General features: G+C 39.2%; 2 protein-coding genes across 5 annotated transcripts; one reads left to right on the forward strand and one right to left on the reverse strand.

Annotated features, from left to right (window-relative positions):
* Window positions 1-12,041: 12,041 nt before the first annotated feature.
* Window positions 12,042-42,895, forward strand: MYEF2 (myelin expression factor 2). 4 transcript variants are annotated; one of them, XM_030318242.1, is made up of 17 exons: window positions 12,043-12,252; window positions 17,256-17,464; window positions 18,692-18,744; window positions 19,972-19,979; window positions 20,083-20,176; window positions 23,946-24,137; window positions 24,879-25,032; window positions 25,559-25,608; window positions 25,727-25,790; window positions 30,436-30,537; window positions 32,038-32,088; window positions 32,382-32,450; window positions 32,694-32,792; window positions 33,082-33,144; window positions 34,857-35,065; window positions 35,145-35,196; window positions 42,018-42,895. In XM_030318242.1, exons 1-17 carry the CDS (start codon window positions 12,092-12,094, stop codon window positions 42,179-42,181), a joined length of 1,794 nt encoding a protein of 597 aa, XP_030174102.1. In that variant the 5' UTR covers window positions 12,043-12,091; the 3' UTR covers window positions 42,182-42,895. The 4 variants fall into 4 exon arrangements, with proteins under 4 accessions (XP_030174105.1, XP_030174106.1, XP_030174102.1 ...); XM_030318245.1 differs by lacking the exon at window positions 23,946-24,137 and having other exon boundaries at window positions 12,042-12,252; XM_030318246.1 differs by lacking the exon at window positions 35,145-35,196 and having other exon boundaries at window positions 12,042-12,252; window positions 42,018-42,075.
* SLC24A5 (solute carrier family 24 member 5) lies at window positions 42,758-69,307 on the reverse strand. Its single transcript, XM_030318247.1, has 9 exons — window positions 69,187-69,307; window positions 68,297-68,476; window positions 50,783-50,866; window positions 50,586-50,689; window positions 50,150-50,250; window positions 48,073-48,356; window positions 45,797-46,003; window positions 43,798-43,899; window positions 42,758-43,080 (listed from the first exon to the last, which is right to left on the reverse strand). Exons 1-9 carry the CDS (start codon window positions 69,305-69,307, stop codon window positions 42,758-42,760), a joined length of 1,506 nt encoding a protein of 501 aa, XP_030174107.1.
* Window positions 69,308-144,179: the final 74,872 nt, after the last annotated feature.

Consider the following 144,179-nt stretch of genomic DNA (forward strand, 5'->3'; position numbering starts at 1 on the left):
GTTTATTTTTTCAAAAAACCAACTCTTGGTTTCGTTGATCTGCTCTACAGTTTTTTTAGATTCTATATTGTTTATTTCTGCTCTGATCTTTATTATTTCTCTTCTTCTGCTGGGTTTAGGCTGCCTTTGCTGTTCTGCTTCTATTTCCTTTAGGTGTGCTGTTAGATTTTGTATTTGGGATTTTTCTTGTTTCTTGAGATAGGCCTGGATTGCAATGTATTTTCCTCTCAGGACTGCCTTTGCTGCGTCCCAAAGCGTTTGGATTGTTGTATTTTCATTTTCGTTTGTTTCCATATATTTTTTGATTTCTTCTCTAATTGCCTGGTTGACCCACTCATTCGTTAGTAGGGTGTTCTTTAACCTCCATGCTTTTGGAGGTTTTCCAGACTTTTTCCTGTGGTTGATTTCAAGCTTTATAGCATTGTGGTCTGAAAGTATGCATGGTATAATTTCAATTCTTGTAAACTTATGAAGGGCTGTTTTGTGACCCAGTATATGATCTATCTTGGAGAATGTTCCATGTGCACTCGAGAAGAAAGTATATTCTGTTGCTTTGGGATGCAGAGTTCTAAATAGATCTGTCAAGTCCATCTGATCCAATGTCTCATTCAGGGCCCTTGTTTCTTTATTGACCGTGTGTCTAGATGATCTATCCATTTCTGTAAGTGGGGTGTTAAAGTCCCCTGCAATTACCACATTCTTATCAATAAGGTTGCTTCTGTTTATGAGTAATTGTTTTATATATTTGGGGGCTCCGGTATTCGGGGCATAGACATTTATAATTGTTAGCTCTTCCTGATGGATAGACCCTGTAACTATTATATAATGTCCTTCTTCATCTCTTGTTACAGCCTTTAATTGAAAGTCTAGTTTGTCTGATATAAGTATGGCTACTCCAGCTTTCTTTTGGCTTCCAGTAGCATGATAAATAGTTCTCCATCCCCTCACTCTCAATCTAAAGGTGTCCTCAGGTCTAAAATGAGTCTCTTGTAGACAGCAAATAGATGGGTCTTGTTTTTTTATCCATTCTGATACCCTATGTCTTTTGGTTGGCGCATTTAATCCATTTACATTCAGTGTTATTATAGAAAGATACGGGTTTAGAGTCATTGTGATGTCTGTATGTTTTATGCTTGTAGTGATGTCTCTGGTACTTTGTCTCACAGGGTCCCCCTTAGGATCTCTTGTAGGGCTGGTTTAGTGGTGACAAATTCCTTCAGTTTTTGTTTGTTTGGGAAGACCTTTATCTCTCCTTCTATTCTAAATGACAGACTTGCTGGATAAAGGATTCTCGGCTGCATATTTTTGCTGTCTAGCACCCTGAAAATCTCGTGCCAATTCTTTCTGGCCTGCCAAGTTTCAAAAGAGAGATCAGTCACGAGTCTTATAGGTCTCCCTTTATATGTGAGGGCACGTTTACCCCTTGCTGCTTTCAGAATTTTCTCTTTATCCTTGTATTTTGCCAGTTTCACTATGATATGTCGTGCAGAAGATCGATTCAAGTTACGTCTGAAGGGAGTTCTCTGTGCCTCTTGGATTTCAATGCCTTTTTCCTTCCCCAGTTCAGGGAAGTTCTCAGCTATAATTTCTTCAAGTACCCCTTCAGCACCTTTCCCTCTCTCTTCCTCCTCTGGGATACCAATTATGCGTATATTATTTCTTTTTAGTGTATCACTTAGTTCTCTAATTTTCCCCTCATACTCCTGGATTTTTTTATCTCTCTTTTTCTCAGCTTCCTCTTTTTCCATAACTTTATCTTCTAGTTCACCTATTCTCTCCTCTGCCTCTTCCATCCGAGCTGTGGTGGTTTGCATTTTGTTTTGCATTTCCTTTAAAGCGTTTTTCAGCTCCTCGTGACTGTTCCTTAGTCCCTTGATCTCTGTAGCAAGAGATTCTCTGCTGTCCTGTATACTGTTTTCCAGCCCAGCGATTAATTTTATGACTATTATTCTAAATTCACTTTCTGTTATATTATTTAAATCCTTTTTGATCAGCTCATTAGCTGTTGTTATTTCCTGGAGATTCTTCTGAGGGGAATTCTTCTGCTTGGTCATTTTGGATAGTCCCTGGTGTGGTGAGGGCCTGCAGGGCACTTCCCCTGTGCTGTGGTGTATAACTGGAGTTGGTGGGCGGGGCCGCAGTCAGTCCTGATGTCTGCCCCCAGCCCACCGCTGGGGCCACAGTCAGACTGGTGTGTGCCTTCTCTTCCCCTCTCCTAGTGGTGGGATTCACTGTGGGGTGGCGTGGCCTGTCTGGGCTACTTGCACACTGCCAGGCTTGTGATGCTGGGGATCTGGCGTATTAGCTGGGGTGGGTAGGCAAGGTGCACGGCGGCAGGGCGGGCAGGCTTAGCTCGCTTCTCCTTAGGTGATCCACTTCAGGAGGGGCCCTGTGGCAGCCGGAGGGAGTCAGATCCGCTGCCGGAGGTTTGGCTCCGCAGAAGCACAGAGTTGGGTGTTTGAGCGGAGCGAGCAATTTCCCTGGCCGGAACCGGTTCCCTTTGGGATTTTGGCTGGGGGATGGGCGGGGGAGATGGCGCTGGCGAGCGCCTTTGTTCCCCACCAAACTGAGCTCTGTCCTCCGGGGGCTCCGCAGCTCTCCCTCCCTTTGTCCTCCAGCCTTCCCGCTTTCCGAGCAGAGCTGTTAACTTATGACCTCCCAGAGGCTAAGTCGCGCTTGCTGTTGGAACACAGTCCGTCAGGCCCCTCCGCTTTTGCAAGCCGGACTCGGGGGCTCTGCTTGGCCGGTGAGCCGCCCCTCCGCCCCGGCTCCCTCCCGCCAGTCCGTGGAGCGCGCACCGCCTCGCCGCCCTTCCAACCCTCTTCCGTGGGCCTCTCGTCTGCGCTTGGGTCCGGTGACTCCGTTCTGCTAATCCTCTGGCGGTTTTCTGGGTTATTTAGGCAGGTGTAGGTGGAATCTAAGTGATCAGCAGGACGCGCGGTGAGCCCAGCGTCCTCCTACGCCACCATCTTCCCTTCACCCTCTTGATACATTATTATTAACTAAAGTTCATAATTTACATTAGAGTTCATCTCTGTGTTGTTCAGTTCTGTGGGATTTGACAAATGGTTATTGTCATGTATCCATCATTACAGTATTGTAACAGAATAGTTTTACTTCTCTAAATATCTGGTGCCAGATACTTCCCCCCTTCCACCCACCTGCATCATGAACCCTTGGAAACCATTGATCTTTTCCTGTTTCTATAGTTTTGTCTTTTCCAGAATTGTATGTATGGAGTCATATACACTCGTTTCTTTTTCAGACTAGCTTTTTGCACTTAGCAATATGCATTTAAGCTTCCCCCATGACTTTTCATAGCTTGATAGCTCATTTATTTTTATTGCTTAATAACATTCCATTGCATGGATAGACCGAAGTTTAGCCAGTAACTTTTAACGTTAACTTATTTTTGAGAGAGAAAGAGACAGGGCGTGAGTGGGGGAGGGGCAGAGAGAGGGAGACACAGAATCTGAAGCAGCCTCCAGGCTCTGAGCTGTCAGCACAGAGCCTAACGTGGGGCTGGAACTCATGGACAGTGAGATCATGCATGACCTGAGATGCGTAACTGACTGAGCCACCCAGGTGCCCCTAGCCATTAACTTATTGAAGAACGTCTTTGTTTCTTTCAACTTTTGGAAACTATGAATAAAGATGCTATAAATATTCATGTGCAGGTTTTTGTGTGAACATAAATTTTCAACTTATTTTGGTTAATAACTAAGAGTGCTATTGTTGGGTTGAATGATAAGACGATTTTTAGCTTTCTTACTGTCCTTCAAAGTGACTAAACCGTGTTGCATTCCCACTGGCAGTGAATGAGAGTTCTTGTTGCTTCACGTTCTTCATCAGCATTTGGTACTTGTCAATGTTTTGGATTTTAGCCATTTTAATAGCTATGTCATGGTATCTCAATGTTTTAATTTGAATTCTCTAATGACATAAGATACTGAACATCTTATGCTTATTTTCCATCTTTGTATTTTCTTTGGTGAGGTGTCTATTCAGAACTTTTTTCACTTTTTAATGGGGTGGTTTGTTTTCTTATCATTGATTTTTGTATATTTTGGACAGATGTCCTTTATAAGATATATGTTTTGCATAGATTTTGTCCCAGTCTGTCTTTTCACTTTTTTTTTAATGTTTATTTATTTTGAGAGAAAGAAACAGAGCACGAGCAGGGTAGGGGCAGAGAGAGAGACAGACACAGAATCTGAAGCAGGCTCCATGCTCTGAGCTGTCAGCACAGAGCCCGGTGCGGGGCCAAACTCATGAACGGTGAGATCATGACCTGAGCCAAAGCTGGAAACGTAACCGACTGACTCTGTCACCCAGGCGCCTCTGTCTTTTCACTTTTTTTTAAATTTTTTTTAATGTTTTTATTTATTTTTGCGACAGAGAGAGACAGAACATGAGCAGGGGAGGGCCAGAGAGAGAGGGAGACACAGAATCGGAAGCAGGCTCCAGGCTCTGAGCTGTCAGCACAGAACCCCACAGACTGTGAGATCATGACCTGAGCCAAAGTCGGAGGCTCAATCAACGAGCCACCCAGGCGCTCCTGTCTTTTCACTTTTTAAAGTGACCAGTTATTTTCAGGGGATAATTTTGTAGAACAAGAGTTGTTTTGTTCCTCTCCCTCCCACCCCCCTGCCAAAAATGTGTGCATTGTTGAAGAAGTAACACTTGAACACTAGATATCAGATTTCTAAAACTAAGCTAGCCAAATAAAACTTACACTTCTCATATTCCAAGCAAAACTAAACTGAATGAGTGTTTGGTAAGATACAAAGTCACTTTAGGCAACTACAGAAGATAGAAAGGTTCACATGGGGGCTTTATATTTCAATACTACCTAAAAGTCAGTAAAATTGAAGTTAGTGACTCTTGGATAAAAGAATACTTGAAAGTAGGAAGATTTTAAGGAAAAAATATAAACCTGATATTTTGAGGACTGATTAGCTTTAGTAACTTTTACATAAAACCTCTGCATACATATTAGTTCTTATTTTACTGCTCTTAGATGAGTCTTAAACCAATAAACAGCTGGGACTAATAAGGTCCCAGCTTTTGATTTTTCAAATGCATTTTTGACACAGGTTTCCAGAAATATTAGGAGTCTAGATGTAGAAATCTAGGTTGAGGTAAATGAACACCTATATAAATCTATATTTCCTCAATGACTTCGGCACTGTCAGAACATTTACCTTGACAGTTGTATTACCATGCAATTTCTTTAATAATCTGAAGGATAGCTCAAAGAACTCACAACTGAGATTTGTTGATGAAGTCAAAAGGATAACATCAATATAAGTAAGTATTTTTACATATTTAACCTTATTTAGAGATATAGACATTCCTAAATGTAACAGATACAATGAGTGAATGGATAAATGGGCAAATGCATATAGTAAGTTTACTTTTTGCCAAAACGCTTAGACATTGTGCCAAATATTATCTGTTGATACTCAGCACCATCCTCACCCTTCTATATTCCTCCTGTATGTGATATTTCTCAGAATCTGTTGCCAGCAGTATTCTAACCAAATTCTACCAATGAGAGGCACTGGTGTAAAATTTAGGAGGATTTTTTGAGTCCTAGCAATAGCTCCTAGACCTTTGTTCCCCCAGCCCTAATTATTGTGTAAACCTCTAAATCTTTGGGCATGTAATCCTACATGAAATACCTACAGTGCTTGGCTGAATATTGGCTAATGTTTTTAACATGTTTAAACAGTTTGCGAGGGGAAATACCATGATGTGAAGTCACTCCAGCCTACCATTCTGCAATATACTATGAAAAAATGTAACACATTTGTACACTACTGAAAAACCATTGCTTCCAATGAACTAGACTCAATAAGCAGCCATCAGGAATGGTGTGTCCCTTGTTTTCAAAGGTTGCAAAGGGTAGGATATGTGGATTTTGTTTGGTGTCATGAAACTGGGGTAACACAAATCCAATGGCATCACCTAAGTCAAAGGAAGTTATTTTTCTCCCCAAATAAGAAATGTAGGTGTAGGCAGTCTGGGGGTTTTACAATGGCTCAGTAAGGTCATCTGTGTTTCAGTTCCTAGTTTTCTGATCTGACATCCTTAGCTGTGGCTTTTGTCCTTATTCCTGTTCCATCATGGTTTCCAAAGGGATACTCCACCCTCTAGCTTCACAGGACAGAAAGAAGGCAAAGAACTTATTAAGAAAGACACTCTAGGAACGCCTAGGTGGCTCAGTCAGTTAAGCGTCCGACTTCAGCTCAGGTCACGATCTCACAGTTTGTGGGTTCGATTCCTGCATTGGGCTCTGTGCTGTCAGTTCACAGCCTGGAACCTGTTTCATATGCTGTGTCTCCCTCTCTCTCTGCCCCTCCCCTGTTCACGCTCTGTCTCTGTCTCAAAAATAAATATTTTTAAAAAAATAAAAAAAAAAAGGAAGACACTCTAGAATCCCTAGTGTATTTCTCTTTACAATTTCTTAGATAGAGCTGTGTCCTATGGGCGCTCCCAGTATGTTAGCTGGGCACACTGCTACTCGTGTTACACAACATTGTGGTTCTGTCAGCAAGGAACAAAAAGGGAGAATGAATATCATTGAGGAAACTTGCAGTGTTCTAAACCATTAGGCAAAGGAGTAAACAAAAGCCAATGTAAATGATGTCTTCAGAACAACAACAACAACAACAACAACAAAAAACAAAACCAAAAACACTTTAAAAGTAGTGTTGTGTTACCATAGCATAGAAAAAACTATTAAAGCAACTCGGTCATTTCAGTAAAAATAATGATCATTAGTATTAAGTTCAGTTGTATATAATAGAAAGACTGACTAGCAGCAATTTAATCAGGATAGAAATTTATTTCCTCCTTTTGGAAAGAAACTTGCAGTAATAATGTGAGGGTTGTTACTGTGGCTTTCTAATAATGAGCTGATCAGTCTATTAGTCCATTTTTCTGTTCCACCATCCTCAGCACTTAGTTTCCAATCACAAGGTCACTTCATGGTCAAACATGGTTGCTGTTGCTACAGACATCATTTCTTCATTTCAAGCCAGCAGAAGAAGAATGCAAGGGAGGACAAAAGAGCCATTCTTCCAGTTAAGTTAGTTCTTTCTAAGGAAACTCCTATTTTGTCCTCACATTTCTGCTTATATTGTACTGGCCAGAACACAGTCACCTGGCCAGCCAGAGCTGCAAGTGAGGCTAGGAAATAGTAACTTTCAGCAATCTTCAAAGTCACCTTAGATTCTATTATTAAACAAGAAGAGGAATATGGATTGTGTTAGTTATTATCTCATTTATAGGATTATCTTCAAATATGCAGGACAGTGTGTGGATTGAATTTTATTTTTCATCATTCTAAGAAATCTATTTTGTCTTCCAAACATTGTAATTGAAAATTGAGAATAGCAGTCCTACAAAAGGTAGTTATTTAAATGAAAAACAATATGTGCTATAAAATAATCATTTTCATTAATACTCTTTAGATTAGGACTAAATCCAAAATGATTAAAAATATTACCACAGAATACCCATTTCTTTGGACAAAGGAAGCCCATTTCATGGAGTTATTTAAGAGGAGGAGCAACTATGCCTATAGGAAGGGAAGCAGGGTAGAGACATTAGATTGGCTCTTCTGATCCACCTTTTAATGGAGTTACTGGGGTGAGATTGAGGAAAAGGCAGGGTTATTTAAGTTAAGAAATTAGTGAATAAAAATTGAGACAAGTAAATGTCTAGGAATTATAGGAGTCTTTAGTCTTCGAAGAAAAAAATCTCCAAATATTGTTTATAAAAATTAAAATTAGGGGCGCCTGGGTGGCTCAGTCGGTTAAGCGTCCGACTTCAACTCAGGTCACGATCTCGCAGTCCGTGAGTTCGAGCCCCGCGTCGGCTCTGGGCTGATGGCTCAGAGCCTGGAGCCTGCTTCGGATTCTGTGTCTCCCTCTCTCTCTGCCCCCCCACCCCCACCCCATTCATGCTCTGTCTCTCTCTGTCTCAAAAATAAACGTTAAAAAAATAAAAAATAATAAATAAATAAAAATTAAAATTAAATCTGTTATTGGGTGATGACCCCGGCTTTGTAAAAGTTGAAAAATGAAACAGTTATCTAAGGAATTCAAGCAAAACCCATTGTATTATCTGAGTTATTTGAATAATTGAGGCGAAAGTGGGATTTCTGCCTGGATTATTCACATAATTGCCTTAATTCTAAGATTCATTTGGTGGGTAGAGACCTTTCCTCAGGATGTATTTTTAGAATGCTAAATGTGAAAAATTAGACTCCTAAATTAAGCAAAGCAATAGAAGGAGGGAGTGACAGAGAGGAGGGAGGGAGAGAGAGAGAGAGAGAGAGAGAGAGAGAGAGAGAGAATAGTAGGTCATTGTCAGAATAAATCTATACTTTTTTCCCATACTTTTTCTAATGACAATAACTGACATCCACTTTTTTTTTTATCATAGAATTAACTTACATGATGGAAAAGGGAACTATATATGGATCTCAGATATAACCCATAGTATTTTTTAAAGTCATAAATTCCTTTTGGAGTTTCAGTTCTTTAAAGTTTGGAAAATTAGTGGCTCTAAATCCAGCCATTTAATTTTACGAAGCCAAGTAAACTGACTTAACAATCATACTGTACTTTCTGGTTGACTTCATATTGTTGTTGGTCTTTGCCTTCAATTCTTAAAGACAAATTAAAAGGATGATCATATCCAAGTTGCCACTCCATTCTCTTCTTTGGTAGCAGAACTCTGGGCAGTGAGCCAAACTGAGAAATTATTTGCCAGCCTCCCCTATAGCTGAGTGTGTCATATTACTAAATTTTGACCTATAAGTCAAAATGTTGTTTGAGATTCTGGATGCCTCTTTACTGGACTGCTTCTGGCTTCTACTGAGGACAGGTGCCTAGATCTCCAGTAGCTATCTTGGGCCATAGAAAGACATTAAGAATAGAAGCCACACACTAGGTTGGTGAAAGATTTAGAAGAAACCTGAGCCCATGATGACTATACCTGCTCTAGGGTGCCTACTTTTGCACTATTTTTACTTAATAAAGTAGAAACTTTTATTTTGTTTAAGACACTATTATTTTTAATCTGTTACTAGCAGGTGAACACAATTCCTATATGACATTAAAGTATTGGTTGAAAATATTTTAGAATTCTAGGGTTAAATTTCCAGGTATGTATAATGGTCTCTTTAAATCTCCTCTCTCTCTCTCTCTCTCTCTCTCTCTCTCTCTCTCTTTCTCTCTCTATCTCTCTCTCTGTCTCTCTCACACATACACACTCCAGTTTGTAAGAAAGAAAACTAAGTAGTTATAGGAAGTTGTACCAGTAATTCATTTTGTGCAATTATAAATGATAGCATTTGCAGTGGGAATTTTGAGAAGATAAAAACTAAATAGCATGTGTACATAAACACATGTGTACATAAACTTCAAAAAAAAAAACAGTGGAAGGAAAATACAGAAATATATTGTAGCAATAGAATGTTAATCACTTTTTTTTCACCAATTTAGCTAAGGTAAGTATAATATTTATAGCAAGAGAGGAAGAAAACATCTATAGAGCAGTCCAATGGAGTAGTATCAATAATTTTCTCTTTAGAAGCTGCCCCAATTCTCTCCATCTTTTAAGACCCAGCTCTTCTATGAAATGCTCAGCAATCCTCCTATAGGAATAACCTTTGCCCTTGTTCCATTTATTAGGACCAGGACTAAGTTATAGTGAGGGAAGCATTTTTCTTAGGCATGGCACAACATTTCAAGAGGTGCCAAAAAGCTCAGTAATCAATAAAAATATTTTAATGAAATATTTTAATTAGCACACTACAGCAGGCAGTCCAGTCTTTTGTTTTATAAATAAATTTTTATTTTTTTTTTTTTAAATTTTTTTTTTTCAACGTTTTTATTTATTTTTGGGACAGAGAGAGACAGAGCATGAACGGGGGAGGGGCAGAGAGAGAGGGAGACACAGAATCGGAAACAGGCTCCAGGCTCCGAGCCATCAGCACAGAGCCTGACGCGGGGCTCGAACTCCCGGACCGCGAGATCGTGACCTGGCTGAAGTCGGACGCTTAACCGACTGTGCCACCCAGGCGCCCCTTATAAATAAATTTTTAATTATGCTTCACATTTATCTCAATTATAGCACTCAAATAGTGCTTTTTATGAATGTTGTCTCCCAACAGTACCATACTCATTTTCATATTCCTCATGTGCCTACTACTCTGTGTTAAGCATGAAGGTCTCTTAAAAAATATTAAATTGAATCTATTGAAAGATTTTGCAAGAAAATACTGTATTAGGGGCAGCAGGATTAAATTTTCATCATTAAATTCAACTATAGCAAAAGAATAACAGAGGATAATGGATGTTTTGAAAGTGCTTATAATTCAGTTCTATGGGAAAATCACCTGACTTCTCTTTGACTAAAACCCTGCTCAGCCTGGAGAGATAGGGAATTATAATACTACTTTATATTCATATAGCACTTTGCCCTACATAAAGTGCTTTCTTTTAATTCTCACCTTAATCCTGTAAAGTAGGTATTATCGTCCTTATTTATTACAGAAAGATTGAGAAGTTAAGTGACTTGCCCAAGGAGTTATAGGCAGAAAGTGGCAGAACTGAGGTCCTAGGTTTTCTGTGTCAAAATCCAATGCCTTTCTGCTATTCCAAATGCTAAGTTTTGGGATTGACCAAGGAGAAATAATTCATGCAGTAACTACAACAGCGTGTGTTGTGTTTGTTAAACGATGTCAGTAGCACCCTAAACAGCAGTATTTTACCAAGTGTGCTCCTCATGAGTAAAACTGTTCTGATTTTTATGTGTGTACGTTTGATAAAGTAGCTCAACTCTTCTGGTATAGGATCAGATGTTCCAAGGTATTTTTTGGTTGAGGGCAGAAACTTACATAATTAAAATGTCAAAGAACGGGGGGGGGGAGGGGGATGAGGAAATTATGTATTACTTGAGTATTAGTTTCTAGCTACCACTTTACCACTAATGTGTATGTGATATTCTGCAAAGCATGTAAACCATACAGGCTTGCTTCTTTATGAAAAGAAACATTTGGGAAGGTCTTTCAGCTGAAAAAGGTTATTGAAATACTATTACAGTATTCAAGAGTTAGGAATTAAGTTTAATGGGTTACTTTTTTATATTTAGGGGGAAAAATCTAGGACTATATTTTAAAACTCCATACAGTAATTAAATTTGAGAGCCTATAACTACTTCAAATATAATTTTCACCAACATAAACACAACTCCAAACCAAAATGTCCATGATCAGCCAATCTAGTAGAAGCTTTCTTCTGAAAAAAAAAAAAAACAAAACAAAAAACTATAGATTCTCCTCAGGGGTTGCTATCCAGAGAATTAAAAAACTTGTCTTCTTTTTATATGCCGATAGCTGAATTCCACAGGAAATCCTCTTTCTTAAAAACGACCAGAATTCAAAGAAATTCAAAGGTATTCATTTTGGTGAATTGCAACCTGTCATCAATAACTATTTATTGAATGTCCACGGGGTGCCTAGGCATTTAAGTGGCAAGTGATTTATTTGCATTATTCAAAGGATTTCTAAGGCGAGTCTGAAGATTTGCAGACGTCTTTAAAGATGCAAAGTGGTGTGTGCTTCTCTCATTTAAACTGCCCCTACAAGGAATGAACTGAATAGCCTGGGTTTCAGAGCTCTAGGGATTTCCAGCACTCAGATCCGACTTTTGTAAGCCAAGACCCCATTGGGTGCCAATCGATAGGCGGGCTGGTGGTCAGAACACAGCCCCACTAGGGGCTTCTGGACAAGTTAGGCCCTCCCTGGTCTGAAGCAGGGCTGACTGCGGCAATGGCGGCCCTGACCCGCCACCCCATCCCTCCCCCCCTACCCCTCCACTCCCACCCCCCACACGCGGCTCACACCCTCTCCCAGTCTCCCAGCCTCGACCGGTTCTCGCGAGATCCGGGCAACTGAGCGCTCGGGGCCTTTTCAAATCGGGATCCGTTACCGCTTTCCCGGCCGCCGCCATTGTAGCGCTCGGAGCCCCTCAGCACAGGCGGCCGTGGCGGAGGCGGAGGCAGCGGCAGCGGGATGGCGGACGGCGACAAGCCCGAGGTGCTCGGGGCCGCTGGCGACGACAGTCCGCATCAGCAGCCAGTGGAGCAGCCGGGCGAGCCGCGGCGAGAACCGCACCCGCCGGAGCCAGAGAAGCAGCCGCCGCAGCACAGCAGCAGCTCCAATGGCGTTAAAATGTATTGTCTTTTCCTCCGGGGATCGGGACGAGGTGGGGGGCGGGGAGTTGGCCTCGGAGGGGGGCCGAAGCCGGCCTGGGCCTCGGTGGGGGATAACTGCTCCCGGGCCGTAGGCGGCGGGAGGAGCAGGTGCAAGTAGGGCCGCTCCCAGGCCCTTCCCTCCCGCCCCGGCCGGGGGAGCCGGGGTGCGAGCCGGGGGGCCGACGCCCCTCCCCTGTTTCCAGCCGGAGACTGCGGGTCACTCCTTCTTTCCAGACTTCCAGCTGGAGAACCTTTGAGCAAAGCACGGCGGCCGCCACTGTCTGGAGGAAAATGGTCCCCCTTTTAAAGCCCAGTACAGTAGTTAGTGTTCATCACTAGGGAGTAACTAGGGATGACATCATCGGACGTTTCCTCTTAACTACCGAGAACGTATTTAAAAGGAATAGTCCCCGATCTCCCGGCCTCATTCTGAGCTTCATAAGTTCAGTGTTTGTTGTTGCTTTCTAAACATGTATTAATTTCTGAATATATATATACACGCCACAGAGGAAGTTTAATAATGTGCTGTGAGCCTAAATCCATTGTGTTACCCTTGAATTGGTAAGAGGTTATTCAGAAAGGGAAATGTGCATGGTTCCTTAGTCCCCCACATCCCTCTCAAATGTTTGTAAGCCTTGCAGGTTTTTTTTTAAGAACTCCATGTGTGATGGCTTGTTCTTAATTTTGGTAAAATGGTAAAATAAGATTTTTTTTAATTGAAGAAAGCCTGACGCTTTTAAGATTGCCCCTGTCATCAGTGTCTAGAAAGAATGTAGTTGACTCAAATCCATAATAATTTTTAGTTATAAGGAACTGTTATGCTCCCCATTGTTCTTGTTATATAGGAGGATACGAATCAGGCATTCTTTTGCATGTGCCCAGCTCTTTAAACTTGAAGTTGAAAGTATGTTAATAATTTACTGAAAACATCTTTTTCCTTCTCTCAGTTATGCCTCAGAGTAGAAAGCAGTGAACATATGGTCAAACTAAAATAGAAAAGAGAATTTTTCTTTTCTTTTGTATAAGAATGTTTGAAGCAGTACGGTAAGACCTGGACTAGTTTATGTAGGAATTGGTCGCAGATAAGATAGCTCTCCCAGCTCAGTTATGACACTCTTCCTCTCACTTGGGTTTGAATAGGATAGGTTGCATCTTCCAGGCAGAATAGAGGTGCAGGTGTAGGAGATTCGACCTTGGTGGAATTTGTTCCTAGGTGCAGAATTGTGCACCTCAGTAACTGAGCATCTGGAAAGGGAGCACTTTCTACCATGCATGCCAAACTATGGGCTCTCAGGGATTTGGCCTCATAAATTCTAATAGAAGGCATTGGAATGATAAAATATGTGCTTTTTGTTTATCTCTAAATGTGGGCTTGCCACCCTTTTCTCCTAAACAAAAACCACAGTCTTGAATTACAGAGAGAAGCCCTACTATACTTGGGTGTGATTAGTATAATAGTGTCCATACAGATAAAGCTGGCATGTAAACCTCCCAGATCTAAAAGTCTCTAATCCCTCTTAAAGTCTCATTGTGGGTTAGCTAGACAAGAGGACAGAGGTAGGAAAAGAATCTCTTTCACTTCAAAGTGAGGAAAAGGAAAATATTAAGTAAAGAAATTAAGAAATGCTAGTAGAATATACAAATGAAGATTCTTTTAATATTGTTTATAGTTAATATCTCTCAGATCTTCCTGTTTTCCCAAGTTGAATAGAGAAGCAAATCTACTCTCAAGGGTTTCTTGTACTGTCAGTTCCATAAGAACCATATAATGGTCCAGCATGGGTCGGTCATTCATACTGAAAAACTAGGAACATTTACCTGTATCAAGCCAACAACCTTTTTTTGACCCTGTGAACCAACTGGAGTAGTTAACAATCTAACACATAACCCTTGACTAACATACATTTTTAAGGGTAAGAATTCACAGAGGTTATAAAAATTACCAAATATTGCCTTAAAATATGTATTGCTTAGAAGAGAACAGAGTGCCACTTATCAAGGTTGAAATGACTTTTGCTGAGGTTAATCCATAGTCACTGAGTATAGAGACCACTATGTCTTATTCATCTTTGTATCCCCAAGGCCTTATGTTCATAAAGGCCCAGTAAATACTTGTTTAAGAAATGCAGAAGTGAACTTTTATGATTGTGAAACTTATACACAGAGAATTTCATGGGCATATTCACATCTTTTGACAAGAAATTAAAGATGTTTCCCTAGGTTTAGTCTTTTCCTTTATGCCAAAATGGTATACTAGCTATCCTTTCCTTAAGTGAACAGGAGGAAAAATAGCAGTATTGTTATAACTCTTCATTATTTTCTGTGTGATTAACATCTTGGAGTATATGGAAATTGAATGTTACATTAGGGTATAAAGTGTTGTGTAAAATATTAAGCATCGAAGCAAGGTGAAGTGTTTGAAGTAGAGTAGTATTTTTTATTATATTAAGAGTAAGAATGGAACTGGGCTTAATTTCAGATTTCATACTATAGCATGTTTTTAAAACCACGTTTTAAAATTATGTTTTCTTATTTGATGTTGAATATTGATTTTTCAGAAATTTATAACTTCAGTGGGCATAATTCCATCTTAAGAGTAGATAACATTTTTGTGACTTAAGATAGTCACAGTCTTTATTTCAAGTACATTAAAGGGGGTGGTTTAAGTGAATAGTTTGAGCATTATTACAGGGAATTCTGGATATAGTGCCAATATTTGATATTATGTAGCATCATTTCCCTAAGAGCTTTCACCTGTATCTTAACTGTCCATTCCATAGTGTATTTATGACATAAAAAGAGTTTAAGAATTGAATATTAAATTGTTTGTTTCTCAATAATCAGACCATACCTCTAGCCATTAAACTGGTCTGCCTTCCATAGATAATTTATACACTATAGATGAGCAGTGTAGTAATATCTTTAATATGCCACTAAGTGAGGAAAACTTGAAGAAATTGCTCTCTCTGGTCATACTTGGAATAAATATTTTGGAGAGGGTATCCTACATTAATATCATTGCTTTTCAGTGGAATTATCAGATTGTTTTAAGCAAATGCTTACATATAAGCATCTTCTATTCATATAAGAATAGAAGAACATTGTAATTCAGAACTCTGTGCATTTTTCACAGCTGGTTTCATTCAGGAAGAAAATAGGTAGGAGAAGGCATACTTAGCTAGAGACTATATAGATGTCTGCTTACCTAAACAGAGACAGTTATTTTACAAACATTCATAGAATACAGTCTACTATGTACATACATTCTCTGGGGGCTTAAAAGGAAGAGTTTGTTCTTGTATCTACTGTATTTAGAACCACAGTAAAGGCCTCTGTACCTTTTGGCCGCTTGCTGCCATTTTCAAAAGTCGCACACTGTTCAGACAGGTAGGTACTTGCTGGAGCTGGGACAGTTGTGAAGACTTACTCTAGGCTGTGCCATTTCTGATGAGGGAAAGATGTTTGATTGTAAAGGTGTCCCTGTCAAGGTCTGAAAAGGTGGCAAAGCAAGTTTGGCTCTAATGTCTATTCCTTGATTTTAGCAGTTTTTCTGGCAGACGGCAACACCATCTGTGCCCAGATGAGCATGGGTTCTTAATTGACTGTTCATTCAAAAATTAGTATTTATTGAGCAACATGTTGTGTGCAGTCACCATGCTAGGTGCTGCTCATACCAATGCAGGTAGTTTTCGTTCTTACAGAGTTTTTTTTTTTTTTTTTTAATTTTTTTTTCAACGTTTATTTATTTTTGGGACAGAGAGAGACAGAACATGAACGGGGGAGGGGCAGAGAGAGAGGGAGACACAGAATCGGAAACAGGCTCCAGGCTCTGAGCCATCAGCCCAGAGCCTGACGCGGGGCTCGAACTCACGGACCGCGAGATCGTGACCTGGCTGAAGTCGGACGCTTAACCGACTGCGCCACCTAGGCGCCCCTACAGAGTTTTTTACATCCTATATTTATGGTTGTGTTGTTACCTGCTCAGAAAGGTAGTGTCTAAAAATATCAATATCACATGGAACAGATGACTACAATAAGACGTGTGTGTGGAGCACTACAGTGTATAGAGTCCCACAGTTGGTTGGCTTAGAAGATAAGTGAGTGCCTGGATTATGAAACCTGGTTGGTTGTTGGAAAAACCCAGGAAGCTTTAAAAATTTTGGATTTCTGAATGTCATTTCCAGAGATTTTTATTAGTATGTGATTGTGGAAAATTGCTTTAAATTGAAGTATTAATTAAATAGTTTTAGATTCACTAGAATAATTAGTGATTTAAAACCTATTGTTATTTCTTCTGTGAAAGAAGATTCCTTTTGATAAGTAAGTTGCATTTTTAAGATATATACCCAAATTTTTATCTATAAGATTTACTTTAAGTATATACTTTTATGTTATGGATGGTTGGTGGGTAGCATCAGATCGTCGCATTGTGATTACAGTCTTACAAATTAAATGTTTTTCCAGTTAGGGTCTCATTAAAAAGTTGATTTATAAAATTTTGATTCGTGTTGTCTTTTAAGTACTGCTTCCTATCTCCGTTCCATCCCATCGTGTAGGTGATAACTACTAGTAAAAATTATATGATTCTATGAAATACCCTATCTTAGTTTATAGGTTAATACATAGAAAGTGTTGAGTATGAACATATTAGAATACCTTACTAATTAATTATCCTGATCAAAGTTGGGAATAGAAAAAATTATGAGAGTCATATGGGCGTGTATGCATGTATAGATACCATAATATAACTATGTATTTTAGTTATGTTTTTAAGCAAACTTTATGAGAAGTTTGGTAATATACCCAAATTCTTGCTCTGAAATGGCATTGGGTAATTTCAAAGCAAGCAAGCTGACTCTCCAGGTCTAACTTGGTGGAGAGTTTTCAGAAGTGAAGTGATAAATATGCAATTTTTATGTAATGTAGGCTTCCATTATTAGAAACATGACAGATTTTCTTCTTGTTTTGTTTTTAATTCATAGGGAAAATGATGAATCAGTCAAAGAAGATAAATCTGAATTAAAAGAAAAATCTTCAGGAAATAAGAAGGCCAATAGATTTCATCCTTATTCAAAAGATAAGAATTCAGGCACTGGAGAAAAGAAGGGTCCAAATCGAAACAGAGTTTTCATTAGCAACATCCCATATGATATGAAATGGCAAGCTATTAAAGATCTAATGAGAGAAAAAGGTAACCATTCCTGATAAACCCACTGTTGGCTTATCTTCATATAGAAGGGGGAGGAACTAAGCAAACTTTTTTATTCCTCTGAGCCACACAGACTCAAAAAATTGATTTTTGTTTATTTCTTGACACATGAATTAATCTTTTCCTCTTCTCTCACTTGACAACAATTTCATTACAAAGTCATACAGATAAATGAAGTTTTTTTTTTTCCCATTTTAGTGGTATAGTAGTGAGCCAGCATATGCATGCCACCAAAAATTTTGTTAAAGTGATTGCTTTGTCTAGTTGAAGTTTTTATAGATTTTTAAAGGACTATTGCATTAGTTAAGCAATACATTAGCGTGTTAAAGTATGAATAATAAGGTCTGATTATTTTTTTCCAAAAGCTGTTTTGTTATTATCTTGGTGGATTCTGGAATCTGGCTGTGGAGTTCATTTTGTTTGCATTGTCATGAATGCCATGATGCTGTCTCTGCAGTTCTATTTTAAAATTGCGTTACTGCTGTTGCAGTTTTGTTTTTAGAATAACTTGAAAACCTTCATTTTATATATATGGTTGGTTTTGGGGAAAAATAATTTTAATATTTGATCTTGTAAAAGTTAGTTTTGTTATCTCTTGAAAAATTGAGTTTCAACAGTCCTGCAAACTATGTACTTGGCTTTGAGGCTGATCTCTTCTAATAAATAAAAAAAACCTTGCATTGGTGTATCTGTTGTAAGGTGACAACTATTTGATTGGTTTTATTCATTGACTTTATTTAGAAAGTGTGTGGCTTGCTGTGAAGCATGACTTGTAAATTTAGTTTACTGATGGCAAACATGATTGAAGACATTCAGGTAGAAAGTCACCTTAAAACAGCTGTTGTGTGTAGGCGACCAAAGTTACTTGAAAAGTGTTAATGTTGATGTTTTTAATATGATAGGTTAAGGGACCATTTGTATGTATATGTGCATTTGTTCACCAACTATATCATGCTGGCCAAAATATGATCTGTAGTATGAATTAGGTTAATATGGTTGTTAGCTTTTTTAGAGAATGTGGATGATGTACATTTCAGAAAATAAGTTAAATTTACATAGCCATTGATAGGAGGTATGTTGGTCTGGTTTTGATTGTTGGTGAATAATAGGTGCTTTTCTGTAGAGTTGTGCACAGGTGTGCAGTAAAGCAAGATATTGGTGTTTAAATGTATTGTTTCTTGGTATCTTCCTTTTGTATGTCTTATGTAGTCGGTGAGGTTACATACGTGGAGCTCTTTAAGGATGCGGAAGGAAAATCAAGGGTAAGTGCTGTGGGCCATAATCTGCTTGAGGTTTAAAAGTTCCTCAGCAGTTTACTTTTTTGTATAATATTTGTACCAGTTTTTGGAAACTTAAGTTTCATTTTGTTTTACTTTATTATGCAAGATTTGAGGCTTTATACTAGCAAGTCTTGACATTTATTCAAACCAAACTAGCTGCCTGGAAGGGATGGGTTTGTAAATGTTCATAAAGGGCATTCACTTTTCTAATGCTTTAAGGTAATGCTTCTTCTTAGCCAAGAGATTTTACTATAGGATTTTTTTTTGTTGTGTTTTGATGTCTTCAAGGATATTCCAAAAGGATATTCCAAAAGTTACTGCATTGATAATATTCCCTAAGAGTTCTCTGACAAGCCCATAGCTTAAAGGTGTTAATTCAGAATGTATGTTTGAAATTTACATTGAAGAATTTAATTTGGTAGCCTGCAAGACTACATAAGAGGCAGTGCTCTGACCAATTGGTATGAATGACATTGATGATTAAATTGACATAGAAGGAATTGGTTGATAGTAGGTTTTGATTTTTAGCAACAAGAAAGCAATACACTGAGGAATACAATGGAAAGCTTTAACAGTGTTCAATTATATTGCAAAAACCAGTTGGTGCATAAGAAAAACTTTGTCATCACATTCAAATGGCACTTCGAACAGTAATGACAATTATTTTGAAAATGTATAGGTTTGTTTCTTTAGCATAAGTGATTATTTTATATACTTAAACTGGATGCTGTTAAATTGTGTGCAGCCAGTTTTCTCTAATAGAGAAATTAATTAAAAATGAGATTATTTCCTATTATTTCCTAATGAAAGATATACATTAAAAACAATTTGTGCATAATACATCTTTTGAAAATAGTCGTAACAATGGAAGAAGTGTTTTATGGAAACCTTCAATTTCCCTGAGTTACTTTTGATTGAATTTGTGAAAATACCTTATTTAGTCTTAACCTAAAGAAGAGTCCTCTGAAAGTAAATATGTGTTCCAAGCTTGTTAAATGCTAGATGCTACTGCCTTCAAATAGATCGATTTAAACATTGACAGAAGATTTGTGGTCACTTGCTATTATGTTCTAGAAGTGTAAAAGATAAAAAGTGATTGTGTTATCAATTGCTTTTCATGACTTAAATATTAGAGTTTACCATTAACTTCGTCTACTGATCTAAAACTTTTCTTCTTTTGCATATATTGACAAATCTACCTGGATATAGGGTTGTGGGTAAGAATTTTTTTTAAGTTTCTTAAGTCAAATTTAAACTTCTGATTAAGAAAAAGAAAATTTAGTATATAAACATTTCCTATAAATTTTTTCCCCCATTAAGTGTTGTTGAATTCAAAGATGAAGAATTCGTAAAGAAAGCGCTAGAAACTATGAACAAATATGATCTTAGTGGAAGACCCCTGAATATTAAAGAGGTAAGATTTCTTATATTTGGAATAATTTAAACTTTTGGATATAAAGACATGTTTTCTTTGGATTTTCATCTTGGGGCATGTATTTCTCTGGCTCCTCCTTTTTTTTTTTTAAAGCCTAGATGCTTATTAAAGCATTATATAATTGAAGATAGTTTTGCTTGTGCATGGTTTCCTCTTTGCTTTTAAGCAGTTTTCCTATATATTTGATTTGTTCCAAGTTGTTATAAGCAGAGGTGCATGATTTAAAAAATGCAGATATTTAAAGATGGCAAGGTTTATGTATTGACTTTATTTGGTATAGACATTTTCAGTTTTTAGATTGTGTTGTTTAACATGAGAGTTAGATATTCTTGTAGTTGATAGTAAAGGGTGCTTAATAATGCAAATACCTTATGGATTTGAATAAAATTGATACTCACTTTTAGTTAAAATTACCCTGAAACTATGCCAGATTAAAATTTGAGAAAACTTGTGAATCTGTTGGTGAAATTTGTAACTGGAACTTGGAAACCCCTAAAGTGGGTATGTTCCCTTTGTATGGAACAGTAGTATAATACATTGACAAAAGAATAATCAGAAGATACTTAAAAAACTATGTACACTTAAGTGTAATTGACCTTGGTAATGATTAGCTTGAATAGCAGTCATTTTCATTTCTTCCTTTAGTTCATATTGTTAATCTTACCTGAATTGTTTGATCATGGACCAGTTACGTATATATTCTTGCTAAAGTCTGTGTTACAAATGATTGAGGATGTACTTTAGGACCCTACCAGCAAGGTTGCAAGTCTCTGGTAGTAAAGCATTACTGTCAGTCACAGTTTAATTTGGTTGAGTAATGATAGGAGTCCCAGCTCACTTTCTAGCTCTGTGACTAGGCAGGTTACTTATTCTCTAAACCTCAGTAATTATAATAGTACAAATGGTAGTACTTACCTAATAGAGTTTTTATGAGTATTAAATGAGATAACATGGTAGAGAATTCAAGCTCTGGCATCAGATAATCTGGGTGATTCAGGGCAAATTACTTACCTTTAATTACTTAAAAAATTACCTAACTGTAATCACTCTCTATTTCTTTGTTTATTTATCACTAAAGTGAGAATGATATTAGAAGCTATCTGATAGTTTTATAAGGTTTCAGTTAATATATGTTAAACATTTAATAAATGTTAGCTACTAACTATAATTGTGATGTTATTATATAAAGCACTTAGCACAGTGCTCAAAATATTATATAACTACATAAGAAATGTTAGCTGTAATAATAATTGCTTGTTGTTATTCCAGTCCAAGGTGGGAATATTCCTGGTTGTTGGTCTCTTGATTCTGACTATGAGGTGATAATAGCTTAAAATTAAAGCCCATGCTACCAACAAATACAAGTATTCCAAATCCCTTTATTGGAGTCAGCTTCTGAACTCCTCTAATTCTGTTTGAGCCTGGGGGGTTTGTCTGTCCGTCCTTCTTCCTTCCTTCCTTCCTTCCTTCCTTCCTTCCTTCCTTCCTCCCTCCCTCCCTCCCTCCCTCCCTCCCTCCCTCTCTCCCTCTCTCTTCCCTTTCCTTTTCCCTTTCCCTTTCCCCTCCCTCCTTCCTTCCTTCCTTCCTTCCTTCCTTCCTTCCTTCCTTCCTTCCTTCCTTCCTTCCTTCCTATTTTGACTGGGAAGTAGAGAAAGTTTAGACTGTTGTACTCTGTGCCAGCCATGTACATGGTGGTTTTTATGCTAAAGGACAAACCTATGTTGTTTGTGTTCTTTTAAGTTTTAGCACTTCCTGTATCCTCAGTAATATTTTAGAGACCCTAGAATAGAGTTATGTGATCCAAATTGATGTAGGATACTTCCATTTTTAAATTTTTTTAAGAGGGAAAAATAACTGAGTTTGGCCTAGCTAAATGATGAAGTATTCTTTATTCAGTTAACTTTATGGATTATTATTACTAAAGGTCCCTTTCCTGGGAATTTCTGATTTACAAATGGATGACTGGGCTCAGTGCTAAAACTACTAGTGAGAGTCTAAGAAAAAATATATTTCCAATATTCCCTACCAGATATTAGAATTTTATTTTTTCATTATATTAAATGGTGTTAGGAGCAGTTATAAAATTTAATAGGCCCTCTAATAGCAATAACAGGTAGTGACTGGCAGGCTGTCCTCCAAGGGGAAAAGAGGAATAAAAACCATGTTATATAGTGGCTACTTTGTTTTAGATGAATTGTATTTATATATGTTTTACGTTTTATTATGCATATGTGTGTATGTATTTTTGTGTGTATATATGTTTATATATATGTCAAAAATATAAAAAGACAAATCAAAACATACTAAGATGTTAAGGACAACAGTGTATCTCAATAGTTTATGAAGCACCTCCCCTACCCCTACCCCTCTTTCTCTCCATAGGTAACCACTATCATAAATTTTCGATTTGTGCAAGTTTTTGAAGCTTTAGTTAGACCTGAAACATTTATTATTTACTAACTTAAAAATTTTGCAGCATTTTTCAAAACATTTATTTCTTTATTTCTGTATTTCTCTTTATTTCTTCATGGTGAAAAAATACTTTGGAAGCTAGTATACCTTTATTAATTGCATTCAGTTTAAAAAAAAAAATTTTTTTTAACGTTGTATTTATTTTTGAGACAGGGAGAGACAGAGCACGAACAGGGGAGGGTCAGAGAGAGGGAGACACAGAATCTGAAACAGGCTCCAGGCTCTGAGCTGTCAGCACAGAGCCTGACGCAGGGCTCAAACTCACGGACTGTGAGATCATGACCTGAGCCAAAGTCGGCCGCTTAACCGACTGAGCCACCCAGGTGCCCCTGCATTTAGTTTTTCACCTTCTATTCTCCCAGCCTTCCTAGAGAATTTATTAAGGTCATCCAACTTTCTTTTTATTAATATTCCCAGACTGAGACTAGCAATATAGAGTTGATGGTTACATTTATCATTGTCATTTGGTATTGCAGATAATAGTCTATCAGTGTGTTTATGTGTTTTTTGTGTGTGTTTTGCATTCCACCTGGTGAGATAAGTGAGAAGTACATTTAAACTCACTATGTTTGTTTTGTTTAAAGGTAGAATATTTCTCTTATACAGTTAATGAACTTAAAGCAGTTTTTAATATCATTTGCTTGGACACTTAGCCTTTCTTTATCCCCCCCCCGCCCTTCATCTCAGATCATAATCCATTGTCAGATCACAATCATTGTTGAGAAAGGAAAAAGGTTGGAAAGTGGGTAATTGTATTTTGTTTAGGAATGCAACTTACACATTATAATAGTTCCCCTTTACCCCAATATTCCTGGGTTTTGTAACAGTCTGTTCCACTGTTGAAAAGCTTTGAATTAGTCTGATTTGGCATTGCCTTGGGCATCCAGTGGTGAGAATTCACCATTACTGCATTTTAGCAAGAAAAGAGTCACAGTAAGTACAGTATTTTGTTCCTCTTTGAGTTATATATATTTATGCGTATGTGTCATGTATTTGAACCCTAGTATAAGGGCAGAATTAAACTAATTTCAAGTTCTTAAGTGACTTTAGTGATTGGAAACGGGTATTTAATTGACACCCCTGGAGACTGAAATATTTTGTCTGTCCACAGGTTTTTATGGGACTGAATTCTCTGGATAAGAAAAAAGCTCACTCTTCAAGAGGGTCAATAATTTGAGCCAGTTGGGATAGCTACTGTAGAATTTGAAGTTGTTATTTTAATGATACAGATTTACTGATGTATCTAGTGGTATTTAACATTCAATGTGTGTTATAGGATCCTGATGGAGAAAATGCTCGTAGGGCATTGCAACGAACAGGAGGATCATTTCCAGGAGGACATGTACCCGATATGGGATCGGGGTTGATGAATTTACCACCTTCCATTCTCAATAATCCAAACATTCCTCCTGAGGTTATCAGTAATTTGCAGGCTGGTAGACTTGGTTCCACAATTTTTGTTGCTAATGTAAGTTTAAGCTTTAGTCTAAAATTTTGTCATTCAGATATTCAGTTCTAATCATGAGGTTATTAAATTAGATGAATGGGTTGTAGGTTTAGAGAACATTTTGCTGATTTTTAATGAAAGTAAGTGAAACAGTAATTATTGGAACTCAAACCCAGTTTAAGTCTATATATATATATATATATATATATACACATATATATAAGGTTAAAGTGTAAATATGAGTATTTAGTATTCTTTAAAAGTGAACTGTGGAATTTACAAATACCTATGCAGTTCTTGAACATGTTTACTTTCATTATATGGGACTTTTGTTCATATTGGTAAATGGATTTCTTTCTTTAGCTTTGATATTTGATATTTGTGAATGTGCACATTGTAGTTGGTTTGTCATTTGTTCTAAGCTTTTGAAAGTCAGTGATATCAACAGTACTTTCAAAAATCTGAATTTCTCTCAGTAAAAATAGATGAGCAAGTTTCACATGTACAAAACAGGATGAGCAGATAAGAGGCTGTTCTGGAAATTTAAAAAAAAAAATTAAGGATAAGGAACAACGTTGGGTGAAGCTTGATTGATTTTAAACAACTTAAGATGTTTTTATTTGAATACTGTTGTTGATGTACCATCTACCAAGAAGTATAGTTCTTTATAGCTTTTAGAGTTGAGAAAAGATTTGTTTGTATTATTTATAAATGGGGAGAGGGGTTTATTAGGTATGTAACTTTATGTAATTTTATGTTAAGCTTGACTTCAAAGTTGGTTGGAAGAAGCTAAAGGAGGTGTTCAGCATAGCTGGAACTGTAAAACGGGCAGATATTAAAGAAGACAAAGATGGCAAGAGCAGAGGAATGGGCACAGTCACTTTTGAACAAGCAATTGAAGCAGTTCAAGCAATTTGTATCCTGATTTACACTTTAGCGCTATCTAATACGGTTGAAGAGCTTGATACCATTTTGTGGGGGTCATGGAATTTAAAGTTGCCTGGCTTGGAAATGTGTATTAGACTTTAGTCTCCAGCACATAAAACCTTTACTATGTCCAAGTACTAAAGTCACTCTTAAAACTTGAATTAGCCATATTATGTAAGCCTGGTATGAACTCTTCTACTTTCTCTTCCTGCCACAATGAACTGTATGTATATCCGCTGTTGACATTTAATGTAATCCATTGTGCATTAATGCAGTTGCTTTAAATGAAGTTTTCCCCCAGTGGTTGACTTACAAGATTATATTTTATTCATAAAGTAAAAGTATAAAGCAAAGACTTCAAGAATTTTCTTTGAGTATATGGAAGAGACTAAAATAAGTAAAATAGTAAAGATGTTGATTAAATTATTAGAGGTAGTCTGACTCCTAAGATTATTAAAAATATGTGTTCAAGTATAATTTTATAGTCAACTGGTTTTCCTTGACCAAACCAACAGCTATGTTCAATGGGCAGTTTTTGTTTGATAGACCTATGCATGTGAAAATGGTGAGTTCCTCCATATCACTTCAACCTCCCACCTCTTCAAACTTGTATCTGCTCTCCTCTGCATTGCAGATCTGTTTAGTTATGAATTAACCACACAATAAACTTTTTTTGCAATTAGGATGACAAGTCTGTCCCTCATGAAGACTACCGCTCACATGATAGTAAAACACCACAGTTACCACGTAAGTAAAAGTTATTATTAGAAGCAGAGCAGGCTATATATTTTTTCAATTTTATTATATGCTAAGCAAAACTCCTTATTTTTGCACCTATATCCCAAATTGCCCACAGTTTAGAATTAGTTTGGCATTATAGAGATAGTTTGTCATGATTGCTGAGGAAGACTGAGAAGATAAACATGTACCTTTTTTTTTTTCTTTTTGGTAGTTTTTCCTTATTATAAAAGCAATACATACTAAAAAAATTGTTAAGTTCATATACATGAAGGGAAAAAGAAGTCCTTTTAATTTTACCACATGTAGTCTCCATTTTAATATTTTTCTGTATTTTTTATGGTCTTTTTAGGGTTTTTTTTTACATAGTTGAGTACTACCATATAAATAATTTTTTTTTAACATTAATCTGAAGTATTCCATGTTGGAAAATTCTTTTCGCATATTTTTATTGGGTGTGTAATAGTCCATTGTATGGATGCTCCCTAAGTATTTCACTGTAATGTTAGGTATATTTATTTGTTTTAACTTTTTTTTCTTTAATTGCCAACAGAGTAATTCATGTCTTTCTGTATACAAATATTTGGTATGTTTTTGGTTATTTCTTTCAAGTATATTTACAAGTTCTCAGGTGTGCATATTGATCAGTATTATCAAATTATTTTCCAAATGGTTATAAAACATAATGTACTTAACATCTTTTGTCTCAGTGTTACATCTGCAAAATGAGGATGATAGCGCCTATATCATGGGGTTGGCATGAGTGTTGCATGAGTTAATATATGTATAGCACTTAGAACAGTTTTGGAATAATGTAAACACTCAAAAACTAGCTCTTCTTACTCTTTTACTGTACCTTCTCTGATTTTTATTAAGTTTTTTTAATGATAAAATATTTTAAATATACAGACAAAAATAAAATTAATCATGTAGCTATCGTAGGCCATATTTGTTATAGATGATTTTCCTTTAAAATAAAATTTTACAGATAAGGTTGAGACTCCCCCTCTCTCCTGACCACCAGATACCATACCAAGAGGAAACAATTTACGAATATAGTGTTTATTGTTTAAGTTTTAGTCATTTGGATACACATTTATACATACACAAACATTATAGTTAATGGTTTTGCTGGATTTAAAATTTGGGGTGAGTGACATCCTATTGTACATATTCTGCAGCTTGCTGTTTTTGGTTTAATACTGTTTTTGAGATGCATTTATATTGATGTAGCTCTAGTTCCTTAATTTTTTAATTTTTTTTTGAGTGGGGGGGGGGCAGAGAAAGAGGGAAAGAATCTTAAGCAGGCTCTAGGCTCAGCACTGAGCCCCACACAGGGGCTCAAGCTCCCGACCTTGAGATCATGACCTGAGTTGAAATCAAGAGTCGGGTGTTTAACCGACTTGAGCCATCCAGGCTCCCCAGTAATTTCTGTTTTTCTAAGATTTTTACTATTTTTGTTCATTTTCAGATTTATTGGCATAAAATACCCTCTTAAATTTCCTCTACATCTATAGTTCTTTCTTCTGATAAATTCTGAAGGTTTGTAATTTCTCTTTTTCTTGGTCAGTTTTGCTTAGAGATTTTTCAGTTTTATTTGTGCTTTCGGTTTCATCTTAATTTCTGCTCTTTAATATTTTCTTCTCTCTATTTTTGGGGGTTTAGTTTCTTATTTTTGTCCAAATTCCTTAAGTTGACCGTTTACTTCACTAGTTTTGTAGGCTCTCTTTCCTAATAAAAGTAGTTATAACTATAAATTTAGCCGTTGCACACAAGTTTTGCTATGGAGTATTTTTATTGTGATTTCATTTTTATTAAATTACTACTATGACTTCTTAAGCCATGCAGTTTTGAATTTCTAAATGTATGGGGCTTTTCATTGTTAATTTTTAACTTATTGTGGCCAGAGAAGATACGATTGTGATTTTTGGAATAATTTGGACTTTGTATTATGGTCTAATATCAGGCACTTTTTTAATACATATTCTAGGTGTGCTTGGTGAGTGCAGTGTTCTATATATGTCCATTAAATCAACTTTGTTAATCCATTTACATTGTCTTCATTTACATCACTACTAATCATCATGTGTGCTTGGGCTGTCAATTACTGAGAGATGTATATGGTAAAATTTCCCACTAGAATGTTGGATTTTCTTTTTATTGTTTGTTTTTTGGTTTCTTTTTTTTTTGGTTTTTACTTTAAATATTTTGACACTAACTTAGTAAGTACATCTAAGTTTAGAACTGATATATTTTCCAAATGAATCAAAATTTTATCACTAAGAGTGATTTTATCTTTAGTAACTAAGTCTTATCTAATATTGATATAGTTACAACAGCTTTGTTTTGCTTATTCACATTTATTATTTATGTGGGTTAATTCCCATTATTTTACGTTCTATTTTTGTGCTTTTTACAGATATTTTCCTCCTATCTTGCTTTCTTATTTAGTGGTTAGCCAGGATTTGTAATATATCTGTGAAGTCTGAAGTTAATATAATTATTTTTACTCAGTAATAGAGTGACCTTTGAATGCTTTAATTCTAATCACTTTTTCTATTGAATTATATGCCGTTATTGCTCATTGTCTTAGTTCTGCTTTTTTTTATGCCCACAAATTAGGCATTACTACTATTTACCATTTTCTTGGCTTACCTTTCTCTACTCTCACAGACCCTGGCGCTAATTTTTTCTCAAAGCATATATTTTAAAAGCTCTTTCAGTGAGGATCTGTTGTTAGTAAATTGTCTCAATTTTGGATAGTCATAAATGTCTTCAAAGGTAGTTTTACTGGTTTTACAGTTTAAGATTGGTAGTTATTTTCTCTCAGCACTTTGAAAAACGCCACAGTCTTCTGGCTTCCATTGTTGCTATTAAGTCAGCTACCAGTTAAAATGTCCTTTCTTTACAGGTTAGCTGTGTTCTTCATGTTGCTGATTTTAAGATATTTGTCTTTGGTATGCAGTTTTCTGCAGTGTTGGTATGAATTACTTTTTATTGGGCTTTCACAATCGAAGAATTCAATTTCTTTTTAAGTGAACTCTGGAAAACTCTCAGTTCATGTGTCTTTGAGTATTTCCCTTTCTCTCTTTATTGGGCAGTTTTTTCCTGCCTCAGCCAAGTTTACCTTATCACTTAGAGTGTCATCTTTCGAGATTGTGCCTGGCTTTCTGCTGGGGCTTCCAGTTTACTTTTCCACTATTAATACTCTTCCAGTTATTTAGATAAAAAATATTCTCTGTTGTATTCAGACTTACTCTATATCTCTTCTTTTTGAGATTCACATTTTTATATATTCTTTATTGAGATATAATATGAACTCATACACTTTGACAGAATTAGTTTGTTATTCGAGTTAATCATTATTAATGTCCCTATTTTTCCCTTCCTCCCTTCTTTTGTTCAGATTATTGTAACTTGTCAAATGGGAGCCTCCTTACTGCCAATGATGCCTATACTCTTACTTTTGGTGAAAGCATGATTTCCCAGATCTGTGAAGATTTTTTTTTTTTGTCATAGAGATATGAGATTGGCCTAGTCTCAAAGAGTCCTGGTTCCTTTTAGTGAAGAATGATTTCAGAGATGAAAATATGAGCCCTAGGTATAGACATGAGAGTATTGTTGATAGTCAAGTATGCTGTTGCTTTCAGTTAGACCATTTTTAGGTACTGAGCTGTTATCTTTTACCAGATGGCATTGATCTTTTCAATTACACAGCATGCTTCTGTATTTTATCTTAAAACACACACACACATTTGTGTGTGTGTGTGTGTGTGTGTGTGTGTGTGTATACATATGTATGTGTGTGTGTGTGTGTGTGTGTATATATATATATATATATATATATATATATATATATAGTATGGTTTTCTCAGCCCCTACCTCGTAATTGCTACATTGGCTAGCAAGAACATACTCAGATTTAATATAGTAAAATAAAATAGTTCCCACTCAACTGTTAAGTCTTTAAGGTCATCAAATTAACTTCTTAAAGTCTATTTTCAACAAATTTAATTAGTTTATTTTAAGAGAGGTAGTAAAAGGAATACTGGATTTAGAGACCGAAAACTTAAATTGTAGTCCTACCTTAATCACATAGCTAAATGGCATTATACAAGTAACTTAAGGTCTCAGAAATTTCCTCCTGTGTGGAAAATAGATGTGAAAACACTTAAGGTGCCATATAAGTAAATAAATATGTCATGGACAAAACCAGGTAATGTAACATTTGTTTTATTCAATATTTTGTTTTCATTGTTGTTGACTTTTTAGTTGGATTTGAACCATCTTAAACGTAATTCTATTTTAAGTGGTTTTACAAACTCGAGCAAGATTCTCATTTTCAGATATGTATACCATTTATAAGGTATATAATATTATTCAAAATCCTCTTGGTATTTGATTAGTCCTTTTTAGAATGCCTTGAAACTAGGATAGAAGGTAGGTCTGCTTCATAAAATACTTCTCATTAATAAATGGTGTTATAGTGAGGCTTCTTCACTGTGCTGCATTCTGATGAAAACAAGAACCAGTGCTCTTATTTGCAAATTTGCAAAATTTTGGCAATATTACGACAGGCATGTAGCTTAAAGAATTTATTTAGTGCCAGTTAATCATATATGGGCTGGTAATATCATTTTCATTTGTGTTTTAGGTGGTCTTGGAGGCATTGGAATGGGACTTGGTCCAGGTGGACAGCCTATTAGTGCCAGCCAGTTGAATATAGGTGGTGTAATGGGAAATTTAGGCCCAAGTGGTGAGTATTCTCACTTTCTTATTTCTTTTTAATGATACATTGCTAAATTTATAAAGCTTACATTTACTAGTTTGTAGTAGTGTTTAAAGGATTCTGTTTTATAGTTGAATATTTAGGATGTCATTTAGCCTAAAAAAAGAATGAAACCTTGAGACCAGAGAACATGAAATAGAGTGAGCAAAGGTCAGGAGGGTTCCTCTGAGGCCAGCTGTGTTGTAGCTAGCCGTTTAGCACTTTGGATTTTAAAATGTCTTTGAGGCAGGAGGAGAATGTTTAACATAGTGTCTCGTGTATCATGGATATACAGTATTTGTGGAATGGCTGAAATGCTACCCTATCAAAAGCAAGTTAAATTTGTATTTATAGCTGGGAAGGTAGCTTTTCAGAGAGCTGTTTGGCTCTTTACATGGACTAATTTACAGTTTGTCTCTGAAGATTAATTTTTAAACCTTGTGGTTTCAGAACCATTTTATTCTCTTCCAATTTGGTGGCAGTCCCAAAGTGCTTTTGTTGACATGGTTATGTTTGTCAGTATTTACTGTGTTAGGAAATAAAACTTAGAAATTCAAAAATATTTACAGATTTATTTAAAATAACAGTTATCGACTTGTATTAACATAAATATAATTTTTAAGAAAATGTTTTATTTTCTGTTACAAAATATTAGTAAACAGAGTGGCATCGTTTTATCTTTTTGGATATCCCTTTAATGTTTGGTTTAAGGCAAGACAGCCATGCTGTTATATCTGCTTCTGCATTTCGTTTGTTATATTGCATACATCATGTAGTTTCTGGAAAATTACACCTTATATTCATGACAGAACGAGAGTAAACAGTCAAATAATATCTTAATGTTACTTGATGAACAAAATAGTTTTGACTTATTGGACCCCAGACCATACTTTGAGAACTGTGTCTTAATTGATAGAGTACTAAATGCTCTCAGATTCCTGTTTTTTGCTGAGATGCTATAGCTAAACTTTTAAAAAATCAGTGTAGCTATGGTAATTGGTCTGAATGAAATAGAAACTTTTATTCTTAGGCCCTCTACCTTCCTAAACAAAGGCTTTTTTATTCTTTGTTATTTTTACTGCTCCCTTAGCTGCCATGTTGAAAGGAGTCCTTACTTTCTGACTCGATCTCTAAATCTGCTGTGGTGATACTTGTGTGTGTGTGTGTGTGTGTGTGTGTGTGTGTGTGTGTGTGTGTGTGTTGAAAAAAAAAATGAACAGTTACCTAGTCCTAGATATTCTCTGCTTGAATGTGTGACCAGTGAATTTTGTTTTCTTATTTAATAAAGATTCATAGAGGCCTTTTTGAAGACTCATGATTAGACAGCTGCTGTACATAGCACTTTAAAGCCTCACACATGTGCCCCACTGCTTCTCTAGCATTCCGTCATGACTAGACCAATGGTATCTTTTGCTATATTGTGTTATGTCATTCTTTAGTCCTAAAAATAAGATTGACTGAACGTACATACTATGTATTTTATTTGAGGTATGGGAATGGATGGTCCAGGTTTTGGAGGAATGAATAGAATTGGAGGAGGTATGTATAAGCATTTGTTTTTTGTATGTACCCAGTACCATGTTTAGTAAATTAGAAGCTGTGTTGAGAATTCTAAGGGAAAAAAAAAGTCATAGTTTATTGTTGGCTCATACCTAAAGGCTGCTAGCAGAAACTGAGCCTAGTACATACTTAAGAGATGGGAAATGATGTGTTAAGCCCCTGCACATGGTAGAGTGGATGAAGAGCTTACTGGTGAGACATAACATTTACAACATGTACCTTTCAGCTATATAGCTAATAGTCAGATCTCAAAATTAATCTTTATTCCGTAGGAATTGGGTTTGGTGGTCTGGAAGCAATGAATAGCATGGGAGGATTTGGAGGAGTTGGCCGAATGGGAGGTAGGTAAATGTAGGAATGGGCACTGTAGAGGTCTCCAGAGGGCATATGGGGCATGGCGGGTAGAGACAGGCATAACAGGACGGGGGATATCATATGGCATGTGAGGTAAGTTGGTAAATCACAGAGTTTTTGGTATTTGTGACTTTTGTCATCTTTTCAGTTTACTTTCATTATGTTCCTAAATGGATTACCATGTACTGATACACTTGAAAAAGGGTTAATTTGTTGCATAATCTTTTCAGAGCTGTACCGTGGTGCGATGACTAGTAGCATGGAGAGAGATTTTGGACGTGGTGATATTGGATTAAATCGAGGCTTTGGAGATTCCTTTGGTAGACTTGGTAGGGCTGGCTGCATATTTCTCCTTTTCCTTTTTGCAGATTATGTTTTTCAAAGTCTGTTTCCTTTTTTTGTGAAAAATTGGACATTGATAATGTTTCATGTAATTTATTGATGAAAACCACTTTAGGAATTTTAATGTACTAGCTCTCTTTTTCAGTAAATTACATATTTGAACCTATTTTTAGAAGACGTACACTTTTTGGTTACTGTACAGCTGAGAGCATAGTACCTTGGGAATTTTAAAATATGATTCTTCCAATTAATTAGTATCTTTCCATCCTTGTTTAGGCAGTGCAATGATTGCAGGAAGAATAGGAGCTTCTAACATGGGTCCAGTAGGATCTGGAATAAGTAGGTTTAAATTTTACTAGAATTTATTCAGTAGTATTTGAGTGCTTGCAAAAGACTTTGCAAGAGTAGTTATTATAGTATAGTAATATTTTGTTCTTATGTGTTAATATGTCTTGTCATAATTTAGAGAAACTTTGAGAGTTACTGAGCTTTTCTGTTTGATCACTGTTTGAAATTTCTAAACTAACTTTGAATTTTACCTCTTTGACATTTCTGAACTAACAACAGAGTATGTGTTAACTGTCAGCTAATCCAAGAAGCTCCGTTCCAACTGAGGAATCTGGGGATTTCCTTGATCATGTGTCAGGAGGAACTTTTGCTTTAGCACCAACTTTGTTTCCTTGCCTATTGTCTACAACTGCTATTGGTGACTAGCTTATTTCATGTGTGAACATCTTGTGTCTTTTGCCCCTGTTACAGCACCTCTAGAGACTTCCTGAGGTTGAGAGCTAAGGTGGAAAGAGATGCTTATTTCCTTTCCTCTTAAACCTTTCCTGTGATAGAATCAAGAGTAGTTGGGGAATGCCACATTTCTTCCACCTGTTTCCTCTACCACATTTTAGGCCTTATGTTAAATCTTAAAACATGGCTCAGTTTTTGATCTCTGTTGCTTACTGAGCCATGTCTCTGTGAGCTCTCCATACTTTATTGACTCCTTTAATTGATTGAAACCTCACAAATAGGAAATACAGCCTACTTAAAGTTTTCTAAGGGCAAATTCAGAAATCCTGTCAGCTGAAGATATTTACTTCCATTTTACCTTGCTTCTCATTCCTTTTCATCATTTTTTTCATCCTTGGCCATTTTCCCAGTAATCATAACTTCCCTACTTTCCTTTTTCACCTCAGTGTTTGTACTTCTGTTTCCCTAACTTTAGATTTGTTATTCATAGAAAGCCAGTGTGAGGGTGGTTAATTTTTGAAATTTCTCCATATGAGGATATTAGGTACAAGAGAAAAGAAAAAGTTTTGGGAATGTATAGGATTGGAATAATTAAAGGGGACTCAGTGCATAAGAATAAATTTGGTATGAGCTTTGAGTTAAATTCTCAAGCTCTGGCTAGAGGGGTGTGATTCCATGTTTTTCTATCTCCTTAAGTTCTATGTAATATTGAAATTAAAAGTTAAGTTTTCTGTGGTTATTGAAAATTGAATTGATATGAAAAGAGAAATTGCATGTGAAAATACTGAAGATACTGAAGTGAAAATATTATGTAGGAGAGTATGATAAGAGCAACAGTTAATGTGTTGGGAGTTGTAATATATTTTTTTGTTTTAGCAGTTATTACACATGGTATTAAAAAATAAACATGATAAAAACTATAATGTTAATGGATAAAACAGGTAGATAATTTACATAACTTAAATGATGTTATTTTATGATTGGAATAGAATTTTTTAGAAGTATATATGTGTGATGTATTAACATAGTGGCTAGAATTAACAGATTCAGTTAGCCATTAACATTCAACTAACTGAATGTAGATCAAATTAAATTCTATTTCTTGGAAGATTGTTATTTTGTGTGTATGAAAATAATTTTATGTTTATGTATTATCTACTTATATAAATGAATTAATTTTTTTCTCCCTTTCTTTCTCAAAAATGATTCTGTCCCTCCTCTATCCTTCTTCCTCTTCTTTCTCCTTTTTCTTCCATTTTTAAAAAAACACCAAAATTCCCCAACCCCCCCTTTCCGTTCTTGAAATCCAGGTGGTGGCATGGGTGGCATGAACAGTGTGACTGGAGGAATGGGGATGGGACTAGACCGGATGAGCTCCAGCTTTGATAGGATGGGACCAGGTATAGGAGCTATACTGGAAAGGAGCATCGATATGGATCGAGGATTTCTATCCGGTCCAATGGGAAGCGGAATGAGAGACAGAATAGGCTCCAAAGGCAACCAGATATTTGTCAGAAATGTAAGCAACTAAACGTAAAGGATACTTAAAATTATTTTTTTCTTTGTATATCTGTTACTAATACCTTTTTTCATTCTAGCTGCCTTTTGACTTGACTTGGCAGAAACTAAAAGAGAAATTCAGTCAGTGTGGTAAGTATACTAATGACTGCAGATATGATAATATTGATTACAGAGGAAAAACTGATTTTAAACCTTTAAACACTGTGTTTAGACCTTACCTGTCCAGAAGTCTGTTCCTGGATAGTATGACAGGTCTAATTCCACTTGAAATAAATTATGCTGCTCTCCTCTGACAAGGAGCAGTGCAAATTACTTCTAAATAACAAGATTTAGAGTAGAGCCTGTCATTGTCTTCTGTGGAGAAAGAGAGGGCTTGCTTTATTACCTGATTTTTAAAAGGTTAGTATATCATCATTGCTTGCGTTTAAAAAGATTTTTTTCTGTGGAAAGTACTAATGAAGGGTATACTTATTTCCTTGTTTATAGTGGAGTGCAGTGCATTGCCACCATGACCCCAAAAATGCTGACATCCAAATGATGTGGGAGTCCATCGATGAGACCCATTCTGCACATTGTTTCCTGTACAATACAGGAAACTTAGCTGATAGCAGAGAACCCACTGCCTGGAGTTCCTTAGACGGGTACATTCTGGTGGCCCTTCTAGCTCTTTTATAAACTGTTCTTGGCTGTGATGGGCACTATGTACAATCTTGATATGTTCGTTAGGTCTGTAGAAGATTAGGTGGTTTTACTACTTGAAAAGGGGACTTTTGCTGCTGGGAGAAATAGTGTGAGTGGAACAGCGTAACAGATTTCCTGCCAGTATTTTTCTGCTGTTGCATGGTATCCCAGAGACTCTCTGATCACAATAGTAAGCTATATGGGTGGCCTGTAGTGATGAAAGGAAACTAAAAGTGGTACATTCAGTTCTTGAGAGTTGACAGAAAGTTAAGAGTATTTGGAATATACATTTACTTTTTTTGAGATCACATTTATCTTTTTTTGAGATAAGTTTAGTGTTCTCCCACAAAAGTAGCCTTCAGCTCTTCTCATAAAGTGGTGGTGATCACTTAGGATCATGTGGATATCATCTGTGTTCTGAGTACCTGACTCTGTTGTAGTAATCTGTTCATAGGTTGTTTTTTTTTTTTAATGTTTATTTTTTGAGAGAGAGAGAGTGTGAACAGGGGAGGGGCAGAGAGAGAGGGAGACACAGAATCCGAAGCAGGCTCCAGGCTCTGAGCTGTCATCACAGACAGCTGATGCGGGGCTGAAACCCACGAACTGTGAGACCATGACCTGAGCCGAATTCAGACACTCAACTGACTGAGCTACCCAGGTGCCCCTGTTCATAGGTTTTCTTCCCTCTTAGATAGAGGCTTTTGATGCAGGAACTGCATCGTTTCATTCTAACATTTTTCATTGCCTCGGTATATGTAGGAAGAGTTTATTAAATGTTTATGAGTGAGTTAAGTATTCTGAGCAGATCTTCATTCATTTATTCAGTTACTTATTCAGTCAATCAGTCTACAAATAGTATGTTTTTGGCAGTCTGCTTGTCATTAGAATTAGACATACAAACAGTGAAAGATAGTATCCTTGCCTTCAAGGAACATGCAGTGTGAATCTGTCAAAGATGTTCTTTTGACTCCTTTTGTTGATTATCTTTTTTTTGGCTTTCATGTATATTCAAATAAGAGAAACTTAATGTTTTTTAATTGTAAAAATGTTAAAAATGAGGTAACTATTAAAACAGTTACCATGAACAGAAAACAGAATTGTAATGTTGTTTTCCAGTGTTGGTAGTGTTTGTAGGAGTAAGAGGATCTATCAGGATGAGTCAGCAACATCTGGCCATGAACCCCATAGACTGCAAAAGAATGGACATGTTAGGGCCTTAGTGAATACATCAAATGAGGAGCAGTGGCGGCAGGAATAGGTCATATCTGTTGTAGTTTCAGTGAAAAAAAACAGCGCCAAATGAGATAAATGACATTTTTCAAAGTAGAACTGAGACACGAAAAGAACAAAGTGTAGTACACAAATGACATTACTGAAAATGTGACCAATATTGATTTGACTTTTCTTTAGCATATGTGTAGCAGGCACATTTCTTTTTGAGGTCACATGTGAGCAAGGCTTGCAGCAACTTTGAGGTCTTGTATGGAGATTCTTGTTGGAGTGGCATTGATTTGATAGATGGACATTAGCAATTCAGACGTTTTCTGAAAGGAAAAAAGTAGTATCCAATTCTACATTTAAAAAATGTGTACAGCATTTTAGCTAATAAAATGAAAGGTGGGGGCGCCTGGGTGGCTCAGTCAGTTAAGTGTCTGACTTCGTCTCAGGTCATGATCTCGCAGTTTGTGAGTTCGAGCCCGGCATCAGGCTCTGTGCTGACAGCTCAGAGCCTGGAGTCTGCTTTGGATTGTCTGTCTCCCTCTCTCTATGCCCCTCTCCCATGCTGGCTCTCTGTCTCTCTCTCAAAAATAAATAATCATTAAAAAATTTAAAAAATAAAATTATTTTTTTAAAGAAATTATTATTCTTTGTTTTAGCTCTCCTCTTATGTCCTTTATTAATCTGTAGTATCGTGAGTGTAATGATTTTTATTTTTCTTATCAATTCTATTGTAAAAGCTTCTGATTTTTATTTAGATTTATATTAAAGTAATGCCATATTTAAATAATTCCCCACCATCTTCCTCTTTTTAACCTTAAAATGCATTGATGGTAAAGAAAATAAGTTATGGGAATATAGAGTTAAGTGTTCAGCTATTGGCAACTATGGAAGTTACTACCTGGCTTATATGAATTGAACTATCCATTTTTCTGTCACAGCACTTTATTTTCAAATCTTAAGAGAGTTTTTTCTTTCTTAGTATGAGAAGTTTCTTTCTAACCTGTTCCAAGTCAATTATGACCTCTTTCACAGTAAAAGTCAGTTTTGTTGTTGTTTTTTTCCCCCTTGAGCCCAAAGTGAGTAAGTATATCCTTTTGGTTGCTTCTTAGTGAAAGTCTAGTGGTACTCCATGCATCTTCCCCAGACAGTATCTGTCGGTAAATGGCTCACCAGCAAAGCCTTCTGCTTACCAAATGTCTATACAAATCTTCCTTGACTTACAATGGGGTTACATTCCAACAAACCCATCCTAAGTTGAAAATATAGTAAGGTGAAAATGCATTTAATTACATTTAGCCTACTGAACATCATAGCCTCACCTAGCGTACCTTAAATGTGCTCAGAACACTTATATTAGCTTATAGTTGGGCAGAATCATCTAACACAAAGCTTACTTTATAATAAGGTGCTGAATATATCATGTATCATTGATTAAATATATATCATGAATATATCATTGATTAAATACTATACTGAGTGTGAAAAATAGAGTGGTTGTGTGGGTCCAGAATGGTTATAAATGTATGGCTTGTTTACCCCTGTGTTTGCCTGACTTACTGAGAGTTGTGGTTCATGGCTGCCACCCACTATCACTAGTATCATACCACATACCACTGGCCTGAGAAAAGATCAAAATTCAAAGTACAGTTTCTACTGCGTATCACTTTGCATCATCATGATGTTGAAAATTGTAAATTGAACCATTATAAGCTGGGACCATCTATAGTGGTTAACTGTCCTTGATGGGGCAAATACAAAGGCCAAGAAAATGTATTTTAGGTTATACTACCTCAGTACAATATTTCTTCATACTTTGTAATTTGGGGGAAATTGTGTTCACATATCCCCAAACATAACAACATGAAGAATGAGTGTAGTAAAATAGATCTTTTTTTAATCCTACCCTATGTAATTCCTCAGTGACATGCATTTTTAAGAAGGCTGAGTATAAATAAATTAACTGAACCATTCAGAGTTAGTTGTAGTTTGTGCTAACGGACTCACATGGACATAGTCTTTCAAACTTGCTCCTGTATTTATTACACACTTTAGCTATACTCTGACTTGGCTTGGTATGAGGCAGGATCATAAGATTTTAGAACTGCAGTGCAAGGAAAGCCTGTTGAATTATTCCTGCTATAAACCATGTAAACAAATATAACTTTGATCCACAGATTTCCATTATGTAGTTTTCTGGATCAGTATGCTTGTTAACTGGCTAGAAAATAAGAGACTTGGGTTAGATTTTATTTACTAAACCACGTGCTGCTTCAAGGATGACTAGTCGACTTTAACTCTGGCATATTTTAATAGTAAAACATAATGCAGTAACAGTAAAAAATAATATATGAAGAGCATTCATTGATAGTCCTTTTGTTTGTAAAGAAACACTAAAACTTTGTTTTTTGTCCCTTATATCATAATTACACCTTCTTATAGAGTATCTGATTTTGCTTTTTTCTTTTGTGGTTATGTTACACTTTCACTTTGGTAATGGCTTTTATTGAACCATTTATTTATTTTTGCTTTAATTTTGTCTATTTTTAGATAATGCTTTTATATCAGCATTTTATATCAGCATACCCACAGGATGTTAATAGGCTGGATTAAACAAAGTGAAAAGGTTTCTTTCACTGCAGGATAAGTCATTTTTTAACTAGTATATGTAACAGCAATATGTTTGATTATTCTGTTGTACTGATTTCTCCTTGCGTACTATTTTGTCCTATACTATTATTAAAATAGCAGTTCTATTTTCGTTTTTCTTGGAATCACACAAGATCAGTAGATATTTAAGTCATTTAAGAAAGTCCTCAGACTTTGTAATATGTAAATATAGCCAAGGGGGTCTGATTTTAATTGTTGGAAACTAAATTTTTTTCTCAATTATTTATCTTTAGAAAAGTAAATTATCTCAGTTGGTGTTTTTATGGGATTAGAAAACGTAAAACGCTTTCTGGTTCTATGCCTTGTGGGAGTTTTGAACAGTCTTACCATGAAACAAGTATCTATAAGCCACTTTCTGTAGCCTGAGTGTTCAGACTGCAAGAATGTGGAAGCATTTTGGTGGAGAGACCTTGTCAGATTGAAAAGCTGTGAGATCATGGTGGGGTCAGGAATTTGGGAGTCTGACTGTTGATTCCTAAACTGATAGAGACAATTTAAGAGAAGAAAGAGAGAGAGAGAGAAACTTGAAAGATTGAGACAGATTTTGCATGAGATAATTACGTATTTTCCTTTGAAGTTTTGAAGATTTCTTGGCTTGAGTAAAACTTACTATTGCTAGTAAAGCTGATGTTAAGAGAAGCCCTAAGTTTTTATGAAAGGTGAAAGTAGATAAGGAAGAACCTGTAACTTTAAAAGCCCTTGATAATTCTCCACAGTAATCCACCGAAATCACTGTACTGTGCTGTCTTTGACCAAGGTATGCTTTAATTAAACTTGCTTTTTCCAGGTCTCAGCATTCACAGTATTAAGAGGACTCTGGAAATTGCTCTGCATCTATCTTTAAAGTTTTTTAAAGTTTCATTTTATGTTGTTTATTAGAAAATGTGATTTCTATGTTTTTTGTTTTGTTTTAACGAATTGTAGGTTGGTTATATATTGTTTGAATTTACTTTAACCATGATAATATAATTTTTTCTGGGGATTAGTATGTTTTATAACTTCTAGAACAGTTAAAGGCTCCCTGGCCTCGGTTACAAGATCATGGTTTTGACTCATGACATTTATTAACTTGGACCATTTAGTTAGGGTGAGCAGTTGATTACCAGTTGGTTTAAAAAAATGCAGTAAGGGTGGGATTGGGGAAATGGTTGAAAAAACAAAAACAGAGTAGTCCAGGATGTTATAGATAATAAATCATTCAGATCAAGATTTAAACAGAAAAAAAAAATTTTTCTACTCCTGCATTGAAGTTAAAATAGATCCTATCACCTGGGAAAGGGCATATGCAATTTTTTTTTTTTTAATAAGGCTTTTATTATCTCCCTCTCCTTTTTTGTCCCTTTATAGAACTAAATATATTTGGCTTTCTAAGTATGTTGCTAGACTAAAATTAGCCTGTAGTGATTTGGCCACTATATAATATTCAAGGAAAGGAAATATGGTAAGTGGGCACACAACTCCCCTAAATGTGTGTGGATCTGATGATAATACATCCCAGTTTGCCTGGGGGTAGTCTCCTTTTCATCTGTTATTTGTGTGTAATTACTAATCACTCTCCATTTTACTCTCAAAGGTGTTCTGGTTTGGGTGGTGGATGTTTATGGATATTTTGTAATTTGATGAATGATTTGATGAATATCAGCAGTGATATTACCTATATATGCAATAATTGTCTGATTTTCTTCCTCCTCCTCGAAGCTTCTCTGAGGTTCTTCTTTGGGCCTTACCATCACTGTTACTTCTATTGATTTAATCTATGCTATCTCTTCCATGCCTATTTCCATAACCTATTTGGTACCACTCTTACACTGGAGTTCAAATTGTGGTATTGAATAAATAAAATGGCACTGTGGTTAATAAGTAGAATTAGTGGGGCCCTTTTTGGCCTGGTAAAAATTGAAATTCTGGGCAGTTGCTACTATTTGCAGTGGTGAAATAGTGAAAAGGAAGATAAAAGGGAAAGGAGAGATTGGGGAGATTGTGCAGAAAGTGAAAAAAAAATTTTTTTTTCTAAAAGTAATTTTGTTCATATTTGTAAGTTTGTTATTGTGCATGGTGACTTGCTGGCATTTTATGCTGTTTGCCTTGCTGCTATAAATTTACTTCAGAAACTAAGAATTTAAAAGTATTTTTTTATGTTCTACTTTAATAAAATATTAAATCCTAAGCAAATTTATTTTTATTCCTATTTTGTATACTTTAACATGTTTATATTCAGAATGTAAAATGATGAGAATAATGTTTATATGATGTTATTTTTAAATCATTAATATTTTTAGCCAGCTATTTATCATTTCATTGGCTATGAGGAATATCAGACCTGTGTAGTGAGATGAAATCCACTTAAACTGACTAGTAATTTTATAATTTTTCTTTCACAGGTCATGTAATGTTTGCAGAAATAAAAATGGAGAATGGAAAGTCAAAAGGCTGTGGAACAGTCAGATTTGACTCCCCAGAATCAGCTGAAAAAGCATGCAGAATAATGAATGGCATAAAAATCAGTGGCAGAGAAATCGATGTTCGCTTGGATCGTAATGCGTAATTTTAAACCACGGTTGGAACATTCTTACATCTGTTTTGCTGAATCTCCTAGAAAAAGTCATTTTTTTTAGTAATACTGTATGCTTACAAAAGCTGTAAAAATGAACTTTTAAAACTCCCACCAGCTTTTAACAGTATAGTGTTAAATATACTGTGGTTTTTGTTAATCTCAAGTTTGGGTTTTTAAAGACAGCAAGTTGGTCATTCAGTTTAAATGAATGGTTATACTGTTTTTAATGAAATAAGCCATTTTTCTTGTTGTTACTTTCAGTACTACATAGTGGGATTTGTCCAAGTTTCCTCAACTTTTATCAACTTACTGTAAGGTAAAACAGATGGTTTTTTCAAAACTTCCATTTTATATATGTAATTGTCCTTGAAAAGAAAGGGCTCAGACAAATTAGGATGTGATTTTGGGTTGGTTTTAAATTACTTTTCTTTGGTGATGAAGAATTACTGTAAGTAAGTTTTAGATTCTAAAGTTCAGGATATTTTTTATTTGACTTAAATGAAGAAATGGAGTTTTCCTGCTCTTCCTTCTCCCATCCTCTATGTTTTCCACATAACCCTATTAATATCAACCTCCACAGCCCCTTATTTTATTATTTCCGATGATTCCAAGTTCATATAGAACCGATAATGTGGTAATCCCCAAGTATAATAATAGGCAGACTACTCCCAGCTTTCTGTCTAGTTTCCAGCCATTGAAGTGAACTGCTGAAAAAAGGAAAATAATAGAAATGTTGAGAGAGATGGTTATGTAAGTTAGTCCTCTGCTGTTCACTTCTACAGGAGCTGATGCATTTATAAATGCAGTTTTAATAAACCATGGAACACCTAGGCACAGCATATCAAACACATTGGATCCCACGATGTTAGACATAGCCATATCTCCTTTGCCTGCAAAACAAAACAAAACAAAACAAAAAGCATGTTGTTAAAATGTGCACACCAATGCTGTATTTTTATTAATAAGCTTCATAAAAAAACACTGGAAATTTTTTTTGTTTGTTGGTTTTGGAAAATTGTTATTAGAACAAAAGTCTTACTGAATTTGTATTTTTTAATTTTGGGGGGTTAGTATTTAAAGTCTTAACATTTATTTAATAATAATTATCTTTATTTATTAAACCATTTTTCAATAAGGTCTGTAGATTACTTGTTGCTTTTCATTCTCATTTAATATGGTTAATTATGATTTAATGCACATTTCAGATGAGTATTATTTGGGGGTTAGATTTAGTGAAGTTAATCTGCAATTAAATAGTAAACCCTTCCTCTTGAGTCACTCTTTTTTTTTTCTTCAAAGTATGCTGAGGAAATTTTTTTTTTAATGTTTATTCATTTTTGAGAGACAGACTGAGCGAGGGGCGGGGCAGAGAGAGAGGGAGACAGAATCTGAAGCAGGCTCCAGGCTCCGAGCTGTCAGCACAGAGCCTGATGCGAGGCTCCAACTCACGAATCATGAGATCATGACCTGAGCTGAAGTCGGACGATTAACCGACTGAGCCACCCGGGTGCCCTGAGGAAATAAATATTTTTAAAGGTACTTTTGCTCAGTGTATTTCAGCCAGGTTTGAAGAATGGGCATTGCAGCACGAGGGACCTAGCTCTTACCTTTTCTTGCAACCAACACACTGGCAATTGTGTCTGGCAGGCTTGTTCCTGCTGCTAATAAAGTAAGGCCCATTACTGTGTCTGGAATTTCTAATGTTTCCCCTATAATAAACATAGATACTACAAGTTACAAATCTTATAGATTCAATAACCATTCTCTGCAGTTATTTCAGATATTTCCTTCCTGAACAAAAAGAAAATAGGCACATTTAGATTTCACAACCAATATGTACTTAGATTTCAGCTAGAAAAATATTTGAATAAGACTGGTAAATTGGGTAATACAGGTAGTACAGATTTTTAATGATAGATATCTAAAGATTTAATAGACAAAATTCTACTAAGGAATAATTCCCCTGCCTGATAATGCCTACCAAAGGTTTGGATGTTCACTATTAACTGATCAAGGTTGTTGCTTAATATATGCTAATGATAAGATTGGTTATTTTCTCTTTTGCAAAGCATTTTCTTAAAGTGGTCAGAATTAAACAAGTTGTTTATAGCTATTTTTAACCTATAAATGTGTTAACATGGTACACATTTTTTAGGTCCTACTTTGGTGATATACCTTAAACAAAGGAAAACAAAAATCGGGTTCTACCTGAATCTTCCTAACATCATGTTCCCGATTTATTAATCCTTCTGTTAAGTTTGATGTCAGTGCAGCATTTTCCAGAAATGTGTTCAGAAACAGAATCAGAGGGAAGTTAAATAAAAAAACATGTAACTGCTCTTTTAATGTTGCAATTGAATACTTACCTTAAAGTCTTTTTCTTAAAATGTCAATTAAAAGTACTTTAAGTAGCTGTTTATTGCATGCTTTATATATTGATATTGGAATTATAGTTGGTTGTTAATTTTTGTTACTGGTTTGCCAGAGTTCATATGTACATAAATAACACTAATATTTATCATCTTGGGGGCTGTTCTATGATCTGTTACTTGATTTTGCTCTTTTCCTGATTTCCTATTGTTAAGTATATTCTGGCTGAGAAAATTTGGAGAGATTTAATATGCAAGCTAATTGGACTTTTTCATCCTTGTCATTAAAAGAAAAGAAATACTCTGCTCTTTGCTAGCATGCTATTCTAAGTCATACATTAATTTGGGGAAAGTCAGAGATCGGCAAGCTTTTTTTGTAAAGGGCCATGTAGTAATTATTTTAGGCAATGCAGGCTATATGGTTTCTGTTGCAAATATTCACCTCTGCCATTTCAGTGTGAGAACATCCACAGATAATATATAAATGATTGGGTGTGATTATGTTCAGTAAAACTTAATGAGCAAAAACAGGAGTCCTGATGGTTTGGGCACACAGACCATAGTTTGCTCACCTCTGATATGTTCATTTGGGTTAACCTTTCTGGGAGAAATCCTTGATTTTTTTTTTCCTATGTTTATATTCAGTGTTTTTCTTTTGGAGTTCTGTGAAACTAGAGCTGATTATGGCCAGCGGTAATATTTAAATTTTAATCATGAAGGTAGTAGAAACCTAAACTTAAATTTTATTTTATGTACTTTTTACCCATTTCGTAGTTGGTTTGTATTGCCATATCCAAAAGCAAAGTGAAATCTAATCCAGTTAAACAGTGAGCATGCACTGTTTTCTCAAAATATTGTCCCTTTGCTATATTTTTCATTGTGGAATAGAATTCAGTGGATACAGCATATTGTAGACCCCATACAATGTGATTTAATTATTAGCATAATAGGAGGACATCCTGTGTACTTGATTTCATTTATAAGAAGATCCCTTGACTTGTAACTCTAGGCTGTATAATATTTGAGAATATAGTTGGTATGTAATACACAACTTACAAACCCCTGAATGATCTTGCTGGTATATTAATATTTAATCTTTTTGTAAATAGCAGTTATCTTTAGTCTTTGTGGAAAGAGAAATTCCTCCTTAGCTAGACTTTTAGTGAATATAAGCAGTTCTTCTGTGAAACTGATTATTTTCTTTTTTAAATTGTGCTCTTGTACTAAAGATACATACCAGTTATTGTGACCATCCAAACCAGGATATATGTAAATGCGGATATCCATAGTGCCGACACGAAAAAGGTTATCATAAAGTAATTTTTCCAAAACTTTCTTCTACAGTCTGGTGTGGTTAGAAAAAGTAAGGTAATGATAGGAAGGGATAGTACCCAAAAAATTCTTTTTAAGTCTGCTTCAGGCATGTTGAAAACACTTGGTGGATCTGTTGAGGAAAAAATAAATGATTTTGAGTTTTCTCAAATGGCCAATTAAGTTGGAAATGTCCATTTAGAAAGCTATATTGAAATAAATTAGCTGTATCAGTTTCTAAGAGGCTATTTAAAACATTTGAATACCTCATTACTGATATTGCTGGCAAAAAGGAACTAATTGAGACTTTAGGGCAGACAGTATAAAATGCGATACTCAGCATTTCTTGATTTGGGACCTAAAAATCCATCAAAATATCTTGGATCATTCAGTAAATGTATTAGACATAATGTTTATTAAGTGTCAGTTGGACTTCTCTTGGTTTTCTACAATATGAATGGTTTTTAGTAACTTTTTTTGCTTATGGGTCTAACTTGCCTTCTACCTATTATAGCTAATATAGTTGTCTCTGTCCTCCAGTATTGATGATGTCTCTAGCCTGCCCTGTGTATCAGATAATGCATACTTACGATGTATAAAACAATTATAGCATAATATTTTTATTAAGTTGAATATTCCATTCTAAATATCATTGTGATTTTTGGGGGGCTTCAAGTTTTCTTTCTTAACATTTATTTGTTAAACTTGGAATTCACTATAATTCTTAGGAAGAGCCTTTAAGAAAATAGGAACTAGTATGGAATCTACAATATAACTTATAAAACTTGAGTATGTTCTTTTATTTAATTTGTTTTGTTAAGTTAGTGGAAGACAATAATATATTGGATAAAAATAAGAGTTCACTTTAAAATTATTTAAAATTTGCATGGCATTTACAAAATAATGTACTATATTGTAATGTACCATAATAATGTAGCCATGTATTGGATCAAATTACATTACAACTAATGCCAGTAAAATAACTCATGAAAAAATTTGCAAAGCTTCAGCCAATGGACCATTAAATAATATTAGATATAATTTTAGTGTAATGAAAAGATTCTTTTGGTTCTTTTGAATTTCTTGTTAAAAAATTTAACTTAGCAATATGCCACTTGCACCTGAAAGTCTAGAAACTAATTTTTATAAGAAGGGGAAATGTCATGTTGTAATTTTTTTAGGTAGTAAATTAGAATAGCTTCCTAATGTACTTAGGTAAATTTAGAATCTGTTTCATACAACCACTTTGTAGAAAACTAATGCATAAATTTCTGTTTCTGGCCCTAGATGAACTTCTACTAAACGCATTTATCCACATGTTCTGCAACTGCTTCAGATGACATATTTAAAACTGGTTTTTCGCACACCAGCACTTTTTCCTAAATTCCAAATTTTTGTAAGTGGTGTTTCCCTTTTCTCAATCAGTCATGAACGAAGCCTCAGAATTTCCTCTGCTCCCTTTTCTGACCTGTACAGTCTTTCAGTTGCCCTACCTTGGTGATGCTTCCTCTGCATTGTCTCTTTTATTCCTACTCCTTTGCTCTGTCCAGGCACCTACCAAACACACCAGCTGTTTTAGTGGCTTCTTACAGACCTCCATTTCTTTTATCCTCTGATTGCCCTGCTCAGAAACCTGCAAAGATTTACATACTAGCATATAAGGCTCTCCTGTTCTTTACTATCAACCTTTAATCTGCTTCTTTAATGTATACATTCTGTGCTCCAGGTATGCAAGTTCTTGACCAGTCCTTTTGCTCATATTAATTCGTTGGCCATCAGTTTATCGAATATACTTTACTTTTACTTCTATGTTATTTACATAACAGACTTCTGTAACTGTTAATTGGTAATAAATCAGGCCATCAGTTAAAATCTGATCTATTCCACAAGGCTCAGTTTAAATGCTGCCTTCTCTGTGGTTATCTTTCCTAGCTTTTATACAAATTTTATACAGTCTGTCCCATTTAGGAACTACAGTTGTACTTTATTTTCTCCTCTTTATAGTACTTAAACCTTCGTATTCTAGCTATTTTCTTTTTTCTTTACAGTACTGGAAGATTCTTAAGGATAGGGACCACCTTTTCATCATGTCTGAATATCCACAGTGTCTTTTACATAAAAAGTATATAGTAATTGCTGAATCAAAATGAGACAGGTTTTTCTAGTGAGTAGATTTAATAGTGGGCATGATGTGCTTATTACCTTCAGAAACCTGACTAAGACCATGTAAACTTAAAGGAAGCTGAGAGTAGCCAGAATCGTCATGAAAAATCCCACTGTCAGTTCTTGATTGCCGACGGATGAGTGGCTGACCCTCGTCTTCCCATCCCATCAGTGGTTCTTGCTCACTTCTCCTCTCCGTAGTTTCGGCAAGACAAGTGCAGCAAGGGCTGAATTTCTTTATAATATATTGGTTAACTTTAATGTCAAAACACAGCACCAAAACATATAATCCATATATCAAAAGCAGTAAAGTTCCTTCATACCTATAAATTAGAGAAATTTGTGTATTTTAAAATAAAAAAACAAAGGTTTTGTAGAGCTAGTAGTTTGGGGGCAGTATCTGCTTAATAATTTTCCAACACAGCAATAAAACAAGCAAATAATATTTCTAGGTGTATTTTGGTTTTATAGTTGTGTCCAAACTTGGCCACAGCATTATTACAAATTTATGCATAAAAGCTTGGCATTCATTTCTATATTTCAAATAAAACCAAGGATTCTAAATTCATTGTCTTCATTTATACTTTACAAGTTATAGGCATAAAAAATGCTTTGAAAATAAAAATTGTAGACTTTCAAAATAAAAAAACTAGTGAATAGTGATGGGAATTCTCCATCTCAGTTCATTGACAGCATGCATTCCTCAAAATATACAGTATTATAAAAGAATATGGTTTATCTGTTAGTTCATTTCAACTGTGTCTATTCAAATCTGGTGTAAGAATTTTGTGTAAACTATTCAGAATATATAAGGCTTTGGGACTTTTCAGTTTACAGGGGTTTTTTTCATTTTTTGGTTTTGTTTTTTTTTTTTTTTGATATAACTAAATTTGGCTTGTAGTCACAAGACAATAAGGATATTTAAAAAATGAAATTACGTCATAGGCACTAAGAACTGTTGTCCCATACTCTGGTCTCCTAAAGAGTTGTGGTTAGGTAATACCACTACATTTGAACCTTTCATTTACCTTTTATTTTATAGCCAGTGAAGCTCTGCTACACTGAAAGCACAGAATTCTTGTTTTCCCTAATAGAGGGAGCATAGGTTTGGATACTTTAAAGTTATTGTCATTGTCCCTTTAGAGACAATCATTAGGACAGTCATTGTCATTTTAAAGATAACTGCTGAGTTCCAGAAGGATCCCTACTATAGCCAATAGGCTTTCTTTGGGGGAGAGACTAGATTTCAGGGTGATTCATTTAGAAATCCTGCTCCCTGCAAGATTTTAAGTTTCTTGTCTGCAGGTCTTATGCAGGGTTGCTAAGTTGTAATACTCCAGAAAGTTGTAAAACTCCAGTTGTAATACTCCAGAAAGGTGCCATTTACATTGTTTTCTATTTTTCTGGTATCCTGTAGCATTATGCAGTGCACAGTCTATATGGCTGTGCATTTTACATTCCTCTCCATCCCTTGTGACTCCTAGCATAGTGATAAACCCATAATAGATACCTGGTTCTTCTTAGTTGAAAAAGTTATTAGCTGTCCACTGAGTCACCCTCTTTTTCATTTTCTTGCAACAGCAAGACACTGGGAGGTAAAGCAAACAATTGCTAATACCTATATATTGTTGATTCTTAGAGGAAGAAGGCTATAGTTGTTGCTAAATGAACATCAGAGAAAGAGTTGGAAGAATTTAAAGATTTTAAAATTTACTTCCTCCGTCATTTCTCTCTGGTCTTGTGACTATGACCACTTCTAACCTAGGCAAGGTAAACCACCCAGTAGAAGAAAAGACCCAACTGCTGGGGCTTTAATTGACAACAAAAGGGGAGACTGAACAGGCTGAGGGGTGAAGGAAGGGTGGTAATGTCCAGTGATTAGTGAGACAAGGAGACTCACATGACTGAAGAACTTTCAAAGGGAAAACCCAACCAGCACCTGTGATGAGGAAGTTAGCTCAGAGGCATGTGGGAAAATGGTACCAAAGTGGTAGGTAATTGAGAAGTGACTGAAATAACATTTCCGAAAAAGAGATGTTGCTAAACCATTGGAATTTCATAAAAACCCTCTCTGTAATTGTGTTTTCCATAAGAGTAATGATCATTTCAAGCTTACCAGTAAACTTGGTTGTCGAATATTATGCCAAGAACTGCAGCTACACTAATTGCATATGCTGCACAGTCTCTGAATAAGGGCCAACATGATAGCGTTGAGGCCTGTAAAATGATAATTTACTGTTTCCATTACAGTGTAACTTCAAGTACATACTTAGCACAATACTAAAACTATATGTTTGTTGCTAAATATTGTAACCTTTTGCATTTTGCTTAGAGAAGGAATTTTAAGAAAAATGGTGTTTCAGAACCTACTCTGGTTTTCATAAATTTGACCAAGAGCTATTTGTGGGTTAACTTTAAATGAAAGACATGTTTTTCTACTGATTAATAAATTTGATTGAACACATTATTAGTGCCTTGTTTGTTCTAGACCATAAACCATTTTTGTAATGTGTCAAGACAATAAATTTATGGAGTAAAGTTGTTTTACATACCACATTAGATAGTAAGCCACAAGCTGCACAGATGCCAAAGAGGTTATACATTGCAGATCCAAGAATGGTGCTAATGCCAATGTCTCCCTTTGTGATAAATACACCTATGAGCAAGGTAATTGCTACATTAGTGCTACCAGACTTGAAGAAGATAAAATCACATTGAGTAAGCAAAAAATAAAAGGAGCAATATTTACCCAGGAAAGCAGTAACCAGCTCAGGAGCTGAACTACCGGCTGCCATAAAAGTTGCACCTGCAACATCCTGAGACAGTCCAAGGGCTGCAGACAAATGAAATTATGTGAAAGTGACAAAGGGAATGTCTCTATAAACATTCAAATCTATAGCTTCACAGAAAAGCACTAACCGTGACTTAAACTGGAAAAATAAAGCATGCAGGTTAAAAAATTAGAGGAACCCAGTCTTGCTCTCTCTATGAATCCATTACTTAATGCTTCCTTAGAAGGGGAGAGAAGGCCAGAGACCACGGGAGCTATACTGCAACTCCGTGTTCTGAATGCCAAGATGCAGGGTTTTGTGGGACCCAGAAAGAACTTCCTTTCTAGCTGGGGGGCTGTAGGTGTATGGCAACAGCCAGACTTCTTTAAAATAGTACTGTCAACAGTGCTCCTGTACAAGTTGATGAAACTGAGGTATCTCAGGAGTCCTAATCCAATTTGAAAGAGGAGAAAAAACGAATATTGGTAGTTTTTAAGATCTGTAAGTGAAGCTGAATTCGGATTATTCACAAGTTGGCAATTTCAACTGTGTCAATACAAATGAGAGGAAATTAGTTCACTAAAAACCAAATAAGAATTACTTTTGTATAATTACAGTCTATTGATTTAAAACCTACAACCATTAAAATTTTAGAGTAGTAAGCCCAAGAAAATACTAGTATTCAAATCGTTTGTGTATATCCCCGAGACTTACAAGCACATCCACTGTCTTCAGTGATGAGATGAAGGGTCTTAGGAAGTTTTTGGCTCTTTCAATTTTAGAACTAAGGGATCTACTATGGGAAGGAGAAGAGAAAGTCATGTTGAAAAGACTACCTTGTTTTGGGAAGGCTGAGACAAGGTTGCATCAGAAATCCCCAACTAGGTTTTACTGGTACATTACGAAGTAGCCTATGGAAGTAGCATGCTTTTTTATTCTTGGTGTGGCAGATTGTGTTTTACAAAAATGGCTACAGTATTTGTGTCCTGGTGATTTTCCAGAACCTTTCCATTCCCTGCCTCTCACCCCCCCACAAAAGTGGAGTTTATGTCTCCCCCTGTGACCACTTTGACTAACAATATGGCAGAGCCATAATATTTCTGAGGCTGGGACATAAAAGGTGACAAAACTTCTTCATGGTTCTCTCTAGGGACCTTTGCCTTAGAGCCCTGAACCACCACACAAAACCCCAGCCACCGTGAAACTCCTGTACTGGAGATACCTCATGAAGAGCCCATACAGAAATAAGAGGTGCCTGAGGAACCCCTACTAGTTCAGCCCCCAAATTTTGAATCTCCCCATCCCAGGCACCAGACATGTGAAAGAGAGGCAGCTTTCAGATAATTCCAGCCTTGTCTTCTGACCAGAACTGCATGAGATACGTCAAGCTGGAACTAACAGCTGAGCCCAGGAAACCCTCGCATCTGTGAGAGGTAATACCATGATAGTTTTTTTTAAGCCACTGGTTTTGGGGTGATTTGTTAAGCAGCCATTGATAGTTAAAACACCTGGCTATTGTTGTACTTACTGAGTACCTACTATGTCAGATGCTTTTTTAAGTGCTTGGAATGTGGCAGAAAAAAAAAAAAAGACCAATGTTTCTGTTCCCGTGGAACTTTTTTCTAGGGAAAAGAAACAGAAAAGATAAGCAAAATATGTGTTATGTTAGAAATAGCAGGAAGCAAAAGCAGGGAGTGGGGAGCATACAGAATGTCATGAAGAAAGGACTGTAATTTTAGATTGGGTAGCCAGAAAGGCCTTTGCGGAGAAGGTAAAAGTTTTCAAGTGAGAAAGCTAGGCACATATGTAGGGGCAGACTTCACTTTACTGTGCTCCACAGATACGTGTTTTCTACACATTGAAGGTTTGTGGCAACCCTGTGTCAAGTGTATCTGTGCCTTTTTTCCAACATCATTTGCTAATGTCATGTGTCTGTATCACATTCTGATAATTTTCTCAATATTTCAAACTTTTCCCTTAGTATATTTTGTTACGCTGATCTGTGATCTTGGATGTTACTCTTGAAACTGTTGGGGTTGCCATGAACTGCACTCAGATAAGACAGCAAACTTAACTGATAAATACTGTATGTGTTCTGACTACTCCCCCGCCTGGCTGTTCTCCTTTTTCTTTCCCTCTCCTAGGCCTCCCTATTCCCTGAGACACAATACTGAAATTAGGCCAATGAATAACCAACCCTACAGTGGCCTCTAAATGTTCAAGAGAAAAGAAGAGTTGCAAATCTTTCACTTTAAATCAAAAGCTGGAAATAATTCAGCTTAGTGAGGAAGACATGTTTTAAGCAGAGATTGGCCAAAAGCTAGGTAGGCCTCTTGTATCAAACAGTAGTCAAATTGTGACTGCAAAGGAAAAGTTCTTGAAGGAAATTACAAGTGCTATTCCAGTAAACACACAGAAGGTAAGAAAGCAAAAACATCCTTATAGCTAATATAGAGGAGATTTTAGTGGTCTGAATAGAAGATCCAACCAGCTACAACATTCCTTCCAGCCAAAGCCTAATCCAGAAGAAGGTCTCTCTTTAAGTCAATGAAGGCTGAGAGGGGTGAGTGAGGAAGCTGCAGAAGAAGTTTGAAGCTAGCAGAGATTGGTTCATGTGATTTAAGGAAAGAAGTCACCTCCATGACATAAAAGTGCAAGGGGAAGCAGCAAGTGCTGATATAGAAGCTGAAGCAAGTTATCCAGAAGAGCTAGCTAAGATCATTAATGAAGATGGCGAAACAATAGATTTTCAATGTAGACAAAACAGTATTCTATCGGGAAAAAGGTGCCATCTAGGACTTTCATAGCTAGAGAAGACGAGTCAATGTCTTGCTTCAAGCCTTCAAAGGACAGGCTTTTGTTAGGAGCTCATGCAGCTGGTGACTTTAACTTGAAGTCAATGCTCATTGGCCATTCTGAAAATCCAAGGCCCTTAAGAATTATGCTAACTCTATTCTGCCTGTGCTCGATAAATGGAACAATAAAGCATAGATGACAGTATATTTATGTACAACATGGTTTATTAAATGTCTTAAGACCACTGTTCAGACCTGCTGCTCAAAAAGAAGATTCCTTTCAAAATATGACTGCTCATTGACAATGCACCTGGTCACCCAAGAGCTCTATTAAGAGATGTATGATAAGATTAATGCTGTTTTTATGCTAACACAACATTCATTCTGCAGCCCATGGATCACCATTCTAGATCCCATTAAGAACATTCACGATTCATGGGAAAACCATCAAAATATCAACAGAAGAGGAGTTTGAAAGAATTTGATTCCAACTCTCATGAATGATTTTGAGGGTTTCAAGACTTTAGTGGAGGAAGTAACTGTAGATGCGGTAGAAATAGCAAGAGAACTGGAATTTGAAGTGGAGCCTGAAGATGTGACCGAATGGCTGCCATCTCATGATAAAATTTGAGTGGGTGGGGAGTTGCTTCTTATGGATGAGCAAAGAAAGTGGTTTCTTGAGACGGTGACGATGCTGTGAAGACTGTTGAAATGACAGCAGAGGAATTAGAATATCACACAAACTTCGCTGATAAAGCAATGACAGGGTTTGAGAGGATAGACTCCAATCTTTAAAGAAGTTCTAGTGTCAGTAAAAGGCTATCAAACAACACTGCATCCTACAGAGAAATTGGTCATGAAAAGAAGAGTCAATCGATGTGGCAAAGTTCATTTTTGTCTTATTTTAAGAAATTGCCACATCACCCCAACCTTCAACAACCACCACACCGATCAGTCAGCAGCCATCAACCTTGAGGCAAGACCCTCTACCAGCAAAAAAGATTATGATGCGCTGAAAGCTCAGATTCTGGTTAACATTAGGTAAAAGGTTAGATAAGGTAAAAGGTAATAGGTGGCTAGATCATGTAAGACTTGTGAATCCTAGCAAGGATTTTAGCTTTTATTTTGAAAGATATGGGAAGTGTGTGTGGAAAGTCATTCACCTCCTTCTTCCCAGTGATGCCAGCCCTAGTCATGAGGTTATTTGGTCTCAAGAGGCCTAACCAGCTCTATCTAGTCTGAGCTATTTTGCCACCTGTTAAGCCTCTGTTGTGAAAAGTCCTCTTAGGATATGTGGAATGATTCCTCACTATTTGCCTTTGGTCATGTTGCTTGATGAACAGGTTGCAGTGATGAATGAAGGCAGAGAAGTAATATTTTGTGCAACACAGTTCATAACATTTCCTTTGCTGGTTAGAGTCTATCTATCTATCTATCTATCTATCATCTATCTAGCTGACTCTGTGTAAGACCAATTGGCCATAAAATTTTAAAATAGAACATGATAAGACATATTGCTCTGTGCTTAACTTTGTTCATTTCAGGAATGAAGTAAATGATATCTTACATTCATAGTATACAATTCACTTTCATATACATTATTTAATAATCTCAATTATCCTCTGATATGAGTGGTGGTATTTCCATTTTACAGATGAGGAAACAGGCCCAGAAGGTTAAGTAACTCAGTTACATGGATAGTAAGGATCTTATATGTGAGAAGTTAGGGCATAAACTCCAAGTCTGTTGTTTCTAAATCCAATGCTATTTCTATTTCACCACAGAAACCTAATGTAAAAATGGCACTAAGGCAGGCCAATTATAACATGTTGGGCGACTCAGTTATTTTCTTTCCTGCCTCATGGCATGGGCATATAACTACCCCATTCTATTCTTTCCTAGGGCAAATAATAGTTAATGGGAGTCAGGGATACTTTGGAAGTTTTCCAGCATATTCCAGAGAATGTATAAATTTAGTGATATTGGATATTAGCATGAATTCTCTAAATCAGGGCCTGATAATATGTGGATGAAGTTGCAAAAGAAAAAAAAATGGTTAATTTTGAACTAAATGTCCAAACTTGGTGCAGCTCAATAGTAAATGACCAATCTTTGCTTAACGCTAGTTTAAGAATGCTTCATTAGAAAAATTCAGTCTCAGGAGGGAAAAGGTGATCTGTTGAGCTGTTTGTCACAAGGAAGGAAAATAAGTGACCCTTTTGAACACTTTCACTATCAAAAGGTAGTAACAAAAAAGCGTGTTGCTATTCATTGGGCTCTAATTGAGTTATGAAAGGAAAGGTTCTGTAACGATGGATGTATAAAACTTCAAAGATATTTTAACAAGTCATATCTTAAGGTTCTAAGCATATTTTGTAAAATGGTTTATACCTTTGAACTTTAGAATAGACTGACTTTGTCTTCGCTGACCTTTGGGTAGCATTTCTCTCTGCGATAGTTTATTATTAAAGATAAATTGTTCTGGTTTTTTTCCCCCCAGAGCTATTACTTTTTTCCTCTTTATTACTCTAAAGGAATAATCACATTTCCTTCAGGATATAGGAGAACTGTTCAAGGTGAGTTTTCTTTATAGGTTTAGATATCATTACATTGTTTATATAAAGTGCAACTTTATGATAATGACCTGTGGTCTATGGGGACCACAACTTAAACCAAAATTCATCAGACTTTTTCTTACACATGTTCTCTTCTCTGATGCTATGTTGAAGAGCTTGTGACAGCTTTTTAACTCTCTTCTGGAAAGATAATATAGTGGGAAGAGTTTTTTGTTTTTTGTTTTTTGTTTTTTTTTATATATGAAATTTATTGACAAATTGGTTTCCATACAACACCCAGTGCTCATCCCAAAAGGTGCCCTCCTCAATACCCATCACCCACCCTCCCCTCCCTCCCACCCCCCATCAACCCTCAGTTTGTTCTCAGTTTTTAACAGTCTCTTATGCTTTGGCTCGTGGGAAGAGTTTTAAACTAAAATGGAAACCTGTATTCTGGCCCTGCCTGTACTTAATATGGGATTTTAGACACGTTATTCAGACAAGCCTTACATTTTGCCATCTGTAAAATGGAGTGTTGGACTACATACTCTTTGAGGCCTCTTCTAATTTTGTCAATTTTTATCAAAATGTAGGATATGGATTCTATGCTTTTAGACTCTATGCCACTTTTTATTGTTAAATAAATTTATAATAAAAAAACCTCCTACATTACTGAAAATTTAGGAGATAGTGTGGGAATATAGAAGGGGAAGAATCACTTACATGTTTACCATTGTGTTTTAACCACTGATATCATTTTAATGTATCTCCAGCCCTTTCACAATGCACATTTTTTTTAATGTTTATTTATTTTTGAGACAGAGAGAGACAGAGCATGAATGGGGGAGGGGCAGAGAGAGAGGGAGACACAGAATCGGAAGCAGGCTCCAGGCTCCGAGCCATCAACCCAGAGCCCAACGTGGGGCTCGAACTCACGGACCGCGAGATCGTGACCTGGCTGAAGTCGGACGCTTAACCAACTGAGCCACCCAGGTGCCCCTATCACAATGCACATTTTAATAGTTATAAGCATAAGCTATATGTAATTTGGCATCCTCTAATACAATTTTAGAAACTTTCCAGTGGCAGCAAATTTTCATGCTTTGTGAATGGATTAGAATGACCAATCAAAGGTCATTCAGACCCACCTCCAGTGACTGGGATGGTAGTCATCCTGAGTAGTTTTAATTTCGGTCCAGAATGAAGTGTGACAGCAAACCAAGGTGCTTTATGGTTTGCAAAACTGTTCTAACATTAATTTCAAATATATTTTTAGATTTTTTTTGAGTACAACTTTAACATCATAGGGATAAATGCCTAGCTTCCCAATGTACAACATATATATATTCTGTGATGTTTTTAGCAATAAATAAAAACATTTTGATTTCTTTATAGTTACCACCTCATATTTTGTCTGAGCTATGAGGGAATAAATTCTGAAACCCTGTGTAATGCTTTTAAAGACCTAATTCCACTTATGAGGACTCCCTCCAACCTCCAATCTAATGTCTATAACATTATAGTGATTTTCCACCTGGCCTAAGCTTATCATATAATGCATGTATAAGACACTTTATCTCCAAACCTCACAATTACCTCAGTTTTGGCTCCATAACTTGCCCAAGGTCACATAGATAGTAATTGCAGAGACGGGATAGACACCTAGATCTTTTTTACTTTCAAAAGCTACTCTTTCAGCTATCCGTGTAGGTAAAGCAAAGAGATTAATGCATGGCTTTATTATTATTGTTATTATTACTATTACTATTATTATTGTTGCCTGTATATGCAATAGCATCTTGGTAATACCCAGACAACTTGGCAGTTATTCAGATCCATATACCTTGGGTAGATTTAGATGCAATCCAAGGGGACCACAACTTAGATCAGAGAAAAGAAACACAAAGAAGATGAATATGCTCTTAAGAGGAGGATGAATGCCCTTGTGGCAGGGAGAAAGCACGGTTCTTAGATTCTTTGTTCTTTGGGAAGGCTTGGCCTCTGTAAATTTCATGAGGATTAAGAATCAAACAATCCCCTGAAACTGTTGGCTATCCAAATGCCATACCCACGGAATTATTCAACTCCCTTTCACTTTTATCCATTTAGAACCAATTCCACCTGGAATTAAAACCCACATTTCTCTCTTATTGTCTATTTCTGAGACATAACGTTGCAGTTGAACATGGGCAAACATGGTTCAAAGCAGAATGAATAAAAAAAAACCTTTTGATAACAAATTAGATATTTTATTTAAGTATGTTTCCCCAACACCTTATTAAGATCATTTTCACTTAAGACATGTTATACCTCAGGGCGCCTGGCTGGCTCAGTTGGCTGAGCACCCGACTTCAGCTCAGGTCATAATCTCATGGTTCGTGGGTTTGAGCCCCATGTCAGGCTCTGTGCTGACAGCTCAGAGCCTGGAATCAGCTTTGGATTCTGTGTCTATCTCTGTCCCTCCTCTGCTCACACTCTCTCTCTCTCAAAATAAATAAATAGACATTTAAATTATGTCAGGGTCTGTGCTGGCAGCTCAGAGCCTGGAGCCTGCTTCAGATTCTGTGTCTCCTTCCCTTTCTTCCCCTCCCCAACTAGCACGTGCTCTCTCTCTCTCTCTCTGTGTATCTCTCTCTCTCTCTCTCTGTCTCAGAAATAAAGGAACATTAAAAAAAAAAAAAAAAAGATGTTATACCTCAAAGGGTCAGCATGGTGGAGGAATTAGAATTCCTAACTGAGTAGTATATTAGTGTAACATTTAAAAAGACAAGTGTCGGCGACACCTGGGTGGCTCAGTCGGTTAAGCGTCTGGCTTTGGCTCAGGTCATGATCTAACGGTTCATGAGTTCAAGCCCCACGTCGGGCTCTGCGCTGACAGCTCAGAGCCTGGAGCCTGCTTCGGATTCTGTGTCTCCTTCTCTCTCTGCCCCTCCCCGACTCATGCTCTGTGTCTCTTTGTCTCTCAATAATAAATAAACTTTAAAAAATAAATAAATAAAAAGACAAGTGTCTTAGCCAGCTCATTGTGGACTTTGGGCTATATCAAGTGACCAATTGTAGGGGGTCCTCAGTTTTCTATGAAGTTAGCTTGAGAAAAAGTAAAGAAAACTACTGTAAACAGTGGCTAAACAACTCTAAGAGACCCCTACTACATATCAAAAGTAGACATAAAAAGGATTTATTTTGGCTTTATGCTTAATGTTTGTGTTTCTAAAACCAAACTGCTTATAGAGATGAGATCTAATAGTCTTATCTGGGCTACCATTTAATATGGTTTCTATTATATTTTTAATTTATATAATATTAATTTATATTTAAGTTAAATATTAAATATACTTTAAAGATATCACTTTTTAAAAAAGAAAGGGTCACTAAAGGTTGAATAAAATCGTATGGATTTTAATGTAAAAGAAATAAAAGGAACCCTAGACAGAATATTCCAGAGATATTTGAAGTATCATTTAAAGTTGTTACATGGATTATTAGATTAGATAAAAGAATGGGTTTCATAAACGTACTTTCTCTTGCTTTTATTTGCCTTAAACTTGGTTTTCAAGGTCTAGCAGATGCACTCCAGATTTGATATTTGCCCCAAACATATTCATATTGACTTTGATCACTCACCTTCTGCACTTTCATTTTTGCTGAGTAAAGAATTATAATCTCTGTAGTCTGTTTTTTTTTTTTTTTTTTTTTAATGTTTATTTGTTTTCGAGAGAGAAACAGTGAGAGCCAGGGAGGGGCAGAGAGAGAGAGTGAGAGAGGGAAGGAGACAAAGAATCTGAAACAGGCTCCAGGCTCTGAGCTGTCAGCACAGAGCCCGATGTAGGGCTCAAACTCATGAACCATGAGATCATGCAGTATTGTGACAGACCATCCAACAAGTATACCATAGAGCTTTTGGAAGAAAGAAGAAACCCCAAGCAAACAGTACCAGATGTGACTAGCTTTACAAACCAAGCATGGGAATTTTAGTCAGTTTCATAAGTCAGGCTTACGTGAATGAACAGAGACCACAAAGACCACCCCCCCCCTTTCTTCCTTGTCCTCACTTGGAACCTGTCTGTTTCTGTCTCTGTCTCTGTCTCTGTCTCACACACACCTCAGTGTATCCACCCAACTCCGGGTCTAGGGTAGCACAACTGGTGGGGATAAGGGAGCTCCCTTAAGATTATTCTTTACCCCATTACCTCTAGCTCCCTTGATCTCAGATAATATTCCACCTCTGATGACATCGTTTATAACCCCTTTCCCTGAATCCTCAATTTTATTTCCCAATTCAGAAACTGGGTCTTATCTCTGATGGTAAAATGCTCTGGACACTAGAGTGTGATTTTTATTCCCTCTATGATGTGGATTAATTTCACTTCATTCCTCTATGTTCAATGAATCATCATTAGCCTCTTATCCGAGAGAACCTCAGTGGATATAAAAGAAAATGGGATTCGAGGAAGAGGGCACAGGAACAGCATTTCCATATTGGTGCTACAGAGTAAAGATGACAGCAAAATGTCTCGGGTTGTCTAACAAGAGGTATGTGTTGAGGATGGGGTGGGGAGGAGAGTTTGTGTGGCTTCTGTGATCATAAGTAGAGCAAGGAGAAAGAAAAGAGCCTTGCTGGAAGAAGCCTCCTGTGGTGGTGACTCTAGAGGAAATTGCCAGATCAACATAGATAGCTACAGACAGAAAAAGGGTCCAGGGTGGGTATCAGCAAGAGGCTCTGGGCCTTTACCATGTCCTGCTCATCCTCTGCATGGAGAGTCCTGAGCCTATTCTATCTTCATCTGAAGACCCTTCCATTGACCAAACGAACTACTACTGGTGGCTTGAGGAGTGGGTAATGAGGTGATGGGGCTGGGGTGGGCCAGGGTCCTGTCAATTCTCCCATCATGTTCTAGGTTGGGACTTATAACATGCACCCTACAGAAAGTCATTGCAACCTATGTGATGATTTGGTTTCACAGTACCAGACTAAGATCTCATGGACATTCTAGACAACCAAAGGCTTAGGCCTCGGGGTCTAATTATTGTATTTGGCAAGTGTTTATAACATTAATTTACAACCTCCAATAAGTGGCTGAAAGTCTAAACTGATTTTTTTAAGCAATTCAGTGGATTCTCTTTATTTTGTAGTATACTTCCTCCATAGTTACAATGAGTATTTGATGCTGTTGTTGGTTCTTTTTGTCAAAACTCCAGTGCTGTTGGGATGAAAACACCCTTTAAAACTGTTCACGGGTTCCTTGGGTGGCTCAGTCAGTTAAGCAACTGACTCTTGATTTTTGGCTCAGGTCCTGCGTTGGGCTCAGTGCTGGGAAAGTGTGCTTGGGATTCTCTTTCTCCTTCCTCTCTGCCCCTCCCCCACTTGCACATGCACACTCTCACTCTCAAAATGAATAAATCAACTTAAAAAAAAAGACTGTTCAAATAGAACAATTCTTCTGAAACAACCATATTATGGCTGCTAACCTCAAAGAAGGATGTGTCAAATTATATCAGAGCAGTTGAGAATATTGTTGGATGTCAGCATTGGAGAAGGAAGGCTTTGTCGGCTTGTCTTAGGTAATTATGTATCATCTCAGCTTCTCATCAGCAAAACCAAACTCATAGAACTGACTTTGTGGGGTTTCTGTGAAGACCAAATGAAACCGTCTCTATTTAATTTAGAGCCATGCTTGGTCTTCTATAATTGTTTTTTGACAAATAGCTAATAACTAAATATATAAATAAATAACAACACTCCAGCACATTGTGGAATGCTTCAGTAAACTGTTTTCAGGATTACATTAATCCTTATTAGTTGACAAAATGGGTGGAATTATTATAACCCAATGCTCTTCAAAAGAACTATGGGGAAATGTAAAGTGTTTGCAGACTTTTCTGAGGCTAGTTTCTGTGGATGTAAACAAATCCCAGGGAAATTGTTTTTTATTGCTGATGTCCTAATTTGGATGGACTATGCTAGACCTTGAAAAGAGAAATGACAGAATTAATTTATAGGCACTTAAAAAATGAATCAGGCCAGCACTATTTCTATCTCATTTTGTTGCCAGTATTTTCAGCACTCAAGACCAGGGTCAGTTCTCAGCAGCTGAAGAAGATTTAGCAGCAGCGTGGGTATCCATCAATCACACATGTGATATTGTGATTTATAAGAAATACGTATTTGGTCATTCAGACGACCAAAATATATTTCTCTCATATATTTGGTCTTCAGCCACAGTTACTGACTCATGCTCCCAAAACCCTTGGAATTTCCTAAGAATTGAGAGGGATGAAGGCATCTTTTGTTATGTTAACAAAGCGACTTTTGGACCCTACCTAAGAACAAACCCTGTAATTAGAGGGTTAGAACTTTCAGTCCCACCCCTGACCTCTAGGAAGGGGAGAGGGACTGGAGGTTGAATAAATTGGTCAATGATTTATTTGATCATGCCTGTGTAATGAAGCCTCCATAAAACCCAAAAGAACCTTTCTGGGTTCAGAACCTATCTAGTTTGGTCTCAGTAAAGGGGGATTTGCTGGAATGGCCCTGGCTCACAAAAGCATTTGGTTTGGGAAGAGAAAGGATGAAAGGAACTTGGTATCTGGGTGGCCACGTGGTCAGATTAGAAAGGCAACAGAAATGTGGGTGCTAAAGGTATACCCACATAAGGTATAACCCTGTGGAAATCACTCTGAAAATTTGAAAGGTGCATGAAAGTAGCAGCCTATAAGACGAACTCCCATTTTGGAAGGCAATTGAAATAGGTAAGTAGATATCCCTGTGTGCTCCTTTGAGATGGCTACCTGGGTTCATGGAATGAGTGGACATGAGGGTCTGGAGCAATGCAAAGATGGGCTGAATCTAGACACAGTCTTCTTGTATCCCCAGAAACACAAAAATGCCAATAAGAACTGTTCTATCTGCCAACAAGAGAGACAGAGACTACAGAGGGCTATGTGGCAGATTCCCTAGTAGGAAGGTCCTGACCAAAGCTGGCAAGAAATATTGATGCTGGTAGTCTTTGGGGCCTAAAAGTGGGTCCTGACAGGAGTATTCACTGCCTCTGCAATGGGCTTTGCTTCTCTAGGATTAGATGCAAATGCTCAAAATACTATACAAGAACAGGAGCCAAAGATATTGCACTGATTTGGATTGCTGACCATTTCTCCAGACCAAGGAACACATTTTACGGTCCTTGATATCTAGCAATAGGCAGAGAGAGAAGTTTGATAGAGAATTGGAGTGGGCAATTGAAATATTGGTTATTGAAAATGGGGGAAGGTAAGGGCGCTAAGGGTTGGCCTATAAGCCTTCACCAGTGTGTGCTCACCCTGAACATGAGGCGTCCTGAAGAAGTGTCCCCCCACTAAATAGCTTTCTGTTTTCTGGTGGATCTGGGGAAGAGTGGGAGGGGGAAGGTGTTGGTATTCTTTCTTCCTCACATCACCTCAACTTTGTTGTTTTGTGCCCTTGCTAGATGTAGCGGTCAAAGGACCGGGGCTGCAGCCACAAGGGCTGGAAGCAGGGAGGATTGCTAAGGAATGGTTGTCTTCAACCTTTGTGTCACAATCCCTAAGGGTCTGGTGGGATAAGATGCACCGTCGCCCCGTCTGCCAAATTGAGATTAACAGTCAATTCAGCCATATTGTTTGTGGTAAAAATCACTCACTAGTTGTGCACCTGTATGACCTTAGACTGTGTGATCAGGCACGGACTGAAGGCGGGCTATTGCTAGTATTGCTGCCTGCATGCAATGTAGCTCAGCACTGTGGACTAGGTAGTTAGTTACTAATGAACTGAATAAGAGTCTAGTAATGTGCCAGTATCTTTTAACTTCTATGATTGTTTTGCTACCAGGGGTACGTGTTTGAAGACCAGGAGGTGGGCTGCTGCGATGTTGTGATTTATAAAAAAATAGATATTTGGTTTTCATCCATAGTTCCTGCCTCAAAAGCCTGCTCCCAAAAGTTCCTGCTCCCCAAAGCAGGAAATTCCTACCTGTAGAGCTTGATAAAGTTGTCTTTTGTCATTTTAATGAGGTACATTTTGGGCCCCAACTGTAGAGGGCTGCTGGTTGCCAAGGGAACAAACCATGTGATTAGAAGGCGGGAACTTTCAGTCTCACCCACAGGTCTCCAGAGAAAGGAGGGAGGGCTGGAAGCTGAATCAATTGCCAAAGGTCATGATGTAATCAACAATGCCTATGTGATGAAGCCTCTGTTAAAAAACAAAAAGCTGGAATTTGGAGAGCTGGGAGAGTGGCATGTCTGGAGAGGGCATACCTCATACCTTGCTTCATGTTTCTCTCTTCCCTCTGGCTGTTCCTGAGTTATATCCTTTTGTAATAAACTAGTAATCTAGGAAGTAAAATGTTTCTCTGAGTTCTGTGAGCCACTCTACCAAATTAATTGAACCCAAGAAGGAGGTCATGGGAAACTTTGATTTATACAGCCAGTTGGTCAGAAGTATAGGTAACAGCCCAGCCTTATGACTGCTATCTGAAACCCAAGAAGAGGGTTGTTGGAACTCCCAATCTGTAACCAGTTAGTCAGAAGCATAATAATCTGGGCTTGCAAATGGCATCTGAGGTCAGTTGGGGATGGGGAGGGCAGTCTGGGATCTGATGCTATCTTTGGGTAGATAGTGTCAGAATTACTTGCTGTTGGGGGAACTGCACCCCCCCTCCCCTGCCAGCTCCCCTCCCACACATTGGAATTGTGAACCCAATTCTGGACTGAATACCAATTTACACATTCATAATAGCTACTGTATTATATTTCACAGCAAAGAGCGATTCACTTGTCTGCCGATGATGTTTCAAAGTAATTCCACAAGTGGCCTAGTGGAAGTCATTATTATAAATATTCTATGAAGTCACTTAATGAAGATTATTTTGAAGTAGCAATCTAAATTTTAATGCAGTTGCTTCTGCAAGGCTAGAAAAGTTATTTATTTATTTACCACTCCCAAGACAATTTTTTATAAACAAAATTCTTGATGAATTTATTCTTTTAGTCAAGGTATAGTTTGGAAATGTGAAAACAAAAAACAAAAAACAAAAGATCTTATGTGGATCCTGAGAAACTTAACAGGATCCCATTTGGGGGGGGGGGAGGAAAAAAAAGAGGTTAGAGTGGGAGAGAGCCAAAGCATAAGAAACTCTTAAAAACTGAGAACAAACTGAGGGCTGATGGGGGGTGGGAGGGAGGGGAGGGTGGGTGATGGATATTGAGGAGGGAGCCTGTTGGGATGAGCACTGGGTGTTGTATGGAAACCAATTTGACAATAAATTTCATATATTTAAAAAAAAAAAGGAAATGTGAAAACAAAAAGAAAAAAAATTTTTTGACTTTTCTATTTTCCAGGAAGAGAAATTTTCAAGGTGGGACAGAGTACCTTGAATTTAAAATTTCTTAGTGTTAATATAATTAACATAATCTACGTCGTCTAATTAAAGGTTCACTACTGGCACAAGGATGAACAAATAGATTATCACAACATTTAAGAGTTTGGAAGCAGAGGCACATACATATATATAAGAATTTAGTATATGAAAATTGATTAACTTTCTGAAAAAGTAGCACTGAATTCTATAGCAAAACAAATTCTTAGTGAAAGAAAGAAAGAAATGTAAAAAAAAAAAAAAAAAAAGAAACTACACGTAACAGAAATTATGATAATTTCTCTGACCTGGAGATAAAAATTTCTTTCTAAGTGTAAAACCAAAAGGAGAATCATAAAGGAAAATATTTATAAATTTACTTAAAAATATGTACACTTCAATGTGATGAACAAATTACAAAAACAAACAACAAACTATGAAAAAGCATGTGATATAGAAATGATATTAGAAAAAGGGTTAATATCCTTATATTAAAATAATGTCTTGGAAATCAGTAAGAAAAAGACAAATACCCTCCTGTCAGAACATGGGCAAAAAAGCACAAAAGCAAAACCACAAATTGCAGTAAGCATGAAATGTTTACAACTTCACAAATAATTGGATCAATACAAATTTTACAAAATGACATTCCATTTTAAAACAATTAACAGACATTTTAAATGATATTATTCATGGTTTTCTGGAATGGAAGTTATTCCACATTCTGGAGGTATAAGTTGGCACACCCTTTTTGTGAAGTGCTTTTGGTAATGTATAAAATAAAGCTTAAAATATGCATAGCTCTGCATCTTTATCAATAAACAATCAGAGAGGTTTGCAAAGATCTTGTACATGTATGGGCACAACATTGCTTAGGATAAAAAAATTAAAAAAACACAAATGTTCAATGAGATTAATAATTTTTTAAATTATGATAAATTTTTACTGGGTACCTACTATGTATAAAACCCAGTGTTAGGATCTTAAATCATTTGGAAAATCATGCTACCATTAAAAATCATGTTTTTGAGAGTATTTAATAATATGGGGAAATGTGTAGAATAAAATATATGAGGAAAAAGTGTGTACCTTTGAGTGTACTTCAAACTGTAGATATAGCAAGATCTAAAAGGTCAAAAGAAAATACACCAAATGGTAACTGTGGGGGTCTCTGGGTGATGAAAATGTAGGTGATTTTACTTTTTTCTTCTATTTTTCTTGCGTTTCATCAATCTGAGTAAAAATACGATGTGAAAGTAATTTAATCTCTATTATAGAAAAATATTGATGTCAATGTAAAATGGAATGTCAATATAAAAATGTATATTTATACTACTTAAGTTAAATAATAATAATAACAAACATGCTTACCTGTTCTATAAATTTTTTTCTTTAAACAAATATGTGTTGAGAGCCTCTGCTCTTTCCAGGTCCTGTTTTAGGTCTTAAGGGTACCGCTATGGTGCAGTGAACAAGAGAGAGAAGGACTAGCATTTCAGTGGGGTTGGGGAGCAGGGGCCATGGGAAAAAGGAGAGTTAATATTCTAGCTCTCTCTCTCTGGGAAGAAATGCCAGCAATGTGTGTGTGTGTGTGTGTGTGTGTGTGTGTGTGTGTGTGTGTGCATGTATGTGCATGTGAGATGGGGGGAGAGGATGCAGTTTCTGTACAATCCTGTGAGTATGCAGTAGGAAACCAAACCCTTAACTTTAACCTTCTCTGAAATGAGCGCATTCAACCAATGAAACTAACCAAGCAAGAGACAGACTGGAAACTTCTGCTGGCCTTTTGCTTATATGGCCTGAATCATCACTGATATCCTGATTTTAGGGACTGGTATACTGATGAAAGGGATATGCTCAGAATTGTGGACAATGTACCTGGCCGAGGGGATGGAACAGAGGGGCTTAGCCTGGCAGATCTTATTTTCAGAAACCTGAAAGTGAGCTTAACTTTTAATAACTGAATTTACAATTATCTGATGCCTGAGGTCACTTTACATAGGACGCAGGACTTATTTATTTATTGGTTCATAAACATCAGTTACTTTCCTTACTGGCAGAAGGCTGAAAAAGGAAGTGGGGAGGAAGATAGTCCTTAATGTCATTTGTTTACCATCTACCTTTAAAAACAATTACAATTTTAGAGTAAAACAGAAAAAAAAAAGTTTTTGAAAGCATAAAATGGCAAGCATTAGGAGTCTCTTGTATTAGGGGTACACACCAAGTGCATATATGTGGAAACTTGGAACAGTTTAGAACGAACTGCCAGCCAGGTAGTACAGCAGACAAAGAGTTTCTGGAGATAGTCAGTGTAATAAAAATTGCTGGGTACTCATTTAAAGATGCTCTGCTGCACGTGAACCACCAAGAAAAACCACATGCAGGCCAGTTCCAGAAGGTAGGGGCCCCACAACACAGAAGGCCATCTCTGCAACCAGCTGAGATGGACAGAATTGTTGCTGAGCTGTTTTAAAGACAGCCACGTGGGGTGCGTGGGTGGCTCAGTTGGTTAAGCGTCTGATTTCAGCTCAGGTCATGATTTCACGGTTCCTGAGTTCGAGCCCAGCATCAGGCTCTGTGCTGACAGCTCAGAGCCTGGAGCCTGCTTCTGATTCTGTGTCTCCCTCTCCTTCTGTCCCTCCCCTACACACACTCGGTCTCTCTCTGTCTCTCTCTCTCAAAAATAAATAAACATTAAAAAAAAATTAAAGACAGCCACGTATTTGTGGCACAATTAATTTGGAAGATGATGGGGGAGATTTCCAGCCACTTACATTCGCTGATGATTTCCAGGGAGGGTAGGAAGTACTCATCACAGACAATAGACACGGCCATGAACATGTACAGGATAATTAGGAAGTAGATTACAATGCCTCCATCTGCGCGCTCCTGTTTTGTGAAAAACCCTTCAGGAAATTCCAGGGATGGAGGTACAATGCATTGGGTGCTATTTCCTGGTAAGAAAAAGAGGGAGAAAGTTTGAAATATGTTGGTGTCACTTGTTCCAAGCCCACAAGGAGAGATTTCTCAACAAAACTCTTAAGTGTGGGGTAACAGTGGAATTTCAAGAACCCTGGTGAAAATGTATAAAACACTTTTGAATATGATGCAGCTGTAAAGTTTAAAAAAAAAATAACCTTTGGGACCCGAAAGAGATGCTTTAATGAAATAAGCTGATGATAGCAAAAGAACTACAAGAAGAAAAATTATGAAATCACTCTTCCTTGTCTGCTTTCTTTCTAGAAGGGAATTTTGAACCCCTCTTCCTCCTCAAAGAGACATTATGTCTCTGATGAGAGAGATTTCTAATATCTGCACAATTTCATTTTCCCATCTCAGAGCCCAAAGTTGTCCACAGACCTGTGAAGAATCCTCCACTGTTGCAGAGAATTTCCAAGACGAAAGAAGATTTTTTTTTTCATGATGAAGTCTCTAACAATAAAAAACTAGAGACCCGCCTGTTTTATGCTGTCTGTGAATTATCTCTGAGCTATCTTTGAGAACTTATTCGAGGCATCAAAAGTGCTTGATATTCTTCTAAGTGCTAAAAGTCAGAGGAGGAAGCATAAGCCGAAGTGAGTCAAGTGAGAATTTTCCTCTCTTTGTCCCTTTCATCCATATGTGACAACAGCAGCAGGGGCAGCTGACCCCAGTGTCCACCTACCTGTGGCCCTCGGGAGACGCCGGGGCAAGGGTGCACCTGAAGAAGGCAAGTGTGCGGTGGCCCAGAGGACGCCGAGGAGCAGAGCCCTTCTTGCCCACCGTTGGCCCCCTTCGGTCTGCATTTCTGCCGTGCTCTCACTGCAGTGTGCCGCTTTGGGAAGGGGGAAAGGGAGGACTAAGCTGGATCATGTGAGGAGTCTCCTTTCTGTTAGCTGCCCTGCTGAGAACACATCTCAGCAAGGCCTGTGCAAGGGGGTGGGGTGTGAAAGGAACCAGACAAGCTTCTCTGATCAGAAGCCCCAAGCTCCAGAGAGGCTGGAGGAGGTGGGGGGTGGGGTGGGGTGGGGAACAGACAATTCTTGTACAGCTGTAGTCCCTGAGGGCAGATCCGGGCAGCATGCTCTCTAAAGCACGGTTTTATTTACTGGTCTTCATAGTGGCTGTGTTTTTGACTTTTCTCTAGATTTGGAAAGGTCTGAGTTTGCAACTGCTTCCGTCTCCCTCACTTCTAGAAGTTGCCAGGACTGGTGTTGTGGGAGTTCCCTGGCTAGACTGGCAGCTTGTTATATTTGTTTTTGGCCTGTCCTCATCTTCTCCAATTAGAGCTAGAGGCAGAAAGGTGACTTCGGAGACTATTGGAATAATCTAGTGGAAACATGATGGTGGCTTGAGCCAGAGCAGTGGCAATGGGGCTGGAGAGAAGTGGACAGCTTCCACGACTATTGGGAAGACATGGTGGATGCTTTGTGATCACTGATTAGCTCTGCTGGGGATTCTAAAAAGCAAGGTTGACAAGCCAGGGGATTTCAAATATAGACTGCTGTCTTCCCTATCCTCTCATTGAGCGTGCTTGTCAAGGTGTTAAGAACTTGGGGCAGTAACATGTGAAGTAATATGTGCCTAACAGCACAGGTTCTGAAGCCAGACCACATAGTTTGAGTCCTAGCACTGCTACTTACTAGTTATGTGTCCTTGGGTAAGTTATTTAACCTCTCTGCTCCTCAGTTCCACTATCTGTAAAAAAGGAAGGTTAGAACCACTTCACTTCTGTGGTGAGGATTACATAAATGAATGCACGTAATCTGCTTAGAGCCGTCTCTGCCACATGGTTAATGTTATCTGTCTATCGTCTATGTTATAATTATTAATGTATCACTCTCGATTAAGAGAAAAGCTTCTTGGCCAAAGGACTTCTTCTTTTTAGGTTTTGCAACTCTCACAGTTCCTTTGCTTTGCAGAAAAAATATAAAAATTGATGTGCTTGCTAAGTTTTAGATTTAGAAACTGCATTTTTCTGGTGGAAAGGAGTTAAGTTGCTTCCGGATGTTTATGATGTTAGATTGGTAAAAATTCTCAAATGCCCTTTCGTTCTGCTGGGAATGGTAGCCATTATAAACCTCTCTGACACTGTCATTTCTAGGAACTGTCTATCCAGATGTGTGGTGTGGTTGTGAGGTTGGGATGATGAGTCACCAAGTGTAGCCCAGAACAGAGCAGAGGCTCAGCAAACAGTGTTCTGGCTGCCGACTGCCACAGGAGGTGGCGCCCTGGACCACTGGATCATAGCCTCAGTGCCAGCAGTGGCTAAGGCCAGGGGTAGAGGTTAGTTTTGTGCTGAGTGGAAGTGACTTATGAGCCTTTCCTCTCCAAAATTCAGTAGTTCAACCAATTATAAGACTAAACATTATAAACAAACAAAATAGTACAAAAATTCAAACCCACAGTAAATATTTCCAGTGCAAAATATTAATCCAGGAAAGAGCAAATATTCAAAGATACAAGCCAATTACAATGGAATAGGAGTGCCTTGCACAGAGTAGGTACTTTTTTAAAATTTTATTTTTAAAATTTACATACAAATTAGTTAGCATATAGTGCGACAATGATTTCAGTAGATTCCCTAATGCCTCGTACCTATTTAGCCCAACTCCCCTCCCACAACCCCTCCAGTAACCCTCTGTTTGTTCTCCATATTTAAGAGTCTCTTATGTTTTGTCCCCCTCCCTGTTTTTATACTATGTTTGCTTCCTTTCCCTTATGTTCATCTGTTCTGCGTCTTAAAGTCCTCATATGAGTGAAGTCATATATTTGTTTTTCTCTGACTAATTTTGCTTAGCATAATACCCTCTACTTCCAGCCATGTAGTTGCAAATGACAAGATTACATTCTTTTTGATTGCCGAGTAATACTCCATTGTGTGTGTGTGTGTGTGTGTGTGTGTGTGTGTGTGTGTGTGTGTATACCACATCTTTATCCATTCACCCATTGATGGACATTGGGCTCTTTCCATACTTTGGCTATTGTTAATAGTGCTGCTATAAACATTGGGGTGCGTATGTCCCTTTGAAACAGCATACCTGTATCCCTTGGACAAATAGCTAGTGGTGCAATTGCTGGGTCGTAGGCTAGTTCTATTTTTAGTTTTTTGAGGAACCTCCAAACTGTTTTCCAGAGTGACTGCACCAACTTGCATTCCTACCAGCAGGGCAAAAGAGATCCTCTTTCTCTGCATCCTCACCAACATCTGTTGTTACCTGAGTTGTTAATGTTAGCCATTCTGACAGGTGTGAGGTGGTATCTCATTGTGGCTTTGATTCTATTTCCCTGATGATGAGTGATGTTGAGCATTTTTACATGTGTTGGTTGGCCATGTGGATGTCCAACTTTTTTGGAGAAGGGTCTATTCATGTATTTTGCCCATTTCCTCACTGGATTATTTGTTTTTTGGGTGTTGAGTTTGATAAGTTCTTTATAGATTTTGGTTACTAACCCTTTATCTGATATGTCGTTTGCAAATATCTTCTCCCATTCCGTCGGTTGCCTTTTAGTTTTGCTGATTGTTTCCTTCACTGTGCAGAAGCTTTTTATTTTGATGAGGTCCCAATAGTTCATTTTTGCTTTTGTTTCCTTGTCTCCAGAGACGTGTTCAGTAAGAAATTGCTGCGGACAAGATCAAAGAGGTTTTTGCCTGCTTTCTCCTCGAGGATTTTGATGGCTTCCTGTCTTACATTGAGGTCTTTCATCCACTTTGAGTTTATTTTTGTGTATGGTGTAAGAAAGTGGTCCAGGTTCATTCTTCTGCATGTCGCTGTCCAGTTTTCCCAGCACCGCTTGCTGAAGAGACTGTCTTTATTCCATTGGATATTCTTTCCTGCTTTGTCAAAGATTAGTTGGCCATACGTTTGTGGGTCCATGTCTGGGTTCTCTATTCTGTTCCATTGATCTAAGGGTCTGTTCTTGTGCCAGTGCAATACTGTCTTGATGATTACAGCTTTGTAGGATAGCTTGAAGTTTGGGATTGTGATGCCTCCTGCTTTGGTTTTCTTTTTCAAGATTGCTTTGGCTATTCAGGGTCTTTTCTGGTTCCATACAAATTTTAGGATTGTTTGTTCTAGCTCTGTGAAGAACGCTGGTGTTATTTTGATAGGGATTGCATTGAATATGTAGATTGCTTTGGGTAGTATCGACATTTTAACAATATTTGTTCTTCCTGTCCAGGAGCATGGAATCCTTTTTCATTTTATTGTGTCTTTTTCAATTTCTTTCATAAGCTTTCTATAGTTTTCAGTGTATAGATTTTTCATCTCTTTGGTTAGATTTATCCCTAGGTATTTTATGGTTTTGGGGGCAATTGTAAATGGGATCTAGTCCTTGATTTCTCTTTCTGTTGCTTCATTGTTGGTGTATAGGAATGCAACTGATTTCCGTGCATTGACTTTATATCCTTCAAATTTGCTGAATTCATGAATCAGTGCTAGCAGTTTTTTGGTGGAATCTTTTGGGTTTTCCATGTAGAGTATCATGTCCTCTGCAAAGAGTGAAAATTTAAACTCCTCCTGGCTGATTTGGATGCCTTTTATTTCTTTGTGTTGTCTGATTGCAGAGGCTAAGACTTCCAATACTATGTTGGATAACAGTGGTGAGAATGGACATCCCTGTTTTGTTCCTGACCTTAGGGAGAAAGCTCTCAGTTTTTCCACATTGAGGATGAGATTAGCATTTGGTCTTTCGTATATGGTCTTTCATATATGGGGCTTTCGTATATGATATCGAGGTATGATCCTTCTGTCCCTACTTTCTTGAGGGTTTTTATGAAGAAACGATGCTGTATTTTGTCAAATGCTTTCTCTGCATCTATTGAGAAGATCATGTGGTTCTTGTCCTTTCTTTTATTGATGTGATGAATCACATTGATTGCTTTGTGGATATTGAACGAGCCCTGCATCACAGGTATTAAATCCCACTTGGTTGTGGTGAATAATTTTTGTAATGTATTGTTGGATCCAGCTGACTGATATCTTGTTGAGGATTTTTGCATCCATGTTCATCAGGGAAATTGGTCTATAGTTATCCTTTTTAGTGAGGTCTTTATCTGGTTTTGAAATCAAGGTAATGCTGGCTTCATAGAAAGAGTTTGGAAGTTTTCCTTCCATTTCTATTTTTTGGAACAGCTTCAAGAGAATAGGTGTTAACTCTTCCTTAAATGTTTGGTAGAATTCCCCTGGAAAGCCATCTGGCCCTGGACTCTTGTTTTTTGGCAGATTTTTTATTACTAATTTGATTTCCTTACTGGTTATGGGTCTGTTCAAATTTTCTATTTCTTCCTGTTTCAGTTTTGGTAGCGTATATGTTTCTAGGGATTTGTCCATTTCTTCCTGATTACCCATTTTACTGGCATATAATTGCTCATAATATTCTCTTATTATTGTTTGTATTTCTGCTGTGTTGGGTGTGATCTCTCCTCTTTCATTCTTGATTTTATTTATTTGGGTCCTTTCCTTTTTCTTTTTGATCAAACTGGCTAGTGGTTTATCAATTTTGTTAATTCTTTCAAAGCACCAGCTTCTGGTTTCATTGATCTGTTCTACTATTTTTTTGGTTTTGACATTAATTTATGCTCTAATCTTTATTATTTCCTGTCTTTTGCTGGTTTTGGGTTTTATTTGATGTTCCTTTTCTACCTCATTAAGGTGTAAGTTTAGGTTCTGTATCTGAGATCTTTCTTCCTTCTTTAGGAAGGCCTGAATTGCTATATATTTCCCCTCTTATGACTGCCTTTCCCGCATCCCAGAGGTTTTGGGTTGTGGTGTTATCATTTTCATTGGCTTCCATATACTTTTTAACTTCCTCTTTAACCTCTCGGTTAGCCCTTTCATTCTTTAGTAAGATGTTCTTCAGTCTCCAAGTATTTGTTAACTTTGCAAATTTTTTCTTGTCATTGATTTCGAGAGTCATAGAATTGTAGTCTGAAAATATGCACGGTATGGTCTCAATCTTTTTGTACTTGTTGAGGGCTGATTTGTTCCTAGTATGTGGTATATTCTGGAGAACATTCTATGTGCACTGGAGAAGAATGTATATTCTGCTGCTTTAGGATGTATATTCTGCTGATTTAGGAAATGTTCTGAATATATCTGTTAAGTCCATCTTGTCCACTGTGTCATTCAAAGCCATTGTTTCCTTGTTGATTTTTTGATTAGATGATCTGTCCATTGCTATGAGTGGGGTGTTGAAGTCCCCTACTATGATGGTATTACTATCAATGAGTTTCTTTATGTTTGTGATTAATTTTTTTATTTGGGTACCTCCACATTTGGAGCATGAATGTTTACAATTGTTAGGTTTTCTTGGTGGATAGACCCCTTAATTATGATATAATGCCCTTCTTCATCTCATGATATAATCTTTATTTTAAAGTCTAGATTGTCTGATACAAGTATGGCTACTCCAGCTTTCTTTTGTCGACCATTAGCATAATAGATGTTTATCTGTCCCCTTACTTTCAATCTGAAGGTGTCTTTAGGTCTGAAGTGGGTCTCTTGTAAACAGCGTATAGTTGGATCTTGTTTTCTTATCCATTCTGTCACCCTATATCTTTTGATTGGAGCATTTAGTCCATTGAGATTTAGAGTGAGTACTGAAAGATATGAATGTATTGCCATTATGTTGCTTGTAGAGTTGGAGTTTCTGGTGGTGTTCTCTGGTCCTTTCTAGTCTTTGTTGCTTTTGGTATTTATTTATTTATGTTTGTTTGTTTGTTTGTTTGTTTTTCATCGTTTCTCCCCTCAGAGAGTCCCCCTTAAAATTTCTTGCAGGGCTGGTTTAGTGGTCACAAACTCCTTTAATTTTTGTTTGTCTGGGCAACTTTTTATCTCTCCTTCTATTTTGAATGACAGCCTTGCTGGATAATTATTGGCTGCATATTTTTCTAATTTATCACATCGACTATATCTTGCCACTCCTCTCTGGCCTGCCAAGTTTCTGTGGAAAGATCTGCTGCAAACCTGATCTGTCGTCCCTTGTAGGTTAAGGACTTCTTTTCCCTTGTTGCTTTCATAATTCTCTCCTGCCTGAGTATTTTGTGAATTTGATTATGATATGCCTGTGGATGGCCAGTTTTTGGCAAATGTAATGGGAGTCCTCTGTGCTTCCTGGATTTGATGTCTGTGTCTTTACCCAGGTCAATAAAGTTTTCCTCTATGATTTGCTCACATAACCCTTCTACCCCTATTTCTCTCTCTTCATCTTTTGGGACCCCTATGATTCTGATGTTGTTCCTTCTTAATGAATCACTGATTTCTCTAATTCTTAAATCATGATCTTTTGCTTAATCTCCCTCTTTTTTTCTGCTTCATTATTCTCTATAAGTTTCTCCTGTATGTCACTGATTCTCTGTTCTGCCTTGTTCATCCAAGCCACCGTGGCATCCATCCGTGGTTGCAGCTCAGTTATAGCATTTTTTATTTCATCCTGACTAGCTTTTACTTTTTTATGTCCACAGAAAGGGATTCTAATCTATTTTTGACTCCAGCTGGTATTCTTATTATTGTGATTCTAAATTCTGGTTCAGACATCTTGCTTGTATCTGTGTGGATTAAGTCCCTGGCTGTCGTTTCTTCCTGCTCTTTCTTTTGGGGTCAATTCCTTCATTTTGTCATTTTGAAGGGAGCAAAAGAATTAATGATGTAAAAAAAATTAAAAAAAATTAAAATTAAAAAAATTAAAATTAAAAAATTAAAATTAAAAAATTAAAAACAAGCACACACACACACACAAAATCGATAAATGATGCTAGATCCTAGGTGTGTTTTGGTCTGGGTGTTGAAAGGGGTTTGACAGATTAGAGAAAAAGGGAAAGAAAAAAAAAAAGGAAATCGTTTGAAAATTTGAAAAAATGAATACACTGAAGTAGACTAAAATGAAATGATGGAAGTAAAATAGAATTTGAAAAAATTTACACAAAAGTAAAAAGTATAGTAGAGAAAAAGGAAAATATTTTTAATAAAAATTGAAAATAAAGATGAGTTTTATCTCTTTCTGATTCAAGAAAAAGAAAAGAAATGAAAAAGAGAAAAAAAGAAAGAAAATTGAATAGATGGACTGGTGAACAGACTGCAGTATGTCTGAAATTACTTGGTTTTCCTCTAGAAGTCAAACCATGAAGTGCTTTATAGTCCATAAACTAAGCAGGCGGAGAGACTTGTGTTCCTGAAGAGCAAGGTTGGCCCAGTTGGGCGGGGCTTAGTGTAATGGTTCCATTCTCCACTAGATGGCGCTGCCTAGCTTACTGGGGTAGGTTGTTGTGGTGCTTGTAGGCGTGTATGCGCATGCCCGGGTATGGTGAAAATGGCGTCACCCAGATATCGAGCCTCTAGTATTGGAATTCCGTTTTCCCCAATCAACAATCGCTCACCCGTCCTTTGTCTTCGGCTTCTGTCCATTCCCCGCTTTTACACAGTCCGTGACCAAGCCCCAGGCAGCACCTTCCTCCTGAGGTTTGTCTCAGATGTGGCTGTTTTTCTCTGCCCCTTACTTCTGAGGGACTGCATCTTTGACCCGTTCTGCCACTCTGAGGATGGTCTCACTGAGCAATGGACGGGTGCCGGCCGCACCCAGGAACATTTGCGGGACTATGCTGCTGCCGAAGTCCAGAGACTGCGGCCAGGTGCCAGCCCGCCCTAGAAAAAGTTCGAGAGATAGTGTAGCAGCAGCGCCTCAGGGATTATGTAAAATCACCACACACATCTGGCACCAGGCTTTTCCCTTAACGACCTTGTTCCAGCACCAGCAAATGTGGTTGTTCTCCCGGGTCCACTGGGGCCTTGCCTTTGGGGCACCCACACAGCCGCTACCAGGTGTCCTTCCAGCAGGGGAACCGCCTCTCCCCATGTGGCCTGAAGAACCCCGGACTCCACTCTGCTCCTGGGGATTCGCCCTTCCCACCAGAGCACCGCCAGGTATGGAGCTGCGGCGTTTCAGACTCTGTACTCCCCCTGTTTATAGTCTTAATGGAATTTAAACCCTCTTCTTTCTCCTTTCTCCCTTTTTAGTTCAGTTCCTGTGGCTGTTTCCAATTTTCCACTTTCTCTCCAGCTGCTTTTGGGGAGGGGTGCGTTTTCCCATATTTTCCCCACCATCTCCGTCCTCTCTCCGCCCACAAAAGCACCTCCCTGCCCTCAGGGCTTCTCTCTCCCCAAGTTCACATCTCCGCACCACATACCTGCTGAATTCTGTGGTTCAGGTTGTGCAGATTGTTGTGTTAATCCTCCAATCAGTTTTCTAGGTGTGCAGGATGGTTTAGTGTTGGTCTGGCTGTATTTCATGGATGTGAGACACACAAAAAACTTCCATGCTGTTCCGCCATGTTGGCTGCTCCCCTCATAGTAGGTACTTAATAAACATTTGCTGTCGATTACGTTGTAATGATTCTTAAAAACACATTCCCAGAAATTGCTCTGAACAAACTATAAAATATGAATGTACCAAGGAAAAAGAATTTAGAAGGCTAATTAGATTTGCTTTATACATTTATTCTTCATTTTTCAAAAGGATCTTAAAAAAAGCTTTGTATTGTAAAATGAAACACAGATAAAACCACAGGAAATAAATGTAGAGTTTATGGTTATATTATTCTCGTTATTTTATAAGAGGGGACTCTTTTGTAAACACCCCTGATCAAGAAATAGAACTTTGCCAACCATCCCAGAAGCTCCTTCATATGCCTTAATCCCCTCTCTTCCTTTTCTCTAAAAGTAAACAGCTACCGACTTCCATAGTGATCACTTTCTGTGTGTGTGCATTTTTAATCGTTTATCACCCACTCCTAAATGGGGGACACTATAATTTAGCCTTAGGGAAAAAAAAGACTTTTAAGTTTCTTTTCGTTTACGGATTTCTCCTCTTCCTTTTTCTTTTCTTTATAATTTATCTGTTGGAAAACCCCAGGGCACTGGATCTGTCCTGATTTTGTTGAGTGTGTCCTACAGTATAGCTCAATATGTCCTTCCGTTACCTTTGCTTTTGTTAATTGGCAGCTGGGTGCAGAGGCTTGACCAGACTGGGTTCTGTCCAACTGGCAAGACCAAACGGGGTAGGTGGTATGATCTTTCCTCAGAAAGCTCATGAAGTCTGCTTGCCTTTCCTTTTGTGATGTTAGCAGCTATTCCCTCCTTAGAGATTGCAAAACAGCCACATTCTCATTCTATAGTTTCTTCTTCACTTGTTACTTGGAATATTTTACAGTGAGACGATTTCTATCATCTACTCTTGGGGTACCCAGTTTATATAGAAAAGATAAGATATGTGACTGATCCTTTTCCTCTACTGAACACTTCTCAAGTTAATTGGCTCTCAATTTTCTTCCAAAAATAACCAACTATATTTTAAAAAGTTATTATGAATCAATGTATTTAAATATATTTGATGGATTCCATTTGCAACTATTATCTTTTTTGAATTTCAAATTGTCTCATCGTTAGCTGGTGGGAGCTTTATCTTTAGGCTGGCTTCTGAGAGCCTTTGACATGACCTTTAGTTTTTGATAGCTTTTTTTTATTACCTGACATAAAAGAGATGTTCCAGCCTCTTATACATAAAACCAGTCATTTATCCAAAATGCCTCATTTTCTTTAAGTGGAAAGTATGTGTAAGTAAGTGGATTATGATCTAAGAATCTGGGTTGCTAGGAATGCTCATTGTTACTAGATCATTCATTGTTTGCAATCCTCCCTGCCCCATCCCCACCATATCTCTTAATAAAATGACTCATGAGTTCGTATTCCTGCTTTCCATACAAAGGTCCTATTTCCAAGGACATAGGGGATGGTAGAATTAGAATATCTAGTGTTTTGTAATTACTTATTTACTGGTCCAAAATTACATATATGAGTCTCAAAATAATGAAATTGATTCTACCACCACGAATATAATTACTGAAAAAAGTTAAAAATTTTTGCTTATACCCTACTCCTCTTCTGAGAGCTAAAACCTATCTGCATTGTCTGAGCATACAGTCATTAAATGACTCCCTTTAACCCCTATTTAGACTTGGTACTACAAGTAACAACATTTTAAATGTTTGCCATCATTCTAAGCTTGATGTTTCTCTAGACATTTTGATGCTGTCTACTGAATCCCTTGGAAGAACTCATGGGAACAGTGTTCCTTAAGTTCTTTCACGTCACAATGATTTGTCAATGGTTTTTATACTTGAAAGTCAGCTATGCTGGATATAAAATCACCGGATATTCCCCCTTGAGTATCTTAAACACGTTACTCTGTTTTCTTATGGCAGAAAACGTTGTTGACAAGCTGATAATTATAAAAGTTTCTTCTCCTTAGAAGTCATTTGTTCTTTTTTTCCTAGATACCCTGACTTTTTTTTCTTTTTCCTTAAAGTTCAGTAATTTTACTAGAATATATCATAGCGTTGGTCATTTTAAGTCAATAATCTCAGGTATGGAATGTGCTCTTTCAATATGTAGTTTCAAATCTATTTCAGGAAAGTTTTATTGAATTATAGTTTTCTGTATTGGTTCTGTTCTCTTTCTTTGGAGCTTTTTCTTTCAGGGACTTCCATTATTTCTGTGTTGGATATTCTTTGGATATCTTCAATATTGTTACTTGGTCATAAATCTTTTTTATCTTTTTCTTCATTTCTTTTTGATTTAAAAATTTTTCATTCTTTCCTTTCTATTTCTTTAAGATACTATGTGTTGTGTTTTTTGCCCCTGTGTTCCCTCTAGTTTCACACTCAATTTTTCAAAAATTTTTCTTTTATATCTAGTATTTCCAGATCACTACAACCTCATTGCTGAATTTTTTTCTTTCTAATTCTGATTTATGCTGTTCTTATCTTGTATGATTTTCTTCATGTCTTTTAGATTTCATTATAATTTGATCTCTTGTGTGGTCATGTCTTCCTGGCATGCTACCCATGTCTGAAGCAGTGCTATTTCTGCCCCTATTCTCTTTAATTCTTTTAGTCACTTTGTGTGGGATTTGACCTCCACATCATTCTTTTTCTCATTTTTATGTGAAACTAATTTTTCCTAAGCTGTTTTTAATGTTTATTTATTTATTTTTGAGAGAGAGAGAAAGAGAGTGAGCAGGGGATGGGCAGAGAGAGAGGGAGACAGAAGCAGAATGTTTTGAATAGAAGCAGGGACTCGAACTCATGAACTGTGAGGTCATGACCTGAGCCAAAACCAAGAGTCCAATGTTTAACCAACTGAGCCACTCAGGTGCCTCTAATTTTTCCTAAACTTTAAGAAGAAGGTGTTGTTAAGTGTAGCTTCTTTCAGTCTGCAGAGATCGCTCTTCTATTGTTTTCTTGTAGTGTTCAAACATATCATGGCTTGCTCTCTCAAATTAACTGGTTCTGTTCTCCACTCCTACTTTTATTGGGGCCTTTTCTTTCCCTTTTCTCCTACTGTCTCTATCTGGTTAGCTTTTATTCCATGACCAGAAGTTTCAACATGTGGTTCAAATCTCTGTGTGTCAGCCCTATCCTAGAAGGGAGTCCTGCTTGATCAGTTTTGAGAGTTCATATGTATCGAACTTTATTGTGACCCTTGGACTCAACTACTGTCGGACTGAGTCAAACCATTTTTGGTTTTAACTCCCATTCACAAAGAGTCCTGTTGTACTTTATCAAACTTTTATTGTTATTTTGGGGTGTCTTATTGTTAGGTTAGTTAGATTCCCTATGCCTTCCCTGTCCTTTTCCTACATAGAAGCTGATACTGTGCATATTTGGTGGCCTATTTGGTGTCATGAGGGTTCTTTGTCCCCACTCATTTGTATTTGGGGCTGGTGGTGATGATAGCTTGACACTCTTATTTTATTTTATTTTTTTGAGAGAGCAAGAGTGAGGGAGGAGCAGAGAGAGAGGAAGAGAGAGAATCCCAAGCAGGCTCCACACTGTCAGCTCAGAGCCCGATGTGGGACTTGAACTCACAAACTGTGAGATCATGACCTAAGCCGAAGTCAGATGTTTAACTGACTGAGCCACCCAGGTGCCCCAACACAATTTTATTTTAAATGTTGTTAATGGGTCTTTATTATCTAGTTGCTTTGTTTGTTTTTAAGTGGAGATTTGGAAAGATTGAGAAAGTGTGCCACTCCTGTCTCTTGAAACACCTTTTTTTTTTTTTTTAACCAAAGGAATCCATGGTTGTATTTTTTTAACCAGAATTTTTTTAGCACGCTGAACATATGGTTTACTTGACAAAGATTCTATTTACATACAACCAGTAGGAAACTCATCTATCATGTAAAGTTGCACACAGCTAAACTGTTACTGAGGTTCACACTGTGCAAGCAAAACAAAACTGTGAACCTATTGGATGTTTGATCTTGGGACAATCTTCAGGCTTCTTGTGCTCATTTGTAATATGAAAGGCCTGGACTGGATATGTTCTTAATTCTTCTTATTAGCACTTGCTAGTATTCCACATTATTAGACTCTGAGTGGTGGTTTGTACTCAGAATGGAAATTAAAATAAATAAACAAATAGAGAACCTCCAAAATAAGCTGTCTTGAAAATGTTTTGAATAGTTCTCACTGAGTTGGACCCACACAGCAGTGAATGAGACCAACCTAATTTGGACCTCACAATAAGGTCCAATACCTACTTACTTAAGTAACCCATTAAAATCAGTACAGAGGTGCTTATTGAGCTGTGAGAGAGAGAGGGAAAGAGAGAGAGACTGGGAGAGAGAGAGAGAGACCGAAGGGAACTCTGTGCTGACAGCATAGAGCCCAACGTGGGGCTCAAACTCATGAACCATGAGATCATGACCTGAGCTGAAGTTGGACATTGGACACTTAACTGACTGAGCCACCCAGGCGCCCCCATAAAGAATTTCACAGTGACTTTTCCTTGACAACATCCATGGGAACTCATAAGAATACACAGGGTCTTTTATCTCATCCAAAGGCCATTTGGTCTGTTGTCTAAGCATTTGTCTGAAGCGTCCCCAAGCCGAGCAGCTCAATTAGCTCTCCAGCTCCACCTGCTGATTCTTCAAACACAGTTGGGCTCTCCAACTTCCTATTGGAGGAAATATGGAAAAATCTATTAGAAGACCTGTGAAATCTGTCATTTGAAAAGATATTTTGATTCTCTTCCATAGAATGAAAGCTAGCGATGTCTGCCACCCCCTGGCTTTTAGTATCTGCACCTTTAAGTGAAAGCTTTCATAGGCTTCCCCTATTACTGTGAGGACAGAGGAAGAGAACAAAGCAGATGGCTAAGGCTGCCCCCATACTCTGACTCCAGCTTGTTGATAGAACTTTTTTATTTTTTAACTTTTCACGCATATGTATTATATACACACATATAATTTATGCATGCATATATTTTGAAAAATGCATATATTTTGGCATTACCTTTTGCAGTTTAAACATGCAGAATCAAGTCCCACAGGTAACCCTTAAAAAGATGAGGGATTGACTGTCACCATGTTCAGAACAATCTGGAAAGGTTGGGGCAGAGTGAGTGTTGAAATGTGAGTGCATTGTCAGAGGGAGGCTTCAGTGTCTCAGTTGCTGGCATCTATATGTGATCCTCCCTCAGGCTGCTTGCTTATGGGAGTAGCCTGGGAATCCTCAGTGAGAATTAGTCTAAACATTTTCAATTCCTAGAAGGTCTTCACCGTCTTCTCAAAATTTGTATTTACCCCCCTTTCACTGGAGGGCCTATTCCAATTCTGAGTACTAAAGAGGAGTTCAAGGTTTTCAGATCACCTATTATTTAAAAAACTACTTTGGAGTGAAAATAATTTTAGAATTAACTAAACCTCAGTTAACTCTCCCCTTCTTCATTCTTTCTGAAGTGTACTAAGTGGGGATAATACCACATGCGTTTTAGGCTATGTGATGACAGACCTAAAATATAAATATTTGTCCCCTTCCCCTCTGCACTGCAACTCCATAGGAGCACATTCTATGTTAGCAGAACTTGGCAGAGTGCTTAGCTCTCAGTGCAATCGAATGTATCAGGTAGGCTATCAGCTGGGGAACAAAATGGTGAGGGATTTTCATTAGCTGTATTTACACAGATTTCAATTTTGCTTTTAGTCTGATTCTTCATACTTAAGTGAGGTAGCCTTTCTTTGTCTTTGTCCTCAGACTCCAAAGAAAAGCCTTTCCTGAGTGTCTCAGTACTTGGTGGTTGAATGAATGATCTGGAAAAAGGCCTGCCTTGGCCTGACTTTGCATTTCCTCCTCCAGCTCTATTTCACTGAGGTGTTCAGAAGGGATGGCAAGTGAGACAAGAAGTAGAGGGGCCCTGACTAAAATATGCTGGAGTGTGGAGATTTATTTTCTTCACTTTAATATAATAAACCCCCTCAGGGTCTGACTTAGCACCATCATTTTTCCTTAGTCTGCTCTCTGAAGGCTGCCAACACGACGTGAGGAGATTGATGCCTCCTTTACTATAAATAATTGGGACGAAGGCATTTATCAGGGATTCTTCAAAATTTGCTGGCCTTAGAGCTTCTCCCCTAGGCTGGGAACTCAAGAGCCCTAGGGTGAGGTCTAGAGCTCATGAGAACTGAACATAAGAGAATCTGGCCCTGAAGAGAGAAAGCCAGTCAGTGCTTTGTATTTCTCTCCACGCTGGGATAGGCCGTGAGCTTTGAAGTCCTTCCTTAGCACACAGAGAAGGAGGTTGTCCTAGCTCTATTGTGTGTGGTGGTGGGAGTTTGGAGCTAGAGGAGAAGTAGGGAAGTGGACCCAAAAGATCAACCACTGTAATAAGAGTAGCTTAGTGAACCATGCCCATGCCATCCAGGGCTGCTGCTGGGACTGTGGCTGTGGTCAGTCTTTGTCAATCACTCTCTAGAAGGCATGGTCTGCACAAGTCTCTGTGAAAAGGGCCCTTGCTTTCCATACCACTGGGCTACTTGTTCTGCTCTGTCTTTGACTAGATATTCCCAAGGAACTCGAAAAATATTACCGTTTTCTAGAACCTAAGGACACACATATCACACTGTTTTTCCTTCTCTGCCTCTTTTTCCAGTTCTTCTCCAAGCTGGAATGTCCCCCATGTGTTTCCCAGATCCCCTTCAAGGGAGGAGTGTTGCCCCAGCGCTGTGGGTGGCCTCCAGCTGATGGCCTCCACCTCTTAGCCCCTTGAGAAGCTGCCTGAGCAGCAGAGAGCCACCTCACCTGAGATCACATTACTCCCAGGACAGCCCACATCCAAATAAGGCTGGGATGTAGAAGCCTAAACATTTTAGCCTGGCATAGACAACTCTGACGATTAGTGCTCATTTCAGAGTTTCTCACTGGTTTGGTTGTGGCTACATTCACCTGCTTTGAAGTTTAACTTCTTCCACCCCCAAATCCTACTTCCTCCTTTTCCTCTCACACATGCTAACTCCCAGTAAACATCTTACACCCCAACTGCATCTCAGTGACAGCTTCAGAGACACCTACCTATCTATGCAGACTCTTACCTGCCTTGTAGCTTGGGAGAAATCTACTCTTGGTATATAATGGTGGATTTTAGATTTTAGAAATTGCTTTTATTCCTTCAACTCATCTTGGCTTTCAAAAATGTTGTTGTCTAAGGGTAGAAAAAAACAAGTTGAATTTGAAACTCAAAGCTGAGGAATGGCTTCTTTGTTCTAGGCTGTGTCTACCCTGAAGGGCAGAAAAAAAAAATGAGTTGAATTTGAAACTCAAAGTTGAGGAATCACTTCTTTGTCCAGGCTGTGTCTATCCTTTCCTTGAAGCCATGCATGCCATTGATTCCATGGATGCGTGGTCAGTCACAGGGCAAGAGGAAATGGAAGAAAAAAGAGTGAAAGATTTCAAAAACATGATACCCATTGTATCTATATTATAGAGCTTTGTAAACTGTGGAGTGCTAGGCAAACCCTGATAATTGTTGCTGTTTTGATGGATGAGTGCTGTCCCTTCCACCATGTTGTGGTCCACTGAACAATGGAGCTGGCCTCATTTAGATCTCTTCCGCAGCCAACTTTGTTCCCAGATGCTTTGGGAGGCTGTTTAGGGAGGAGGGGAGCAGCGGCCATGATGGCAGAAATGGCTTAATCTAGTTACAATATGTTAATTTCAGCCCCTGTCTATTGCTTTCTGCTCTCCTTTTGCTCATGAGCTTATTTTGTGGTTCTGGTGGATCCTTCTAATCTGGAGATTTTCAGACTTTTCTCCTAGATACAAATGGAGTTTGTTTTTAAAGGGTCACCTCTCGGGGCGCCTGGGTGGCGCAGTCGGTTAAGCGTCCGACTTCAGCCAGGTCACGATCTCGCGGTCCGTGAGTTCGAGCCCCGCGTCGGCTCTGGGCTGATGGCTCAGAGCCTGGAGCCTGTTTCCGATTCTGTGTCTCCCTCTCTCTCTGTCCCTCCCCCGTTCATGCTCTGTCTCTCTCTGTCCCAAAAATAAATAAACGTTGAAAAAAAAAATTTAAAAAAAAAAATAAAATAAAATAAAGGGTCACCTCTCTTTCTGTGGCTTGTGTGACTTGTGCAGCCATCAATTTGTCCTGCATATGGACTCGTGTCACAGGGAGGTATGACGTGGGAGAACCCTAAAAGACCAGCAACTTGGATTCCCTTTACAAGGAATTTAGCTGCAACAGTGAGCGTTCACTCAGCATCCCCTTAGGAGCCTTGGCTTCCTTTGAGGAGAGGTCACGAAAAGACATAGGAAAAGGGCTACCATGCAGATAGAGTCTCTCAGCTGATTTTTTATGGAGTCCAGGTCTTTATGTGACAGGGAGACTGAAGCAGTGCTTACCAGTTCTAGCCAGCATTCTTCCTCTCTTTCTTTAAGACTTAAGGTTTTCTTTAAAAAAAAATCATGGAAGTCATTTGGTACTTCTACATGGCAGACTAGAGGTTTTGTTAAAAAAGTCAATAATAAAAATGTTTTTATTGAGCATCTGCTATGATCCACGCACTGTTCTAAGCCTTTACAGTTATTACTGTACTTAATTCTTACAGTAACTCTAAAATAAAGTTGCTACCAATATTACCATTTTATACATGAGGAAAGAGAGGCAAAAGAAGCAGGCATCCATCCTGGTTCAGTCTCTAAGTGTTCATAAAGAGTTGCTAACTATGTTTTCCTTTTTTCTTTCTTCGTTTTCTTTTTTTTTTTTTTTTTGGAGTGGTGGGTTATATCTTTATTTTATTGATAGCTATGTTTTCTTTTCATTTACTCAATAACTATTCACTAAGCACCTGCTGTATGCCAGCTGCAATGCCAGCACTGGAGGATAGAGTGCTGAACAAAGCAGACCTGCTCCCTGAACTTTTGGAAGTTAAAGATAGTCAAGACATATGGTTCCTCAGGGCCAGTACCTGCATACCAAGTTTTTTTTTGCTGGGGAATACATTTCAAACCCTCTGCTTACTGCCTAATTTTTCTTAAATGCTTAGCTGGGAGAAACTAGGTTTCTGGAAAATTTTTGAAGGATGTATTATATGCAGCCCATTTTCCTTCCAAGTTCCCAATCTTAGTGAATGCCATCACCCTGACTGGCATCCTTGACTCTTCCTAATTTTCCCAGCCCCTGCCATATCTCTCAATCTCCAAGTCCAGACATTTCTTTCTCCTAAACACCTCTTGGGTCAACACACTTCTCTCCATGTCCATTGTTACCACCATTTGTTGCCCAGAGTTCTAGAATAGCCTCCTGACGAGGGTGTCATCTCTCTTGCCACCCTAAAGCCCACTATCCTTGTGTGTCAAGTAGGCAATTGATATAGGAGCATACAGCTCAGAGGTGCAGCCTAAAAGAAGAGGAGGATCCAGCTAATGAATTTCAGCATGCCAGTCACTGAGGTAGGAGGAGAACCAGAGAACTGTGGTATTGCAGAGTGGAAAATGGGTGGTTTTCAAGCAGGGAGTTGGTTAGAGTTAAGGTGAAACACTAAACAGTGCATTATATTTGGCAGCACAGAGATCATGGGTGACCTTAACCAAGAAGTTTCATTAGAGTCCTGTGGACAAGTAAAACGAGAATAAACCCTGAGAAGGAAAGAAGCAGTTTGTTTTGTTTGTTTGTTTTATGTGAGAAAGAAATTGAATAGCAGCTGGAGGAAAATATTGGGTAAGGGATTTGGGTTTTTATTTGTTTACTTGTTTTTACCACAGGGATTCTATTGCATGTTTATGCATTGATGAGGATGATCCAATGACAAGCAAGAGAGTGAAAGTGCAGCGAAGACAAGGGAAACCTTGAGAAGGTGCCAGGGATCAGGGCTCCAGAGCTCCAGAGGGTGTCCAGGCCTTTGTTGGGGGAGCTCTGCTTCCTCCTCTAGAGCAAGGCGAATGGAGAAGACAGGCATAAATGAGGCAAACTTATGGACTTGGTAGGGTGGAAGATTACAAATTATTATCTGATGGTTTCTATCTTTTAATCATAAAGAACATTTTAAAAATCATGTTTAACTCACATTTGAAGAAGGTTTGAGGAGAGAGACTATAGAAGGTATAAACTAATCATGATGAGTCTGGAAAAGCTAATTTACTGAGGAAACATAAGAAGAGTGTTGAGTGTTTTGTTCAGGCTTCTGGTAATGAATTTAGAGTGAAACCAGTCAGCTATATTTCATGTGTGTGTTTCCTCCAGGAATATTCTATTTTCTAAATATAGGTGTGGATGGACTGGACTCCACCAGGCTTGGTTTTATTACATGCAGATGGGACAAGAGAGAGATGTAAAGGAGGTGATAATAATTTTCAAGGAGGTGAAAATAATTATAGATCAGGTGATCTAAAGGATTCAGAAGGAAAATAAAAAGAGAGGACTGATTGGTGGCTAATGGGAATGTGGTTGATGGTGTGGAGATATCAGTGAGGTTAAAGAATTATGTAGGTGAGCCGGAGCTAGGGGAGAAGGTGTGGGTTAGAGACTGCCTTTAATGAAACAGATTTACAGGTGGCATGGTTGTAATAAGAACAAGGTAGTGTGTGATGATAAGACGAGCTCAGTTGTAATACTGTGGAGGGTAAAGCAACTGGAGAGGAGAACGTTAAGGAGCTGAAAATTCAGCATTTATCTGCCTTATTTTGCACACCTCTCAATGTTTTGTGGTTTTTGGTCTTTCCAACAAGTATGTTATTCTCTGAAGGAAGGAACTACATTTGTCTTGTCACTGTTTACTCCCTAACGCTCAGCTCAGCACCTGACCCATAAAATACTCAATAAATGTTTACCAAATGAGCAAATAAGTCCATTCTTTTAAAAATTCTAGAAGTTATTCCTGAATTGAGAGCTCACCCTAGGACCATTGTCTTGACTCCTTATGGACCACTTTCTGCGAGCTGCCTTGTGGGTAATGGCATTTACTGCTGCTATGGAAGCACTCCTGTTTAATTCTCCTTGGTATTTAAGACAGGGCTTGCTGAGGAAGTAATTCACTCCTTTGCACAGAATTCCCTTAATCAGGACCCACAAGGGAAACTTTTCTAAGATTTCATTGCTAGGAAGACCTGTGGCTCTCTTAAGTGAACAGACACTTTGTAAGCCTCATAAGCAAATATGTATTCCTCTCTGCTTTGCCCATTACAGCCAGATTTGTGGCTCAGGCTTACCTTCAGCAATTATGCAGAAAAATATGGTATCGATTTCTTAGGAATAATTTTACCCTTTGCTTTATCTTGTTATCTTTTCCTGATTTCCTCAACTGAGTGATTTCTTCTCATGTTTCATTTCTCTTCTAGAATATTTCTTGAATATTTAATGCTAAGGTGTTTTCCCAAGGTTCAGCTGGATGGAATTTTATTCTGACCACTTCAACTGATGCATGTTTCTGGTGATCATGTGAAAAGCAAGCTCGTTATTTCATAAACTGTAGTAGTGAATATTTAGATTATAACCATTTGTAAACAATACATGTCTCAGAATTTATTGAGCTAATCTTTTTGAGTTCAGCTTGTAATTCATACAACATAGAATGTTAAACATGTCACCTATTTTGGAGTTAATATCAAGCACAAAATTGCTTACAAAAGGTAAACACAGTTTTGAGCATGTATCAATTAAATCAAAAGGTCCTATCTGAGCCTTTATTCATTTAATTACAGAATCTTATAAATTTGGGGGGCATATCTTGTTTAATCAAATAATTGAAGAAGAATGAAAAGAACTAAGTCATGACTAAGGACTTTGGGAGCCTTATTAGAAATGCAAATGCAATAATAAGGCAGAGATCAAGATGACAAATTTGGACAGAGGCCACTGCAGAATAAGAAGGATGAACAGAAGTGAGAGGACATGGGAGACTCTACAGGACTAATCACAGAGGAATACGGGGCACAAAAATCTACACACTGTAAAGAAAATGAAAAGGAAAAACAGAGGAAACGTGTGACAGCTGTGATCTTTGCAACACACTGTATTGGAGAGTCATTAAATACATTGAGGGAGTACATAAATACTGTCATTATGTGAAGGTTTATTCCGGAATGCTAGCTGAGACACCTACTATATTTTACAAGAGTTGTTTTCTGCAGATGGAAATGTGGAACCCACAGGACGGAGAGTGATACACAAGAACAGCTCAGCAAAGGGGCCCACACCACTGGGGCCGTGACCAGGCCACTGTGGGTGATCTGGTTGGGGACGCCTATAAGCTTCTTTCTACAAAGTCTGATCACTGGTCTCAATTAAGTGTTGCCTATGAGAAGAATGAGACTGTTGATTGTGTTGGCCATGAAATATATGCACAGGAAAAGAAAATGCATTAATATTTTATCAACAACTGTAAAAATATTCCAGAGCGGTGTAAGATATGTTGGCAAAGCACGTTTTACATCTTTTTGTAAGCTACCTCAAATCCTTTCTTGGGAGAAGCTGGGCTATTCGTTAAAGAATGCAGGGGCGCCTGGGTGGCTCAGTTGGTTAAACGTCTGACTTCGGCTCAGGTCATGATCTCGCGGTTTGTGGGTTCGAGCCCCACGTCGGGCTGTGTGCTGACAGCTTGGAGCCTGGAGCCTGCTTCAAATTCTGTGTCTCCCTCTTTCTGCCCCTTCCACGCTCATGTTCTGTCTCTCTGTCTTTCAATAATAAATAAACATTAAAAAAAATTAAAATAAAATAAAACCAGACTATATAAGGTCATATTTTCAGTATTGATTTAAAATAAATGACTCTGGAAATGGAATGTTCATTATTAGTACCATTAGAACTAGTAGCTATCGTACATTGTGTGCTTCTGATGTGCTAAGCAAATGCTAAACATTTTTTGTGGCTTATTCATTTGATCCTCATCGTAATCCAATGAGAGGGATCATCACTATTCCCACTCATGCAAGTGGCAAATATTTATTGAGTTCCTAATACATGCCAGCAACTTTTTTAGTGAGTGAGACAAAGATCTTACTTTCTTGGCGTTTCCTTACTGATGGAGAATAATGGACACAGAACCTAACAGAATACCAGTAGTAATACATGCCAAGAGAAGTGTAGAGGGGGATAGGGACTATAATTTCAAAAAGCGGTCTAGGAGGGCCTCTCCAAAGAGATGACATTTGAGGAGGTGACTGCATACAGTGAGAAAGTGAGTCATTTCATAAACACAAACTCAAAAAAGGCTAAGTGACTTGGGAAGGGTCATATAGATAGAAAATGGCAGAGCTGGACTTCAAGCCCAGGAATTCCGTCTTCTAAAGTCAGGGCTTGCTGTTCGCTGATGCCCAGTGGCAGGCCTGCTGGAGCCACGGCACTGTGCCCAGGCTGCAATTTCATGGCAAAAAGGTAAACACATCTTTGATGAAAACAGATTTGAAAAGCAGCTGGGATCTGTTTGGCTGTGCGAAAATGGTGAGAGGGGGAGTGTCTTCCAGGGACTGTGTGGTGTAGTGTCAGCACTTCTAAAGCATTGCTTGATGATATATCTGCAGAATGTTCACATTGCTTGAGGGTAGTTCATGTCGCATCCTTAGTCCAGTCCTACAGGATCAAGTTGATAGAATGGAAACACATTTACCCCCTTTAATCTCCTCTCACTTATTGTCCCTGTCATGCTATAGTTGCTGCTGGAAGGCAGTGCAAAGACTGTCCCATTTACACTTAACAGCCCACCTTTGTTGAACTAGAATTCCTGTCACCTCCTCTTCTCTTCCTGATACCCTCAATACAGAAGATGGGTAGTCTCTGGCTGGTCCCATGGCACTGCATGTATGGACTGGGTTTCATCCCCTTCTTTCCTAGTCTAGGAATGAGAACAGTGGTAGTGCTTGTTCATAAGAAGGAAGGGAGAGCATACTATTGGTGGGAGCCTGGATCTGGGATAAGCCCCCAAGGAAAGCCTGGCCCCTAAAAATGCAAAATAACAGTCTTCTTGTTGAGTAACTTTTGAATAAATCTCTGAAGTTTCTGGAGAGGTCACAGAAGGGCTTGGGAGAATTGTAACGTGTGTTCATTTGCTCATTTGCACTTTTTTCAAGTACTTATCAGGCACCTTCAATATGCACAACACAGTCCTTATCCCAGAAGGTAGAACACATGCAGCTTCATGGGACAGACAGATGTAAACAAGACCATCACATTCAGTATTACAAGTCATATAAAAGAGGCACACACAGGGGTGATGTCAGAAACACAAAAAGTGACTTGTTGGGTGGTTCAGAGCAGCTCCACAGGAGGTGCTGTTGAGGATGGACCTTGGTGGAGATGTAGAATTTGCCAGAGAAGGAAAGAATGAAACTCAGTCTTCTAAAACAGAGGGGATAGCATATCTAAAGACAGAACTCAGAAGTGGCCTGGTTGGTTCAGGACACAGCACTGGGGCATGAGATACCCCTACAGGCAACTGGGGTTCTGGGGGAGGGCTGACTGGAGAGGGGCTGGGCCAGACACAGAGTCTCAGGCTTTTTCTCTCCCCCTGTGGACACGGAACCGTAGGTGTGGGGAACATCTAGTGGATAACGAACCTGTCACCCAGATGGTGCCTTGATTAAACTAGATATTTAGGGGCGCCTGGGTGGCTCAGTCGGTTAAGCATCCGACTTCGGCTCAGGTCATGATCTCACGGTCCGTGGGTTTGAGCCCTGCGTCGGGCTCTGTGCTGACAGCTCAGAGCCTGGAGCCTGTTTCAGATTCTGTGTCTCCCTCTTTCTCTGACCCTCCCCTGTTCATGCTCTCTCTCTCTCTGTCTCAAAAAATAAATAAATGTTAAAAAAAAATTTAAACTAGATATTTGAAAACAGAAGATGATTTCAGTTATTGCCAAATGAGAAATTCCTGGAGATTTTTGTTTTCTTTGCACACATATGTATTATTTATCAGCATACACATTTTTTTCCTTAGGTGTGCTTGTGTGCAAATGATGAACAATGTGTCATAGGGCTGTAGATTCTTACAGCCATAAGAAGTTGGTTCTGACAGTGAGTTTACTGCACAGCATGGGTACTAATGCTTTGGACACTTAGCCACACCACTTAGGTGGGAGTATAAATTGGAGCAGCCCTTCTGAAGGGCAATTTGGTAATGTACATCAAAACAACCTATGACATCTGCACAGCACTGACCTCAAATTCTTTTTTAAAGAATTCGTCCTAAGGGAATGGCTAGAAATGCATCTAGAGTATTCATTCATTGGAGTATTTTTTATAATGTCAAAAAACTGGAGATGATCTACATTTTCTCCTAAAATAATAATGGTATAATGGGGAGCTTTATAGATGTTAAAAGGAATAAACAGAAGTTTATTTGTTTTTATGGAAATTTATTCCTAAATGAAAAATTAGTTTACTAAATAATATGTAAAATGACTCTAATCTTGTAAAAATGTGATGTATAGTCTGTATGAACAAAGTCCAGAAAGATATCTACCAAGATTTTTTTTTTTTTTACATTTATTTATTTTTGAGAGACAGAGAGAGACAGCGTGAGCAGGGGAGGGGCAGAGAGAGAGAGGGAGACACAGAATCAGAAGCAGGCTCCAGGCTCTGAGCTGTCAGCACAGAGCCCGATGCGGGGCCTGAACCCACGAACCGTGAGATCATGACCTGAGCTGAAGTCAGAAGCTCAACCGACTGAGCCACCCAGGTGCCCCTCTACCAAGATGTTAATAGTGGTTATTGCTGGGTGGTAGGATAATAAGTAATTCTTGACTCTTACTATTGGCTTATCTATATAATTTCTAGGGTTTTGGCTTAAAAAAAACAACAACATGTATTACTCCATGACTTGTGCAATATAAGGTTATACATTATTTCTCCACATGTATGCACACTGGCTGGTTGACTGTTCACCACACCTTTTTAAGATTCTTCTGTCATTCTATTTGGGACTATTTGGCCAACAACTCAGGAAAACAGAAAAAAAAAAAGTTTGTGGATCATATATTATGGTTGGAAAACTTCTGCCGTGTGCAGGCCATGTCTGTGATTTGAAAGACAAGCCAGGCTTATCTCTGCTCCTTTTTGGAAAGCACATATCTTTAGATTAAGCATTGCTGGCAAATTTCCAGAATTTCCATTTCCTTAGTAACTGAGCAATGTAATAAATTGGATAAAAGCATCTGCTATTTTTCAAGTCATCTGTGCTGTGCAAAAGTCTCACCCGGACACCTGGATTCCTTTTCAGAAACTGTGTGATTTTCATATTCTGCACACACAGATGGAAATAATCTGGGTTTAGGCTGGTCTTCCTTGGGGGAGCTGCTTATTTGCTTTCACCCACTGCTGTGACTCTAGTGTTCAAGTGTGCCTCGCCAGAATCTAGTGTCTGTTTCTGAAACTTTTAGAAAGGATTCTGTATCTTGGGTTTTATGAAGATCATAAACACGTTGTGGAAAATGAAGTGAAATGCCATTCACTGTTCTTATGTATCAAACTCAAGCTGCAAAGGAAGATACGCAGCAGATTCTGCTCATTTCTCTTTTCCCTCCTCACTGCAGAAGTTGGAGATAACCTTTCACTGGATTAGTTCTGGTACAAACTAGTTTCTTTTCTGCATGTCTCCTGTTGCTTTTATCTGAAAAGGTCCTGTCTACCCTGGGGTGTCTGCATCCTGCTTACCCCTTTATTTACAGAGTCTTTGTTTATGGCAGAATAAAGGATTGAGATATTAATTAGTGCAGGTTTTCTCTGTTTTGTTTTTCTCCTGCCCCCCCTCCCCCCGCCCCTCTTCTTGGTTACCATGGGAATCAAGGTTGTTGCATTTCTTTGTCCTGGAAACGTTTGCAGGGCAGTGAGGAGAAGCTGCTTGAGGGCAACAGCCCCTCTGGCATGTTATAAAATCTTGAACTCGTTGTAGACAGCATTGGGTATTCTGGAGAAAAGTGGTGCGGAGGGAGCATCTCTGAGGACAAGTTGAGGGTAGCGGAGGCCCAGGTATTAAGAAGGGTCTGGAGGCCAGCCAGCCTGGGGCTTGGTTGGGACCCACAGCCTGCTCTCCAGCAGTGCTCTGGGAGAGACAAGGCTTGCAAAGGTAAAGGCCACTGCAGCACCAGCAAGACCAGCAGAAACTCTCTGCTTTGGAGCAGTCACCCTTCAGGGGACCATGTGGACATAGACTTCTAAGATGTCAGAGGGAGCTGTGGGGAGAAATGAGGACTTGCCCCTCTTCCAGGGCTCCTTGTAAATCTTCCAAGTAGTGAAGGGGAAAGAGACTGGAATGAAAGTCTGAGAGGCCGTGTATCTCCAGCCCTGGATGGTATGAGCTTTGAGGTGGATTTATGTTGGTGAAAAGAAAATGCTGTTTTTGGCTCTGACGTCACTGGCTCTGAGTCCATCAGATTCATTTTTTTGAGAAGACCTTGTTTCCTTTCAATATTCCTCCAACATGCTGACAAGGGTCGTATAAATTTCTGAGTTTTATAGATTGAAAATGAGATTGTTTGGACTACCTTGTTCTCTTCGTGAGGATTATTGGCTTGGGTGCCAGAATCTGAATTTTTAAGGGCTGTGGTTATTAATGGGGTCTGCAACCCCTTTGTGTGGGAAAAGTGCCTTCCAGGTTGGAGCTGAGCATAGATAACCCCTTTTTTATAGCTTTATGAGATCTCCTCTATCACATTATTAAGCACCATCCCTCCTCTCTGTAGCAGCATGAGCTATAATTGTTCCTCTTTGTGTAGGAGCAGGTAATCCATTTTTAGCTGCACTATTTAAAACGATGCCATTGATTATTCCTTGGTTTATGTCAAGGTTTCCAAGTCTGTGTGAATATAAAGTCACTATAAGTTTGGATCTCTAATAGTTACTGCTTATGCATCAAATGAGGCTATCAGCGCAGGGCTGGATGATTAGGATGACACACTATGAAAATGAACATGGATTACAAGCTGTGGATGAGAAATAAGGATGGGAGCCCTGACCTCAGCTTTCTGAGAGCTCAGTGTGGAAGACTTAGAACACATCACCAATACCTATAACACATAACCTTAAAATAAGACAGGGATTAGTAAGGGCTGTAGTTAAGTTATAAGGCATGATGGGCATTCAAAAAAAGGCAGGATTTATTCCTGGACAGATTATGTAGAATAGTCCTGAATGATGCAGAGGATTTGGGTGGGTGAAGGCAAAAGGTAGCTTATGTTTCTATTATTCATGAAGTTTCATGACTAAAGCCTATGGATTTGATTCTTAAGATAACTCATAGGCAACCCAAATCACCATATTTGTCCATCACATCTTAAGCCTGAGTTTAAGGTAGACAGGAATAAGGTAAGACTTCGATTTCTCTTTAGGAGAGTTTTCATTCCATTTCCTTCTTCCTTTTCATTCTTTTTAACCGAAGAATTAATGGAGCCAGTGGTGTGAGTTCAGGCATTCTCCAGAGATCAGGTATGACTGGAGACAAAGGGAGGTTTAGAGCTCCCTTATGCCTTGGAATGATATGCCACTGGCCCTCACCATCCTGCCTGTGCTTAAGAACAGCATCAGAGCAGAGAAAAGGAAGGGGTAGAAGAGAATCAATGTCTCCAGGTTGCTCAGCTATAGATTGCTGAATACCAAATACGGGGAAGGCCTGAGGCAGAATGAGGCAATGAAACGTGGGGAACATGGTGACTAATACAAGTGTGCTCTCCACACGTTTTGGATCATCAGTGAGGCAGTGGTGAAATGGAGAACTACTTGAATAGAAAAATTTCCAGATATAATAGTACTGAGTTTGGATGTCCTATTATAATCATAATAACTAATATTTATGGAGCACTCACTTGCTGCCTAGCTCTTGACACGCATTATCTTATCTACTGCACATAACTACCCCATGCAGGAGATATAGCTGTTATCTTATCCCTATTTTATAGATGGGGAAACTTAGCAGAAAAGTTAAGACAATTAGCCAAGGTTATTAGCTAGTATCTAGTGAAGCAATGAAGTGTGGCTCTAGAGCCCCAAGGTGTAATTCTTATGCCATGCTGACTGTCTGGTTTTAGGAGAGCAGAGCAGGGTGTGTATAGGGGATTTCTGTTAGTGCTCCCAGCATTGCGGTTGGTAATGGAGACGTCACTGAGTTTACATGCATCAGGAGAGATCATTTAACAAACCGTATTAAAACAAAAGCAATGGTTGTACTCATGCATTTCCTCAGACGTTTTCTCTTTTATCCTCTGCCATCGATAGGGTGGTGGCTAGCCAGTGGCATTTTTAAAAAGCATCAATAATGAATTAAAATAGCTTTTTGATGGAAAAAGTATCGATAGCCTATAAAAGAGTAACATTCTTAATAACTCACTTGGGGTTGACTGAAGAGAGCAAATGAAACGTATTTGCAGCATGTTGTTTTTGCTGGTTTAGTTTCTGAAAAATAAATAAGCCAATAAACTCCACCACTGGAGGTTACTGGCTGTGTGTTGAGTTACAGGATTGTAATACTTATTCACCAATCAGGAAACATGAGTTTGCATCCCTCAATATGCCTTTTCTTCTCAGACACATATTTGTATAATTCTTCAGCTTCCTCTAGGAGGAGTGATATTGAACCTATATCCTAGGTTCAGTTGCTGTTTACAAGTTGACAGCCAATTCTAGACTCCAATTCCAATATTACAAAGAGAGAACATTTCTTTTTTTAAAACATTTTTCTTTTACATTTATTTATTTTTGAGAAACAGAGTGAGACAAAGCATGAGCAGGGGAGGGGCAGAGAGAGAAGGAGACACAGAATCTGAAACAGGCTCCAGGCTCTGAGCAAGCAGTCAGCACAGAGCCTGATGTGGGGCTCGAAACCACTGTGAGATCATGACCTGAGCCGAACTCAGACGCTCAACCGACTGAGCCACCCAGGTGCCCTGAGAGAATATTTCTAAGAGAACTTTCAAATTTACATCTCCACCAAAGCAATGGTACAAATACAATGGAATTAACAGGAATTTTAACTGACCTTGTCCCCTCCTGGAGACATCAAGCACTATTCGCTAGGATCCCAGCACAGGGGGTCTCTTAAGGGCATAACACAATCATAAAGAAAATTCACTTATATTTTGGTAAAAAGTAATGCATGCATATAATACAAAATGCAAAAGGTGTTAATAATATATATTGAAAAGTGAAGGTCCCTCCAACCCCATCCCCTAGCCACAGCAATTACTGTTTTTTTTGCCTTGTGTCACATGACATCTTGGTTCAGATAAACTGAGAGTATTTTGACTTGACTATAAAATAACCAATTAAACTTTCACCTTTAAAGAAGTTATCAAATAACACTCGTGCACAATACATCATTGCACACCTCACCTCTTCCCTTATTACCAGTCCTTCTGTTACAACTCTGATACTCACCCCATTAAGGATGAGATAAGGGAGAAGGTGGGAGTAAAGGCTTTGTCAGGCTCATGGAGGCACAGGGATGGTGGGCAGCCAAGGCTGGGTAGGATGAGAGGTGAGGTAAGAATCAGGACTGTGTGTTGTTCAGACGAATTTTTTAAATCCAATTTTTAAAACTCAAATTGGCTGCTTCATAATGTCATGTTTTATGTGAAGCAGAGCTTTAGTGACAGCCCTCAGTGGAGCTTGGAATCTGATTAGGACATTTGGTTGTCTAAGGTAATATAACAGGAGTTCGTGACTAAGCCCTAACGGTGAGAAAGCACTGAAAGCATTATGATGTGTTCCAGCCTTTATCACCAGTGGGATTGAGCGGCAACCCCACTTTAAGCAGTGTGAACAGGGGGAAGGTAGGAGGCTGTTGTCGAACATGCTTCCAAAATTCAGTGAAGCTCTTGCATGCCCATAGGCTATGAGTATCTTTGTAGTACTTGTTTTTACACCATCTTCCCCCCCTAAAAAAAGTTTACCGTGGTTTCTAGTTCTGATTGATTTATTACAATGTAGTATAGTGGAAATATATATATATTCCAGCAAAATAAAAGAAGATGGAAATACACACAGGGGAATAGCATGAGCCAAGGCATGGAGGAGTGACAGCCCTGTGTGTTTGTGTAATGGAGAATAGAGTGGCGTGGTTAGGTGTGGGTGAGGAGCATGGAGTGACTATTGCTCTAGAGGAGGTCTGGGCCTGGATTATGCTTAGACCTGTATGAAATAGGGAGGGGCGCTCGGCCATTTGAATCAGTACAGGGGTGTGATCAGAGTAGAGAACAACATCTTTGCTGGCAATATAGAGAGGGCTTGTAGAGAGAAGTCAGAATTGCTTGTTTCTTCCATGCTTAGTGGCTAGCAGTCCTAAATGTCACTGCACCGAGAATCCAGGAATATACTTAAAATCCTGCAGCACCTCTCATCAGAGGCATAAGGAATTTTAATGCCAGTTCTCATCCTATATTTTGGGCTTTCTAAGAAATTTATCTAGCCATCTGGCTTACACTTTGGACACTACCTGCTTGCATTGCCATCTGTTTGGGGGGTGGAATTCAGACATTTTGGGATCTTCCATCATGTCTCAGTTGTTTATGTCTTTTTTTCCCCCTTAGTTATGAACTTAATTTCTATTATTGGGCAGGTCGACATCGTCACTTTATAGGTAGATTTTCTATATCCCCAAAAGGATGGAAATACTCCTGTTCAATAATGTAGGTACAATAGCAATGACAAGGGCCAAGATGAAGTTTCCAGTACTGGAGGCTTGTGGCATAGCTAACTCATGTGTCCAGGGCCATGTGGGTATGATTCAGCCCCACTCATGAAGATGGTGGACAATGGCAGCACGTTTGAGTGCTTCTTTTATGATGAATATGGGTGGGTAATACAGAGTGATGAGAAGAAATACTAAGAGAATATACTACAGAAGACAGAGGGGAAAGATTTATTTTAAGGAACTGGCTTATGGATTATCGAGTCAGGCAAATCCAGAATCTTCAGAGTAGACCATCAGCCTGATGGCCCAAGGAAGAGCTGATATTGCAGTTTGAGATCACCTGCTGGTGGAACTCTCTCTTAGTAAGTGGTTAGGGATGATTGGAGGTCCAACTGGGTTCATGGAGAGGTCAATCTTTTGTTGTACCTAGGCCTTCAGTTGACCGAGTGAGTCTCAATCTCCTTGATAGAGGGCAATCTGCTTTACTCAAAACCTGTCAATTTAAATGTTATCCTTATCTCAAAATACCCTCACAGAAACATCCAGAATAATGTTTGCCCAAATATCTGGCCAACATGGCCCATCCAAACTGACACATAAAATTAACTATCGCAGAGAATCAGGCACACAGGGATGAAATTAATGTAAAGATGGAAGTGGAGATTGGAGTGATCTGTCTACAAGCCAAGAAACACCAAGACTGCTGGAAACCTCAAAGATTAGGACTATCCCACAGATTCGAGAAGGAATCAATCCTGCCACTATCTTGATTTTGGACTTCTATCCTCCTGAACTGTGAGGACACATTTATGTTTTTTTAAGCCACCTGGTTTATGGTAGTTTGTTATAGTAACCCTAGGGAACTAATATATACCTAAACTCAGCGGCGTCCGAGCCACATTTCCCAGGAGGAATTAGGGTCTGATGTCCCATTCTGGGAGTAGTTTGGAATGTTTACGGTGCCAGGCACATTGGCAGAGCTTTGGGGAGGACCATGGAAGGAAAAGAAAGGCTTAGATACAACGTTTCCAGGGGATACTAATATGAAAGCCAAAGGCAAACACACTGAAAATAAGTGGAACATCTCTGATAGGAAAATGGGTTAATTTCCTTTGATATGAAAAGCAGCTACCAAAAAATCAGTAAAGAAAAGATAAATGCCTTTTGGAAAAGTGAGGAAAATTGAGAAACAATCAATATATAAAAGAAGAATCTGATAAATCACCACTAGGATGACCTGGGCTCATTGTGCATCATGCCTCCCCTTAAACTTGTGCTCAAAATTTGGTCTTTCAAGTGCATCCTGAAGATGCAGGCCAATAGCAGGCCAGATGAAGTCAAGGTGGGCACTGCATAGCTTGCCCCATCAGCCGGACAGGTTCTGCCTCATAGAGATGCTTTCCTCAAACCCAGAACAAATGGTGATGTGAAATATGAAAGCATGATCGATTGACTAATCAGGAAGCAGGCATTTGTTGAAGACCCATTTTGTCTCCAGCACTATCCTGTGCACCGTGAGGAGCATGAGAACACCATGTTCCTCCCCCCTAACATGGAAGAGAAGAGATAGGGATGAGAAATAACAGAACGACAATCCAAGGAGGGATGAATTGTTTGGCCTAGATTGTATCGGTGGTTTCCAGTTCCGGATATATTCTGGATGTATTCCCTGAACAGATCTTTAAAAAATGCAGATGCCTCTGGGATTGTTCATAGTAGCACAACTTGTAAGAGCTCTAAACTGGAAACTCTCCAAATGCACATCAACAGTAGTTTGGATAAATAATTATGGATTATTCACATAATGGAGTGCCATTCAGCAAAGAGAATGAAAGATCGACAACTACACACACCGATGTGGATAAATCTCTTCAGTATAATGTTGAGTGAAAGAAACCAGATAAAAAAAATATCATATTTCAATGTGCCATTGTAATGTAAGATGTTAACAAGAGGGGAACCTTTGTACAGGGTATACAGGAACTCTCTGTACTATCTACACCTTTTCTGTAAGAATAAATTGTTCTAAAATTTAAATGTTTTATTTAAATATAAAAACATCATACTGTATGGTTCCATTTATGTCAAATAAAAAGACAAAATTTGTCTTATGCTGTTTGAAGCCAGGAAAGTGTTTTCCCGGGGAGGAGTGGGGTCTGCAGGGGCACAGGAGGGCACTGTGGGGATATTGGTAATGTTCTGAGTCTTGATCTGTATGCTAGTTACAGGGGCATGTTTCATTATGAAAATTTATCAAACTGAACACGTGTATGCACTTTCTGTAAGTAATATTTTATTTCAATAAGAAGTTAAAAGCTATTCTGATGTCTACTCCTACCTAGACTAACTAAATCGGGTTTCTTGGGCATTAGTATTTAAAACAATTTTTTTAAATTTATTTATTTATTGAGAAAGAGACAGAGAGCGCAAGCAGGGGAGAGGCAGAGAAAGAGAGGGGGAGAGAGAGAATACCAAGCGGGCTCCATGCCGTCAGCACAGAGCCTGACATGGAGCTCAAACTCACAAACTGTGAGATCATGATCTGAGCCAAAATCAAGAGTTGGATGCTTAACCTACTGAGCCACCCAGGTGCCTCAGGCATTAGCATTTTTAAAAGCTCCCTAGATTATTTTAATACACACCTAGGAGTGAGAGCAACTGCTATGTGTCTTGTAGGCAGTGAGAGAAATCAGGAACCAGTCTGGACTTGAGCTGTGAATTCAGGTTTCCCCGAGAAGGCAGAATACACGTGAGTCCTCAAAGGCTGGGAGGGATTGATGAGGCCAGTGGGACTCCACAATAAATGAGTGTTTTGAGCCCAGGAAAACATTCCATTTCCAATTCTCATTTTCCTATTTTTCTGGTGGTAGCTACATTTTCTCATAGAAACTTGGTCCTAAATGTTCTTGTCTCATGTTGACCCCTTCGGTTCAAGAACCATGAACAGGGTTTCGTCTGAATTCATGCAAAGAGAATTAAAAAGCAATTAGTTTTCGTACTCTAAACACTAGATTTTATCTAATTTGTATACTTTCTTGTATTTCTACTCAAGCCCCAGTAAGCCCTCCAGAAAGCATGCTCGAAATAAATGACTGAATACACAAGCCCCAGCATTTAGGTTGGATCCACAGAAGCACTCCCTGTGGCATCAGTGATCAACTGCTAAGATGTAATACGTTTAAGTGTATAGTCAGGGAAGGGAAACTTCTTGGGGCAAAGTTTGATGGATGCTGCCTTATGGAGGAACTTCTGTCTGAGTGTGTGTCTCTATTTATGATTATTATGAGCCCAGACAGGCCAGCGGACTCACTGATAGGTTTCTTACTTATGAGGAGAGAGGAACTATAGAACATCCACAAAGAGCATCTGCAGACCTAGGGTTGGTATTTTCATTCGGATAGCCTTTACTTCCGTAGGCTCATTCTAGGTAAAAATGGCAATAACAGCCAGCTTTTATGGAGTGCTCACATCACACCAAGCACATGGCCAAGCCCTTTCCATGAATTATCTAACTGGATCCTCACTTTAATCTTAGGAATCCCTACTTGACAGATGAGAAGCCTGGTGCCTGAGACTAACAATTTATCTAAATTCCCACCACCTGTCAGAAGCAGAGCCCATTATATCAAGTGACTTCCAGAAATGGTTTTTTTTAAGTTTATTTATTTATTTTAAGAGAGAGAGAGAGAGAGAGAGAGAGAGAGGATCCCAAGCAGGATCTGTATGGCCAGTGCAGAGCCTGATGTGGGGCTCAAACTTCCAAACTGTGACATCATGTCCTGAACCAAAATCAAGTGTCTGATGCTTAACTGACTGAGCCACTCAAGACCATGTTTGAACCATGGTGGGATAGTGCCTACAGCCAGCCCTCCTGGGAAAAGTTGGGATGATCCAACCCAGCAACAATGTGTCCTTAAAGCCCCCCTTCTCCTTCCCGCCCAGATTCATCCCCTCCGCCTCCCTCACCAAGCTCAGAGTTTATTACCTCGTCCTTTCATGTTCCTTTGACTTTTCATCTCCTGATACTCGCATTTATCCTGAAAAGTTGTGTCTCCTTCCTGCTTCACTCCTCATCTCTGGAAGCGTGGATAGTGAATTGAATCATGCCAAGACATTTGAGATTTGCTGAGTGATGTCTCTTGAGAGTGATTGCACTAGACAAGAAACTCCACTGGGAACACAGTGCTTACCACTGTGAGTGCTTCTGAAGGTGACTTCTGCTAGCTCGGGGGTCAGCACACTACAGCCTGCAGGCCAAATCCTGATTTAGTAACTAAATGGGAACACAGCTGCACCCTTCCGTGTATTGACTGTCTATGGCTGCTTGGACGCTGAGCCGGGGGCAGGGTAGAGTAGTTACTGCCCAGATGGTATGGACCACCAAGCCTACAACACTTGGTTTCTGGGCTTTACAGGAAGATTTTGCCCATCCCTGGGCTAACCTGTGGGGGAGGGTTCCACTGCAGGACTTGGCACAGAGGCTCTCGATAAATGGCAATTTCCTTTCCTGCAGGTTCCGGGTGTCTTCCCATGTTGAATTCTGGGCAGGAGGAGCATCCGGAAATCACATCACATGGGTCACTGCTTCTCCTGCCCCTTCAAGGTGGGCCACGGAGGCCACAATCCTCACTGAATATCCATTTGCACTTTGGTGAGTGAGAAACTGACAAGCATCCTCGCAGACCAAAGCGATGTGCTGTTCATATTGAAGAGGGTATTTTATGGGTGGCAGGCAGCAGGGAGACCCTGGGATGGGACCATCATCTTGGTGCCAGGAGTACTGAGCAGGAGGACTGCAGGGGTTGGTGCTTCGGTGCCACAGACACGGAACAGTTATGTGTCCAGACAGTTGTTTCCTTCACCAGGGTGGAGAAGGGACATCATTTCTCTTTCAAAATACCTGCAACATAACAAAAACTGAAACTAGTCTTGAAACGTGAAGATAACTTGAAGTTAACTGCAGTATCTGCTTTATTATACGTTTGTTAAGGACCATTTTCCATCAGGCAATCTTTGCTGTTTGCTGGTTAGCTTCAGAGGTGCCTTGCAGTTGTTGTGGACAGAACTGAATGGCTAGAATGCAGCCATTCCAAGAAGTCTCTAAATGTGACCCCTCGGTTGCTGCATTAATTTTACTTTCCCTAAATCGAGGGACCTGCATTTGGTGGACGATTCTCTACAGGAACTGTATCTCCCTTCTTAGGGATACACAGGTACTGGGATCTAATCTTTTCTCCTGGATTACTTAGAAGGTCTTAAGCCTTCTTCATAGGTCACATGTGACTTGATATCTCACATTGTACCTCTGTTCACCTTAACTAAGATCTAGTTTTTTTGAGGTTGGTGCAGTGGTGGAGATTGGAATTAATAAGTAACCCCATTGTCTAGCCAGGATTCCCTAGAGGCTTACTGGAACAACAGATTCCAGGGAGTAAGAGGGAGGGCTGAGGGAACTGAGGCCTGGAGGAGGAGGGGTGTGAGTGGGGTGAAGATGGGCTGCGGAGCTCACCTCCTCTAAGTAAGATGGGTCGTTCCATCTCGTGACACCTTTTTCCAAGAAGATGTATAAACCGGGTCCTTTGCCAGGACAGTCAACCCTGAGGCAAGAAAAGAGGAAGAATTTATCCACCAGCTCTTATCTTGCCACCATCCCCTGAAAGGTTTATCCACAGGTTTGTAGTTCCCCTGTGCTTCCTGGTTGCATGTATAGGCCCTGAGTGGAATCCTGAGAAACCCCAGGGTTCAGCCATAGATGTGGACACTTTGCTCTCTGGTATTCATCAGCACCCCCTATTTTGCAGCTGTCTGCTTGAGTCTCTCTCTGGTTGCAGAAGCACGTCTGGCCCACATACTAGGGAGTTAACTTTCCTGGGAGCTAAGAGTTGGTGCTAAATTCTCTGGTGCCTTCATCCCTCGGGTGAGTCAACTATAAGGCATGTGCTATGCATTCTTCCAGAGGCTTCCAGTGGCCTGGAGGCCTAGGTACCTACTCTAACACCTCCCATTAGCCCTGGCTTTCTTTCCATCTGTTATCAGTGTTCCTAGCATCCACCCTAAACTCTTCTCTCTGGATCTGCTTTTAGGAGAGCTTAACCCAAGCCCGTAGGTGAGAGTTGCATGGCGTGGGCATGTGGTGAGTCCTGCCATATGACACCTGTGCAGTGCTCCAGGAGCAGTGGCAGCTGGGGCAGAAGTCAGGAGAGGTTGAGGTGACACATACAGGTGTTGGGTGATGTCTGCTGCACCTGGCAAGAAGGGTTACAGTTCATTGATTTTAAACTGGCCACCAAGTAAGTATTTACCTTGTGCAGAATCTGTGCTGAGCACTACGTGTGAATCAATGCATTTAAGCCTCACCGTTGTGACCCAGACACTATTACCGTTGTCCATATTTCACAAGTGAAGAAACTGATGCACATAAGGATGAAGTAATCTGTCTAAAGTACTATAATAAGGGCAGAGGCACAACTTGAACCCAAGGCAGTCTGCATCCAGATTCTGTGCCTATAAGTTAATGGTGAAGGATGATGTATCTTAATGATTGCTCTTTGCAGCTTTAATATGACCTGATTTAATTAGGGGACAGTGCCTTTCAGGCCCCCTGTTCCAAAGACTTCCTACCAGGCCTGGTGCCTTAGCTGATTGTGTGTATGTGTGAGTACTGGGTGTTGGGAGCATGGGAGCTGGGAGTTAAAACACGATGACCCCTTTTCCTGCGGTGTTGGTACCCAAACAAGTAACCTCCCAGCCTTTGTAATGAAAGCAGATGCTCCATCTGAGTCTCTCATCCGGGTTTGGGTTTTTTTTCCAGGACCAGAGGCTGTTTCTAAATTAGACTCTAACTTACCGGCCATCAAATAGCACAAAGCAAACAACTTTTTGATGAGTTAAGTGTAAATGAGTCAGAGGCAGAGAGATTAAATTTTCCCTCAAATACACATGGGTTAAAAAAATTATAGTCTCTGGAGAGCCTGGCTCCTTGAGGACTGAGTTTTTGCCAAGTCAGCACGTTGGAGAAAGAGTCTGTGACTGTCTGCCAAACCCCAAGCGCCACTGGCTTCCTTGCCTTCGCTTCTTGCTGAACCCGGGAGGAATCCGTCTTCCTAAATCCTCGCTGTCTGTCAGAACTGAGAGCCCATTTCTGTGCAAATGATTCATTGTTGTAATTTGTGCCACCTCCTCACAGACTCAGGGACTTTTCATTTTTTTACATCAATTCCTATGGAGTATTTCAACAGGTCTTTTTTTTCCTCCTCTGTCTCCCTCCTGCCCTTCCATCGTCTCTGCCAACAGATTCCAAACAGGAGTCCTCGACAGGGCTTTCTTTGTCTAGCCCCGAATCTCACTCTGCCTCTGGCAGTGTATTTCTGACAGGTGCAGAGCAGACAAGAGGAATGACAGCATCATGCAAAATGCAAGCAGATATAGTAGTGTGCATCACTATTTCTCTTGCTAGTGTTCCTTTGGGTTACAGTGAAGTCACCTTTGGGGACAACTTTGGTTCTTTTACTTAAACAAAGAAGTTGCTGCAGATATCAGTAACCCTCCAATTCTGCTTTTAAGAGCACAACAGTGAGAAAAGGATTAGAATGATTTTGAGTATCTTAGATATTTCCCATTCCAGGATTTGGAGTCAAAATGTGTCCAGCACTGCAGGTGGCTATAAAAATGGGAGTGCAGGAGGACCACGGAGGGGTCCCTGAATACTGGTGGCTGAGGACCAATTTGCTCAATTGCAGGCAATTCTGCTTCTGAGGTGGGTGAGATAAATAAGCCTGAGCCAGGAAAATAAAACCTCTTCTCTTTGCATTTTAATCCCAATAAATATGGTTTCCAAAACTGAGCCACTGGCACTTGCCAATTCCTCTGCGTTTGGAGTGGAGTTTAATGAGCACCCAGCATGTAGTTGTCTCTCCTAAGCTTTTTGCAGAGTGTCCAGATGACGCCTCAGGAGAACTCTGCTTGTAGAACTTGTGGCATCCGCACCTGCACCACTCCAGAGGGCTGGTCCACTCACACGCTTTTTGTTCCGTGGCTCCCGGATGCTGGTTGGATCTGAGTGGAGACCAAATCCCAGGGAACACGCACGTCAACTTGTCAAATGTTCTGCTGGGTGGGTGGCATATGTTGGCGTAGGATCGTGCCCACTTAACAGCCTACATGCAGCTCATGCAAGGACTGCGAAGCGCAGCCCGCCCTGACACTGAGCTGTACACGTGGACGCCATGGTAAAGTTGAACGGCAGATGGAACACTCCAGCAAACGTTTTATTGGCCATATGTCACTTTTGAGTGTTGGCCAACAAACTAAAATTTCAGCTAATATATAATGATTTAAACAGCAAAAGGAGCAGCTGCACTTTGATTTTTGGTGCCTTTCTTCCCTGCTTTCCCAGCGCGCTGGAGTTTCTTGAGCTGCTTTCTTTAACCCTACACTCGCTCTGAGTTCTCACCAGGTGGCACCATCTACAGAATTACGCTACTGGTTACATCCAGCTCTGTGTGACAATCTCTCTGTTCCTTCTTCCTTGAGGGCTGTTTTCTAACTTCTTTGTGGTTATAATTTTTTTTAATTTGGTAAGAAAATGCTACAAAGCACAACCCTTGAATACTTTTATACTTTTGCCAGCTTAGCTGTTTTTCTTCTGTTTTTCAAATCCTCTTGGGTAAGGACCCCTTGCATTCTTTTTGGGGTGTCTGAGTTGGCCTTCTGCTTAGCCTGCAGAGCCTGTCCTTGGAGTAGAACTGTGGGAGGGGAGTTCATTCTGATTTATGAGGACATGACCGGGGATGGAGCTCCTCTGGAAAAATTCAGCTTTTATTGTCAGAATCATCTAGAAGGAAATGATTGATGTCAGGAATAAGTAAAGCAGGCCACCCCTTGGCTCTTGAGTCCCTTCTGGCTCTTCAGTCCCACACACTGAAAGTGCCAAGTCTCCACTCTCAGCAGCCATGGACATGATAGCTGGCTTAGTGCTCGAAGCCTCATGGAAGAACAGGCTTCTTGTTATAAATTCAGGGTTATACAGTTGTTTCTGGGGTCAGTGTGCTGGAAACCACCAGGAAAGGAGTGGGAGAACAATATGAATTTAAACTTGCATGCTTGCCAACCACTAACCCAATAACTCAATGTAGGGATACATGATTGCTGAAGTTATGTCATCATAAAAGGGCTCTATAGTTGTCACTCTAACAAACTCCAGCTCAGGTTTCTGTATATTAATTCCTGCAAAGCTCAGCCACCTCCCTAATGCTATTCAAAAGATTTCGAACAGCATTGTGAATAAAAATTATAGCAGAGTACATCAAACCCAATGATTTCTATAACATCTGGAGCTGAGCACATTAAATGGGGAGTAAAATGCACATTCATCACGGGTGTTTGGGTTTGTTTTCTGTTTTTGTAAAGAGAGGAAGTAAGACATACTTTTCCTGTAGGGATTTTTAGTTATCTGTTCCTGTGTTAAACTGGACACCCTACAGAAGAATTATGATTTCTGTATTTATATGTTGATTCTCTTTGTAGGTCTGATGAAGATTTTGTCCTGTAGCAACTTTACTTTGGGGAATTTATTCAGAGATAGAACTGCTGTGTGAAGCAACATGTGCACACAGTTAACCATTTCAGCATTATTTATGAAAGCAGGAGACTGGGAACAACCCAACTGTTCATCAATGGAGACCAGACTAAATCATAATATATCCACACACTGGGATGCGACTGTATAAAAGAGAGACGATGCTCTCTATATACAGAGATGGAAAAGGCTCCAAGACATTTGTTAGTAAAAGTCAGAACACAGTATGTGGTGTACTCCATTTTAATTCATGTAATATGTGTATACACAAAAGGCAGGATACACGAGAAAACAAGCTGAGGGGAGAGCAAGAAGAGAGATCACGGGAGGGAATAAGCCACTCACTTCTTTTTTTCTTAATTGCATATATTTGACATATAGCACTGTATAAATTTGTGGTGTATCATGTGTTACTTTGATACAGTTATATATTGTGGTATGATTGTCATTGTATTGGTATATATCACATTACATAATTATAGTACAATATTATCTGTATTCATTTTACTGTGCATTCTATCACTATGGCTTATTTACTATGCTTTGCAAGTTTGTAACCTCAAATCACATCAATTTACCCTCCAGCCCATGATCCCTTGGTAACTACCATTTTACTCTATTTTTTTATGAGTTCTACTTTTTCATATTCCATACATAAGTGATAGTGTGCATTATTTGTTTTTCTCTGACTTATCTCATTTAGCATAAGGTGCTCAAGGTCCATCCATGTTGTTGCAAATGGCAAAATATCCTGCTTTCTTGTGGTTGAATAATATTCCATTATATATATGTATATATACACATACCACATCTTTTTATGCGTTCATCCACTGATCGGCATTTGGGTTGTTTCCATATCTTGGCTATTGTGAATAATACTTCAGGAAACATGGGAGTGTGTATATCTGTTTGAGATACAATTTTTATTTCCTCTGCGTACGTACCCAGTTGACACTCATTTCTTAATCTCTTGGAATCTGGCTTTTGTACCCACTGTTGTGAAGGAAAATTTTCACACTGGCTCACCTATGTCCTAATTAATTGCTAAACTCTCAACCTCCTCGATGTCTTTGCTTCCTGTTGACCATACACCCCTTCAGAATGAAGTATTTCTAATATAGTACAGTCACAAATTCTGCTGTTCACTAGCTGTGCGTGCTTGGGAATGCTTCTGCTTAACCTTTATGAACCTCAGATAGAGACAGGGAAGAAGGAGGGAGCTAGTATTTCTGAGTGCCTGCAATCTTTGCAGAAGTATCTCTTTACTTGTTTTATTTTATTTTATTTTATTTTATTTTATTTTATTTTATTTATTTTTTAATTTTTTTAAATGTTTTTATTTAGTTTTGAGAGACAGAGAGAGACAGAGTGTGAGTGGGGAAGGGACAGAGAGAGAGGGAGACACAGAATCCGAAGCGGGCTCCAGACTCCAAGCTGTCAGCACAGAGCCCGACGTGGGGCTTGAACTCACAAGTGGTGAGATCATGACCTGAGCCGAATCCAAGAGTCCAACACTTAACTGACTGAGCCACCCAGGCACCCCAGAAATATTTCTTTTAATCATTACAATGGCTCAATTAAACAGGTACTATTATTATCTCCATTTTACAGAAGAGGGAATCGAGGCTCGGAAAGCTTAATTAACTTGCCTCAAGTCATAGAACTCATAGGTAATGGGGTAAAGATTTGACCAGTCCCTAATGCAAGTTTATGAGAATGTTTTGTGTCTGACAAATACAGCCGTGTTTTCATTCACCTTTGTTTCTTCTCTTCTCCTGGACTATTTCTTCCACTACTCTGGCTGCTCAGAGCAGAGTTGGCTCTTTTTGTTGGCTCTTCTTCCTTCTCCTCACACATGGTCTCTCCTTGTCTCCAAGGTCCTGCCCTTGTCCTCCCGCCTCTAGCTAACCTCCTCCCCCCGAAGAGATTTGATCTTCACCCTATGGGTTTACTTTCTAAGTCTGTGTCTGTATCTTCAGACATTTATTTCGACTTGCTTAATGGACATTTCACCCAGACATCTTGCTGGAACCTGAGTGCCAGTATTTCCTGAGCCAAATATATCATCTTTTTGCTTACAATCTCATCCTCCTTGTTTTCTTTTTCTGATAACACTACCTCCCAAACCCCTTGTTCCTTAAGCACAAAACCTTAGGGAAGATTTTGATTCCTTTTTTTCTCCCTTGCTTCTAGTTCCCAGTAAGTAAAAAAAAAATTGCTGTTTTGAGTTTGACTGACTTCATAGAGCTCTGTTACACATTATGTCTTGCCTGGGGAGTTCTCTCTTCACTGACCACCTCACCTCCAGCTTCATTCCTCTCCTATCTAGTACCTGACAAATAATCTTCATAGAGAGTGGCACTCCTAAGATCTATGTGAGGAAAACTTTTAAATGCTAATGAGGGACACACACAGAAAAAGTTTTCATAGATGGAAAGGCCAAGACCATAAATTATTACAGAGCTTCCAATTCTCCCCAAATTAATCTATAAATTTGATGAGGCTTCAATAAAAATACCAATAGGAGGGTTTTTTTAAATATTTTTCTGTAACCAGATAAGCTGATCTGAGAGTTTTTATGGAAAAATAAGTATGATAAAATATTGTAGGAAAATTATGAAAAGAAGAAATAAAAGGAGGGAATGAATTCTAAAAGATATTAAAATTATTAAAAAGTGACCATAATTAATATAGCTTAACTGTACATAATAAATGAGAACAAAGACAGAATAGAATCAGAAACTGATCCCAAAACTTTTATGAAAACTTAGTATTTGATAAAGGCCGCATATCTAAATTAGTAGGGAGAAATTTACAATTCAATAAATGGTGTTGAGACAATTGGGTAGCCATCTGGAAATTAATAAAGTTGTATTCTCCTAACTCCTTTAAGCTAAAAATAAGTGCCAGATGGACTATCAACATGAAAATTAAATGATCAAGATTCTAGGAAAAAAATGGAAAACATTTTTGTAATCTGGGAGTGGAAAAGAACTTTCAAAGCATGATAAAATTCAGGAGACATAAAGAAGAGACTGATAAATTTGGCTCTAAAAATCAAAGATTTCTGCATGATAGGAAACACTATAAATAAAGTCAAAAGACCAATCAAAATCAGGGGAAAATATTTATAACAACCATGTCAGACAAAAGGCTAAATTTGTTAAAACATAAAGGACTTCTACAAATCAATAAGAAAAAAGATCAACAGTCTACTAGAAAAATTGGTAAAGAACATGAACAAATAACTCACAAAAAGAAATACAAATGGTACTAAGATACTTGAAAAGATGCCTACGTTCCTACACAATAAACAAATGTACACTAAAACTACAATTTTCACCTAATATCCAAAGTTTCTTAAAATGCATTTTTACAACTTGTTTTTGATAACAGTATAGAAAAACATACATCTGTACGTTTTTAAGGTATGTAAATTGATACAACTCTAAAGAGAGCAATTTCAGAATATTTATCAACATTTGAAATGTGCATACCCTTCCATACATCAATTCCATGTTTAAAAATGTCTCCTACAATTATGTTTAAGCTTGTGCCTGAAGAAATGTCTAAGGATATTCACTGTAGCACTGAGTGCAACAGCGTATTTTACCATCTCAAAAGAAATGAAAAAACAGTGAAGCATGGGACCTGCCATGTTTACCCTCTACACAACCCCCCCCACCCCGCCCGCCCTGCTCCTTCCCCACTGATTGTTTTCTCTTTGGGTGTTGAAGGTTTTGTGATCTAGCCTCAGCCTGCCTTTTCTGTCTTGCATCTTGCTTCTTTCTACACTTGGTTATGCTCAACCAAATGACTGTATTGCTGCCCTGCAGGTCCTGTCTCCATACCTCTCTTGGTGCTGATGCTCTTGCACTCTTCCCCACCACTCCCCTCTTCATCTATGTGAGTCCTAACTCTCCTTTATAACCTGACTTGCATGCTACCTTTTCTGATGACATCCTTGAGCCCTCGACAGTCCCCCATCCCTACTTGAAAATCTCTACCTGCTATGACTTTTGCCACAGCATTCTGAGGTTATTTCTGGAATGACAATGATATTTGGATGTCCTCTTTTTGATGCAGCTATTTTAACCTGGGGACACTTTGATACAACCTACAGAAGACACTATTAACTTACATTTTCTCCAAGAATGAAAACATTTTCATTGTTTTTGATTATGTAAGTAATATGCACATACTTAAAAAAGTGGAAAATCTCAGGACTTACTCCATGTGTGTGTGTGTGTGTGTGTGTCTGTGTGTGTGTGTGTGTGTGTGTGTGTGTGTGTGTGTGAGAGAGAGAGAGAGAGAGAGAGAGAGAGAGAGAATAAAGGAAAGATAAATTTCTGAAGCAGATTCCTGGGTCAAAGATATACATATTTAAAATTTTGGCATATGTTGCCAAACTGATCTTCAGAAAAATTTATATTTCATTCAACAATAGTTATTGAGGTGCGAGTGTGTGCCAAGTGCCACGTGCTAGATATTTAGGATACAATGGTGAGTAATGACAGATGTGATCCCTGCTTAGACTCGTGGAGTTTGATGTATGTGTTACTAAGGAAAGACACATAGTCCTGTTAGAGACGGCGGTAGAGAGGATTTGGCAGATTTGGGAAGTTCAAGGATGGCTTTCTGGAGGAAGAGACATTTCAGATAAGGCCTAAAGCTTAAATGGTAGTTAAGTAGACTAGTGGGAGCCATAAGAGTTCTTCAACCACAGCCTGTGCAAATGTGGCTGCAGGGCATTTGCAGAAAGTTTGCATAGCTGGTGTGGAAAGCGAAGGGCAGTCCAGTGTGAGGTGAGGCTGGAGATATGGATAGGGAGCAGGGCACAGATGCATTTGTAGGTTTTGCTAAGGACTTATTGTTGTTCCAGCAGCAAGGGGAGATATAAACAGGGTTTAGGGGTCATATTTGTATTTTAAAAAGATAACTTTGGTTGAGTAGAGAACTGATCAACACACATGAATGAACACGGTTGACAAGTTAGGAGGCTATTGTAGTCATTCAAGTGACAGATGACACTAGCTTAAACTAGTGTGAATTACAGACAATAATGTGATCAAGGCAGAAATACAGAAAAGTGGATGATTTTATAATTTGACCAATACCAGAATCATAGTGGATGTCACTGATCTGTCTTTGCCAATCCAATGCGTGTGTAATATATATATGACATATATATTACACATATAATATGGATTATATGTATAACTTAAATAATATTCCTTTGATTATTAGTGAGGTGAAACATTTTTTGTATTTCATTGGCTATATTCACTTTTATTTATTTCTTCTTTTGAATTATCTGTACCTACCTTTGTTCATTTTCTTATTGGGGTACATACGCTTCTTCTGTTCCAGGATCCAGTCCAGGATTCCACATTGTATTTAGTGTTCATTTCCCCGTTGTCTTCTCTGGTCAGTGAAAGTTTCTCAGGTGCATATATTTCTATTAATTATTTGAAGAAACCATTGTTATATTGATTCAGGGCAGAGCTTGGTAAGAATCCAAGTATAAAATCAAGGTAAACTTAAACAAATTGAAAATAAAATGACAGTGTGTGATATACATTGCAAATATTTATTCAGTTTTATTTAAAACTAGATTTAAGTTTGGGTGTTTGTATATATATATGTGTGTGTGTATATATATATATATATATAAGTTTGGGTGTTTGTGTATATATATATGTATATACATATATATATACACATATATATGTATATATACACATGTATATGTATATATATATGTATATGTATGTATGTATATGTATATATACACATATATATATATATGCTTATGTGAGATATCATTGTCAAATCACCATCTTTTCCTTCATTTTATGGTTTTGGCATAGTGCTTAGAAGTCCCTCCATCCCAATGGATAGAACTATTTATGTGAGTTGTCTCATATTACTTTTACAACCACACATTTTCAGGTTATATCAAGTAAGATGAAAAACAGACATCTTCACCCTTCTTTATTCGCTTCATCCTTGACTTCACCAGATGGGATGATAAAAATCAGTACTGAGGTGATGCTTATGATATAAGCAATGTCAAAATAACAGCATACTCTGCTCTGAACTGCTTTGACTTTGCACCTAACTTGGGTACTGACCAAAGCCTCCCCATATCCGTGGTATTCTTTAATTGTTTTATCAGTCCTACCAGATCATGGATTCCTCGAGGGCAGGAATCACATTCATCTCCTTTTGCATAATACCCACGTAGCTGGGTCCTCCTTAGAAGTCTCTGCCAATGTAGCATTCCAAAGCATCTATTCATGGAAGGAACTCAAACTCTAAACATTGACAAAAATGTAGATTTTTGTCAAAAGTTTTGTGAGGTATTTATTGGAAGTGAGAATCCATCATAAGTCACACAGCATGACAATCAAATGTCTATATCAGGCAGCATATTTGTCCACTTTGTCTCCTCCCCCTTCTACAAGCAGTCTCTGGTAAGAGTAAAAACAACTAGTCAGCAAAATAAAACCTGCCATGTTAGCCTGATGAGGGTCACGTGTTTTTTTTTGTTGTTGTTGTTTTTCAAACTTCCTTGAGGGTTTTAGTTCATCTTATCAAGGCTGTTTCCCTTGGTGTGTTTATCAGGAACCTTTGTGTATGATAGTCAATATGTGCTTGTGGAAATCAATAAACTGGGCAACAATGCTGTTCTGATGCTGGACTTAAGCAGTGACTCAGTTGGTGTCTAGGAGGCAAAAAGATCTTCCTTTACTAATTCCTTTTTTGTCTCCATTTCATGGAGAGAATTAGGACTTTATTGGAAACCCACCATAGTTTTATGGGCTATCAGATCAAGTTAATTGTAATAAGGATCCACCTTAAATTCTCACCAAAGGGCTTAGTTACTAAAGCAGCATTTTCTTAAATGGTCCCTCAGCACAGACTAGAGGACAATGTTATTGCAAAGTGAGCAGATGGTCTGGGTGAACTGAAAATATGGATATCACCTGTCTGTCCTAGGTGGTTAGCCAGATGCAAATCCATTTGGGATAAAGGCTTCAGGCTAGAAGCCAATGGCCCCCAAATGGGAAATTTTATCTCTTCCCTGAGGAGTCTGGAGAAAGAGTTGAGACATTGTGTACCATTGGACAAAGTAGATGTAAACGTTCTTGGTTCTAAGGAGCAAGCCATGTGCACACAAGTGAGCAAACCGGATTATAGGGGGTTAGGAAGGTAGCTGCTTGATGCTTCACCCAGGCCTAGGTTAAGAGCAGGGCCATGGGACGTTTAAATATCATCTGAGCACCAGCTCACAATATGAGTTCAGGTTCAAGTTACCAGATGCCCTGGCACCTGAATTCTGGCCTAATGGTGAATAGAGTCATTTTTATTCTTTTCCTCCCTTCTTTCATTTTCTTTCTTTCTTTCTTTCTTTCTTTCTTTCTTTCTTTCTTTCTTTCTTTTTTAAAGTTTATTTAATTTGAGAGAGACAGAGACAGAGACAGCATGAGCAGGGGAGGGGCAGAGAGAGGGAGAGAGAATCCTAAGCACACTCCATGCTGTCAGCATAGAGCCTGATGTGGGAGTCAAACTCACGAAACCATGAGATGATGACCTGAGCCCAAGTCAAGAGTCAGACACTTAACTGACTGTGGCCACCCAGGCGCCTCTCCTCTTTCATTTTCTAATGGCCTCGTCCTGCTTCCTGGGCCCATTTCAGTCTTAATTTATCTGTAACAATTTTGCCTTCTGTGAACTTATCTCTTGATGATGTGACATCACTTTCTTTTAGCTTGAGTATCCTCATCTGAAAAAAAATGGAAGGAAAATGAAAGATGATATAAAAGAGTGACCAGCACAGAACTGGACACCTGGTAGGTGCTCCTGTAGCATCTTAGGAGAAGCTAAGGCTCATTTCAGCTGTCAAGACTGAGGCTTTTTCATTCTCTCGGGCCATTGGTGAGACCATGCCTCGAACAGAGCGACAGAGGTGGCAGAAGCCTTGCTCTTTACTGATTCCTTGCCACATCAAAGCTCTCAGCAGTGAGATCTCTTGCCCATTTTGAAAGCCTGGATGATGGCTCCCTGGTATCTCTTCATATGCCACAGCCAATGAGCTGCAGCTTCTGTTGACCCCTCTCCGGGTAAGACAATGGGCTGGCGACAGCTGTGGGAACCACGGGAAAGAGCCAGCAGAATCCAAGCTGTAACTGAGTTAATGACACTGTGGCATTGGGGTGGCTGTCTTGAGGACTGTCAAAAAGAGAGAAAGAAGGAAAAACAAGAAAAAAAAAATCCCAGACCCCAAAACAAAGACAGATGTTTTGACTTAGGACAAAAGCATTAAGAGCCGTTTAGAGATTTGTTTTCCTAACAGCAAATAGATACTTAATTGGTTTAAAATAAATCAAAAGACGTTTTATATTTACATCAAAATTAACCCAAAAAGGAAGATCAATGAAAATTGAAACCTCTCTACTCTATTTTCCCTCTTTTCTTTCTTTCTTTTTTCTTCTCTTTCTCCAATACAATAAACCTCCTTCTTAAGAATTTCACATGTCAAAATAACAGCATGCTCAGGTAAGCTGGAACCAGCACTACCCTGGATTTAATCCATAAATGGCAATCTTGGAAATGCCACCCCCCATCTTGTGCTGCTCTGTGACTTGAATCTGATTGAGGCAGAAACCTCTCTGGATTTACATGTGAGTATAGTGTGGTAATGATGTCAGGGAAGACCAGTGATCGCCAGCATTTGTGGAATAGTGCAAGGAGCCCATGCCTAGGACTCAGGAGACATAGGGTATAGTTGTGAGTTGGATCCTAATTGATGTATGACTTTGGGAGAGTAACTCAATCTCCTGGGGACTCCCCTTCCTATGGTCTCTTCCTTGTTTAATAGTCAAAGTATATGTCTTGGGCAGAGAGTCTGTTTACAGTTATGGAGCTTAAGAAACCCACTCTGGGGGCAAGTCAGGGTTGAAATCTAGCCTTTGCTCCCCCTGCCAAGATTCTGTCTCCCCAAAGGGGAAACTTGCTGAGACCCTGATAATGAGCCTGGACAAAGGCACTTCCTAATGTGGGGCAGAGTTGAAGAGAAGGGGAGGCAATTTTGAGAGCCTGGGACCTGAAAGCCCAAGGATGTGCCTGTATTTGCAGGATGGTCAAGAGTGACCAAAGGCAAGTCTAAAGGAGACAATCTGGAGTAGTTTAGGAGATGGAGGAGGAGACTGAGAGTCAGTGGGGAGAGGAATCTAGGGAGAAGTCTGTGGGAGGCAGAGAGAGGAGCCCTTTTCCAGATGTCAGGGTGATTTGGAGTGCAGCCTAGCCTCAACTGGATGATAAGATGCAGAGAAACCAGACAGGGAGGAGGGTGCATTCATACTGACCTACACCATTATGACAGATGCTACGTTTCGCTGGGGTTTTGAGGAGGGCTGCGTGTTGGGGGGTGGGCACGGTCTGGGAGAGGGTGGGGATGAGAGAAGAACATGGGATGAAACAGACTCCAAGCCTCTGCTTTTAGGTAATGTGTGGCTGTGATTTGTCTACTTTTATATAGTTGAATAGACTTTGTTCCTTAGAGAGTCTACAGTCTTGTAGTAAAGTGGATTGTTTTGTGCCTAACTGAGCCTGACTGAGTGGCCTCACGTTGTGTTTCGAGGTTCTGAGATGGAGAGATGCTGAAAAGAAGTGACCAGGAAAACAGAAGAACCAGGGTGATATTAAAATGAGGCAGGGGCGCCTGGGTGGCTCGGTCGGTTAAGCGTCCGACTTCAGCTCAGGTCACGATCTCGCAGTCTGTGAGTTCGAGCCCCGCATCGGGCTCTGGGCTGATGGCTCAGAGCCTGGAGCCTGCTTCCGATTCTGTGTCTCCCTCTCTCTCTGCCCCTCCCCCGTTCATGCTCTGTCTCTCTCTGTCCCAAAAATAAATAAACGTTAAAAAAAATTTTTTTTTTTTTTAAATAAAATGAGGCAGATCTATTTGGAAGACCCTAGACCTGGTTAGTCTTGGAAGATGACATGGATTATGATCTGAAAGGCTGGGTCAGGACATGTGAATAAGCTAAAGACAGGGACTGTAGAGCTGGGTTAACCAGAGGCTCTCTTGGGGCATCTTTACAAGGGGGCAAAGTCAGGTTCCTGGATGTCTAAAGAGAACAGCTCCCCAAAATACATCAGACCTGTAGGATCTGGGGACAGCAGGAGAGACTCCTTTGGAGAATCTGGGGAGTGAAGGGGTACCTGAGAGTGAAAGTGTGTGAAGAGGGTGTTTGTGAACTGGGGTTGGGACCAGAAAGAGTGAGGTCTGTGCTCGACCGTAGGTCTGGTTTCTTAGATGGGACAGTAGAAGCAGGCAGCACAAGTAAGGTCCCAGTACAAACTGACATTCGTGCTGTGCTGGGCTGAGCCCAGTGTGGGAGTTGGTGGAACCTGTATTATGGCCGTCACTCCAGAGCTCACACCCTGGACTCTCCCAAAACGTGCTAAAGAGGTGTGTGTGAGCAGTGTGAGCTGAGGGCACACAATGGAGGGGGGCACTGTTAAAATCTCAAAGAACAAAAAGCTGGGTAGCAATCGGGCTTTACCACCTGGTTTGGAGGCTGAGGATAACAAGGGGAGCAGACATGAGGAGTTTTGTTGTGGAATAAGAATAGCACCGGCTTAGGTGAGTTAGAAGATGGGTGTTGGCTCTTCCTCAGGCAGCTGACCTTGCTTACCAAATATGGGCCTGTTGGTCTTTTTTTTTTTTTTTTAAAGTTTATTTATTTATTTTGAGAGAGAGAGAGAGAGAGCGAGCAGGGGAGGGGCAGCAAGGGAGGGAGACAGCAAGAACCCCAAGCAGGCTTCTCATTGTCATTGTGGATCCTGACGTGGGGCTCGAACTCATGAACTGTGAGATCATGACCTGAGCCAAAGTCAAGAGTCGGATGCTTAACTGACTCAGCCACCCGGGAGCCCCCCAAATGGGCACCTTGGTCTAGAAGGTTCTTTTTAGCTCTCTGAGACTGAGACAAACCTCATGCTCCATTGCTCAGTACCCTCAGCTCAGTCTTCAGAACTGCCAGAGGATTGTCTACATTAGCATCGCTGCAGCAGAGGTACCCATCACCCTGCATGGAAAGCCAGTGTCTAGATAACAAGCCTGAAGCACCAGTCCTGCAGCTCCTGAGTGTGGGTTCATGGCACACTCTTCCCACTGTGATAGCCACTGCTAACTGGACTTGCGGTGCTTGTACATACTATCCAGAATCTTGGCATCACTTATTTTTATTTGGCAGATGGGAAATTCAGAGTTCAGGAAGGGTAGGTGGCCTGCCCAATGTCATAGAGATGGCAGTCAAACCAGACAGAGTTTTTCCTTCTCTACTTGATTTCCCCCAAATTGAGCCCATCTCCATTTTCACACCTTGAATCACCCTAATTTCTTCAGACTCCCAAATTGCTATTTCACAAAAGAGAATTATATTCTTTGTACCTAACTCTAATACCTTCGTGGAAATAATGGTGTCTGGAGCACACTCACTTACAAAAAGTCACCCTTGGCAAATATTGTCAAATTAAGATTTGTAGGCCAGGAAAGAAAATCAGATAAAATTATATTCTTCTGTTCCTTTAAATCTACCATAAAACCAAAAATCTTTAATGAACCAGAAAATCCACAAAAACCATTAAGTTAAAAATAAACTTTAAAAATTGACTGGAAATCAACAAGAATAATAGAAAATGTAAAACCTGCAGACTAGAGCATGATTATATTATCGATCTGAAGGATTAAGGCAAAGAGAGGGGACTCCAGGTTACAAGATGATGAATATTTGCTACCCTTTGACTGAAAACTTCCAGGCATGATGGGTGGTTAGGTTTTAGGACCTCAGGAGGAAGCCACTTTCTCTGTACCCTCACCATGAAGATGTTTATTCAACAGACTATACTCCAAAACAGTTTTATTGGCAACTTCTGATGTCGCCATACAATCAAATCAAATCAAATTGCTTGTAAACAGCATAAGCTTTACATATGCAAGTGGTACTTTACTCCAGGGGCCAGAGTTTAGGTCTCAACCACTGTTTTATCCTCAGGAGACCTGGACACCATAAATATTTGTTGAACAAGTGAATCAAATATTCTACAGATAATACCATTTTGACATTATTCTTCCTGATTATACTGATATCCCTCTGATATTCTGATTTTGTGGGGTGAGGGATGCTCATTTACTATCTATTTGCAACCTAAAAACTTCCCTGGGTGGTTTTGTTGCATCCTATTCTGTTTGGAGGGAACCTACAGAAAAGGAGTCCTTTCACTGACAAGGAAGATGGAGGATATGACATCGACCATCCTTTCAAGAGCCAAGATTCTAGGATTGTGGATGCATCAGGGTTCTCCTGGTGATACCACGTGATTTATCCTTGCCTTGCTCACTGCCATTCTTCTCTGGTGGCCTGGCTGAGCTGTCTCAGTATATTCATTTCTGCTCCTAGAAGCCCAGACATCATTTGACTTCTATGATCCAGTCCTTGGAATTTTCTTTTTCAAACCATAAATACAACAATAGAAGGTATGCTGAAGTAGTTTTTTAGGTTTCTCTTGAGGGCAGACTCCATTTATTCGTTTATTCAGCTGATATTATTGATCACTTATGAGGTGCCAGGCACTTTGCTATTACTGTAGATCCAGCCCTAAACCATGCAGACAAGTCCTTTTTCTCATAGAACTTGAATATTGATGGCTGGGAGAAGTGTCCCAGTGGTGTGGGCTCTGCCATGACCGGCCTCCACCTCCCCACCCCATCTCTGGGCAGGCTTTGCAGTAGGAAAGGAAACAATAGCATGCCTGTTAAGTCTGGGTAAGTAACAGAGGTGGCATCAAGGACTTCATAGTTTTAGGCTTATTAATTTTGTGTTTATATGGTTTTTAGGATTTTTTACATCCTGACTAACCAAGGTTGCTAGTGCAAATGGCCACATAGAGTAGGAGGAAGTGCTCCAAGCCATGACTGCCCCCCAGCCTGTTACTGCACCACCTTTGCACCTTGGCCCTTTTCCTAGTGGAAGTTGCATAGCGCAAATGGCTTGATTCTGATACTCTCTGGGACTGTTTGGGTTAAGACTTAGGGTCAACATTCTGCTACCTTGCCCTCCAAGAGTGCCCTGGTGTGAATATTTTCTTCTCTCTAAGGAGCCATGTAGTATAGTAGCTAAGAGGCACCAGACCTCGGCTGTGGTCTTGGGTCTCTCAAGACCTTCTTCTAGGGTCAGAGTAAAGCAGGGTTTTAATCTGCCCTGTGAGTTCTGTGATAATGCTTTGCCTCATGAAGGAGCGAGCTCTGGTCCCCTTTGCTTGGGCTTCCTGCACAGAGCTTTTGGGGAAGGTATGAACCCCGCCAAGTCTCCTTGCCTTCCTGGGCTATAGGTATATACGTGGTGAGACACTATGAAAACTTCCAAATAGCACTGATGAAAGGAGACAAATCAGTGATGAGTTTCCTTCAGGGCTTCTGTGTGATGGAGTATTTCACCCAAACTCTGGGATGACTCCATCCCAATTATCAGTTTTATTTTTAGGAGCCCTTGAACAGGTCCCACCTGGTTATCAGAACTGGTTTGGAAAGATGGCTCCATTCTACCCAGATCCCAGGGAGCATGATTCATTTGGCCAAATATTTGGGAACTCCAAGAGATGGTTTCATCAACTACCAAAATAAATTAATCACAACAACTCCTTGAAGCCACTGAAAATCCATTCTGGAACATGGTTATAAATAAAAAAAAATAATCAAAATAAAGAATTGGTGATTGGTGTTTGGGGACTATGGGAAGAGTGAAATTTTCCCTCAAGGTTTGCCTTTGCTGTTACAAGAATTTATCTTGCTGGACTCTGTTTCATCCTGTTCTGTTGCCTGGTGATGTATACATTGCCTTTTTGATAGCCAGAACTCTGCCTTCCTTTTCCCCTTTTCCCATCCCTCCCTTGAAGCAGGGAGGCAAACAAACAAGACACAAAGGAACAGAGCCAAATACTACAAAACATTAATGGAATATTTGCTCCAGATGAGATTTTTAAAGAGGCACTTTAAATGCAGCAAAGACCTAAGCACTCACATCAGTGTTCCTGTAAGCAGAAAATAAAATCTACAAATAAAGTTTTAGTGGAAGGTGTATCACTTTATTTTATTAGTATTCATATTCCAAACTCATGTATGCAATTGTGGATAACTTCATGAGACAATTTTGCTCTTTGGAAACAGTCAACAGCCCCAGATCAGCCTAATAAACATTCAAAATATCATCCACACCAGGCACAGGTGTTTTGCAGTTGCCACCTGTGCTGATGTTTAGTGGGCTAGAACTACGAGCACCACCATAATTTGTGCTCTGGCTTTGCATCCCACATGCCACTGCAATGAAATGACCCAATTTGTCCTGCCTCTGCCTTGGAGGGGACAGGGTCTCCAGGATCCTCCTAGCAATATACCTGTCATCCACTTTATTATATTTATGGTCAGAATGATACTCCTCCCAGCCTCCCCTAACTGTTCAAGGACAGGTTAACTCTGAAGAAAAGGTGCTTCAGGGTTTCCTGGACTGCTCTACTGTTTGATATGGCCTCTGACTCACAGTTGTGCACAGGTGAGGTCTTGAAATCTAGACCCTGGTGTCCTTCTCCAAGCAGGTGCAAGATGGTGAGATTATGCACAAACCTGGGCCAGCACCAGGGTTTGTTGTTTTTTTGTTTTTGTTTTTTTGTTTTTTTTTTTTTTACAAACTGGCCTGGCCTTAGAGAGGATCTATTAGACTATAGGAAATGCTGGTGCTTTGCTACTTACAAAGAATGAATCTCCTCGCAGCTTCATTGAAGCTTCCCAAGGGCATTCCCATTTTGACCCCAAAGCATCTATAAGTGACTTTTCCACTATACAGGCACTTGTTCCCAAGTCTGGTGTTGCTCTCCTCACTCCTGAGCCACTTTAATGATAAACCAAGAATCATAAATTCCCAATAGAGGTAACTCCACTTTTGAATTGCTTATGGTTTAAAGAGAACTTTCAGATTAAAGACAGGGAAGAAACCTGAGGAAAGCCAAGGATTTCAGCAGAATACATTTGGATGCAAAGGAATCCTAAAGATGCCCCAGAGGGGGAAACCACCCAAATTGCAGCCTAAGAACCTGGGGGAAGTGTCTGACCCAGATAAGTAGGGTTTGGTTTAATCTTTAGATTCTGGTTGCTTAATTCCCAGACTATTTGCTGTCAGAGCTGCACAATCAATTGGCCTAAGGAGATAAGGGACCTGTTTAGATTAACATCAGAAAGAAAAAAATGGCACATGCTCTGGAGGAAGTGTCAGTTTTTCTCAGCTAACAGGCAGGGAAGGTAGAGCCGAAAGGAGGTGCTGGATAGTTCCATCACATTCCACCTAAATGGACAAACCGCTAGACTGTGGGAGTGAGGAGGCAGTGATCCGATGTGAAGGGGACACTGTACACCCAGGAGACATTGTAAGAGGAGGGTATAACACAGAGGACTGTGTCCAGCCTCAATGACAGAGTGGCTCAGAGCACAGGCTTTCAAGACAGAATTTCCTGGGTCACATCTGATGCTGCCATTGTGTCTTACTCAAGGGCCTTAACCTCTTGGTGCCTCAGTTTCCTTCTTTTGTAAAATGGAACCAGTAAGGCTGACATGCAGATCAAACAAGTAACAGAGTTTACAACCATGCTTGGCATATAGTTATTACTATGATTGTCACTATTGCTGTATTTGCTGTTATAGCCTCCCACCCAGGTTTCACTCATCCGGACGCTTAGGTTTCAATAGCTCCTAGTGGTTTATAGTTCCAGGACCCAAACCCAGATTTACAGAATCAGAATCTCTCTGGGAGAAACCTAGGAACCTGTATTTTAATAAATGTCTCAGGCAAGTCTGGAAAACACCAAGAAAATTCCTCATCCGGACCCCAGACCCAATCTAGGATGGAACTTCCATCACTTAGGCCCACTTTGCCTCTCCTTGTCTACCCGGTCCCTGGGACACATCTTCTTCTGGACCATGCAGCGTTCTGTCTTCTTATCTTTGCTTGAGGAAGGCTTTCTCCTCCAAGTACACGTGGAGCTCCCTCTGCACTCTGCTACTGCCACGGCCTGGAAAGCTCTTTCTTTCCCTCCCATTGCTGAGCAGTCCCCAGTTGTCTGTATACCAGTGCTGGGCATTTTTCCTTCTTTGAGGGCTTCTCTGCCTCCTTTCCTCATCCGGCAGAATTTCTCATGCAGCAGAGCTAGATGGTTGTCTTCTGTCTACTGGCTCCCCTGCAGTTCTCTTTAAGAGGGACTGGATTCCAATCATGAGATGCTAAGGTGCCATGACCCGTTTGTCCCAGCTGGTGTCTCCTAGTCCAGGGATGGCAGGGCATGAACAAGGAGATGATCTAGTCTCTCAGGAGTCTGACCCTGCACTTTTTCTCACACTCGCTGGTACTGGTCCCACATCACATGCCAAACCCTCGGCCTCTCCACAGCCTGTTTAAACCCTTTTCCTGCTGTCTGGCCCAGGTCCCCAGAACTGCTCTATGGCCCCTCTTTTCTCTCCACCGTCATTGCCCACACAGGATGTGGGTCGCCTCCCCACGGCCTCTGCTCAGGGCTGGAGACAACCCAGTGTAACCACCACCTTGGTCTGGTCTGCCCCAGGGTGAACTGCTGGGTCTGACCCAGGGAAAGGACATCCCTCCACTCCAGCCACAGTGGCCCTGCTGCCAGCCAGGAGGAATCTGTGAGTTCTGTGAGCCTGCGGTGATGAGGAGGTCAGAGAGGAGGCTTGGAGCCATAGTCCAGCCCCAAGGGACAGACCTCCCTGGAGACTTGGGAACCGGCCAAGTGGCAGCCAGGGGGCAGACATTCCTGGTGTTTCTGTTGCTGCCTTTGCCACACCCTGGGGCTCACCACATGCTCTTTAGGTCTGATGTTTGACCTGCTTTGTTAGCAGATCCCATCTCCCTTCTGCTTTTTCCTTTGCTACAAAGGGAGTCGGGGCGGGGGGGGCGGTGGCAGCAAGGCCAGAGGAGGTAGGAGGGGGAGGGAAAGGATGCACTGTGACTTTAGGTGTATGATGACTCTAGGTGACTGTAGCACCTAGTCATGGTGCAGGGAAGCTCCCAAGGCTTGGGGCCATGCCTGAGGAAGGTCCTCTGTCTTCCCATGTGGTCATTTCTCCAACGGCAAGGAGAGGACAGTGAGAAGGCACAAGTAATGGTGCTATACCCCAGGACTATTTATTAACTCCTTTTTGTACAGAGTCTATTCCTTCTCTAATAATCAAAGCTGACTTTTTGAGAGAACAGATACATGGCTTCTACTTTAATTTATTCTTTCATTCAGCAAATACTCACTGGGAACATTACTCTGCCTGGGCCCTTGGGGTAAAGGTGCTGGGGAGAAGTCTAGGGGTGAGAGCGTAGATGAGACACGCCAACAGCACAGTGCCTGGGGTTGAGTCGGCTTCAAAGAATGGCTCATAAATGGAAGCAGACAACTCTAATACAAGGAAATTAAGGGCCACCTAGGTGCTATAAACACAATACAAAAGGGTCAGAAACTCTTTCTTGGCTGCAGTGCCTGAGGGAGGTGTAAAGGTAGAGGCAACACATGGGCTGGCCTTAAAGCACAGTGGACACTTGTAACCATACAGGTGTGGTGGGCACTGTTGGTGGATGTCAACCTGAGTACATATGGGGAGATGGAAAGTTCTGGAATATTTGGGAAGTGAATAATGCTTAGTTTGGCTAAAGCCTCAGGTTTCTTAAGGGAAATAGTGAAAATCCTGGAAGAGTTGGCCAAGACAAGTTGCTGTAACATCTCTGACACAAGATGAGAAGTTTGACTTGATTTAGTCAGATATGTAACCACCGGAAGCTATTTTCCAATAGACAGATGAATGAACTTGGCAAATTTTGCTGTAAGAAGCTGAGTCTTCCTTCCAGGATGGGAAGATAGTCAACATAAAAGTGTACAAGGGAAAGAACCGTGGCACTGTGAATAGAAATGGAAAGATGAGCTGTAGAGAATGGTCCTGAGGGAGACTGAGCAGGATTTGGCAATGCTGTGGGGACCAAATGTAGTGAGGTATCAGGAAACGATTGTGTGTTTCTATAAAGGGATTCCTATTGGCTGGAAAGCTTCTCAGTTCAATATTCACAAACATTTATAAGTGCTTACTCTCTTGTCTTGTGTGAGACAAGCAATACAGGAACAACAAAGGTGATCAGACATAGTCTTTTTCCCAACTGGAGAAGAGACTTAGAGGAGAACCCAAGCCATCCCTTCTATTCCCTTTGAAGGGAAATCAGAGATGATTGAATGTTGTATTTAATATCTTCCATGAAGTATGAATGAGGGGGAAAGGACCCAGGATTATTGATTCTCTGTGAACAGATTTGGGTAGTGTAATGATTCCTTTGGCTTTGTTTCATTTGGTAGCTATTTCTTTCTTTTTTTAAAAAAATTTTTAAATTTTTAAAAAATGTTTATTTTATGTTTGAGACAGAGAGAGACAGAGCACGAGCAGGGAAGGGACAGAGAGAGAGGGAGACACAGAACCAGAAGCAGGCTCCAAGCTCTGAGCTGTCAGCACAGAGCCTGATGCAGGGCTCGAACCCACAAACTGCAAGATCATGACCTGAGTTGAAGTGGGACGCTTAACTGACTGAGCCACCCAGGTGCCCCATAGTAGCTATTTCTTTTGATTCTAACATGGGATATGTATTGAGTCACAAAGGTGAGTAAGAGATTGACTCCTTCCCTTTCCCCAAGATCTCCCAGCTTTTGAGGATAGTCAGAGGGGCATGAAAAGAATGGCAGGGCTGAGGTAAAGAAGAGGACACAAGCAAGTGGTCTGGGATTGAAAGGCAGGTCTTGTATGCCACTGGCACACAGGAGCTGAGGGGTGTCCTTCTGGGAGAGGTGGCATTTAAGCCAGATGTTGAATGGGGTAGGATTTCAATAGGTAGACATACGGGGAGTAACAGTGGTGTTCTGGTGAAAAAAAGAGGGAGAGCAAAGGCAAGGAGACAGGGAATGTGGGACATATTTGGAGAAATGCTACATTGTCTTGTTTGAAAGATGTATAGGCAGAATGTATCCCTGTTTAACTGGGAGTTTTGTTTTGCTCTGCTTTACTTTGTTAATGAAGTCAATAGTAACAGTTGGAAATCCAATTAAGTGGTTCAGAAGTTGTGGTTTAGTTGTTTCCAGTTTTACTGTTCTGGGTTTCTCCTTGGGCCTAGAAGACATTCTTACTTGTTAGCAACTGTCAAGAGGTCTTTGATCAGGCAATTTCTCCATTCCAGCCCAGAAGTGTGTTTGCTGGGCTTTGACTTTTGGCAATAACGTATCCTTGGGAAGAAGACTTTCATCACTCACTACCCAAAGGGGTGGGAATCATGCTTGCTTTCCTTACTAGTCTCTTGATGGACATTGAAATATGTATGTGACAGGACATATATGGCAACATATGGAAATCACCAAATTCTATAATAATATTCATGGAAACCCAAATGCTCAAGGCCAGGAATTGGCTGAAATTAGTCTTTTGCATGTTCTTACTTCATCAGTCTGGACTTTCCTTCTCTCTTAGAGTTGTTGATTCATCAAAGAGCAACTAGAAATATTATGACAACAGTATCTTTTACATGCTAAATAAGAGGACAAGAAGGACCACCCAAGGGTAAAAGAAACAATTAACCAACTTAATTATCAGCAATAGGTTGTCAGTAATTCTTAGCTATGTTCTTTTGGCAACATTATGTGCTAGCATGCTTAAAGTAAATACAAGAACGGATTGTTTTTCTTTGGGGCAGGGCATGGTAGGGGAATGGTGGTTAGAGTTGGGAAATTGCTTGTCAAAACAGAAAGGGTTCTAGTAAATCCATGAGATTCAAATCCTAAACATGTCTTCAAGCATGAAGCGTTGAAGTTGGTGTCTGACTCTATGTTGCTTTCTTAGCTTTTCCTGATGTACCAAATGACCACACACTAGGTGGCTTAAAAACAGGAGAAATTTATTTTCTCAGAGTTTTGGAGACCAAAGTTCAAAACCAAGGTGTTTTCAGAGTCACATTCCTTCTGAGGTGTCGCAGGGAGAACACTTCCTTGTCTGTTCCAGCTTCTGGAGGCTCCTGGTGTTCTTAGCTTGATTCTACATAACTCTACTCTGCCTCTATTTTCACATGACCTTCTGTGTGTGTCTCTGTATCTGAAACCTCCCCCTGTCTTTTGTTGTGAGGATACCAGCATTGGATTTAGGGCCCACACTAATCAAGGATAATCTCCAAGATTTTTAGCTTAATTCCACTTACAAAATCTCTTTTCCCAAATAAGGTCACATTCACAGGTTCTAGGGATTAGGGTATAGACATATCTTTTGGGGCCACCATTGAACCTATGACCCTGAATATGTATTCTTTGGTGGTGCAGAATGTGCTCCTGGATGTTCAACTAGTTTTTGTTGATGAGCCGCTCATCCGTAGAACAGCAGAGGATTGAATTCAGTGCAAGGAGAGTGGAGAGTGTAGCAAGTCTGAGTAAGTTGCACTTGGGACGAGAGGAATAATGTAGTTTACTGGACAGAGATTACACAGTGTATTCTGGAAATGTATCAACAACTCTCCTGATAGACTCCATGCCTGGGAATTAGAGATCCCCAAAGAAAGTCATCTACCTGGTACATTTTGTTGTTCATAGCACACTTTGTTGTTTCTTTTCCCCCCCCCCCCCCCCCGCCCTTCTGTTACAAATAGAAAGCTTTGAATTAATCTAGTTGGACTTTTGAAACTCTGAAGTGTTATGGAATGAAAAACGTACATTTTAAAGCAAGTCACTCTAAAATAAATAGAAGATAACCCAGCAAATAATACGCATCTAAGATTTTGGGGGGAATGTTTAATGGCATCCTTTCAGGGTCAGAGTTTCTTATTTTTCAAATGGGAATATTAAGACATAGAGAAGCTGGGTCCACAAATGCAGTCAGCTCCTTAAACAGTAAGTGCAGAATCTCTTTTCTCTTCCACTAGCTGAAAAACACAGCCACCCACATATTCCTGCTCCTCTCCCCCAGTACTTTGTGATGTTGGTAGGAAATTGCCCAGAGAGCACTGACTCACCGGAAATGTTGTCCTTTCAAGAGTAAACAGCAAGAATGAAATCATGTCAGCACCATTTACCAATTTTACTTTTAATTGGCTTATATGCCTTTGATCACTGAAGGGGAAATAAGTGAATGAGGGCTGGCACAAGCTTAAGGACTGGCATTATTACCTTGTACGTTCGTTTAGACCATTTTCCACCATCCACCTGCGATGCAGTTATTTATTAGCATAATATGGTTACAGATCTATCTGCGGGGCTTAAAGATGGAAATTGAAACTCCGTGATGATTTAGCTGAAAGTTACTGGAGCATTCATAAAGCTGTCAGAATTACAGGAGAAACCACATTAAGGAAACGCCAGCACTAGTTGCTGTTAAATGGATATTCAAACATCGTCAGCACTGTTATCCACGGAGGACTGGTCTAATTTATAAGCTCCTGTACAAGGGGATAATGGTAGCTGCGGGTTCAAAGGAAAGTGGATCACAGGAATGACATTAGGAAGAGTGATCACATGTTTTAAAACATAAATCAGGACATAGGACAAAGGACTTTCCCCCAATTCATTAATTTATTTACATCTTTAAAAGGTATTCTCATTAGTAAATCACATTTATAGGAAACAGTAAAATGAACGGAAAAAGTACAAATTCAACTTTTATTCATTCAACAAATACTTATTGAGTATTTGCCAGGCATGGTTTTAGGTGCTGGATATGATGCAGACTAAACAGACAAAATACTGACCAGAGATAGTAATCAATTGTTCTGTCAACAGAGGCTTATTGAGAGCTGCTACACACCAGGCATGTGCCTATGGTTTATATTCTGTCAGTTCATGATCATATACATTTGTGATCACATATACTTGAGAAATGAGGTATTACTGAGTCTGACCCTAAGAATTCCTGGGAGTACCCAGGTGTCTCCCATGGGTCTGCTGATCACTCTTGGGCATAACTTGTTGCTCTGTTGGTTAACTAGAGTTCTGTAGACTTGGCCTCAATGTACAGAGTAGCTACTCTGAGTCAAAATTTTGTTTCCATTTCCATGGCTGCCTCCAGGTATATAGCCTCAGTGCTGTTGGAGCTGGAGAACTGGATGCGATGTTGGTGCCCCTGGGATGGAGTCCTGTGCTCTGAGATGTTGGCCTGTCATGACTGAATGTGTTCCTTCTCCAGCACACTGAGCTCAGGTTGCTTGAGCCCGAAGAATTACAGTGTTTATCCAGTCAATTCTTTCAGTTCTTCTCAAACCAGAGGTTCTTTTGCAATTCTGCATCCACCTCACAAGCTGTACTCATCTCCTAGTCCCATATAAATCTAAGGATGTTAGTGCATGCGCCTTCCATTCACCGTGGGCCTCTGATACCTGGACCTGCCAAACCAAGACATCTTGTTACACACACACATGCATCTTTGAAAACAAGATGGCCTGAGAAAATCTGGAGCAGCTGGCCTTAGGAATATAGCCACTGGGCCCAAACTGAATGACACAAAGTTCAAGGTAGAAAAGCCAGTATTCTGTGGAAATGAGCAGGTAGGAAGATGAACCAAGAGTCCATTACGAAGGCAAGAAACAAATTTGGGTATGAGCTCCACACCTGGAAATGAGATTGCAGTTAAGGTGCAGTAATTAGAAACATGGGAATTTGCATCAGAAATCAAATCAGATTGGCAAAGAACATCATGATATATACCCAGATCTTCACTGGGAGGAATTATTACTTCTGCCTATTCTGCCATTAAAGATATGGATATTGAGCTCCTGCCCTGATGAAGGCTCTGCATTAGGCAATGGGAGATAACTATGAGTGAGTTCTTTTCCTTGTCTCTAAACAGCTTAGAATCTAAAGCACAGGTCAGAAAAGTACAGCCCTTGGGACAAATCCAATGAACTTTCTGCTTTTGTATAGTCTATGAGCTAACAATGGCTTTTATATTTTTAAATGATTGTGGGGGGGATCAAGAGACTAATATTTCCTGTTATGTGAAAATTGCATGAGTTCAAATTTCAGTGTGTATGAATAAGGTGTTATTGGAACACGGCCTTGCTCATTCATTCATGTATTGTGTGCGGCTGCTTTCCCGCTACAATGGCAGAGTTGAGTACTTATTACAGACGTTGTATGAGCCACAAAGACTGAACTGTTTACCCACCCCTGTTCTAGGAAGGGGAACAGAGGAGATGCACAGACATCAGCACATGACTTTGGGGAGAATATGGAAGTAAGGATGTACCCAAGGGTATTCCTGGAGCATTGAACAGGGGATTATAAAAGAAGCACAATATTCAGTTTCCTTAAGGTTACTAGAACAAATGTATAATTAACCAAAGAGAATTTTTACATCCTTTTTTTTTGCTACCACATAAGCAGGGAATCAAGGGAACAATAACAACAACAACAAAAACCATGTTACTATATTTCCAGTTTAGCTCTTTTGTTTTTGTTTTTACTTATTTTATTATTAGTAGTAATGACATTTCAGCTTTCTCTTAAAAACAGTTTATACACACAGGTATTAATTTTGCTTTATTACCAATTGTCTTATATGTATTATTAAAACATTATTTTTTCAGGATATCCTGCATAGGATAGAGTTAAAAAAAAAATAAAAGATTCTTTAATTTTTAAGTAGTCTGAAAGCTGTGATCTGGTGCAGCTTGGCAAGGCCAGGTCCCTGCATTGGTTCAAATGGCAAGCCTCGAGACGGGGGAAGATGGCGGCGTAGGAGGACGCTGGGCTCACCGCGCGTCCTGCTGATCACTTAGATTCCACCTACACCTGCCTAAATAACCCAGAAAACCGCCAGAGGATTAGCAGAACGGAGTCACCGGACCCACGTGCAGACGAGAGGCCCACGGAAGAGGGTAGGAAGGGCGGCGAGGCGGTGCGCGCTCCACGGACTGGCGGGAGGGAGCTGGGGCGGAGGGGCGGCTCGCCGGCCAAGCAGAGCCCCCGAGTCCGGCTTGCAAAAGCGGAGGGGCCTGACGGACTGTGTTCCGACAGCAAGCGCGACTTAGCGTCTGGGAGGTCATAAGTTAACAGCTCTGCTCGGAAAGCGGGAAGGCTGGAGGACAAAGGGAGGGTGAGCTGCGGAGCCCCCGGACGACAGAGCTGAGTTTGGCGGGGAACAAAGGCGCTCGCCAGCGCCATCTCCCCCGCCCATCCCCCAGCCAAAATCCCAAAGGGAACCGGTTCCGGCCAGGGAAATTGCTCGCTCCGCGCAAACACCCAACTCTGTGCTTCTTCGGAGCCAAACCTCCGGCAGCGGATCTGACTCCCTCCGGCTGCCACAGGGCCCCTCCTGAAGTGGATCACCTAAGGAGAAGCGAGCTAAGCCTGCCCCCCCCCCCGCCACCGTGCACCTTGCCTTCCCACCCCAGCTAATACGCCAGATCCCCAGCATCACAAGCCTGGCAGTGTGCAAGTAGCCCAGACGGGCCACGCCACCCCACAGTGAATCCCGCCCCTAGGAGAGGGGAAGAGAAGGCACACACCAGTCTGACTGTGGCCCCAGCGGTGGGCTGGGGGCAGACATCAGGACGGACTGTGGACCCGCCCACCAACTCCAGTTATACACCACAGCACAGGGGAAGTGCCCTGCAGGTCCTCACCACACCAAGGACTATCCAAAATGACCAAGCGGAAGAATTCCCCTCAGAAGAATCTCCAGGAAATAACAACAGCTAATGAGCTGATCAAAAAGGATTTAAATAATATAACAGAAAGTGAATTTAGAATAATAGTCATAAAATTAATCGCTGGGCTGGAAAACAGTATACAGGACAGCAGAGAATCTCTTGCTACAGAGATCAAGGGACTAAGGAACAGTCACGAGGAGCTGAAAAACGCTTTAAAGGAAATGCAAAACAAAATGCAAACCACCACGGCTCGGATGGAAGAGGCAGAGGAGAGAATAGGTGAACTAGAAGATAAAGTTATGGAAAAAGAGGAAGCTGAGAAAAAGAGAGATAAAAAAATCCAGGAGTATGAGGGGAAAATTAGAGAACTAAGTGATACACTAAAAAGAAATAATATACGCATAATTGGTATCCCAGAGGAGGAAGAGAGAGGGAAAGGTGCTGAAGGGGTACTTGAAGAAATTATAGCTGAGAACTTCCCTGAACTGGGGAAGGAAAAAGGCATTGAAATCCAAGAGGCACAGAGAACTCCCTTCAGACGTAACTTGAATCGATCTTCTGCACGACATATCATAGTGAAACTGGCAAAATACAAGGATAAAGAGAAAATTCTGAAAGCAGCAAGGGGTAAACGTGCCCTCACATATAAAGGGAGACCTATAAGACTCGTGACGGATCTCTCTTTTGAAACTTGGCAGGCCAGAAAGAATTGGCACGAGATTTTCAGGGTGCTAGACAGCAAAAATATGCAGCCGAGAATCCTTTATCCAGCAAGTCTGTCATTTAGAATAGAAGGAGAGATAAAGGTCTTCCCAAACAAACAAAAACTGAAGGAATTTGTCACCACTAAACCAGCCCTACAAGAGATCCTAAGGGGGATCCTGTGAGACAAAGTACCAGAGACATCACTACAAGCATAAAACATACAGACATCACAATGACTCTAAACCCGTATCTTTCTATAATAACACTGAATGTAAATGGATTAAATGCGCCAACCAAAAGACATAGGGTATCAGAATGGATAAAAAAACAAGACCCATCTATTTGCTGTCTACAAGAGACTCATTTTAGACCTGAGGACACCTTTAGATTGAGAGTGAGGGGATGGAGAACTATTTATCATGCTACTGGAAGCCAAAAGAAAGCTGGAGTAGCCATACTTATATCAGACAAACTAGACTTTCAATTAAAGGCTGTAACAAGAGATGAAGAAGGACATTATATAATAGTTACAGGGTCTATCCATCAGGAAGAGCTAACAATTATAAATGTCTATGCGCCGAATACCGGAGCCCCCAAATATATAAAACAATTACTCATAAACAGAAGCAACCTTATTGATAAGAATGTGGTAATTGCTGGGGACTTTAACACCCCACTTACAGAAATGGATAGATCATCTAGACACACGGTCAATAAAGAAACAAGGGCCCTGAATGAGACATTGCATCAGATGGACTTGACAGATATATTTAGAACTCTGCATCCCAAAGCAACAGAATATACTTTCTTCTCGAGTGCACATGGAACATTCTCCAAGATAGATCATATACTGGGTCACAAAACAGCCCTTCATAAGTTTACAAGAATTGAAATTATACCATGCATACTTTCAGACCACAATGCTATGAAGCTTGAAATCCACCACAGGAAAAAGTCTGGAAAACCTCCAAAAGCATGGAGGTTAAAGAACACCCTACTAACGAATGAGTGGGTCAACCAGGCAATTAGAGAAGAAATCAAAAAATATATGGAAACAAATGAAAATGAAAATACAACAATCCAAACGCTTTGGGACGCAGCGAAGGCAGTCCTGAGAGGAAAATACATTGCAATCCAGGCCTATCTCAAGAAACAAGAAAAATCCCAAATACAAAATCTAACAGCACACCTAAAGGAAATAGAAGCAGAACAGCAAAGGCAGCCTAAACCCAGCAGAAGAAGAGAAATAATAAAGATCAGAGCAGAAATAAACAATATAGAATCTAAAAAAACTGTAGAGCAGATCAACGAAACCAAGAGTTGGTTTTTTGAAAAAATAAACAAAATTGACAAACCTCTAGCCAGGCTTCTCAAAAAGAAAAGGGAGATGACCCAAATAGATAAAATCATGAATGAAAATGGAATTATTACAACCAATCCCTCAGAGATACAAACAATTATCAGGGAATACTATGAAAAATTATATGCCAACAAATTGGACAACCTGGAAGAAATGGACAAATTCCTGAACACCCACACTCTTCCAAAACTCAATCAGGAGGAAATAGAAAGCTTGAACAGACCCATAACCAGCGAAGAAATTGAATCAGTTATCAAAAATCTCCCAACAAATAAGAGTCCAGGACCAGATGGCTTCCCAGGGGAGTTCTACCAGACGTTTAAAGCAGAGATAATACCTATCCTTCTCAAGCTATTCCAAGAAATAGAAAGGGAAGGAAAACTTCCAGACTCATTCTATGAAGCCAGTATTACTTTGATTCCTAAACCAGACAGAGACCCAGTAAAAAAAGAGAACTACAGGCCAATATCCCTGATGAATATGGATGCCAAAATTCTCAATAAGATACTAGCAAATCGAATTCAACAGCATATAAAAAGAATTATTCACCATGATCAAGTGGGATTCATTCCTGGGATGCAGGGCTGGTTCAACATTCGCAAATCAATCAACGTGATCCATCACATTAACAAAAAAAAAGAGAAGAACCATATGATCCTGTCAATCGATGCAGAAAAGGCCTTTGACAAAATCCAGCACCCTTTCTTAATAAAAACCCTTGAGAAAGTCGGGATAGAAGGAACATACTTAAAGATCATAAAAGCCATTTATGAAAAGCCCACAGCTAACATCATCCTCAACGGGGAAAAACTGAGAGCTTTTTCCCTGAGATCAGGAACACGACAGGGATGCCCACTCTCACCGCTGTTGTTTAACATAGTGCTGGAAGTTCTAGCATCAGCAATCAGACAACAAAAGGAAATCAAAGGCATCAAAATTGGCAAAGATGAAGTCAAGCTTTCGCTTTTTGCAGATGACGTGATATTATACATGGAAAATCCGATAGACTCCACCAAAAGTCTGCTAGAACTGATACATGAATTCAGCAAAGTTGTAGGATACAAAATCAATGTACAGAAATCAGTTGCATTCTTATACACTAACAACGAAGCAACAGAAAGACAAATAAAGAAAATGATCCCATTCACAATTGCACCAAGAAGCATAAAATACCTAGGAATCAATCTAACCAAAGATGTAAAGGATCTGTATGCTGAAAACTATAGAAAGCTTATGAAGGTAATTGAAGAAGATTTAAAGAAATGGAAAGACATTCCCTGCTCATGGATTGGAAAAATAAATATTGTCAAAATGTCAATACTACCCAAAGCTATCTACACATTCAATGCAATCCCAATCAAAATTGCACCAGCATTCTTCTCGAAACTAGAACAAGCAATCCTAAAATTCATATGGAACCACAAAAGGCCCCGAATAGCCAAAGGAATTCTGAAGAAGAAGACCAAAGCAGGAGGCATCACAATCCCAGACTTCAGCCTCTACTACAAAGCTGTAATCATCAAGACAGCATGGTATTGGCACAAAAACAGACACACAGACCAATGGAATAGAATAGAAACCCCAGAACTAGACCCACAAACGTATGGCCAACTCATCTTTGACAAAGCAGGAAAGAACATCCAATGGAAAAAAGACAGTCTCTTTAACAAATGGTCCTGGGAGAACTGGACAGCAACATGCAGAAGGTTGAAACTAGACCACTTTCTCACACCATTCACAAAAATAAACTCAAAATGGATAAAGGACCTGTATGTGAGACAGGAAACCATCAGAACCTTAGAGGAGAAAGCAGGAAAAGACCTCTCTGACCTCAGCCGTAGCAATCTCTTACTCGACACATCCCCAAAGGCAAGGGAATTAAAAGCAAAAGTGAACTACTGGGACCTTATGAAGATAAAAAGCTTCTGCACAGCAAAGGAAACAACCAACAAAACTAAAAGGCAACCAACGGAATGGGAAAAGATATTTGCAAGTGACATATCGGACAAAGGGCTAGTATCCAAAATCTATAAAGAGCTCACCAAACTCCACACCCAAAAAACAAATAACCCAGTGAAGAAATGGGCAGAAAACATGAATAGACACTTCTCTAAAGAAGACATCCGGATGGCCAACAGGCACATGAAAAGATGTTCAACGTCGCTCCTTATCAGGGAAATACAAATCAAAACCACACTCAGGTATCACCTCACGCCAGTCAGAGTGGCCAAAATGAACAAATCAGGAGACTATAGATGCTGGAGAGGATGTGGAGAAACGGGAACCCTCTTGCACTGTTGGTGGGAATGCAAATTGGTGCAGCCACTCTGGAAAGCAGTGTGGAGGTTCCTCAGAAAATTAAAAATAGACCTACCCTATGACCCAGCAATAGCACTGCTAGGAATTTATCCAAGGGATACAGGAGTACTGATGCATAGGGGCACTTGTACCCCAATGTTCATAGCAGCACTCTCAACAATAGCCAAATTATGGAAAGAGCCTAAATGTCCATCAACTGATGAATGGATAAAGAAATTGTGGTATATATACACAATGGAGTACTATGTGGCAATGAGAAAAAATGAAATATGGCCTTTTGTAGCAACGTGGATGGAACTGGAGAGTGTAATGCTAAGTGAAATAAGCCATACAGAGAAAGACAGATACCACATGGTTTCACTCTTATGTGGATCCTGAGAAACTAAACAGGAACCCATGGGGGAGGGGAAGGAAAAAAAAAAAAGAGGTTAGAGTGGGAGAGAGCCAAAGCATAAGAGACTGTTAAAAACTGAGAACCAACTGAGGGTTGATGGGGGGTGGGAGGGAGGGGAGTGTGGGTGATGGATATTGAGGAGGGCACCTTTTGGGATGAGCACTGGGTGTTGTATGGAAACCAATTTGTCAATAAATTTCATATATAAAAAAAAAAGAAACAAACAAAAAAACAAAACAAAACAAAACAAAAAAAAACAAATGGCAAGCCTCCCAGCAAGGCCTGAGAAACGGGTGCCCTCTGAGCCATTCCTTTTTTTTTTTTTTTAATAATTTAAATGTCTATTTATTTATTTTGAGAGAGAGAGAGAGTGTGAGCAGAGGAGGGACAGAGATAGACACAGAATCCAAAGCTGATTCCAGGCTCTGAGCTATCAGCACAGAGCCTGACATAGGGCTCAAACCCATGAACCATGAGATTATAACCTGAGCCAAAGTTGTATGCTTAACTGACTGAGGCACTTGGGAGCCCCTCAACATTCCTTTTCACTGGATTGGTCTTCCTAGGGTGGGAAAGGGCAAACCTGGGTCCCAGCAATACCAATGGTGGCAGGTGTATATGGCTGACCTCAAAGTCATTTTTAAACGTTTTTTTTTAACGTTTATTTATTTTTTGAGAGAAAGAGAGAGAGAGAGAGAACGAGTTGGGGAGAGGCATAGAGAGACACACACACAAAATCTGAAGCAGGCTCCAGGCTTGAGCCTGACACGGGGATCAAACCCATGAACCTTCAGATCATGACCTCAGCTGAAGTCACATGCTTAACTGACTGAGCCACCCAGGCCCCCCCAGAGACATTTTTAAATAAAACCTCTTCCATATCTGACTTAGGTGAGCTAAACAGAAAAAAAAAAAAACAAAAACAAAAACAAAAAAAACCAAAACCAGATCTGGGGCTGTGATTCCCATTTTACTTTTTCATGTTTGGTTTTCTCTGATGAAAGTGTAAGTTCATGCTCTAAGGAACAAGTGGTCAGGGACGCAGGCCAGTAATCCACACTGACTCACTGAGAGGCAGCATAGCATTGATTGTGGGGTTAGGACATCTGGATTTGAAGAGCAGCTCTGCCTCTCAGCAGCTTTGTGACTCTGGAAAATTTATGTAGCTTCTGTACTTCAGTGCTCATTAAAGGAGGAAGGAAATAGCAGCTATCAAATAGGGTCATTGAAGAGTAAATAAATTAATCCGTGAAATACATTTAAAACAATGCCTGACATATAGATGAGTCCTTAACATTTGCCATGTTGATGATGATGATGATGGTGATGATGATTATTATTATTCTTTGCTCTCTTGGAAATACCTATTCAGAGTCAATCCTAAACACTATTTTTAGACTCTTAACATATTTCCCGACACTCCGTCTTCAGAGAGGGAATCTTTCTCTCTCTCTTCTTTTTTTCTGAGGTCCTCCCCTGAATTCTAGCCTCTTCCATTGTCCATTGTCTTTTTGTCTTACTTCAAGCTTTTAAATCCCGACTGTAGCAATCTAGCAAATATGCCCAGGCACTACTTTTATTATCCGGGTGAGGGGAGCCTGGTGGAGTGATTAAATGCTCTGTAGAAATGACATTGATGATCCAGTTTCTGTTTTAGAGCATCAGTCATTTCCTCTGCCACAGAAACGGTGACCACTACATATTTGTTGGATTGAACTGAATTCTATTCTTGCTCTGACAGTGATGAAAATCCCATTCTCCAAAATTTATTGCTGCATTAAATTAGCCTGGAGCTTAAGAATTGGACAGGTATCCGTTTATTTACATTTAAATACCTGATACTTTCTGCTTGACTGTTCTGCTCTGGAAAACAGAGTTTGGAATCTCTGGCTCCTGATTTATACAAGGGATGTGTTATGATTTTTCAAGAAGATCATCCTTATCCACAATTTTCTGGGGCTCTTGCTTTAAGTATATCCTTACTAGGCTCCATATGTGTTCCCAACTGATTTGTTATTGACTCAGGTTCCTCCCTTTCCTTGCACTCAGCTGTTGATCTCTAAATTTGAGAGATGCTTGCAAAGGACTGACTTAGGATTTAACAGAGGGTGAGCAAGTGTTTTAGTTATCTATATCTGTGTAACAAACTACCGTAAAACTTGGCGGCTTAAAACAATAAACATTTAATCTCATAGTTTTGGTGGGCCAGGAGGCTGGGAGTGGCTTGGTTGGGTTATTATGGTTCAAGATTTCTCACAATGCAGCAATCAAAGGGTCGGCCAGGGCTGCAGTCTTCTGAGACTTGATTGGGTTGGAGAATCCATTTCCAAGATTATGAACATGTCTGTTTGCTTGGGGTTTCTTTTCCTTGCTGAGTTGGCTTCTTTGCAGGGCTACCTACAGAGAATGGCAACTGGCTGGTTCCTCCAGACGGGGTGAGCCATGTGACTGAGTAAGAGTGCTCAAGACGGAAGCCAGAGCTTTTATAACCTAATAATAGAAGTGGCATATTATCCTTTCTGTATGGTGTTGGGCATACAGATCAACATTGGTACAATGTGTGTATAGACTACACAAGGGTATGAGTAACAGAATATGGGTTCCTTGGGAATCATCTTGGGGGTTGATTAGCATATTCTACCCTCTGGGTCCCTAATGATTCACATCATTCCCACAAGGAGTACACATTCATTCTTGCACGAGTTCCCCCAACGTATCTCATTAAAGTTCCAGCTTGAAATCCAGGATTTTGTTATCTAAATCAGGTCCAGGAGAGGAAGAGGTTTTTCAGGTATAGTTCCTTAAATGCAACTCCTCAAGTACAGTTCCTTTTCACTTATGAAACTTAAAGGAACAAGTTGTCTTCTCCCCACACCCAGCATACAATGAGGGGACTGGCATATGATAATGGCTATAGACATTCCGATTCAAAACGAGGGGAGGGGCGTCCAGATAGCTCAGTTGGTTAAGCCTCTGACTTCAGCTCTATTCATGATCTCACAGCTTGTACATTTGAACCCCGCATCAGGCTCTGTGCTGACAGCTCAGAGCCTGGAGCCTGCTTTGGATTCTGTGTCTCCCTCGCTTTCTGCCCCTCCCCTGCTCACATTCTGCATCTCTCTCTCTCAAAAAATAAATAAGACATTAAAGAAAAAAACTTAAAAAAAAAAGAGGGGAAATGAGAGGTGCTTAGGTGGCTCAGTAGGATGAGGATCCAACTCTTGATTTCAGCTCAGGTCATGATCTCATGTTGTGAGATTGAGTCCCACATTGGGCTCCACGTGACCAACTATGGAGCCTGCTTGGGATTCTCTGACAGCGTGAGCCCAATGTGGAACTTGAATTCATGAACCCTGAGATCATGATCTGAGACGAAGTTGTATGCTCAACTGACTGAGCTGCCAAGGTGCCTGAGGGGGAACCATTTTAATAGATGTGTATTGGTATCATATGGTTTAATTTGCTTTTCTCTAATGGTTAATGATGTCGAACAAATTTCCATGTGCTTATTTGTCATCTGTATGTTCTCTCTGTTGAAGTGTTTGTTCAGTTCTTTGGCCCATTATAAAAATTGTGTTGTTTGTATTCCTACTGTTGAGTTTTGAGGGTTGTTTTTATGTTCTGACAAGTCCTTTGTTAGTTATATATTACAAATATTTTTTCCAATTAATAGTTTGTCCTTTAATTATCTTAACAGTGTTATTTTGGTGAGGTCCAATTTATCTTTTTTTTTTCTTTACTGGATAGTGCTTTTGGAGTCATATCCTTGAACTTTTGCCTAAAGATTTTCTACTATTTTCTTCTAAACTTTATACTTTTACATTTATATCTGTGATCCTTTTTGAGTTATTTTTGTATAAGTTGTGAAGGATATGTCAAAATCCAGTTTTTCACATGTGGATGCCCAATTGTTTCAATGCTGATTATTGGACAGATTGAGCTTTCCCTATTGAATGAACTACCTTTGCACCTTTCTCAAAGGTAAATTGGTCATATTTCTGGATTCTCTATTCAATTTATTTAGATGTCTAGCTATCTAGCAATACCACGCTGTTCTGATAACTGTAGATTTGTAGTAAGTCTTATAATTACATAGTGCAATTTATCGACATTTATGCTTCCTTTTTTCTTCAAAATTGACTATTCTGTAGCTCCTTTGCCTTTTCATATAAATTTTAGAATCAGTTTATATATATCTAACAAAAATCTTTCTTGGATTTTATTGTAATTGCATTAAATCCATAGAATAATTTGAATCTGTGAATACATTAAAACAGTATGTCTCTCCATTTATTTAGGTCTTTAAAAATTTCTTACATCAGCATTTTGTAGTTTACAGCTTACATGTGCTGCACATGTTTTATTATATTTTTACATAACTATCTCATTTTTAGGAGTACTTATTGAAAATGGTATTTACAAAATTTTCCATTCCCAGTTATTGTTCATTGCCTGCATATGGTTCATTGCCTGACTTCTGTGTGTGGTTGTGTATACTGAGATTTTACTTATTTCATTTATTAGTTCTAAGAGTTATTTTTTAAAATACATACCTTGAGATTTTCTATGTAGACAATCATGTAATCTATTTAAAGTCACACTTTATTTTTTTCCTTTCCCATCTGTTTGCCTTTTATTTTTCTCAACTTATTGCATTGGCTAGGACTTCCAACACATATATTGATGAAGGAAACTGATCTACAGTTTTTTGTTTGTTTTTTGTTGTTTTTGTTGTTGTTTGGTACTATCTTGGTATTTAGTGTCCTTGGTTTTGATTTTGTCTGGTCTCAAAATGAATTGGGAAATATTCCCTTCTTATCTATTTTCTACTAAAGATTGTGTAGAATTCGCTTTATAGCTTCTTTAAATGTTTGATAGAATTCTCCAATGAAACCATCTGGGCCTGGAGATTTCCTTTTCTGAAGGTTTTAAAAATTAATAAATTTCCTTAATAGTTATAGAATTCTTTGGGTTGTCTATTTCATCTTGGATGAATTTTCATAGTTGGTGTCTTGTAAGGAATTGATACATTTAATCTAAGTTGTTGAATTATTGTGTGCACAGATATTTGTATAGCTATAGGGGTATGATGAAATGTTCTTTCTTTTATTCCTAATATTGGTAATTAATATCTTCATTCTTTTTTCTTTGTCTGGCTAGAGATTCATCAATTTTACTTATTTTTTTCAAGGAAGCGGATTTTAGTTTCATTGATTTTCTCTCCTAAATTTCATTATTTTTTTCTTTATGCTTGCCTTGATTTTATTTTGCTCTTCTCTTCTTATTTTTTTTTTTTAGGTTTATTTATTTATTTTGAGAGAGACAGAGACAGCACTAGTAGGGGAGGGGCAGAGAGATAGGGAGACAGAGAATCCTAAACAGGCTTACCACTGTCAACTTGGAGCCTAAAAATATGGGGCTTGAACTCCTGAAACCGCGAGATCATGACCTGAGCCGAAAACAAGAGTTGGACACTTAACTGACTGAGCCACCCAGGCGTCCCTCTCTTTTTGCTTTCTTAAGATGTAATCTTAGACCTTTGATTTAAAACCTTTTTCTTTTCTAATATAAACATTTAATGTTATAAATATCCCTGTAAGCTCTGCAAA

The sequence above is a fragment of the Lynx canadensis genome, chromosome B3 (genome assembly GCF_007474595.2).
Source record: "Lynx canadensis isolate LIC74 chromosome B3, mLynCan4.pri.v2, whole genome shotgun sequence".
Lineage (NCBI taxonomy): Eukaryota > Metazoa > Chordata > Mammalia > Carnivora > Felidae > Lynx > Lynx canadensis.

Excerpts from the sequence above, each read along its gene's own strand:
- SLC24A5 (XM_030318247.1), bottom strand. The coding sequence starts at position 69,307 with ATGCAGACCGAAGGGGGCCAACGGTGGGCAAGAAGGGCTCTGCTCCTC. Across the intron at positions 50,867-68,296 it reads CCTGGAAATCATCAGCGAAT|CCCTTGGACTGTCTCAGGAT; the intron begins GTAAGTGGCTGG and ends ATTTGTCTGCAG. Across the intron at positions 43,900-45,796 it reads TTGGATGGTCACAATAACTG|GGGAAACATTAGAAATTCCA; the intron begins GTATGTATCTTT and ends TGTTTATTATAG.
- MYEF2 (XM_030318242.1), top strand. The coding sequence starts at position 12,092 with ATGGCGGACGGCGACAAGCCCGAGGTGCTCGGGGCCGCTGGCGACGAC. Across the intron at positions 24,138-24,878 it reads CCACAATTTTTGTTGCTAAT|CTTGACTTCAAAGTTGGTTG; the intron begins GTAAGTTTAAGC and ends TTTTATGTTAAG. Across the intron at positions 32,451-32,693 it reads AGGAGTTGGCCGAATGGGAG|AGCTGTACCGTGGTGCGATG; the intron begins GTAGGTAAATGT and ends TAATCTTTTCAG.